Source organism: Amphibalanus amphitrite, unplaced genomic scaffold, assembly GCF_019059575.1.
Source record: "Amphibalanus amphitrite isolate SeventyFive unplaced genomic scaffold, NRLGWU_Aamphi_draft 000655F_arrow, whole genome shotgun sequence".
Classification (NCBI taxonomy): Eukaryota; Metazoa; Arthropoda; class Thecostraca; order Balanomorpha; family Balanidae; genus Amphibalanus; species Amphibalanus amphitrite.
The window spans coordinates 32,327-144,556 of NW_024882149.1; the positions used below are offsets into that span (position 1 = coordinate 32,327).

Here is a 112,230-nt window from a genome sequence, read left to right on the forward strand (position 1 = left end):
GTGGAACCCGGTCACAGAGGTCGCCACAGAAAATATCCTTCAGCCCGAGCTGTTGATGTTCACAGTTCACAAACAGACAAGCTAAATTACGAATACCCGCTTGCCTAGCCTGACCTGATTTTGAGGTGCGTTGTCAGCGCACCCTTCGTTAACTGCCGATTTGTTTCAGCTGTTTGTCCCTGAGGTGATTCGTAAGGCGGGCGTCCTATTTCCCGTTCGCAGCCGGCGCGGGGGGCGTGACAGAAGTGGCCGCACTATCCAGGCAGCTCTGACTGAAGTGGGTGGTAAAGGAAGCCTCTGACAGCACGGGAGATACTCCTCCACGACTCCATCACGTCTGTACTCATTTTCAGTGAATATCAATATCTCCGGCGTAATCCGTAGAAGTAGAAGCTCACCCGTTCTAGGACGGCAACTCCGGTGTTTAATTGCTGAAATACCGTTGCGCCACTGGTCTGCTGTTTGTTCGTCAGAGCATCATTATACTGAGTAACTGGTTATGGAGAGAATCTGGTGGCGACTGATGCTCGTGGGGTGCAGTCTACTGAAGGTGTCCGACTGTCGAGTGTTCAAGGTTTGGCAGGTGAGTGCCCTGTGCTCTGTTAGTGTAAGATCATTTGATTGAAATTTGGTTTTAAAGACGCGCTTGTAGAAAACTGCTACGAAGTTTAAGGTCAAGTCGATGCCTAGTTAGCGATTGATAGCACAGGCTAAGGGGCAAATAAGAAAGCACTTATTACTGACATATGCCCACGCACATTGGGAACGCCTTTCTAGAAAACCTGTCGAATGTCGAGGATTAATTCGATACTGTTTTGAGAGATGCCATGATTTGTACCTAATGCTTTTTATATAGCATGATAATGATATTGCGCTCAGGCAATTCTAGAGAGGCAAAAATTCGCAAGAATCAAGTTTTCTTATCTTTCCGTCAAAGTTCAAACAGCTATTATTCTTTTAATAAAGACTCTGCTTCTTACCACGATAAAAACGAGGGTTTTTCAACAGGACAAAAAAAAATCTACAAGTATTCAGGCACAGAGGGATTTGCAATTGAGCGAGCATAAGGAGAAAGTGACGAAATTGCGTTCCCTTTTGGCATTATCGCACTCTTGAAACGATTTAAAATAAAGACAATTGCTCGATCAACATTATAGTAACCTTTATCAAGTGGTTCCGTCGGAACCACCGAACAGGCATTTACTGAAACATACGCAGTTTGTCGGACTTCCATCCATCAGTAAGCCAGCCGCGGCTGGAGGCCTGTCTGGGTATACTGTGCCGCGGTACACCGGAGTGCAGCGGCGCAGTATGCCTCCGGCAGGGAATAAACTGGGAGACTGGAAAAAAATAACCCAGCTGAAGCCCACGCCAAATAGGCTTTTGACACTTTCTATCCTTTTGATACCTTTTCACCTTCTATCCAGCAGGTGACTTTTTATCGTCATTCTTACATATCAAAATATATGTGTGCGAAATCAAAATATATATGTCCGTTTTGTGCTTGAAATGCTTTCCGCCAGTTCGTTAGACACACGGTCTGACGGCTCTGTTGCAGGACGCGGTGGTGACCTCGGGTGACGTCGGTCCCCCGCTGCCGGTCACCTCTGCTCTGCAGTGTGCCGCTCTCTGCGCCCACCCGGCCCGCTGCTCTGCCGCCCTGCTGACCCCGCCCCCGCTGACCCCGGCTGAGACGCCGGCGGGGTCACCTGGGGTCACAGGCTCGCCGCCAGACCGCCACTGCCGGCTGGTCGGCGGTGGACAGTTCACGGTGACCGTCCGAGGGCCCGGCTCCGACCCCGAGTGGCTGCTGCTACCGGTGCTCTGAGCCGAGGACCGCGGCAACGACCTGCTGCTGCTGTAAATGTTCCTGCTATTGGTGCCGTTATTACTGCTGCTGCTGCTGGTGCTGCTGGCTGCTGCTACCGGTGCTCTGAGCCGAGGACCGCGGCAACGACCTGCTGGTGATGTTGATGCTCCTGCTATCGCTTCTGCTATTGTTGCTGTTACTGCTGGTGCTGCTTCTGCTGCTGTTGGGTGCCAGTGCAGCCTGACCCCAAGCTCATGTTGCTTTCGGTGCTCTGAAGGCACAGCCCATGCAGGGTGGTGCAAGAGATTATTGAAGATGTGCAGTTTTTAGCTGTTATGTTTGTCCATGCAGGAACCGGGCACCCTGAGCAGTAAAAAGGGGTTTAAAGGTAGGGCTAGTGTCATCACGTCATCACGTCACCGTGTCACTCTATGTCACCTTCAGTTGAGTAAATGACGTCAGCTTCACATAGCGATCTCTGCATGTCTTACTTTTGCCTCCCGCCCATAGCAGGGCCCGTGGCGCCGGCGCGTGATGCGCCGCGCCGGCCAATTTGCCGAGGGCACACTCGAGGGCTCGAGTGGCGCGCCGCTGCTGATGGCGGGTGAAAAAGGCGCGCCGCTCGGACGGAAAATGGCGCGCCTCTTGACACCGCGCGCCGCGAGACATTCCCGCAACGGTGAGCGAGAGGAAAATAAATAGGAGAGACGCGAAGGAGAATGACGAGGAGTGAGTGAGTTAGTTGAGCGGGTTGGAGGAAAATGAGGAGAATTGGCACAGCGATAGACATCACGCGGGACCCAAAACGTTGCATTTTATTATGCATATTTCATTGCTTAACTTTAACATTCATTCTGCTCTTTCTGTTTTACTGTTGCTTTGTTTTATAAAATGAAGTATGAAATGGAACCAAACTGCCTTCAAATACCTACCAGCTCCTTAGCGTGTCTGAGAGGAAACCTAGGCGACAGGTAAGTAAAATGTCTCGCAGCTGGGACTCGTCCCGGGTGCAGTTTAATCTGATGAACACTTTGGGAGATATTCTCGTCCAGCTCATAGGGAATTCGGCTAATGTGATTCAATCAATTTTCTGGTTCATGGAGATGGCGGCAAAGACTGATTGGCTGCCAGCAGTCCGGTGATGCACATGCTCACTTCTCGGCCGCAATTTACCTCGTTATTGCTCAATAAAGGGTGATATAGCCTCTGTGTATCATCGTAATAACGATCCAGTCCTTACGGAGCTCTGTAGACGGTCAGATGCCTGCAATATAGATTGCGTTGCAGGGTACATTATTGCAATATCAGTTCACCACTTCTCTGCAAAAATGTTGGTTATTCACAGTAGTGGTTTCTGTGTCTTTATTGAATTTTTGAAAGGAGTTGTAATGCACATTCAAATGAGCCTTAACCCTCGCCGGCCGAGGGGGGGGGGGGCGGGTGCCGCCCCCCCCCCCCCATAGGGTTTTTTCGCGATAGCTCCAAACACGCTGGCGATAGAGAGCTGAAACTTGGCATACCTGACCTTTGATCCAAGCCGCATCTTTTGACACCAACCGCATTTTTGGGTCAGGTCAGGTCACTGACCTATGACGTCATAAGTGAACCTCTGCACGGTCTTCAGATGTCGCAACTTCGCAACGCCCTCACTGCCAGAGGAGATGTCACAGGGAAATGAAACTTGCAGGATCTAGTATCCATTATGAGTCTCATAACTTGTATATCTCGGATTTTTCCTAAAGGTCATATGAGGTCAGGTCATTTTCGTGACCTCACCATTATAAGTCAATGGGGAAAAATGAAAACTGCTATTCTGGCGCCGGGAACGATCTCCAACTATCTCAAGCACACAGAATCGTGATTTGATGCACTCCTTGCAAGGTCAGATGCGTCACTTTTGCAATGTTGACCTTGCGTGACGTCATTTATGACGTCATCAAGGTCATATTAGTTTTTCGTCAATAACTCTTGATCAAATTGAGCTAGCGAGTCGAGAAAGCCACCAATGGACTCAGGAAGACCTGCCGAATCGAATGATATGCGACATGACCCCTTTCGACCAACTTCGTGACCTGGGGGTGCTGACCTGACCTTGACCTGAGGTCAACATCCCAAGTTGACCTGACCCGGACAAAAAGTATATCATTCGACGCGCCGGAGCGAGGCGAACACGATGCTGCCAAAATCGCGGCTCTGCGGCCGTTTTTTGCGAAGTTATTCACCAAAAACTGAACCGTACCCTGGGGCACTTGACCTGACCTCAGAGGTCACCGGTTGACCTAGGACCTTAAAATCGGGTACCAATCTCTGCGTCTCGTAACGGCGCACACGCTCGTTTTTTCCGCGACGCGCTAGCTCCACCAGGGGCGAAACGGCGAGGGGGGGGTCGTACCCGCCCCCCCCCCCTCGGCCGGCGCGTATGTAGAAAACCAATAGGTCCGGCGAGGGTTAAGCCCGAACAAAACTTAAAAGTAGTTTGACTTCTAATCAAAGTGATCCAAGTGACAATTCATAGTGCTAGCTCGCTATATTTTCTCCATCGATTTACCATTTTAGGAAGCGAACAATATGACCACTTCCGCACTGAAATCTAAGGTCGATCATATACCCGACGATCATTCTACACATGATCTGTTCGTCCGCCTTCGGGGTATCTTTCCGTTGGTCCACCAATGGTAGGGGGCGCGGCGCCCGCTGCCTCTCCTGCGGGCGGGCGGGCGCTCCTCCCCGCCGCCCCAGACGATATAAGGCGGTGCGGCCGGCGGCAGTCCGCGCAGGCCGAAGGGCCCGGCGACGGGCGGCGGCTGCGGGCAGGCTCTCCGGAGGAGACGGTATGGAGTGCCAGAGAACGCCACCTCGACCCATCTGACGCCTCCGGCACTGGTGAGTGACCGACCACCTGTTGGAGGGTGTGTACTGTGTAACACATCGGCCTGTATTGTTCGTGAGATTTTCGTATTCATTCTCGTTGCAAGACCGCGTTTTTGCGGAATGATTATTAACTTTCGGTAAAGCGAACATGCATGATTTAGTTAGTTGGAAGACTAAGTTTATTTGTGTATGGCAGAAAAATCTTCCACTCTTTGGACAGCAGGAAAGGTTCGAAAATGGCAGAAATGTGTATTTATTAGCCCAAGAGCCGCTGGGGGGCATAAAGTTGTCCCCCCCCCTTACGTTTTTTGTGATATCTCCGAAACCTGATAAGCTACGAACTTGAAACTTAGCATTGCTTTAAATTAAAAGTACCTTAGCCATATTTGAGGACAGATTGGTGGTAGCTCTGAAGATGACGTCACATTGACGTCATAAAGTTTCGTCGTCTTCCAATATGGGACGTTTCTGATGTCGCTGAACATGAAACTCAACTATAAATGAACTAGACAGCACTTGCTGTCATCCTTACACATCTAAGTACACTTTGGTAACTAATTCCTGACCAATAATCGGTCCTTTATATTCGATGCCATATATCGAATATATCGTGAAGAGTATCGTGTAAGAGTCGCAAACCTACGATTTGACTTCTGACGTACTGTGACGTCATTTTAAATTATTCAAAATTATGTGTGCAAAGTTTCGCTTCTCCATCCCTTCGCGTTGCGACATCGTCGCAGAAGTAATGGGGGGAGGGGTAGCTATGTGACCCTCCAGCGGCCGGCGGGTGGCGCGGAGGCCCAGCGGCCGCCGGGGACGCCGGGCCTCTTTGTGGTGTGCTACCACCCACAAAGTGATTCTGCTATAACAATCGAAATGATAATCATTGATTAAACTCAAGATGAAATTAAGACGATTAGACTATACCTAACCGGGATTTACCTGATTATAAAATGATCCCTCATGATTTTCACTAGGTGTAGGCACCGCGGCATCAAGTACAGGGTGTCCCAGAATTACCCGGACATTTATTTTCTGGCTAAAAGTACGATTGCGCTCGATTCTAATGATATACAAACATCATACTTTTATAAGATATCCCTTAGCTATCGAGCTTGGGGACTGTGTGCTTTTGGTGACCGGTAACGACTCGAGTCAAGTATTATCCAGAGTCAAGTAAGAGTAGCCCTTTTCCGTTTTCAGCTTAAGCCACTAATAGGCAACCATGGTGAATCAACTCCCGTTTTCAACTTTGTAAACGGACTTTCGGCATGGTTTTTGCTGGAGAGCTTCAGCAGGTCATCTGCAAGCAGTTAGGATTGAGCAAAGCGCAATTATATCAGCTAACGAAGCCAGAGAGAGCAAGAGATAAACCTGATTGACAGGCTTGGGCTCGGCCAAAAATGGCCATGCACCAGTTGTCAAACGGGTGGTTGCTTGTCATGGACAACAAACGTCACTGATCTGGCTAAAAACTAGCTAAACGATAGATCAGGATTATCTAAAGAACATCAGTCTACTTTCCACCACTATCTTCGCAAAATTTTGGAATTTGGGGTCCCACGCCTGAAAAATATGCGAAAACTACGGGAAAAGCAGCGAAAATCACTACAATTCATCCCAAAAATATAACATATACAACAAAAATTATATTGAAGCACACTTTGTGGTCTAACGAAGGTATTCTGTCATTTGAACCACCCGAAAAAGGCGTGTGTGAACGTCAGATGGCTACAACGCCCCAACAGCAGAGACGGCCAGGCACCCGTCGAAAATCAAATTGTGAGACATTTTGAGCCACTGTGCACTCATTCGGCTTGATATGATGGCCCAACGACAGCCGTTAGCACAGAGTACTACTGCGGTAATATTCTACCAGTAAAAAAACTGGATGCCGTAAACCAAATGGCCATGAACGGGTTCGTTTTGGAAACCAAATCTGTTGGAAGCCAAAGGTCCCGCCATGTTCAGACATGGAGCTTCTCCACTTCAGATGTAAAAAACGCGGCAAAAGTGGTGTAGGCAGCAATTTTTGTTTTGGGGGATAATGCCTTATGACCTGGGAACACTTTGATGTTAAGTTTATCTTATATAATCGTATTATCCTCCGTCAACAGGTCAAAGAAAACAGGCCTTCACCCAGTTTCGGGAGAGCCGTAAAACAACTGCGACCAGCAATGGCTGGCATTTTCAATCATTGTCGGCTGATCTTGTAACAAGCGTATCTATTGCATGTGCTATTTCACAGCCACACTAGTTGACTATATAGGACGATAAAAAGAAAAAAGCGCAATCGTGTTTGCCTTATTTTATACGCTAGTTAACAATGTCCGGGTAATTCTGGGACACCCTGTAAGCTATTGTAATGTTCCTGCTATTTTTACTTTCATGGTGGATTAGATTAACAAACTAACGCATCCTATTATGAGAATATAACCCAGTCTCTTGATTGCTGACATACTCGTATAACCGCCTTTTGCGGCAATAACGGCCTCGAATCAAAGGCGTATACCTCACAGATTCGTATGATGTCGATCAGCTCTAACGCCTTCCAGGCTCCCAGCCCCTGAAATGCAGAGGTCTGAGCAGCTCCTGACTACATAGAAACAGAAGTGGCCCGGACTGAACCTCATCCTGTTATACGCTCCACACGCTGTAATAGAATCGGATGAGTCGGGCGAATGAGGTGACCGCATTTTATTTGTCAAAAGTGATCTGCTCTTCTTTCTGCATCACTTAGATAATAGTGTCGCGGCCACGCGCCGGCCTGTGCTCGACGGGACACCGCTCCGCGCGGCGCCCGACTCTCCTCTGGCGGAGCGGACTGTAGACACTCCTTTCTGGGGCTAATCAGACCGGCGGTTCCACGGCATTTGGGTGAAATGAAACTCTTGCCACCCTATTCAACACAAGTAGGCGAAGGGCTTTAGGCAGATCGATCGGATATGAAGGATGGCCACAATTCAGCAGCCAGGAGCCACGGCAATTCAGCGTGACACAGGTGAGAGATAGAAGTCACAATTCAAGCGACAAGGAGGCCCACAATTCAGCAGACCAGGAAGGGTAAAATGGGAAGGTTAAGTGAGTAGAGATAGAAGTCACAATTCAAGCGACAAGGAGGCCCACAATTCAGCAGACCAGGAAGGGTAAAATGGGAAGGTTAAGTGAGTAGAGATAGAAGTCACAATTCAAGCGACAAGGAGGCCCACAATTCAGCAGACCAGGAAAGGTAGAGGAGTGAAGGTAAGGTAACTTGTGTAGAATGAAGAGCTGCGCACGCGCCGCACACGCCCGATTCTAACTCCGCCCGCTCACTGTTGCTCACTGTGTCTCGTTGCTTCCACACTTCCCGACACAGCACTGAAGAGGTATTTCTATATTGCGGTGTCCAACGAACGGTGCGACGGCTACGACAGGACAGAGGCACGTCCGCACGCTGCGGAGGCCAGAACAGAACAGCACGAGAAACATGTTTACATCAGTTTAGATATGGCGAGAAATGGGGTCACGAAGAAAAGCACAGATGGGGAGCTGAAAGAATCCGGAAACTAGGGAGAAGAAAAACATGACCGCAACGGTCCCAAAATAGCCGCACCTGGCCGGTCCGCGCGCCTACCTGGGACGGGGACGCCGGCGTTAACAATGCATTTCACGCCGGGGACGTCGAAAACAGGAGCCGGACTCGGCCCTCCCAGGCGGCGGCGGAAGGGTCAGGCGGCCCCGGCCCGGGTGGCCGGCGCGCTCGCGCCCGGCCGGTCCCGGCGGTCTGCCTCGCCGGCGACGGGCTATAGCCGGCGAATACACATGCATACATACATGCGGCGGTCACAAATAGTAATCTGGACGTGTGCCTCTTCCTCTCAGGAGATACAGTGCTCATGTGGGCAGATCGGCTGATACCGAACATGACGCGCGCGTCCAGAACCTACCTACTGATGACCGAGCTTCAGAGATCTACCCATGGATTTTTCTTGTCCCCGGCATCGATGAGGGTATGGGGTATTTTTGTCCGTCGCATCGGATCTATTGGATCGGATTGGGATTATCGCCTTATTCATTGCATTACATAACCTCGGCCAATGCTCTGACTTACAATGGAAAAGAAGCTCTAGATATATCTCAACACCAGTCTAAAACAAATTCATAGATAGTGACAACTTCGCGACAACTCTTCTATCGATTTTATGCTCAAATAATTATCAGGATGACATGGGACTGACCGGTCGCTCTGGCAGTGAGAAAAATTTGGGCACCCACACATATAGGAGTACGACTCTTTAGTGCCCTGAGGAGTACATCCTTCAGGCTAATCTGCGGTCTGACCTGACTAACCTGTGGACTGACCTGACCACGTCTCCGGGTCGAGTCCCGTGGGACCGCCAGACTGATCCGGGCCGATGGAGGCGTATTGATCGCGGTCCGCGGGGAGACCGGCCGCACGGGCTCAGATCTGTTTTTGTCACGCACACTCCTCCCTGCGGAGACCAGAGGATACCCCCGGGATGGACCGAACGTGACCAAAGGAGTCCCAGAGCGCCGGTCGTCAGGAGCTTAGGCGCGCCGTGGGAACGGCATGGGTGCGAAGGAGTATGGCATGCCTAACTATACGCGGGTAACTACTATGAACGTCAAACCCCTTGAGACCCCACTTTTTTATGATAATTTTTAAATGCGTCAACTTTCGTTGACAATATTCTGGCAATGTATGTTTCAGAACCTGCCGAAACTTTTATTACTAAGGTATTTTGACGCCAAACGATTATGGAAGGTACTTCTCATTCACTCGTAATGTTAAGGTCAATTCAGGCCCGGGCAGAGGCTTGCGCTCGGCCACACTCGAGCCCCGCCACCAGCGCCATCTGCTCTAAATGCCATCTACCAGCGCCCGCTACCGCTACCAGCTACCGCCCACCATCAAGCCTGAATGGAGCGAGAGACGCGAGTGACCGGTCGCCGGGCAAGGAGCGCCGGAGGGGTAGGGCGGAGCTTAGCGCTGACGTCATTACGTGGCTCCGCCCCATGAGCGCGTAGCCTCTACCCAAACAGCAGATTCGTTCCGTGAAATTTAACATTACGAGTGAATGAGAAGTACCTTTAATAATCGTTTGGCGTCAAAATACCTTAGTAATAAAAGTTTCGGCAGGTTCTGAAACACACATTGCCAGAATATTGTCAACGAGAGTTGACGCATTTAAAAATTATCGCAAAAAAGTGGGGTCTCAAGGGGTTTGACGTCCATAGTAGTAGTCTTGATATGCGGTGTAAGCGAACTTTTCTTGTATTTGAACGTAGGTAAATAATGGTGTCCAGCTCTGTGCCGTTAAAAAAGCAATAGGGCCACGCCACCTATGTGATAAGGGGTAATTGGTGTGGCGTGTGAAGTTGTCAAGAAGCAGGCTGGGCTGCAAATGGCGAGGCTCAGCCGAATGCAGGGTTGCAGCTCTAAAAGCTGGTGGTGAGAAAGTTCAGCTTTATTTACTCATTGCTAAAAAGCACTCTCAAATGTTGATTGCCAATTCCAGTGCTTTTTCCAAACTATCGATTCACTGGATCGCATCACCAGAATACCAGAATCTAAACACATTGCCACCAAAACTGACGCTAAACGCTATGCCCTCCTCGAGTCACTAGCCTGGAGGACGTTCGTGGGTAGCTTTGGCGGACAGACGTTGGCGGACGCTGGCGGACGTATGTCCCAGTACATCGATGGACGTTGGCGGACAGCGGCAGACGTTAGCGGAGGGACGTCGGTCACCGTGTCCGGACCGTCCGGACCAGGTGCTCGCTCGTGCTATCTGCCGGAGGCGCCCCGATAAATCTACCCGGCGGCGGCACTCAGACTTTGTAATGACGCCGGTATCTTCGCCGCCGCCGCCGCGCCGTTTCTCGCCGCCATTGGAATTGTAGATGACGCCGGCCGGCCGCTGGCTCTTCTTGTGCAGCCTGTTGCGTAAGTGACGGAAGGGCGGATACCAAACCCAGGCCTAACAGCACAGGAGTCGCTGGGTGAAGTCCTGTGGTACCGGGCACGGCAGCACGGCCAGCGTTTCTGTCTGTCCTCGGCCGGTGTCAGCTGGGACTCGGAGGAAGGTGTATGGAATGTTATGATGTAATGAATGCAGTCCTGTTGGTGGCGGCAGGCAGTACCGAGTACGCAAAGGCCCGGCGGTCTCATACATTGTATTGGGACGCATGGTATTATCTGGCAAGTTTCATGACAAAATGTAAGTACGTATACATGCAGAGAAAAGGCAAACTGGGGAGGTGGCCAGAAGTTCCCCTCAAGGATTGCCCTAGTGCGGCCAGATGCTTATTTATCACAAATGTTTTCGACGTCCAAACACAAACGTCGCAAGCTGCCACAGAATCCCGCAAACACAATGCGTTTTTCCGTCATACGTCACTCCGATACCACACTCGGGCACGGCTCGTATCCTCCACAGAGACGGGCGAGCACGTCTCTCCCTCCAGAGCTAACACCGGGTGTGGACGGAGGCACACGAGCCGAGTCGTCCCCACCGCCGACCAAACAAACGCCGCTCGTCACCTAACTTGTGCCGGCGCGGCGCGCACACCTGATTAGATTTCCAGCAAACAGCGGCGGCCGAAAGCCGAGCCGACGCGCGTGACTCCACCGAGCGGCCGTCGGTTCGGGCGGCACGTCGACCTGTTGACGCCGACTCCTCCCGCCCCCACCCCGCCCCCGCCCCCGCCCGGCCGCCGCCGCTCGCCGTCGAGAGGAGCGTTGGATCGTTATCTATGTCGTTACGCCGGCCCCGGTCCGGGTCGGCCGAGATCCGTCGTCCCAGATCGATGTTCAATTCGGCCCGTCAGCGAGCGACAGATTTTACCGGCCCACTCGGGGGTAGGGCTGGGGGGAGGGGAGGGAGTCGGAGCAGGGCTGGGGCCGACACCCGCCACAAATGTACCGGGCGCCGTGTGCTCGAAGTTCCACCAACACAGCGCTGCAATGCTGGCTGGCCGAGACGTGACATGAACGGACATGCCAGGGTAGTTACTATTAGCTAGTTAGTCTTGTCAGTTCAGTCGGAACAGGAAGTGAGTAATGATGCGTTATTTTGCTGCAAAATTTCACAGTATCAAGTGAACTACAATCGAAATAGTATTTACATTGCAATCGGTCATTATTTGCCTTTGCCGGTCGACGTTTTTAATAAAGTGCAACTAAAATCAGGCAACTTGTTACAAACCGCTACTATAAATAAGGTACAGAATCTGACGTGTACCCCCCCCCCCCCAGCTAGGCTTACCTAATACCTATATACCTACCTAACTATAATATACACAGGAGTCCATGGCAGCTGTCGATAGTGGCACTCGACGCCTAGAGGTCCACCTAGAGGTCCAAGTCCACCTAGAGGTCCAAGCCACTAGAAGTCCACCTATCGTCTAGTCACGGTCAGCAGCAGACACCAACGACGGCGTGAAGTTCAGTGCAGCGGTCCGAACGATGTGGACCCTCGAAATATACCCTGATGTGGACCAGCCCCTGTCCGAGTCGCGGGCGCTTGCGACGCAGTCCAGTCCACTTCCAGTCCAGAGATCCGAGCTGTGCGGTCCTTGTCTGAGCAGCGGACGCTGGTGGCAGGTCAGTCCAGTCTAATGCAGCGTCCGAACTACGACTACCCATCCTGAACCGGTCCTGCAGTTGGAGCAGCCGGAAGTCCAGCGGTCCAAACTATGCAGTCCCTGTCAGTACCCGGCGCTGGTAGTAGTTAGTCCAGCGGTCCGAACTACGATTACCCATCCTGAGCCGGTCCCAGTTGGAGCATCCGGAAGTCCAGCGGTCCAAACTATGCAGCCCCTTTCAGTACCCGGCGCTGGTAGTTGTTAGTCCAGCGGTCCGAGCTATGATTAGCTATCGGGGACCGGTCCCCGCCGGAGCAGCGGGCGCTGGCGGCAGTCGGGCGAGAGGTCCGAGCTATGCGATCCCCGTCAGCAGCGGGCGCTGTCGGCAGTCGGCCGAGAGGTCGTTATCGTTGTCCTGGGAGCCGTGGTTCCGGCCGAGCGCTGATTTATGTGGAGAGACCGGTCGGCGCGGCGGGCGCGGTGCGAGTCAGTACGTGACTGGTGGGTCGTCTCCAGGAATGCGTAGTCGTATAAAACGACGCGATAAATGATTGAAGGTCCATCTGTCTGATTTATGCTTCGCAATGACATACATACATATATGACAGTTCTAAAACACATACCATACATATGACAAAAAAGCACGGCCAATCTTTCACGAATAAAGGGGGGGGGGGCTGGGTGTCTGGTGCGTCCTCCTACCCATCTGGTGACGCAGCTGACTGTCGCTCTGGCCTCTGACACTGTAGGGTAGGGTGGGGTAATTTGAACATGTGGGGCAATCTGAACATAGTGTGAATAACACAAACTTACGGAAAATCCATAAGTGGCATGACAATAAGACCAATGAGAGAAATTATCGTAACTAAAAGGGCTATCATATGAACGGGGTTTAAAGTTTCAGGGAATGAAGATGTTGACGCACAGTGTAAAAAATCAATTTCGCAAGGATAAACGCCTAACAACACGTCATTGCAACTTCATTGCAGCGCAAAATCTTGCATTGCTAGCGCCTAATACGCAACGGCTTTTGTTGTACAATGACCTAATCAGTGCCTTAAATCCAAGAAATTTGCTTTTGAGCCCTGTTTTTTAAAATTGCAAAATAACTTTTAGCGTTGGGTAATTTGAACATAGTGTGAGAATTTCAATGAAGACAGGGATAGCTCCGAAAAACAACGCTCCCAGTTTTTTTTTGCCAATATTTTTGACCCAAATCAGTAGCAGATAAGTGATGCCAGTTTTAGAAAATTTACGTCTAATATCCGTCAAATGTCTGGCATTTTCGTTGATTTTCCGTCCAAAAATGTTAGAGTCAACTATTTGTCCAAATATGTCCGAAAATTATGCAGCTATTAACACTCAAAACCGTCATTTATATTGCTTAGCATGTAATTTTACCAGCCGAAAAGTGTTCATTATATTGAGAATATTATACAAGCTTTCCATTCGCCAATCAATGCTACGCACGATTACTTGATAAAAATGCTTAACCCGCGCACCGACGGGGGTCTGCGCCAACTTCGCACCGACGGGGGGGGGCGGATGACCGCCCCCCCCCCTGAGATCTCGAGAACGAAGCAAGATAGCGACAAGCGGTAAACGGCATCGGATACGCACGGCCAAGATCTACAATTTTTATAAAGGTCATTTTCAGGTCAGGTCAAAGATGACGTCACAGGGGTCGAAAAAGTCAAAATGGCGGCGCTAGATATGGAGAGAGTTTTTCTCGAATAACTTTCGAATCAGTCAAGATAGGAACAAACTAAGGGCATCATCGTGATCCTCTCGTCAATCCGCATCGAATGATATATATGTTGACCTCGAAAGGTCAAGGTCAAAGGTTGACCTCAGGTCACGTGACCTCGAGGTCATCATGTATATCATTCGATGCGTCTTGACGAGCTGAACACAATGAGACCATCCACGCGTCTGTATCTTGTTCCTGTACGGAGTTATTGGCCAAAACCCTTTGGTGACCTTTGATGACGTCACATGACCTCACAGCTGCCCAACAGCAAAACAGACCTCAAGGTAGTGAAGGTTGATCGTATATGAAGTCATGTATGGTATATGGGGCCATTCCGACCCGTTTTAGTGGTAAAAACAGGGAGTTGATTTTCCCCCATTGACTTATAATGGGGAGGTCGCGAAATTGACCTGACCTTAGGTCACCGATATCAAAATTCCGAGATATACAAATTGTAGCTACTAATGACCTAATAATATCCTGCGACTTTCAAAGGCCTCCGACATCTACTGTAGCTCTGGCACGGTGACAAAGTTGCAAAAAAGTGACTTGAGGTTGGGTCATTCAAAGTGACCTGGTGACCTGATCGTAAAAGGTAGGAGGTTCAAACTTGCACACCATGTGTAAAATTAATGAGGTTATAGTCATACCAAATTTCGCGGCGATTCGCGAAAAACCTCAGGGGGGGGGCGGATATCCGCCCCCCCCCCGTCGGTGCGCGGGTTAAGTGTGGCAGGCCATCGTCCAACGTTGTCCAGACTTCTATACCTTTGTGCAATCAATTATGAATTGGACATTATAAAGAATCGAAACTCCGAATGTCCAGGTTCCGATTGGCACCACATATAACAGATGAAGTAAGGTTTGGTAGAGTTTTTATCGAACGTAGATGATAGACGTTCTGTTAATTGAAGAGAGGCGAATTCTGTCAACTGACCGGTGTGCAGCGTGCAGATATTGATACTCTGCAACTCTTATTTGTGTTGTTGTGTTGATTTTTCAAATGATGGTATTTTTAGAATTGCTCTGCCTATTTGTTTATGGGTCAAACAACATCGGTGCTGGCGAGACTATCTTTTTAATGGCAGGTAAAGGCAGTATGTTCAAATGACCCCACGGTGGGGCAATTTGAACACACCGTGACAATTGGTGGAGAAATGATGCTATGCTATTCAAGGAATGCTCGGCTCGTCCAAAAATGAGGCTTGCATGGTGAAAGCAAGTGACACATGCGCTACTGAAACAGTTTTTCTTCATCCAGGGTTGAGCTGGAATTTGGTACAACGGAGAAGACGTAAAAATACGTTCAACTTACCCCACACTACCCTTCCTGCGCGCATGCTGCAGGTGACGCGGCGGGCGGACGCCGGCTCACGATGGGCGTGCTGGACGAACAGAGCGGCTTCCTGCAGCGATGTCGGGAGTCACGCAAACTGGTGCTCATCATCGTGGCCATCGCGCTGCTGCTCGACAACATGCTGCTCACCACCGTCGGTAAGAGCCGCTGCTGCTCACTGCTCACCACCGTCGGTGAGTGAGTGCAGAGTGGCAGGCCAGACCTGCTTCTTAGACAGAGCAACAGCTGAAACTCAGCTCAGTGGAATAATCAGGTAGCCTAGCTATAGGCATTGTTTAGTGCTTATTGTCCCGTAGGGGAAAGTGGGGTAAGACGGTCAGGGTAGGTAAGACGGGCACCCCTTCTGCAGACCAAACCAATAGCGCTACGAGCAAGAAAAGTTAGGACCAGAATTGCCTTTCCCACTACACACCACCATTCAAGTCTGGTGAATTTGTGTTCAGTCGATAATCTTTTATTTTGATTTCTTTAAAACACTCATTTCATTGAAAACATCCATAATGTATTGTGCAAGCTTTTGTGTACAGCACTATAGAGTTAAAAACTCGCAATCACTTGTGGTACACTCATATGCCAACAGTGTTCATTTACGGCGGATTTGCTTTGTCTGCATCAAATTGTCCACAGCGAAAAATCGTGCTGAACTTCTGACATTGAGTTTGGGGTAAGACGGGCAACTATGAACCCAATGGGTCTGTAATGGTGAAAATATTTTTGTTGCTGTAGGAAAAAAGAAGCATTTCTAATAAGAATATGTTCGATTCCGATACTCACAGACATGTTAGCAATATTCCTTCGGCACAGTTTATTCTCGAATAATGAATGTGAAAAACGGTTCTACATGGCTTCTGAACTAGGGCCTATATAGGAGCATACGCCTTCTGCACGAATCTCGTATACTGCCATTTCCGAAGCACTTGAGACCAACGAGCGACTGTATAAATGCGGCTAATCTCGGGCATTTGTTGCGAGCTGCGCTGATCGGTGAAAGAAGCTGGCCGTCTTGCCCTACCCATGTGACCGTCTTACCCCATGGGGTGGGGTAAGACGGGTTTTTGCAAGGTTTTGCAAAAATAGCTGCAGTTTATTTGTTGAATCAGGTCTAAGTCTCATCTTCTGGCAAATGAAAGTAAAATGTCTGAAAAAGGTTTTCACCCAGTTTCCCGTTTCTATGATGTTTCTAACCGGCCGAAAAATGGCTCCAAAGTTAAGGTGCCCGTCTTACCCCACTTTCCCCTATATTTGTTGCCTGTTTCCTAAAGAGTCCCGTTTATCTGAGCGTTCTCTCACCGGATTTTGTTTGCCGCCCCCGTTCCGTTCTGTGCGACAGTCCCCATCATGCCCGAGTTTCTGTACGTGCTGCACCACCGGAACGACGGCCTGACGACCACGACCGTCGAGCCGCCGCTGCCACCGACCACCACCGACGGGCCGGTGACGTCACGCGCCGGACCGGTGACGTCAGCGGCGCTGGTGGTGGGCTGCAACTGCACCCGCAGCCAGCTCGGCCTGCCGCCAGACGATCCCGGAGGAACGCCCAACGACTGGCCGCAAGGTACACTGGCTTAGCGGGGCATGAGTTTAGTGTCTGGGACGAAATTTTTTACTGATATATCTCTCTTGAATCTGTACTATCTTTTATTCATTTGAAAATAAAGATTCACCCACAATTACTATGTTATAATGGCACAACCCGTCACGATACCAATTCCAAACTACCCCAGAGTTAGTCGGCTCGCGGATTCTCACTGCCCCCACGTCCCTCTCAGCTGAGCCACCGTTCCGCTCCAGCGCCCTGACTCATGATTGCCCCGTGTCCCGCTCTCAGATGATCCGTCGAGCAGCTGGCCGCCGTCCACCTCTCCGGCCACCAGCACCCTCAGCGCCGAGGAGCTCAAACACAGAGAGCTGGTAGAGGAGAACGTCGAGGTGGGCGTCATGTTCGCCTCCAAGGCGGCCGTCCAGCTCATCACCAACCCGTTCGTCGGCCCGCTGACCAACCGGTGAGCAGGGCAGACCAACAGAGCAGAGCAGACGAACAGGTGAGCATAGGTGGGCTCCTCTTGTGTCACCGAGAGGTTAGAGGCGACCCTACCGGCGCGGCGGTATGAGACAGAAGCGGCCGTGGTAGACTCACGGGAGAAAGCAGAGATGGCTCAAATTACTATTACTTGCACAAATAATATGCACCCTTCCCTCTACCCTACCCGTCTTATTAACTCAAAGTCAAAGGTTTTCTTTTGGTATTTTGTCAAGGAGTACAAAAAAAACTATTCGCCTTTCCTCCCTTAACCCGCGCGGGGCTGGGGGGGGTAAATTTTACCCCCCTCGCGAATTTTTGCGATATCTCAAAAACGGCGGCGCGCAGCGCCGCCAAACTTTCAGTACCTTTTCTTACATCAATTTGACACGTTCCCTGAAAATTTGAGCGAAATCCGTCGGAAATTTTTTTGAGAAATTGACGTTTTAGTGACGTCATGTTCGCCATTTTCGCCTCAAAAAACGGCAAAAGTTCAAACGCCGCTAACATCTTCATTTTTAAAGGAATCAAGACGTAACAAAAAAGGTTATACGTAATTTTACTTTGTCTATCAAATGGCTATCTCGGTTTTTTGAAAATTTTGGATTTTGGCCTAAATTTTTTCAAAAAACTGACTTTTTTGGGAAAATCATTATAAAATCCAAAATTTTGAGTCTATCGAAAAAACCGGAATATATGTCAGAGAAGTGGTCTATGTGCACCTACATACCAAATTTTAGAAGAATCGGTTCAAAAATGTGGGAGTTATTCAAAATTTTATGACGTCACGACACACAATTTTTTTGAAAAATGACTTTTTTGGAAGTTCTAGACCTCGTACGGAAACAAAAATAGCACCATTCGATTCGCCGTGAAAAACTGCATCAGATAGACACCTTTTTAGGCCTTAACAACCAACTTCAAAATTTGACCTCACTTGACCTGACCTTGACCTGACCTCAACCTGAAATTCATCCAGAGGTGGTCTATATCACTTATTGAGTGTGCCTATTGAATTCTATGAGTAAAATGACCCATAAAACATGTGTCGCACATGCCCTTTTCTATATTTTGTTTTTTTTGGTGACCTGACCTGACCTGACCTGACCTTGACCTTGACCTCTGAATGATATTGTATGCAACGAATATTGTCTTGGTAGCCTAAGAACACGTTTTGGGCGATCAGTCTCAGTCCATGACTCCATTCTTCGGCAACTACGGTGCAAGGCCGATACTGTAGAAACTTGCATTTTGTACCCTTGACCTGACCTTGACCTTGACCTCAAACTTAAAATTAAGTACATGTTTTTAGTAGTTCGTGATGAGAGCTTTCGATTGGCGTTTGAATTTTCCAAATCGGACCATTAGTTCGGGAGATAACAGGGGGGGTAAAATTTACCCCCCCCCCCCAGCCCCGCGCGTTCGGCTGGAGACCCCAGCCCCGCGCGGGTTAACGCTGAAACGCTCTGCAGCATAGTAACGTCCAGACTACTGATCTTTAGCCATCCTCGTCACTCCCATTTGTCGTTCAGTGCCCATTAGTTGCCGCGGCCTGCGACTGATCATAGAGGACTGTTTATTCCCACCCTCCCGTGGCTCGGCCATTGTTTTGCCGCGGCGCCTCCATGCTCCGGCTGTCACGCGTCGCGCGCGTGAGTCGCCCTTTCCTGGTAGTTGTCATGACCTGTCTGGCGGTCGTCCGGTCACGCCGGGGCACGGTGGCGCGTCTCAGGGACCGTCTTCTGCGCCTCATCGGTGCACACACGCGCCAGCATCGATTCTCCGCTGGATGATTGGACCGACGGCCGATAGGCCTAGACGGACGGAGACCGACCCCACGTCACTGCGTTAGCGGGTCCGAGGTGACTCTTGTTAAAGCGATCATAGGGCGAGATGGAATTGGAGTCAAAGGAGAAAGCTCGTCATCTTAGCATTGCAGCAATTGAGATAAGTTCAGAATGCAAATTTATCTGTTCGTAAGTGCGATTTATTCGAAAAGATGCGTTATGTATTTCTTAAAAGCACTTCTACCCGCCATTGCAGTAGTTGCGGAACTTCTTGTAGTCGCATAATGCTCAAGCAGCGCCGCTGTTACAACTGCTACTGAGAAACGTTTAGCGGTGTCGTGTGCACGCGCCAGGACGGCCCAGCGCCCCTCCTCAGCAGCTCGACAGCGCTCACGGCGACAGTCGCCCGGGGCGAACAAAGCCGACACTTAACTCCGCGGCGGCCCTTTGTCGACGGCCGGCAAAGGCTCAATCAGAGGTGGCGGCCACTCCCGGCGCCTTCTAGTGGGTGCTGGTCCAGACGCAACAGCCGCCGGCTGGCGCTGCTACATATAATGTGGGACGGGGTGGCCGGCGGTGGGATGGGAACTGATTTTCGACGGCAGCTTGTGAGTCTCATTTCCAACAAGGCAGGTAAATATCTCGGCAATGTGATGTGAAATACTCAAGAAGGATGGCTATAATTGTTCGTCGCTAAATTACTTTGCGAATGGAGAATATGATAGCAATCGTTCCCGGGCTTTAGAACACGCCAGCAGTACAAATCGCACAAATATCTCATATTTGAGCTGGAGTCCCAAGAACAATAAAAATTAATGCCGCGCGCGCGCCCTGCCGACACCCAGCCCACTTGGTGGGGTTAATAGGTGCCAGTTCCGGGCTCCAGTGGCCCCGCTATCTCGTCATCATCCGATGCGCCCGGCTTCCGGCGCCGTTATTGGGCGCTGCGCTGTTTATTTTCGTCGCTCTCAAGCCGTTCACCCTGCGAGCGGCGCGCTAACGACATTCCCGGCGCTCCGGCGACGTGCGGCGGCGCGCCGTCGGCTGCGGCGCGGCCGTCTCTAATGGAGATCGCTCGTCACCGCGCCGCCGCCGCCGCCGTCCGAATGCACAAGAGGGCGGGCCTTTGAGCCCGGCGGCCGGTCGCGGTGCGGTATTGATGCGGCTGACCGGGCCGGCATGCAGAGTGGGTTCGTCCCCGCCACCGGTACCCACGGCCCGGCTGCGGCCGACAGCGCAATATCAGCGGCCGAGGCCGGCTCGTACCGAGTCTGACAGGGGCCCGGCGTCCCATACCGGGGATCCGGAGATAAACCCCTACTAGAGCGACACGGTCTTGATGCATCGTGCATGACAGCACAGTGGAAATAGTAAGGCGTAGGCGGTTGGGATGAAGTTTTAGATACCTTACATCCTTTCGTCATGCCGCATACTTGAATTGTCTAATGTCAAGACTTCATTTTCATGACGTCAAGTTCAAACATCTTCGGACGACATCCGTGCCCACATTTTGCGCTTCTTTCCAACGCGGAGCAGGAATAACTTATTGTTTCTCCATTAGTGATATGTCATTCGGAGGTTTCAGAAGTGGGCTTGCCATTGTAGACAGTTATGTAGCCGGTGCTGACTGATTTCAGTACCTTACCTATCACTCAAGTTTATCTCTTCTTTTTATATATTTGAATGGCAAACTACTCAAGCACGACAAAAGTGGTCATAAAATGTGGTTTCTGGCTAACTGAAGGCCAAGTATTATTATCACATTCCCGTAAGGTTTATCGCTCGAAGGCGCTGGAGACTCGCTAAAATGCATACTTGGCTAAAAGCCTGTGCGGACCAATAACTCGTCCAAACCACCGAAGCACTAACGGCATTGCTGTGAGTCAAGGTCACGCTAAAACATAAACACGTCTGAGGTCGCAGAGGAAGCTTTTTCCCTTTTTCAAGGAATTATCGAGAAGAAGCTGTGAAGATTGAGCAATCAACGGAAATGTAATAACTTTTTACGGCGATTGTATAGATGTAAATGACGATTTCCAGCGACTCGAGCTCGCGTCCGACCCCTGCGTCTGACCCGTGGCTCTGTGACCCCTCCTCCCCCCGTGGACCAGCGGGTCGACGCCGCCAGAGACCCGTCCGCGGCCAACGAGTCCACTTAGCTAGTCGGCGGCCCTGATCAATGTCCGAGCAGTGACCCGAGAGATCGGCGCGGACCGCAAAAACGGCCGCCATTGTGGACAGCTCGGTAAATCAGCGATGCAGGGATGTCGCGAGGTCGCCAGGGTGGGACGCCACCCGGCCTAATTATGGTAATTTATTCAGCGATCTGAACTAATGAGAGAAACGGCTGATGAATTGGCGATTCTGATTGTGCTTAACGAAGTCAGTGTACGGGGTGCATGACATATTCTCCGGTCGGAGGCAGCTGGAGGAGATTAAATCGATCACATTTGTACTAAATCACCGATCTCATTTTGAGTTCCTTGAGCTGGAATAAAGCCGAAAAAGAGGAACAATATGAAGTACACAATGGAGTTGGACGCGTTCTTTTATTGGCCACATGAAAAATAAGTGAATCAGATTTTCCAAAGCAGTGTACTACATAAGCGAATATTGATACTGCCGAAGGGGTAGACGCCGTCTACCCCTTCTACCCCTTGACCGTCTACTAGACGGTCAAGGTATCAGCGCCCGCATCACCGTTTGTTTACCAAGGTCCCCGACCCCCACGCTCGCAGGGCCACTGCGCCTTGTTTTGACGCGCTTGTCTCTCCCATAGAAACATAATATTCTGCACCGTTCTCATCTAGGTACTGTTCGATAAACCTACGCCTGTATGTTCATGTGGAATCGTGGGTGAATATTAGAGTTGAATATTGCAGAAAATGTGACGGTTTGGTGATTTTCAAGAACAACCACGGCTTCATGTTTACCGACTGAGTTCTATCAGCGATTACGTCATAGTCGAGCTGCACTAGCGCCTTAGTGGTCCTTTTGGGAGTATTGTCGAAATCGAAAGAGAGCTGACTCGGGCGAATCCTGTTGCAGGATCGGCTACAGTATCCCGATGTTCGCAGGCTTCGTCATCATGTTTCTCTCCACAATAAGTAAGTACCTACATTGACATAAGCGTATTTGGTTTATCTTACAGTTTGTTGTCAAAATAAACCATACCCATGTATAAGGTATACTCATCAGCATCTATTCATATTCAGGGTTGTATACCAATCAAGTCGATTGAATTGATTGATTTGATTCAACGCGTATTTTGAGTTGATTGGATTGAGTCGATTGACTTTTCGAGATGACTGGTTGACTGACTCGTTTGACTTTAGCGACTGGTTGACTGATTTGATTCCCGAAAATTAGAGTGACTCGTATGATTGAGTCGATTGAATGGAAAGTTCAAATAAGTTTTAGTTGACGAAAAATAATGACACCAATTGATGACATCAAAGATCACAAAACTACACTGAAAACTGCTTGTCATCACAACTGCAATATGGGGTAGATGGCCAAATAAAGAACAGGGCCTAAACATGAACAGCCAACTTTGACTTTCAACTGCAATAACTGCTCCAATCCTGGTGATAGAACCTGGCGATGCACCTACCTACCTTTCTGCACTCAGCAGGAAACGTTTTTTTTTTTTAATCCAGATGATAAAGTGCAAGGCCCTATATACTAATAAAGTGTGATTAATTAATAATTCACATCTCCACATCTCCTCAGAAACAACCCACTGAACTCTATAAATATCTGAAACCCCCTAAAAACATAACTGAAACAAAAGCGCCGTTTTCGTCTCGCTAAATTTGCTGCATTGTTTAATTTGCAGCAGAACGTTTGTTGATCCTTTTCTCCTGAGAGCCTAAGCATAACATGCTTAGGCTCTCAGGGGCCTAAGCAAATTTCATTTTCCTTAAAATATTTTACCGAAAATTATAAAGTGTTTTTATTTCAAATGAAATAATAATTAAAACGAAATTGGTGTTGTACAACCGATTTGTTTTATGATAAACTACCATACTACATGATTATCAATGACGTCATCTTACCAAAAAATCAAAAGACGTAGAATAAGGATTTATAAAACCTTAGCATACTTCTTCGCAAAACCTTGGGCAAAACGTTTTCTATGTTTTTTCGCAGTCGCACCGTGCCGTTTTCGCGTTTTAATTTTCTTTGTTCTACTTCCTTTGTCCTTAACTTATCCTGTGGTTCCAGAGTCCCTGTCCTCTCCATTTCCTTTTAAATATATATCTTAATCCTTATCCCTATCCCCCAGTCCTAACAGTTTCAAATTGTATTGCAATAAAATGTTTTGAATTCTTCACATATAACCTATCTACCTTCGTTGGTACTGTTGGTAGCCAGTGACACATCTAGGCAGGTAAGGGTACCTACCTGCTTTCCTGCTGTCTTCATACCTAATACCTAATGAATTTGTCAAATTTGTAGCACATTTTCAACATTTTCATATGGTGTCAGTGTGGCATGAAACCTAGCTAGGTTCATTATGTTTAGGGTTCATTTCAGAAGAGCTCCGCATAACTCACATAAGAGACAGACAGGGGCTTTACATGGGGTAGATGGCCTGATGACTTAGCTGGAACATGGCCAAAATTAAATTGACAACTTTTAGGTGAAAGGTGGTGATTTGGGTTAAGGGGCGAATAGGGGAGAGCGGGGCCAGTTGAAACACGGGGTCAGATGAAACATGGCTTTATTTTCAACAGTATGCAACATATGGCGTTGCCGACACCACTGCGCATCCGCGCTCGACCACTTCCTTTGTCAACGGCGTTTGGGCGGCAAACGGACGGTAATTTTGATTTGACACTTGTTTTTGTGTTTTTGAGGGGCGTTTGGGAGAAATCGTTTTTATGAATATTTTGTGATATCTCATATACCTTTGTTTGCTGAAAGAAGAACTCCTGGCTCCGGAATAACACCTTATTTGGCCCTTCATTCAGCATGATGCCGTCCCTCCAGCTCGTTTGACATGTGCTTTACGGCGCGTGCGAGACGGCGGGAGCGGATGGGGTCAATTGAAACGCTTCTCTGAGGGTCAGTTGAAACAGGGCCACAATCCGTTTCAATGGACCCCGGTGACCTTTGCAATGGTTATTGTTCAGGGGCTGTAAACATTAAAGGAAATAGTCCACCTTTGAAATGAGCTTTTAAACTGAAATAGTAGTTTAATAGAGCTCAATTTTTGACCCCTTTTTCTCCAGCCTTTTGCTTGAAAGCACACTATAGCCTGAGATATTTCTCATTTTCCTCATCCCCGCATTTTACCATAGTCTATGTACTTTATGTCACCTATTATGAGGAACTTTGCACTTTTAGCTTTCCAACGACCTATTGAATGTAGCATTTGGAAAAGTAAACCGGACAAAATATCTCCTTAAGAAAGTTGCCTTAAAGAGGAAAACATCCCGTTGTTAAGGATAGGTGCAATTGACCCCATGGGCTGGTTCAATTGACCCTCGCATCGGGGTCATTTGAAACGGGCGTAGAGCTGTTTTATAAGCATGCGTTTGGCAGCAAAATATGTTTGAAACATAATTTTACATATCTTAAAACAAAGCCAAAAGAGCATATTTTTTCATGGTATTGTGCATTTCTCGATATGACAACTAGATCTCGCTGTGCATGTCAACATATAAAAAGTGGTTCAACTGGCCCCGCTCTCCCCTAAACTACTGGGTTATTTTGCACCCATTAAATGAAACTTCTGCTCCATTTCTACCCATTGAACCTCAATATCATGATCCACCTGTCCATCACTAGGCATTCTTCCTTATTACATAGAATCTTTGAATGGCATGACAATTTATAATTTTAAATGACAATATTTTTATGTTTCTTCTGTAGGTAGGTAGGTAGGTAGGTAGGTACACCAGACTGCTATGGACACTTTTCCAAGCTGGTGGGGCAAAAAATCTAATGTATGTCTTGGTTTGAGTCGTTTGATTGAGTTGATTGATTCCTTTCATTGTCGCGTTTGAGTCGATTGAATCAATTCCCGAAAACTGCTCTGACTTGATTGATTTGATTGGTTTCCCAAATTTGTCGTGATTGAATTGATTGCTATTGATTGAGTCGTATACAACCCTGTTCATATTGAGCACTGAGCAGTCTTATTTAGGAAGTTCATATTTCTTTACATATTTAATTATCAATTCCTAACACAAATGAGGCAAAGTTTATTTTTATCTCGAATATTTATTTAATTTAAAAACCAGAAGGCAATTCACTATCTGCCAATATCTCTGACGGCTTCGCATCGACACGGCCCGATCATACCTACTCATTCGACCGTCATGTAAGCTTCCGCGGCGCGGCTCGCGACTGGGAGGTATACTGTGCCGCTGTGCTACGGTGTACCGCGGCACAGTATACCCAGACAGGCCTCCGGCCGCGGCGGGCTGACTGAAGCACTCCATTCACTTATGGGTCTGTTCCAGTAGCACTTCCTAACACCTCTAAACTCCTCCAAGACCAAGATAGAGGAGGCTGGAGCAGGGCCCTCCTTGGTTTTGTAGGGGCTAGAGCTGCACTGGAACAGGGAAGCAAACTTGGAGGAGATTAGAGGTGTTAGGACTTAGGAAGTGCGACTGGAACTGACCCTGTGCGTCTGTTTCAGTATTCGCGTTTGGACGAACCTACCCGATACTGTTCATCGCTCGGGCTCTACAGGGAGTTGGATCGTCGTGCTCCAGTATTTCAGGTCAGTAAGGCTACTCTAAGATCCAACATGCTTCAGCTCAGCAAACGGAATCCTCTGATCCCCAGATAAAAGGATATCATTCCGAGAGAAGAATGGGGTTTCTCGCAGTCATCTAGCTTTGGTATCCCATTATCTTTATAACTATTAATGGTAATCGATAGCTGGTTGACAGAAAACACTGCACAAGTGGGCTCTCATCTTCCGAATCATCTGCATACCGTTGTGGTCTATGAACAAATGCACAAACTACCGGCCGCGCGCTGACGCCTCCGTCCCGGCCCGCTGCGGACAGGTATGGGAATGCTTGCCGAACGCTACCCGGACGACCAGGAGCGCGGCAACGCCATGGGCATCGCGCTCGGCGGCCTGGCCATGGGCGTGCTGATCGGGCCGCCGTTCGGCAGCTTCATGCTGCAGTTTGTCGGCAAGACGGCGCCGTTCATCGTGCTGGCCGTGCTGGCGCTCGGGGACGGACGTAAGTGACGCATTTAACGCAAATTAATTACAGGATCTTTCATATTCATAAAAATATTATGTTGAAAAAATACCATATAATACAAATTATGTTAGGTTAGCAACATATTTCACACTCCTCCACTTATACTTATATATGTAATTTCCAGGTGTTGTGCAATAAATCGTAGTCTAGTTTCTCGTATGCTTTATCAGTCAGTGCCGCGCCGAGTTGTCCTTGTCGCGTGAATGGGAGACCCCATCGTCTCTAACTCGTGTTTCCGCGTCTCGTTTCAGTGCTGCAGCTGCTGATATTGCAGCCTGGAATCCGGAAACGGCCTGAGGAGGCGCCCTCCCTGAAGCAGCTCATCCAGGACCCGTACATCATCATATGTGCCGGTGCGTAGGAAATGCGCATCTTGAGCATGTTCTTTTATCCCAGTGAAGCCTGGGAAGTTTAGGTGAAAAGTGGTGAGGGTTTTTTAGGTACCTAACTTTGAAATTTTTACGGAAAGATTGTCGAATCAAATTAAAAGTAAATTGGAGGGGGTTTCTTTCTGCGATATTCTGCCAGTCCGGCTTGTATTATTTACTTCGGTGTTTATCTCTTGTCACCTATCACGCGAAGTTGGAATCACCAATGTGCCCCGTAGTCCTACGACTGGGACAGCTAGCTCAAACACACTAGACCTTGTAAGGTTGGGATTTTCAATAGAAAGTCACAATTCTTAACCCGCGCACCGACGGGGGGGGGGCGGATATCCGCCCCCCTGAGGTTTTTCGCGAATTGCGGGAAAACCGCGGCGCGTAGCGCCGCGAAATTTGGTATGACTATTCCCTTATCAATTTTACACATGGTGTGCAAGTTTGAACCTCCTACCTTTCAAGGTCAGGTCACCAGGTCACTTTGAATGACCCAACCTCAAGTCACTTTTTTGCAACTTTGTCACCGTGCCAGAGCTACAGTAGATGTCGGAGGCCTTTGAAAGTCGCAGGATGTTATTAGGTCATTAGTAGCTACAATTTGTATATCTCGGAATTTTGATATCGGTGACCTAAGGTCAGGTCAATTTCGCGACCTCCCCATTATAAGTCAATGGGGGAAAAATCAACTCCCTGTTTTTACCACTAAAACGGGTCGGAATGGCCCCATATACCATACATGACTTCATATACGATCAACCTTCACTACCTTGAGGTCTGTTTTGCTGTTGGGCAGCTGTGAGGTCATGTGACGTCATCAAAGGTCACCAAAGCTTTTTGGCCAATAACTCCGTACAGGAACAAGATACAGACGCGTGGATGGTCTCATTGTGTTCAGCTCGTCAAGACGCATCGAATGATATACATGATGACCTCGAGGTCACGTGACCTGAGGTCAACCTTTGACCTTGACCTTTCGAGGTCAACATATATATCATTCGATGCGGATTGACGAGAGGATCACGATGATGCCCTTAGTTTGTTCCTATCTTGACTAATTCGAAAGTTATTCGAGAAAAACTCTCTCCATATTCAGCGCCGCCATTTTGACTTTTTCGACCCCTGTGACGTCATCTTTGACCTGACCTGAAAATGACCTTTGTAAAAATTGTAGATCTTGACCGTGCGTATCCGATGCCGTTTACCGCTTGTCGCTATCTTGCTTCGTTCTCGAGATCTCAGGGGGGGCGGTCATCCGCCCCCCCCCCCCCCGTCGGTACTAAGTTGGCGCAGACCCCCGTCGGTGCGCGGGTTAAGAATAGTGATTGTCTCTATTGAAAAGTCCCAACCTTTGGATATAGCTCTTTTCACTGACATCTGTTTCCCGAGCAGGCGCCATCACCATCGCCAACACGGGCATCGCGATGCTGGAGCCGTCGCTGCCCATCTACATGATGGACACGATGAAGGCAGACAAGTGGCAGCTGGGCGCCATCTTCCTGCCGGCGTCCATCTCGTACCTGATCGGCACGAACCTGTTCGGACCGCTCGGACACCGCGTCGGCCGCTGGCTGGCCTCGCTGGTCGGCCTCGTCATCATAGCCGTCTGCCTCATGTGTGTAAGTGTACCAGGTACCTCGAAGGAATCTCACCGTAGCCATCTGCCTTATGTGTGTGAGTACAGTGTACCTCAAGAGATCCCTCAGCCGCAGATAGCAAATGACTTCAGTATGATTGTCACAGAGCCACAAACATGTGATTGTCGCTTCACAACAGATTCCTCAGGGCCTTGCATCTGGTCCTCCCGAATATGCCGAGAGCACAGTTTGAGACCTCCCTGTACCAGAGCCCCGTATGCAGCGGCTGACCCTATTGCCGCAAGTGCCAAAGTCTCTAGCATGCAACCCTCCTTCCACACGCAGATTTTGGCCAGCACAGCTGACCATCCTGCCGCATATCTCAGAACATAGGCGGCGGAACGGGGAAGGCACCGGGGCACCGTGCCCCCTTTGATTTTGGCATTTAAACATTAGCCCTATGGGCGTTGCAAGGAAAGAATGAGACCAAAAGTCGGCAGTCCCCCCCCCCTTAATTGAAGGAGTTCCGCCGTTACTGAGAATCTAACATCTGACCGTTTCACCGGACACCGGCAGATCCCACTGGCAGTCAGCATCAACCACCTGATCGCGCCCAACGCCGGCCTGGGGTTCGCCATCGGCATGGTGGACTCGAGCATGATGCCGCAGCTGGGCTACCTGGTCGACATCCGGCACGCGGCGGTCTACGGCAGCGTCTACAGCATCGGCGACGTCGCCTTCTGCCTCGGCTTCGCAGTCGGTCAGTCGGCGAGGGGAGGAGAGGGAACTGGGGAGGAGGGGGAGGGACAGTTGGGAGGAGCCATGCCGGTCAGTCGGCGAGGGGAGGAGAGGGGAGGAGCAGCGTGAGGAGAGGGGGAGGGAGGTGGGAGGAGTCTGTGTGGTTCAGTCGGTGGGGAGGAGGGGAGGGACGGCTGGGAGGAGTTTGTATGGGTCAGTGGCCGGGGAGGAGACGAGAGGACAACTGCAACACGGATTGAAATGAATCTGTTGAAATGAATCCTGGGAAGCTATTATATATAAGTAATTACGAGAACCTGTTCAACATTGCCATGTTTACAGAGACCATATGAGAATTGGGCATTGGTACAACCTAGCGGCTAAATTATTAAGTCCCAGTCGAAATAAAATGCCCTGTCGACGTTGCTGTTGACAAATCCCACTACATGCCAAACGGCACGCATGTATTGCTCCAATTTGTTGAGCCCCTTGGGCCGGGGCCAGTTGGCGTCTGACCCAGTTGTCGCCTGTTTATTATGCTCGGTGTACTCCGATTTAACCCGGTGTGCGCCCCAATTAACCCGATGTGCGCCCCCAATTAACCCAGTGTGCGTCCCCAGGGCCGGCGTTGAGCGGCACACTGGTCAAATCGATCGGATTCAGCTGGATGTTGTACGGCATAGCGTTCATCACGCTGCTCTACGCGCCGCTACTGATCTACGTGCGCAACCCTCCGTCTAGACAACCCGAGAAGGAGGTAAGTAAAAGTCAGACAACCCGAGAAGGAGGTAAGCACCGGTCAGATAACCCGAGGAGGAGGTAAGGTTAAGTACTCCTCAGACAACCCGAGAAGGAGGTAATTACCGGCCAGACAACCCGAGGAGGAGGTAAATCCCGGTCAGACAACCGGACAACGGGATTTGACTCGCCCCCGACAGCCCGGCAGGGATTGTCTGACGTCTCAATTTCCCCGCTCCAGCCAGCCGCGTTTCGTGGACCAGCTGATAGCCCTGTCAAAAGATATGTGTCGTCACGGACAGACAGGACGCCTCGGCCCATTAGCGTGAGAACGTGATGCCTCTCTGATCTCTCCCATTGTGGCTGAGGAGCACAACACTTTATTATCAAAGGGAAGAAAAAGTCACCTGCAATTATTTCCACTGCCTCGAGCTTCGTCTTCTGATTATCATCAACGCAGATAACTTTCGAAAGCAAAGTCGCGACTGAATTTTCTAGCAAGGCGTAAACGATAACTCGAATACACATTCCGGTATGTTGGTCGTATTCTGCTTTTTTGTCGTTAGAGCCAAAAACAACGTGCTCGTTCGACATTCGCTGTCCAATGTCCTCCTAGGTCGTGATTTACGTTCCCCACTGACGAACATTGTTTCTTTCCGCAGTCTCTCTACGACAAGGCGTCGGTACGCTACGTCAGCTACCAGAACGAAGAGGACGAATGATATCCGTGAGCTGCGGGGGTGGGCGTGCCCCGCAGCTCGCCAGCGCCGGCCGGCGGCGCCCTCTGAGCCCGGCTGGCCGCCGGCGCGCCGCGAATGGCTGCGCGGCGCGCCGGCGCGCCGCCCGCCACGCCGCGGTCCCGGCCGGCCCGGGCCGCGCTCCACCGAACCGAACGGGCTGGTTGCCTGGGGACCAATCGATGTTGTGTTCGCTGTTGCGCGTGTCGCGCCCTAGCCTTAAGGGTCCACGCGGCGCGGCAGTGGCCCGGTCGGAGGTGCGGGATCGCGCTCCGGGCCCGCTGGTAACTGCCGACGGACGGGCGCCTCTCACCGCAGCTGAATGACACCCCGGGGACAGATTAACCCTGGCACCCATCTCAGAGCACGGCACCGCAATATCCCACACAGATGAACGGCGCGCTTCCTTTTAGCACGCACTACCCTGCACACCAATGGATATTCACCATTTCTTTGCAGATCGCACTTTGTCCTATCACTTCTAAAACTGGCCTAGTATTGAAAACATTAAATTTCAAACCCTTGCCTTTCCCTCACGGTCGCCCATCCCGCTCTTCGCACGATTTCTGAGCCACAGCGCCTCCTCCATCTTAGTTGAAGGAGCGGCCGAGGAGCGGCGCCACAGTCCCGGTACCAATGGCGCCCCGTCTGCCTGCCGCCACCACCGCGCCGCGTCATGGATGGTCTGAGGGTCCAAATATGTGCCGCAACATTGTTCATTGTTACTTGTCTACAAAAACCACTAAAAACCAATAAAATGCTGAAAAACCGTGTTAGTTTGTCGTGTTGTTTGGGCCTGGCGACTACTATGGATACCTTGACGGGCGGTAAGCACCAGTACCCCTTACTTCGAGTAGACGTCTACTTTACCAGTCGGTGTAAAAAAAATCGACAGGACTTAAAATGAATTAGTAAACAGCATATGAGAACTCAGTGGTCTCGGTAAACATCATCGTACTGCACATGTATATTTTGGAGCAGCTTAGTTCCCTGAGAACAGGAATAAGTATGAAATGCAATTATCAAAAGCGCGAGTAGTGGATAACTCCTGCGACATTTACAACAATGTCTGGAAGATATCGTTCCATGACAACGGGACATAGAACATCCGAAAAGGGTGGGCACAAAAGCTCCCCTCCCCACCCGACGCGTAAGAAGCACAAATATGAGACAGTTCAGAATGAACGGCAGCATTCCCATAATATCATTGGTACGCAGCCTCGCCGCATACGGTTCCATATCTAGTGCCTCTCAGGTCGGGTCTCTTGGCCAATGATCAGCCCAGAGCCGGTGACAGTATGGACTCGTTAATTTTCTACGAGTCAGTCATGCCGACCGCTTTAAGCCAAGGACCTTATGCGATAGATCGCAATGACGCATATTGGCCTTATTAACCATATGACTGTTGTCATCACCTAGACCTGCCGTTCGGACGTCACTTTCACGCGGGGTTTTGTTGGCCAACATCACCAGAAACGAGACAAAGCATCATCAGAGCTCTCCTATCAAAAAGTCGACATCCAATATCAAGTACTGAAGGAATGAACACGCACTCAGACCCCCAGATCACGGAACAATGGAATCTGGCCGGCCTCCGAAGCCGCCACACACTTTCAACTTCATCCGCCATCATCACGCCGGGGTGTTTCTAGCTGTTCTCCTACCCCGACCACCCCTTTCACCGCCCCCCTACCAATGAGTCCCCGCGTCCCCACCTGCGGTCACGGCGTCTTGGCGTCCAGCCGTCGTTAGCTGCTCTCCTCACCGTCTGGAGTCTCCCGTTCCCGTGTGTACTCGTCGTACTGGTCGTACTTTCGGCTGTCGCCGCGCACCCGCTCGGCAGGGTACTTGGCGGCGTTGTGCGCCATCTGGCGCGCGGCCGCGGCCGGCAGGTCCACGCCGCAGACGTTTGACAGGCGCACCAGGTACAGTAGCACGTCCGAGAGCTCGTGTTCGAGCCGCGTGCGGTCGGCGGCCGACCAGCCGGGCAGACCGGCAGACACCTCGCCGCGCCACTGACTGCGGGACGGACCGAGCGGAGGGGTTACTGGGTGGGGACCGACCGAGAGAACAGCTGGGGTACCGAGCGGAGCGGTTAGTTACTGTACAGACCGACCGGGAGAACAGCTGGGGTACCGAGCGGAGGGGTTACTGTGTGGGGACCGACCGAGAGAACAGCTGGGGTACCGAGCGGAGCGGTTAGTTACTGTACAGACCGACCGGGAGAACAGCTGGGGTACCGAGCGGAGGGGTTACTGGGTGGGGGCCGACCGGGAGAACAGCTGGGGTACCCCGACCGGGGAACAGATGGGGTACCCCGGCCGGGACATCAGCTGAGGTACCGAGCAGAGGGGTTACTGGGTGGGGACCGACCGGGAGAACAGCTGGGGTACACCTAGCTAGAGGGCACAATAGGAAAATAAATAAATTACCCAAGATACAAGAGTAGAGTCAATGCGCATTACTTGATTTTACGGGCATTGCTAAATAATAAAAATTAATGTGAATTTATTTGTATGACATATTTTCGATAAATGAGTGCAGCAGCACGATGAACATCATATGAATAATCGCCAAATAGTTTTCGGCTAAGCTTAACCAAGACAGTGATAATCAGATAAATGTTGAACCAAGAAAGATTGGAAGGTATTTTGACTAATACAAGCCTCCAACTTACAGTTAACCATGCTAAAAAGTACGCATCGACCTCCTATGATTACGAACAATCTATATCTACAGTACGCCTTTCACAGAGGCGCTGGTGACTCACAATATTTCCGAGAGCTCGCCCACCTCGCCGACCAGGGCCAGCAGGACGTTACGTGGCGTGTGGTACTGGTTCCAGTCCCGCTCCGAGGCAAACTCCTGCATCTGCGACCGTCTGACACATAGACATACAAAACAGTCAGTCAACATTACAAGAGAGACACAACACAAAGTACACTGTGGTAAGCGTCGTGAAGGCATTTAACTGTTTAAATGGTGATAGGGATGAGAACATAGCGAAGCAAATATAAGTCAAGATAACTCGGCTTTATCGGACAGTTTTGTGGTCTTTATTGCCACTGCTTCAGCGAATTACATTGTCACATTTGTCACATTTTCACAATATTTCCATATTGGCGAGTCGCGGAGGCCAGACATGTGGTCGAATTTACGGTGGCCGAATATGACCCGTGCTGCAAAGTTCATAATTTTTTTAAGCCGGTCGAAGTTTTTTTTTCCGGGAGCCATTTCCGGTAACAATGGGGCAGAACTGGACGCGCGAGATGGCAAACTTGTTACGATCGTTTTGAGGATACCGTCTGGGAGTGTCGTGCGTGGGAGAGGCAGATCAGTACGCCCATGCAGCGACGGCTCAGCACGACTACGTGTGCTTCCCAGGTGAGTGCGCCGTCGAATACAACGCCCAGGTTTCCAGCCTGCGCGCACGGCTGGAGCTCAGCGTCACGGAATGAAATTTTGAAGCAATTTTGAAGCGAGGCAGGTTACGTAGGTTTTGTCGGCTGAATACCATGAGTTGAGCTTTAGCTTTTAGAAGCATTGACTTTCAGGGCGTGTGCGCAGAACCATGCGTTAAGTGACGCTAGTCGCTAGGGATGCCTCCATGCGCAAGATGAGACTCCTGATGTTGTTGCGTGGGCCGCTCACCAATATCTGGGTGCCGTCTGTGCACTGATGTCTGATACTGCATCTGATGTTCCATCAGATACCACTTCACAGCCTAAAGCTTGGAAGAGGTTCCAACTTCCATACATATCATCTGTAAATGATCTCTAACAAATGGGATAACACAATCCTGAACAATTCATTGTTACAGAGCTGTTTGTAGCAGCCATCCTTTAACATGCATCATAGGACTAATCTACTCACATTTCTTCCAGCGATGGTTTCTCAGAAAACTGCACCAGTGGAATGCCATTCTGTGGTGGCGCATCATTTGGAGTCGGTACCTCAGACTGGTTTTGCTCTGCAGAAGCCATGACAAAGCCTGTAACATGTCAAATATAAACATATCAGCATTGTCACATTAGCCTGTTCCAGTGGGTAATGTTGTGAGGACTTTTATCTAGAGGACTTTTGTGAGGATTGTGAATTGTGGTTTGTTCGGGTCGAAGCTTTAAAATTTGGTTTACAAAACTTTGTTAGCGAGTCAAAATCCAAATCGGCTTCAGGGTATCGGTCATGAAATTGAGGTAAATTTAGGTCAATTTTGCGACCGTTACCTACGGGATACCCCAGAACCCGATTTCGATTTACGATTACGACTCGCTAACACTAACAAAGTTTTAGAAATACAATTTGACCTGCTCAGCTCCTACTAGAACGATTTCTTGTGACGGGGTTAAGTCCTCATTCACTTATTACAGATGAAACCCAGATATCCCACCTGAAAGAAAATAAATTGAAATACGGGGTTTCCCGCGCGCTCGTCGCAACTTGGTCGCAACCATTACATCAATATACAAAGCGCACAATAGGCTGAGGGGTCGACAGATAATGCGCAGCTGTGACAACTCAATGCAGTAAACTGCTACTAAATTAAATTAACTGTGTAGGCACGTATGAAGAACATGCGATGCGTCTTTTCTTAATTTGTTGCATTATTTTGCTTCCTAGCTGTTACTTTTAAAACAAATTCAATTGATCAGAAAGAAGCTCCAATGACAATTGATCAACAAAGATCAACATCAAATGATATCAGGCATGTACGGATCAGAGCTCCCAGGGACGGATCCCTGCTATCCAAATACATGCTCTCAGTGGATCACAAAAGCAAACGACACCTTAGGATATTAGCTCTCATTAGATCCCCGACGATAAATTAACCCTCGCCCGTATCGGTGTTAAACCAGCCGCGAACGCCCGTAAAGGGGGGGGGGGTCCGTTGGACCCCCATTGAACGGACCATTGCCGTTTGGCCCCTGATCGAGCTAGAGCTTTGTGGAAAATTGTTTGTTTTGTTTTCTTGGTTGTTAAACGACGCATCAGTCAGACTTGACTATTAGCGTCGGTTCTTCTTATTCGTCTTGCTGTTCTTCGGGGCTGGAAAGCCTGGCTAAAGCCAGTGGGTCATAATCGAGTCTGGGGAATGTGAGACAGGTATACCAGGAATTTAGGACTGACAGGAGCATGAAGGACATGGAGGATGGGAAAGAGAGAGTAGGAGTATGATGAGTTTCAACATGTGGGATAACCATCTGTGTGTAGTATGTGTAACCATGATGAGGTCGTTCTGCTATAGTTGTTCTAGCAGTTGGGTTCTCCGAAGGTAATCACAGACTGCCTCTATGAGAACCGGATATTCATCACTCAGGAGATGTGTTAGATCGAAAGAAACATTCATTGTAGTACATAGTCGTCTGAGGTTTCGTCTGTCCATTGTGTACTTGCGGCAGTGTAAAATGATGTGTACCACACTTAATGGGCTGTTGCATGTTGTGCATAACTCAAATCTCGAGTTGTTGAAGAGCCCGCTATGGGTCAGTCTAGTATGCCCTAGTCTAAGCCGAGCAAGGGCAACCTCTTCCCTTCTTGACTTTCGGTTTGATGATTCCCATTCCCCGGTGTCAGGTTTAATCGCTTTAAGGAAAGTCGGTCCACTGTCCTTCCACGACCTGGAAAACCAATTTGCAACAGATCGTCTGAGCATGGGCAGTATATCTTTGTAATCGGGGGGCATGGGTGTGATGTCCTCTTTAGTCAGTGCTTGTTTAGCGCGACTGTCTGCCATTTCATTTCCAGGTATTCCAACATGGCCTGGAATCCACATGAGGAGGACATCCTGATGATTTTGGTCTATTTCATGTAAGGTCATCTGGATGTCCTTCACCACGGACCTCGAGTTACCAGTATTTGTGAGACTCTGCAGTGCCGATTTGCTGTCACTGCAGACAATGGCTCTGGGAACTCTGCGAGAAACGATATACTGTAGAGCTCGTAGGATGGCAAACAGTTCAGCACAGTGCACACTGGTGTCATCTGGTAAGCGATCGTCGAAGTAAACATGTTCAAAGACAAAAGCACATGCGGTGTTTAGGTTCTGCTTGGACCCATCCGTGAAAAAGATGGTAAAATCAGGGTACATCGCAATAGTCTGGTAAAAGCTCGCCCGTAACTCAGCTGGAGTGCACAAATTCTTGGAGGACACTGGAAGATGTGTGTATTGGGGCCCTTTGAGAGTCCACGGTGGAATCGGCAAAAGAGCGCGCGCAGTGGGTATCGGTAAGGCAACCCGCAGCCGATCAAGATAGCGCTGTACTCTGGCACCAATGGGAAAACCAGACCTTTTCGGAGGTACATCACGGTTTCTATCATACAGGTAACTCATCTTTTGCATGGCCGTGTACGCTGGGTGGTTGAGGTCCCCTCGGACTCTCACAGAAAATCTTATTGTCAGCTCGACTCTCCGTAACCAGAGTGGATAGACATTTGCCTCGGCAAGCAAAGCTGGAATGGGAGTGGTGCGGAACGCTCCCGTCGCGAGTCTGATAAACCTATTTTGAAGCGGTTCAAGTTTTCTCAGCATCCCTGCCGGTCCACCGTCGTATACCTGTGAGCCATAGTCTATCACTGGTCGTACGAGTGTTTTGTAAAGACGAAGCATAGTTTTCCTGTCTCCACCATGTGCTACCCCAGAAATGCACTGTAACAAGCTCTGTCGTTTAATAACCTTTGTTTTCACATGCTCAATATGTTGCTTCATGTTCATCCGGGAGTCGAAGACAATTCCTAGGAAGCGTGCATGGTCAACATAAGGGATATCAACACCTTGAATGGACAGTGTGCGATCTGGGGGCAGCCGAGTGCGATAACGGCTGAAAATAATAGCAGAGGACTTCTGACCCGAGAAAGTCATGCCCCATCTGTCAGTCCATCTCTCTAGACAGCCAAGCGCTCTCTGTAACTTAGCGAGGACCGCAGATAAGTCCGACCCCTGTGCCCAAATTGCACAGTCATCGGCAAAAAGAGAGTAACTGACACCATGTGGTAAGTGGTGGCATATATCATTGATGAATAGGAGAAACAAGGTTGGTGATAAGACCCCACCCTGCACCACACCATTCTCTTGACGAAATTCATCTGACAAACCTTTGCAGTCGACTCGGAATGAACGACCAGACAGAAAATTCTTGACGAAGATCGGCAAGTGTCCTCGGAGACCTATATTCTCAAGTTTCTGAAGGAGGGCAGGAACAGAAACCATATTATAAGCCGAATGCATGTCCAAGAAAACAGCAACTGTGTAAAACCGCAAGTAAAATCCACATCTGATGTCGGTTTCTAATCGCACAGTGTTGTCAAGGCATTGTCGTCCTTTTCGAAAGCCAGACTGATACGGCGAGAGGATATTCTGTGATTCCAGATACCACAAAAGCCGAGCATTCAGCATGCGTTCAAGGGTTTTGCATATGTTAGAAGTGAGTTGGATGGGTCTATAAGATGATGCTAATTCTCGTGGTCTGCCACTCTTGTGGATGGGGATGATGTACGATTTCTTCCACTCTTGGGGAAAAACATCATTCGCCCATATGATATTGAACATCTTTAAAAGCTCTTTCTTAGATGTTGGACTGAGGTGCTCAAGAAAAAAGTAGTGGACACCATCAGGGCCGACAGACGTAGCTCCGCAATGTCCCAAAGCTGTGTCAAGTTCAGCCATAGTAAACTCACTGTTATATGTCTCAGTGTTGTTGCTCGTGAAGTCAAATGTCATTTCTTGTAACTCACGAGCCCGAGCCTGGAAGGCCGGTCTGTGGTTAGTGGAGTCACTGAGGGATGAAAAGTAATTCCCAAATATGGCAGTCACCTCATCAGGGCTATCATAACGCCGACCATTTTGAACAAGAACTGGTAATGAGTGAGAGCTCGTTGGTTTGCCGCCAAAGGCGCGAATCATGCCCCAAATTTTGGACAGCGGTGTAGACGATGTAAAAGAGTTGATATGCTGGATCCAACTCTCTCTCTTGGCAGTTCGCAGTACGCGTTGGGTAACAGCTCGTTCCCGCTGCAAATCAAGCAAGTGAGCGGGACACACACAGCGTTTGTATCGAAGGAGAGCACGCTTCCTCCTGGCAACCGCCCTCTTACATTCATCATTCCACCACATGTTAGATCGTTTAGGGCTCTGCCTGCTTATCTGTGGTACATGCTTTCTAGCAGAGTCTAAAATAGTTTGGGTAACCATTGAGCATACATTGTGGGGCTCAGCAGATGAGACCTTGAGTTCACATTCTCTGCTGTAAGCCTTCCAGTCCACACGTCTGACAGACCAGCGCAGTCGACAGCTGGGGTAGCTGTCCGGTGTGGATGTGCAGAAAGATGGCAATATGTCAATAGGGAAGTGATCACTGCACCGATTGTCACCTTGCACCTTCCATCCTAGGAGTGGTGCCAGATTAGTTGTGCACACTGTAACGTCAATGTGGGTCATTGCTCCAGTATATACATCCAAGCGGGTTCCTGATCCATCATTGAGTACATGTAGATCATATTGAGCCACAAGATCTGCCAGTATCCTGCCTCTCCTATCATTGTGTGGTGAACCCCAAAGGGCATGTTTTGCATTGGCGTCTGTGCATATCACATAGTCAGTTTCTAATTGTAGGATAAGTTGCTCTACCTCTGTGCCAGTGAAAGGCACATTTGGAGGGAGGTACAGTGAGCATACAACCAATCTCTTATTATTGATGTTCACATGGCAAGCCACTGCTTGCAGAGTGGTTTGGAGTTTTATTTCACAGTGAGGTATAGTGTTTAAGACATAAAGTGCCACGCCACCTTGCCTTGTTTCAGCATTGCAATTTGTTGTGTATAAACTGTATCCAGGGATTGTAAAATCATATCGGTCATTGTCACGAAACCGTGTTTCTTGTAAGCATATGCACAGAGGTGATTTCTGTGCTAAAAAGAATTTGCATTCGGCCCATTTCCCAATCAATCCTCTTGCATTCCATTGCAGAATAGACATGAGGAGTGTGTAGTACGTGGATGTATGGAAGTCCCTAGCGGACTGGCTAAGAGTAGCTAGAGGCTTTTGTTGAAAAAGGTTGGCTCTGAAAAACTAAACTAAAAACGGCTTAGTTTAGTAGGCTGTAGTCTGTAAACGTAGAGCTAGATCACTGTCTTCTCTCCCAAGACTTTCTTTGTACGTATTGCTTTTTACCCCTGTCCAGCGATCTACTCGCTCGAGTGAACACTGGTGAAGGGTCGATCTCATCACCTGAGATCAGTTGTCCCTGATGTTTGTCAGCACGTTTTGTTTTTCCTGCAACTTTCCACTGAGCTAGTTTGCCCTCCCCTCGAGGATGTGGCTCATTCCCAATGTTTGTCACATGGATCGCCCCCTCACCATCACAGGGCGACACTCCAGCCGCACCCCCATCATCCATGGCATCATCAGTAACATTTCTTTCATCTGCCCGAGTGTCCCTCATATCCAGTGTCTCCACAGGACTATCTAGGGCTGCTTTGGATGCTGTTCCAGATCTCTGTTTGTCAGCTGTCTCCTTACCCTCAATCACAGCATTCCCCTGTAATATTTCTTTGGGTACAAGTTGTTTCAGCAGTTCAATCATCTCACTCATCTTTGACTCTAGTTTGTTAACTTTGTCAGTCAGCTCGGCCTCCTTTTTGCTCATCACACTGGGAGTGCGAATTGCGGTGGCATATGTCTGAGGACTGGAACGGGGTTTGTCATAGTTTGTTTCATACACCTTCCTGGCCTGTGGGTATGAGATATCCTGCTCAGTTTTAATTCTGCAAATCTCTTTCTCTTTTTTCCAAGCATCGCATTCCCTTGACAGACATGTGTGTCCCGGTTTCTCACAGTTTAGACATTTCATTTCACATTCTCCATCATGCTTTGGTTTCCCGCAGCGAAGACAGCGGGCCTCCCTTGTGCATTTGGCTTCAGAGTGTCCAAAAAGGCCACATCTGTAGCACATCAGTGGGTTGGGTACATATTGGTGGACATGGTACGTCACATAATCCAGCTGAAGTTTCTGAGGACAGGTTGGCTGGTTAAATGTCAGGAGCAGTGTTGGGGTGTTCTCCACCTTTCCATTGAGCTTTTTAGTGAACCTTTTGGCTCCCACCACACCATACTCCTCCAGCCAGCCAACTATCTCAGTCTCTGAGAGGTCAATAAGGTCATATGCGTTGATGGTACCGCGTGATTGATTCAGCTTTGCATCTCTCACCACCTCACACTGTTCATCCCCAAAGATGGTTGCTTTGAGGAACCTTTCCGTCTGTTTTTGTGTTTTTGTTTTAACGAGCAGACAACCGTCTGCTAAAAAGTTGGCTTTATCCAACTTCTCCACAGCTCCCAGGATTCCCCTCACACCTGCCTGAATCCAGGGCCATCCTTTGGAACGAAATGAATTCCCCGAACTCAGAGCGATCCTGAGATACGAACCAGCCTTGTCAGGCTCTGGGAAAAACAGCTCGTCTGGCCTACCTCTCTTGACAGGTCGATCTCGACCTACCATTTTCAATCCATCACCCAGTACTCACTGAAAAGCACCAATATAGCTTCACTGAACTTTGAACAGGAAAAATCAATAGCCTACAATGTCTTCCGCACTCCGACGCTCCGACGCTCCACCGTTTTCGCGCCAAAAATCCTTGACAAAGGGCCACGCCCTTCCCGCTCGAAGCCTCCCGAAAGAATGCGCTTTGTGGAAAAAACGAGCGTGTTGCTCGTGACGATAGCAAGCCGATTTACCCCGCGTTCGATGTCTCTCGGACGGCGAAGATTCTACGCCGTCCGGCCAATCACGTTCCATAACCGCAGCCGAGCCCCCGCTGACCTTGGACGGGATTGGCCGGACGACGTAGAATCTTTGTCGTCCGAGAGACATCGAACGCGGGGTAAGTTTAAGGTCCTAGCCCCTAGGTCATTGGTTGACCTTCTCCAGGTCAGGTCATTGACCCTAAAGCCGGGAAAATCGGGACCTGTTAGAATGTCGTGAAGTGTGGCTGTTATGCTATGCTGATCACAAATAACATGGTAGTTTTGATCACAGATGATGCCCTCATGCATTTAGGCCTGGTCGGATCAGGTTAGGTCAGGTCAGTCGGGTATTCGTACTGACCTATGATCCGGATGGATCTTGATAAATTAGAGTTAGATCTATGATCCCATCGGGAACCGGGTCCAAGATCAAGATCGGTGGGATCATATCCCAGATCCATTTTCTCGGATCCATGCACATGTCTGAAACTGATACAAGTTTGGCACAAAGGAAGCTACTGGACTATGTAGTCACTGTCCACCGAAATGAGGCATGCGCCGTGCTCGGTGAGTGCCGCCTATTCCACACCAAGCTTATCACGCCTTATACAGGGTGATCCAAAAAATTTGGAACCCCTAACTTAAAATGTCTATAAGTCCAAAAGTATTCATTTTATTGACAAATCGCAAACACCATTAGAAAGAACATTAAATCTCTCCTCAACATCCCACCCGGATCCGTCGCACGAAAAGCTACCAACCTTGAAGACTACGTGGTCCCTTCCGCACGTCAGACTCGACAGGCAAAGAAGTCTCAGACTGAGCAGTAGAATATACAAATCCCTAGCTTTCTGAATGAGTCATTTTTGATTGGGCATGCCTGATATCTGGTCTTTGAAATGTGTGAAATAGTTTCAAATGGAAAGAACACAAATACAAATACAAATACTGCATGATACAAATATTGCAGCACATCACAAAGTACATGTTATGCATATTGCATAGTACAATAAACTTGTCACTCAAAATATCAAAAATAGCAAGTACAATTAGTAATGCCTACTTACCAAACATAATAAAACATGTCATACTGTGAAATATGACACTGTTTTGGTGCAGTATGCTTGGGACGGCTTGCTTATGAATGGTTACAATACTGCCTACCATACAGCTCTGAGCTCCAACCCACTGTCTGCACCTCACATCGGATACCCTTGTCTGGTCTGTCATGATAATGCTGGTCCCTTTACTGGAGCTCTCATTAACTGATCCTCTCACCTAATTGATCACTTTGATCTGACAGAACCCTCCAGGCCTACATCTGCCAGCTCTGCCAGGGTGCTATTGGAGCTGCGTGGATGTGGGTGGAATGATTGTGTGAGTGGATGGATGAATGTGGTGACAAATCACCTGAACCTGGCAGAAAGGTCGTTTTAACTATTTTAACATGGAGACTGGAGGAGTTATTTGCTATCATTGGAATTTCTGACTGTTACAACTTCACAGTATATCAGTTACTGGGTTGCTCCTGGACCAGCACCTGACAGTTGACATGGAGTTATGTTATGATACTAATTGGTGTGAAAAGACAGACATCGTAACAAATAACAATGAAAACGACATGGAGCCGGAGGCAGGTATTGGTTGTAATTAACAGCAACATCAACTACTTCATAAGATGGGCTGTCTCATGACATCTGCTTCCTCAACAGCATGCTCATAAACACCTACAAAATCATAGCAACAACACAGCTTGTGATCACTAGCATGTATGTTAAACAAAATCAAAATGGAATAGCAACAAAAAGTACAATAACTGATGTCAATTTAGCACTTCAATTTGTGTGCAAATTGTGATGATTTGTTGCCTGTTGACCAGTGATGGTGTGTCCAATCGGAAATGGCTAATCACAATAAGGAAATAAAATATTTCACTTATCTTCAATATTGCTAGCCTGGATTTGTGTTTACCTAAAATTTATCCAATGCTGCACTGATACTCATTGCCTGTCACGTTTCTCACGTTTCATTACCCAATGAAACTCACCACATCACAAAATGACTCCTTTCCTACATGTTTCCACACGCCTCCCCCTCGTATTCTCTCACTCTCTCGCTCACTCTGACCTTCAAACACCACAAGCAAACGTAAACAATGAGTAGGTAGTATGGAAACCACGTGCTAACTTCATTCATAAAATAACCTTCAAATGATACAAACAAAATACATGAGTTACCGTGGATTATCACGTGACCTTATCAAGTTTTTTTCTTGCCAAAGTTGAAACAATGCAAATCACAAATAACCTAAAAACAAATAAAACAAAATACAAATGAATCTTCTTGCCATGATGTTCTATGCTTGGTATGAAGTTATTAAAAACAAATGCAACGAACATTCATTACTATAAAGTCACGTGACTTTTTCCATATCAAATAATGAAAATAGTCAGCCTTGGGCTTCCCTCACATGGGTTAGTCCGCCTCGTTTCAACGCCAGCCAAGAGGCGCTTGTTGCGTCGAACTGGTGAGGTGCTGGACATTGATTGTGCTATTTTCTGTTAGATTAGACATACCATACTTGAATGAATCTAGTAGAATGTACTGATTCAAATGGATCTCTTGATACTATAATATTTAATCCCTTCCAAAGATTAGCATCATCTGATCTGCACCTGACTCATGAAAAATTTGAAGAACTGAGATCTTCATGCAAATATTTCTCCCTTCCCCAAACACAAAATTTGAAAACTACTCCTGACCTCAACCAACTCAGTATCCTGCATGTTAACGCCAGATCTATTTCATCTAATGACAGATTTGATGAATTCCAGCTTTTCCTACAAAGAACACAATGTACATGGCATTTCATATGTGTCTCGGAAACATGGTTATCAAATGAATCAGTAAATAGTCATCAGCTTCCTGGTTTCACAGGATACTTCAACAACAGGGTCGGAAGGAGTGGAGGAGGAGTTGCAATTTATGTCAATGATAAATATGTTAAATCCTCATGTGATATAAAATTAAGCACAATGTCATGCACCCAATCCCTTTTTATTGAATGTCAAATAACAAGCATAACTGGAGTGATTGTTGGCATTATATACAAACCTCCTGATTTGGTAAACAACTTGTTTCTAGATGAACTCACAGCCTCTCTTGAACAGATTGAGAAAAAGAATAAATCAACATTTATTGCTGGTGACTTCAATTTTGACTTACACAATATTGAACAGGACAGTGCATGTCTAGAATTCTTCAACATCATGACTTCTCACAGCTACTGGCCAACAATTTCAAAATCAACAAGAGTCTCGGAGGACAGATGGTCACTGATTGATAATATTTTTTTGCAATAACCTTGAGCTCTTGTCCTATTCTGGCATCATATATGATGACTTTTCTGACCACTTCCCTATATTCACATGCTGTACTAAAAAAATCAACCCACCTGAAGACAATTGGATTACCACCTTCAATTATAACAAAGTCACTGAACTACAAGAATACCTATCCCAACAGCTCTCAACATTCCATACCATCCCTGATGCAAATACTGCAGCTGATACACTTATCAATGCATACTCTTCAGGCATAGCATTGTTTAGCATTAAGAGGAAGTGTACTAGGAAAACAACAGCCATAAAACCTTGGATATCTTCAGCAATTCTCACCTCAATAAATACCCGTAGCACTCTATATAGAGAAAAAACAAAGAATCCTACAAATAGAAACAAACTTGCCTATCAAAGACATAGAAACTGCCTCAATGGCTTGATAAGGGAAGCGAAGAAAAAGTACTTTCAGGAACAATTATTGCTTCATAAGACAAATTCAAAGAAAATGTGGGAACTACTCAACAGTTGTATAAATAAGAATCCTAGAAAATCTGAAGTATCTACTGCTTTCAGTGATGCGCATGGAAATCCCATTGAAGACACCAAGCAAGTAGCTCACTTATTTAACAATTTTTTCATATCAATTGGTGAGAAGCTTGAAAAAGAAATCCCAAATACCAGAACTGATCCCCTGGATAGTGTCACTTCCAGTGAAAACACATTTGATCATTTTCACCCAACAAATTCTGCAGAATTAGACTCCATGATAAGAAATATGAAAAATGTTGGTGCTGGTATTGACAACATCAATTCAAAAATATTCAAAAATACATATTCAGCAATACTCAGTCAATTGGTTCATTTAATAAACATATCGTTGAGTACTGGAACATTTCCTGAAAGTATGAAGATGGCTGTGGTGAAGCCATTATACAAATCTGGAAGTAAAAATATATTTAGCAACTATAGACCCATTAGTATCCTTCCCTATCTTTCCAAACTTCTAGAAAAGATTGTACACCAGAGAATCAATGCATACCTCATACAGAATGACATATTATGTAAGGATCAATTTGGCTTTCAAAAATCCTTATCAACATACATGCCTATAGTACTCCTGCAAGAACGAATAACAAAAAGCATGGAAAATGGGAAAATGTCCTCAGCGGTATTCATTGACCTTAAAAAAGCATTTGATACAGTGAACCACAACATACTCATCAGCAAATGTCGTAAATACGGATTTACTGGTCGTGCTCTTCACTTTATCAAGTCATATCTCACAAACAGACAACAATGTGTAGAATTTAAAAGTACTAGATCCTCTTTTCAAAGTATTAAGCTAGGAGTGCCCCAAGGCTCTATCCTAGGCCCCTTACTCTTCCTTATATACATAAATGACTTAAAAAACGTATGCAAAAAATCAGAATGCCTTCTATATGCTGATGACACAGCCTTACTTTTTGAAGGTGAAAATACACAGGAACTACAAGAAAATATGAATAAAGAACTTGAAGCTGTATCCATTTGGCTTCAAGCAAACAAACTCACACTCAACGTACAAAAAACCATTTACCAAGTATATGTAAGTAGGTATAATATTATTTAGTGGCCGAGAGCCGTGAAGGATGCACGGCTAAATCGTAGGGCTGTTCACGACGTCGGTTTATCCCGTTTAATAAACCGTAAACATGTTTATTTTTTGAAGCACCAATCAGCGTCGACCTGATCCTGACGTCACATCCCGTCAATGACGTCAGACCTCCGCCGTAAACCGTTTATGCGGTTGATGCCTCCGAGCATCAACATGGCGCGTAAACGCGTTAATGTGACAATTATGGCGATATGCGGCAAACTCGTGAGGCGAGTTGTGAGTTAGGAAATTTGAATTCGGATAGTTCTGGGGCTGGTAGGTGGGTAAATGAGTTTTAAACAACCTTGCAGAGGTCTGGAATGGTAGATTTCATTATTTCATTGAAATTAATGCCTATTTTGAGCATCGTACTCTGCTAACTAGCGTCTGGCGTCGTGGGTATTTTGTGGTGAAAACTGTCATTATTCTTGCAATATGTCATGACTTATGAGACATTTTTCCATCAGATTATCTTTTATTTGCAACTTTTACAGTATCGTCTCAACTCTCAACTGCTTATTAGTTGTCACTGTGTTTCGTAAACATTTGTGTTTCGTAAACGTAAACACCATGTGACGTCACAGCCGGGAACGTGCCCCGAGGGCAGTTTATGTAAACCACATAAACCGACGTCGTGAACAGCCCTCGTGTTCCCGGCTGTGGCGGGAAGCGGTCGCGCGTCGGCGCGCGAGCAGAGCCAGTGCTGCCAGATTTGGAGGATTTCCGCAAATCTGGAGGATTTTGAACTCTATTTGCGGACAAATTTCGCTTTTGGAGGATTTTTGATTCTGGAGGAAAATCTGGAGGATTTGTCGCCCGATTATTATATTCAATTTCATGGAAAAATATAACACATTCAATACTAAAAAGGCATTTTCCTGCCCAGCGTCACCCTACCCGTTAGGATATATCACGCCTCACCGTGAGACTGCAGAATGTCTCAGTCTGTAGCTATATCTACGAGGGTCGAGGGTACCAAACTACACCTTTTTGCGTTGTTCGATGGCCAATCAGCAAAACCCATTCGTCCGATCAGCACATAGGTGGCGCCAGTGAGAGGCATTCCGGCAAAACCTTCAGCATATGGGCAAAACGGAATGCTGATCCCACTCCACAGTTCGTCAGTTGGTATAACATTCGCTATTCGACATAACTGATTGAGTTCCGGCAAAACCTTTGACGATTTGGATAAATGCTTCGTCATTCGTTAATATCCCTTCGTCGTTCACCAAAACATCCCCATGCTAATTTCGGCATTCCTCATAACATTTCGTCAAAACTAAAAACAGATCGCCCCTTTACAGAGAAGTATAAATATGACCGGGTTTATACAGTGCAGTGCGAGGCATAGGTGGCGAAACTCGTAGACCATTGATCTACATAAAAATCGGTAGCGTTCATGAACGCCATAGGTACAATGTAGATGGACGTAGCTGACATGTTATCGGCTGATTGAAGAATGGACAGGCAACAGAGCAACAGGCTGGATAAGTTAACCCCGCCTCAAACACCAAGGAACAGGCAACAGGCTGGATAAGTCAGCCCCGCCCCCAAAACCAAGGTGTCCGGCCGGCAGGGCCCGGCTTGCCATCTGTCAGCCATTCCCTCGCGAGTCCGACCGGCGCGGCCGCCCGAGGCGTTGTCCCATGACATCGCACGGGCAGTGACGCGATAATGACGGCCGACTTCGTGGTTTGTATCGAAGCGTTTAGGAGTCCGACGCTCAAGAATCTACATGCCTACTCGGTATGGCGCCGGCAGTCTCCTCGTAGCTCTATGGTATAACTGCCTTTTTCGGAATTCAATGGTTAATTGGTTGCAAATTGCGCTGGAACTGTCATAAGCCTCATCCCTGAATGCGTGATTAACGTTAAACATTGAATATGGCTAGATAAGCACTACATCATTGACATTTTGATCATTGACGAAAGTTTTAAATAAACAGTCATTGTTTACGCACAGTACCGATGAATTTTGCACATTGACTAACCATTTTGTGAAATGTCGAAGCATTATGACCATCTGACAAAGTGTTTTGCCTATGACGAACATTGTGCTCAATGACAAAGAGTTATGCAGAATGGTTAAATGGAGTCCAGCCTGTTTCGCCGACCGTCAAACAGTGATGCACATCGCCGATGGGTGAATGACGCTTGTCCAAACTGATGCCGAAATGGTTATGACGATTGGCCATCGAACAACGCAAAAAGGTGTACTGGCTGTCTAAGGGGGACATTTGGGGCAAATGCCCCCGGCCCCCTGCAGCGCCCGAAATCGACGAAAATATTCGTTTTTTATAATAGGAAAACTAAACAGCTTTTATAAGAAAAGGTATCTTTTAAACTGCACAGCAGTGCGAAAGGATTCGAAATCCGATGAGTTTTTAGAATTTGGTGAAACTTTTTTGGGGGTATAGCCCCCCGCAGCGTCCAAGACCGCCTTTCTATATCTACCAATAGGATTTGGAGGAATCTGGAGGATTTTTTGTAACTGATCTGGAGGATTACAGCCTTCCCCATCTGGCAGCACTGAGCAGAGCAGAGCAGAGCGCTGGGCAGAGGGTGTGTGTGTGGAGCGCGGTCGGAGGCGCGGCTGGTTGTGTGTTGTGTGTTCGGTCAAGCTGAGAACACAGGAATACAGAGACATGCAGTAAGACCGGAGGCTGTATCTGAAGACTGAGGTGTCTTACATTGGTGGCAGCGGTGGTTGTGGTTGCGAACCGGGTTGTGTTGGCCTAACACAGTCTTGGCCTGATAAATTGTTTGATACGGAACCGATCAGCTGCGAGCTGTTATATAAACATTTGATTTTTTTCACGCCCCAAGTGATACGCAGTGATTTACGAAGACGTCGTGATTATCTCAAGAGGAAATGGCTCACTTCGCGCCACCCAGGTATGACGGTCGGGGGTCATTTCGTCGTTTCCGAGAGGATTTTCAGAGTTTTTGTGCCGTGCAGTCGTTCACGGGTGAGGCGACTCTGAACTGTTTGCCGCTGTGTCTGGATGGAGCGGCCCGAGAGGCGTTCGACACGTTTGAGCGTCCTGCTGACGGCTCAATCGACACTCTGCTAGACCGTCTCGGAGCCGTGTTCCCGGACGCTAGCGCCTTGGACTGCCACAGCGCGCTGCAGGCGCTCAAATTCGACCCGACGGCTCAGTCACTGGACACCTTCATTGTTCAGCTGCGCGGCCTGGTCACTGCCGTGTTTGGCGCCCACTCGCCTGATACGCATCTCTTTCACTATTTCCTGGCCGCCTTGCCTCAGCGGTTGGCTCATGCAGTGGTGTCTTTGGGATCTGTGACCTTTGATGCAGCCGTAAAAAGTGTGCAAAACGTGCTGGCTGCTGATCGTCTGTCTCGGGGACCGGTGGGCCAGGGACAGCGCGTGTGTGCAGTGGGCGGCGATGGCGCCCGGTCCGAGCCCGCCCTCGACCAGGCGGAGGCTGGGCCGGCCGGATCGGACTCAGAGCGACCGGGGGTGCGTAAAGTGGGAGGCGAGGCTGCAGAACCATCAGTGCTGGAGCAAATTCTGCGCCGCATTGGGCAGCTGGAGTTGCAGCTGGCTGCTACTAACCGGATGGGACAGATGAGGCATGACCGGGCCCGGGGACGACAGGAGTGTGACGTGTCAATGCCCATATGTCTGTGTTGTGGGGAGACGGGTCACGGGAAACCAGATTGTCGTTTCCGTCTAGCCAGGTGCTTTGCCTGTGGGAAGGTGGGCCATGTTCAGCGCACGTGCCGCCTCTCGGGAAACGCCGGAGGGGAGGGCGCTCAGGGCGGCGCGCGCGCTCCCCGGTCACTCGGCCGCCGGGACCGAGAGTTTTGAATAACTGCGCTGCATCGGCGTCGGACATTACGGTCAAGGCAAAGGTTAGTAAAGTGCCAGCGCAGCTTGTTGTGGATACAGGAAGTGCTATAACAATAGTTCACAGGCGGATTTATGATCAGATTTCAGCGCGTCCCCAGCTACAACGTTGTGACGTCACCGCTAAAACTGCAACTCAACAGCCGTTGCGCCTGCTCGGTCGGTGTGCAGTGCATTTTGTTATCGATAATGTGTCATACCCGCTCTCTGTGTTTGTATCCGACGAAATCGGTCCCATCGACTGCCTCCTGGGCATGGATTTTTTCGCGCAGTACCCGTTTGTTCTTAACTTATCGACGAAGCAGCTGACACCTGCAAACCAGGTGAACCGTCAGCCGGTCGCCACGGTGTTGCCTGAGCGACCGACGACTCGTGTGTGCAGGGTGTCTGTACAGGAAACGTACGCTATTCCCCCAAACTGTGAGGTTGTGATCCCCGGCCATGTCGATGATGCTGATTTTGAGGGAGAGGCTGTGTTCATTGCCGACGTCGCAGTCAGTGGGTTGACGTTCCTGGACGGACTGGTTGATGTGAAGCCGGGCGGCAGTGTTCCGGTCGTGGTGCGTAACGTGACGTCATCCTCGGTCTCGGTGTCTAAGGGCAAGGGCCTAGGATCAATGGAAGCCGACTTCTCCATTGAAGGGGAGGGGAATGATGCAGACAATGGGGTGTCAAATGGTCCCAGCTCTGGCGCGGGTGATGCAGACAATGGGGTGTCAAATGGTCCCAGCTCTGGCGCGGGTTCCTTGGAGGATTTGGTCGATCTGTCTGATGTGTCGCTAACGAGTCGGCAGCGGGAAAAGTTCTTTGCTCTGTTGCGCCGGTACCCCTCGTTGTTCTCAGACCAGCTTGGTCACTGCTCACTAGTTGAGCACGTAATCGACACGGGCACTGCCAAGCCGGTGCGATCAGCTCCCAGACGAATTCCCCCACACCTGGAGACAGAAGTAAAGCAGCGCGTGCAGGATATGGTAGATCAGGGGGTGCTGGAGCCGTCTGATGGCACTTGGTCATCACCGGTAGTGCTGGTGAAGAAAAGAGACGGTTCTGTGCGAATTTGTGGGGATTTTCGAAAACTTAACCGCGTGTGCCAGGTGCCAGCCTTTCCAATCCCAAGGGTTGATGTCCTACTTGACAGCCTGGGAGGTAACTCTTTGTTTTCGGTGCTCGATCTAAAAAGCGGGTACAACCAGATGAGCATCCGAAAGGAGGATCGATCCAAAACGTCCATCACGCTGCCGTTTGGGCTTTGGCAATACACAACGTGCCCATATGGCCTCAGTGGTGCCCCGAGTTCGTTCGCCAGACTGTTGAGTCTTGTATTGGGTGAGTTGGCTCCCACTGATGCAGTGAGCTACTTTGATGACATTTTGGTTTTCTCTGGCGATTTTGACACGCATCTTTCACGTCTTGAGAAGGTGTTCCGTCGTCTGTCGGCTGCGAATTTGACTCTCAACCTCTCAAAGTGCAAATTCTTTCAATCAGAGATCACTTACCTGGATCACGTGGTGTCGTCTGATGGGGTCAGTCCCGATCCAGAAAAGGTAGACAAAGTAAAGGATTGGCCGGTGCCTATGAATGAGAAGGCATTGTCACAGTTCTTGGGATTGGCAACGTACTTTAAACGGTACATCAAAGATTTTGCTGCTATCGCGGCTCCGCTGCATCACCTCACCAGGAAAGACGTAGACTTCCATTGGGATGCGGAGGCTCAGATGGCTTTTGACTCGCTAAAGGCGGCGCTGTGCACGGCTCCGGTTCTGAAATACCCTGACTTTTCCCCGGGAGCGAGCGAATTCGTACTAGACGTGGATTGTTCAGGATCAAAGATGGGCGCGGTTCTGCTGCAGAGGGATGGACAGGGTGAGCGGGCAGTGGCATTTGACAGTAAAAGCCTGTCTAAATCCCAGCGGCAATATTCAGTCACTAAAAAGGAGCTACTCGCAGCTGTGACGTTTGTGCAGCAGTTCCGACATTACCTTTTGGGTCGTAAGTTCACGCTCCGTACAGACCATGCCGCTCTGCAGTGGCTTGTGAATTTCAGAAACCCTGACGGGCTTCTGGCGCGGTGGCTGGAGATTTTGGGCGAGTTTCAGTTTGAGATTGTTCATCGGCCAGGTAGGCTACATGAGGCTCCGGATGCGCTCAGTCGGAGGCCAGACCCCACGCAGGAGGTGTCTACACAGACAGACACAATGGATTTTCAGTCGCCTCCCGTCGCAGCTCGCCACGTTCAGTCCATGTGGCCTTCTGATTTCATGTGTTCGGCGCAGAACTCAGACCCCGCCATGGCGGAGGTGAAGAGGCAGCTTGCTGGGAGCACACAGCGGCCCTCCCAGTCCTCCGTGTCAAAGGGCGCTCTGCCGTACTGGAGGCAGTGGTCACGTCTGCGTTTGATTGATAATGTTCTGTACAGAGTGTTCCGGGCTGGGCCGAGGGGGCACGACCAGCTGCAGCTGGTAGTCCCACCCCAGCTCGTGCCTGTGGTGCTGGGGTCGCTTCATGATGGTCCGTCGGGTGGGCACTTCAACGCTTCAAAGCTGGCGAAAGTCGCGCGACTCAGGTTTTGGTGGCCGCTCCTGGAGCGTACGGTGACTGAGTTTTGCGAACAGTGCCGCCGCTGTGCCTCGCGAAACTCTCCGACTCCCCGCCCATGTGCGAGTATGGGGCAGTTGTCTGCGTCCGAGCCGATGGAGCTGGTGTCCATGGACCTTGTGACCAACCTGCCGGAAACCGCTCGAGGCTACAAACACCTGCTAGTGATCACTGATCACTTCACACGGTGGGTTGAAGCGTATCCCCTCGCGGATGAAAAGGCTACTACGATTGCGAATGTTCTTGTAAATGAGTTTATTTCTCGTTTTGGCGTCATGAAACGTGTGCACTCGGACCAAGGTCGGAACTTTGTCGGTGCGGTGATGAAAGCTGTGAGCGAACTGCTCGGCATTCAGCAGTCTCAGACATCCAGTTATCACCCTATGGGCAACGGGATGACTGAGCGAGCCAATCGCACCATTTTGAACATGCTGGCTAAGTTTGTTGAGCAGCACACGGAGTGGGATAAGCATCTTCCGATGCTCATGCTCGCCTACCGGAGTCAGGTGCACGACAGCACGGGATACTCTCCGTTCGCCTTGATGTTTGGGCGAGAGCCCCGCCTGCCGGCGGAAGCCTCGCTGGGTGATCGGCCGGTTGTGGATCGGGCCCCAACCTTCCCCCAGTACATAGACGATTTGAGAGAGACACTCCGACTTACTTTTAAGGATGTGGTTAAGCGCGATCAGCTGTCCCATGACCGCAACAAAGCTTTGTATGAGCGCAGAATGAACGAGTGGTCGTATCGCCCGGGTGACAAAGTGTTCTTGTTTCGCAATGTACCGAAGCGCGGTGAATATCATAAGTTTGTGAGGCCTTGGCGTGCGGCTGAGATCATAGAACAATGTGGACCAGTGAACTATCGAGTGCGCGAGGAGGGAAAGCGGCGCAGTCTGGTGGTGCACCACAACCGCTTGAAGCCGGACAACACAGTGGAGCGCCCGCCGGCTGTGAGTGAGGGGCACAGGACCGCGACAAGAGCGCATGGGTTGTCTCTCTGGCGAGATGTGCCGGGAACGCCCATTGCCCGGCCCCATAGTGTGCCTGGTATGGGTGGGGTGCCAATTGTATTTCCGCCCCAAGGTGTCACAGCTGGCTGCTATGTACCGCAACCTGTTGTTTTGCCGCACGTGCCGATGCCGCGTCTGCCCGAGATGCGACCTGACTGTGTGCCGCCACCTGACCCTGTACCGCTCCATGACGCTGTGCCGCACCGGCCGGAGGTACCACATGTTCCGCCGCCGTCCCCGCCACCGCCGTTCGATGCCGAGCCGCCGCGGGATGTGGATCAGCGGCCGCGAACTGTCACCCGTTTCGGGCGTGAGGTACGCCCCCCGAAACGGTTCGACCCTGCTCAAGTCACTGGTCTTTTGATTAAGCGTTTGTTGTGACTGTCGTTGGCATATTGTTCAATAGGAGGGGAGGAGTGTAAGTAGGTATAATATTATTTAGTGGCCGAGAGCCGTGAAGGATGCACGGCTAAATCGTGTTCCCGGCTGTGGCGGGAAGCGGTCGCGCGTCGGCGCGCGAGCAGAGCAGAGCAGAGCGCTGGGCAGAGGGTGTGTGTGTGGAGCGCGGTCGGAGGCGCGGCTGGTTGTGTGTTGTGTGTTCGGTCAAGCTGAGAACACAGGAATACAGAGACATGCAGTAAGACCGGAGGCTGTATCTGAAGACTGAGGTGTCTTACATATACAACCAAATGGGTAATATCATTAATTTGAACATTATGATACATGGTGAAAAAATTGAAATAGCAGAAAAAGTAAAATATCTAGGCATCACTATTGACCCTGCCTTGAAGTGGAAATACCACATCGATAACATAGCAATCATTATCAGTAGAAATATTGGAATCTTGAGTAGAGCGAAGTACTTTCTTCCTGAAAAATCATTACTCTTGCTCTACAACTCACTGATTCTTCCTTACTTAAACTATTGCTGCCTAATCTGGGGTTTCACATATCCAACTTATCTCCACAAAATCGAAGTATTACAAAAACGAGCAGTTCGAATTATAGTAAATGAACATCGTCTTGCACATACTATGCCCATATTTCGTAAGCTCAATGTTCTTAAAGTAAACGCACTAGCTAGACAACAACTTATCATGTTCATGTATCGAAAATTCGCTTCACATTTACCATCACAACTTAACCAATTGTTTGCTACAGTAGATCAGGATAATATAAGAACAAGAAATAGACAACATTTTCACGAACCCTTCTCGGCAAAACGTTATCGTGCACAAATAGCATCATGGATAGGACCGCGTGTCTGGAATAATGTCGTTGCATCCCAATTATCTATAACAACCATTAATCAGATGTCTAAATCTCAGCTAAAAAGACACGTCAAAGCATACTTCATACAAAATATGTAAGCTTTCTCGAGAATTTCCTCTTGAATTCTCGCTATCCTTTCATTGCAACTTAATTTCAAATGTACTTGCCTCAAAACTGCACTAATTGCAAGTAAATCACGTTTCATCGAAATTATTTTCATCATCGTCACCATGAATAACTCTGGCGCTGGAGCAAGGAGCCTGACCAGCAACAAGCTTCGCTTAGCTGGAAAGGCTTTTCTGCCCTCAGCATTGACCGGCCGAATTTTTGACCAGAGCGAATCCCCACGTATGTTTGCATGACGTGTGAATGAGCGATTGTTTTTTCTACTCTAGATGAATGCATGCCCTTCTGAGTGAATGTTGCTTTCGGTATCGTAGTAGAGAACAGTCATCTGTCTGATTTTAGCAGTGGCTACTTTCGCATTCTGTTCTTGTCTCCGCCTAAACCCGCTACCCCTTCTCTCATTTGCTTTTTTTAGTTTTATTTCCTTTCTTAGCAGGGAGTGCCGCGACTTATCAGTTTATTTTATCTGGTGTTAACGTAAGGTTCTGCTAGTCGCTGGGTTTGAGGGCGGGGGCACTCCTGGTCACCTGATCATGGGTGGCGGAGTAGTTCGAAAAAAAAAAAATCCTCTATAAAATCATGTCAAGTTGGTGCATGTGTGCTGTAAAGTATTGACACACTTATCGGGGTTACATGAGCACAGTAAATACGTATTTAGCCGCTAATTCGAATTAGGAACGCATTACCGACTCATGTAGCCACCTGCTAGTACGAATCGGCGATCCGATCCGCGGTTACATGAGCAAAGCAAATACGTATCACGATCGGATTCACCGCTAATGCGAATCAGGAGCGTACTACCGACTCATGTATCCACCTGCTAATACGAATCGGCGGTCCGAACAAAATCCGCTGGGAAAGAGGCTTAGAAGCGAATAGGACCAAGATACGTATTACAGGAACTATTTCTTCGCAAAAAGAAACATTAAAATGCAAAATAATTGGTATTTTCTTTCATTTTTTTCTTTTGAAATAATATTAAAAAAATATGTCGGTATTTTGTCAAGTTTTCAACAATAAATATAGTGAAAACCAAATAGTAAATATCCACATAATTTCAGTTGAAACATTTTTCTGACAGCACTACAGACGAATCAAGAGAGGCAATTGCCCAATGAGTCAAAGCAAGACAACTTTATGTTCAACTTTTTTTGTTAAGTTAATTGAGAATGTTTTGAGCAGATTAAATGCAAAAAAGACATAAGATAATAAATTTTTAATTTAGTCACCTCTATTGCTACGGAAGTGCGCCACATTTGTATGCTATTCCGTTTGTAATGCGCATCGGGCCGAGAGCCAAACTAGATCCGTTTGACGTCACTGATACGAATTTGCTCATGTAGTCGGTGCACTGAATGCGTTCTTGGGGAGCTAATGCGAATTAGCGTAGTGCGTATTTGGAACGGATCGCTCATGTAACCGAAACGTCCGAGGCACACGATTCGGGCCGTATTTCACAAGAACTATTCTTTGCTGACTGGAAGCGTCAAAATGCAAAATACTAAGCATTTTTTTTATTGGCTGCCTCGTAGAAAATAGCAAAAAAGATGTTGGTATTTTGGTTTAGTGTTTGGATGTGAAATAAAATGAATGAAATATTTTGATACATAATTTTTTCTGACCACCCTGCTGTCGCTGCATGGCGAATCAGTGCCCACTGACTTAAAACAAGAAAACTTTGTTTTCATTTTTTGATTTCATGTTAATTTTAAATATTTTTGAGCCTATCAAATGATATAAGTATTTAAAATTTAGTTCAGTCGTCCCGGTAAATGCCGCAACTGCGCCATGACTGTACGCTAATCCTATTCCGTTTGTGATACGAATTACCGGCCGTCGAGGAGTCAGCCCGGGTGAGCCAAACAAGATCCGTTTGACGTAGATAAAACGAATTAGTCTCATGTAACCGGTGCCGTAGATACGTTTGTGGGGAGCTGATGCGCATTAGCGTAGTGCGTATTTGGAACGGATCGCTCATGTAACCCCGGTAACTGTTAGGTTTCGGAATGAGCGTCAGAAAACTGAGTGAAACGAAATCGCCAATTGTTAACAATGCTATGAAATCCGTTAGCTTTCCATCTGTTGTTTTTTTACGAATAATACCACATCCAAATTCAATTTTATTACATAAAAGTTTACGCAGAAGCACACAATAAAACAGATACACGCATCCTAGCTTCCGCTGTTCATCTCAGCATGTGCTCAAACCGAGCTCCGTGGGCCGTCACGCAGGCCTGCAGTCGCTTGCGGACGGCTCCAACTGCGCGGGCCAGCAGTCCAGTGCTGCCAGATGGGGAAGGCTGTAATCCTCCAGATCAGTTACAAAAATCCTCCAGATTCCTCCAGATCCTATTGGTAGATATAGAAAGGCGGTCTTGGACGCTGCGGGGGGCTATACCCCCCAAAAAGTTTCACCAAATTCTAAAAACTCACCGGATTTCGAATCCTTTCGCACTGCTGTGCAGATTAAAAGATACTTTTTCTCATAAAGGTTGTTTAGTTTTCGTTTAATCTTAAAGGGACCCTCCCACCTTAACATTAGATTTGAGTTGAGATAGCCAAAATGGGGTCCCTGGCTCACAATTACCGGTTTCGGCACTCACAACATCGAGAAATGCCTTAAATCGGAAATATTGAATCTCAAAACTGCAGCATTTTGATTCAGAGGGGCTAATGCATAGGAATACCCCTTTGAATGTGTGACGTCAACGCAGATATCTAACGATTCTTAAATGTTTGACTAAAACGTTTTGTAGCACGCGGTGGTATATGCTGCTTTGCGCGCAACAAGTGCCGCACTTTCAGCTGCCAAACTATTGCTTCCAAATAAAGTCGCTAGGAACAGCGGAGATCCCAAAAAGTAAACAAAAGTAAAAGTCTAATATCTTGAAAACCGGTGAATATTTTTCGGTAAAATTTGGTAGATATTCGTTTTCGCTCTTTCTGAACCGAGCGACATCACTTTCATGCCAATTCATAAACTTTTTTGAAGGTGGGAGGGTCCCTTTAACAAAAACGAAAATTTTCGTCGATTACGGGCGCTGCAGGGGTACCGGGGGCATTTGCCCCAAATGTCCCCCTTAGATCAGTCAGTAGTTTGGTACCCTCGTAGATATAGCTACAGACTGAAACATTCTGCAGTCTCACGGTGATAAAGGACGTGGTATATCCTAACGGGTAGGGTGACGCTGGGCAGGAAAATGCCTTTTTAGTCTTGAATGTGTTATATTTTTCCATGAAATTGAATGTAATAATCGGGCGACAAATCCTCCAGATTTTCCTCCAGAATCAAAAATCCTCCAAAAGCGAAATTTGTCCGCAAATAGAGTTCAAAATCCTCCAGATTTGCGGAAATCCTCCAAATCTGGCAGCACTGCAGCAGTCTCTGAGACAACTGGTCCCAGCAGGCCGTCAGCCTTTCCTTCAGCTCCTCGATGGTGCTGATCCTCTTGACCTCTGTACACCATTCGCTCCAGTTCGCTCCACACGAATAAGTTAAAAGGGTTGAGGACAGGACTCTTCGGTGGCCAGGCATCTGGCTCGATGAAGGCCGGGCAGGCCTGTTCCTGAAACTCGACCACTGAGTGGGCCGTGTGGCACGGAGCACCGCATGACATTTTTTTGCTCCTGTTGAAATTTAAATTCGTTACAATAGCACGTGAATGAGATATTTTTATTCATGAACCTCCGACATGCGACATGGTCAGAACAGCAAACCGCAAATCACTGGTTTGCGGATAATGTTGAAAACCGTTTCACTGAGTTTCGTGACACAAATTTTATAGGCATATAACTAGGGTAATATTTATAGTAATAGTTAAGTTCAATTAACTTGGTTCTATAGAGAATTGAACGCTCTTTCTAATGATGCTGGCAATTTGTCAATAAAGTGAAAACTTTCGGACTTACAGACATTTTAAGTTAGGGGTTCCAATTTTTTTGGATCACCCTGTATATAACTATTCTATTTTTATAACCATATCGTAGCCGACAGCTTATGACAACTACATGACTATAATAATTTCGCCACCCTTATGCAGTCAAATCACTATTTCAGCGAAGTCGTGCACAGTTTTGTGGTATCATGAATCATCTTTACAACATGATGTTACCAAAAACGGCAAGTGCCAGCCAAACAAAAAGAACCAGACAACAAAAAATATACACGACTGTCAACTTAGGCATTTATATTACACACGGCGACAGCAAACGATGATGTTCGATTAAAATGTCACATATACACGAAACTGATGAATCTTACGGCTGGCCAAGAGGCCCAACGACAAGCAGCACATATTGTCATACAGTTTGTACATTTTATCTTAGAAATATAGGCACGCTAAGATAAAACATTTTATCAAGGTAAGTAACATTTTCCTCCAGCTGCTCACGGACACCGCACGACCTTGAGCTATGCTACGTACGTCACATGATGGGCAATACAAGTCCGTGTGAGCTATCGACAAGTAACAGGTCAGAGGACAGGTCACCGGTTCTGGTATGCAGCCGTCTGACCCGGACAGCCAGAAGTGACAACACGGTAATTATGACCGGATCTCCACCGAATGGTCACTTTGGAAGACGATAACTTTGAAAACACGCTATCACCCGCCACTTTCACGTGTTGGCTGATAAACAATTTCTGTCCTTGGCACTGGTACTATATGAAGAAACAGGCATGTTTATTGTTCATGCCATCAAAGCGTCAGCTCGACAAACAAGCGAGCGCTAGTTGCTACATTTGTACCATCATTGAACGTGTTAGCAATGCTACAGCTAATAATTTTTTACGATAACGTATCACGAAAATCATACTCCTGCATATTGTGCTTTCAAATTTGGATGCAGCTGTATCGTTCAACCGCTTACTCTAACAAGGTGAAAGCACAATGATTGTCAGGCACTTGCTAGCAGTCGGTTTTACCACATTTCAATCTAAATACGCTCTGCTTGCCGTGGTTTTAAAAGCTGCTACTGAGAGTCGCTCCTACTCATCATTGCCTATAAATCTCGTGGGCGAATGCGACATTACAATCATATACCACACTGCACACGACGGTTGCTCATTTCTTTGATCGACTTCAGAGCGAGGAAAGGTGATCGTTGCTCTCAGCGTGTCAGCTGTCTAGGATGACTGCCGACTCATGTTAAGGACCACTGCCGATTTCAGTCCGTACAGTAGAGCTTATGGCACTGGGCTGGGCATCAGCAGGCTGTTTGAGCTTTGCTAAATAAATACGCTTTCAGATCCTTTGTCAATTGTCGCACATTGTAAAGGTCAGCTGGTCAGATGCAGGAAAAACGAGAGCTGAACTGCGTCTCTGAGCTCGGATATAGCAAATACGCACCAACGCAGCTGCATGTGAAATTCAATATTTTTCCCGGCTAAATATCAAGCTGGTGGCACTGAAAATATGGAAAAGCCTGACAGCTATGGCTTCAAAAGAAAATATCGACTGGCAGCCTGCACGAGATTTCATATCAAAAAGATGTAGCAGCTGCGTATAAGGGTGAAAAAAGAATGCCAGTTTGCAGCATCATAAATTACAAAAATATTGGATCATGGCACCCCAGTGATAAAATGCACGCCTATGAGACATACGTCAACAACTCGCTACCATTGCCAGATCACTAACAATTCAACACACACATCAGCAACAGCGAACACATCCAAACACAACACTACTCTCACCGCATAAACCCTGTGTTCCGGCGCTGTCCCGTCCCCCAGTGACGTCACCATGCCCCCCAGTGACGTCACTCGACGCCCTGTCTGCGCAGCTCGTCGGTGACGCGCTCCAGGTAGCCGGGATCCGGGTAGCCGTGGCCGCCGCTGTTGCCGTGCAGCTCGGTCTTGTGGTGGATGCCGTTCCAGGTGACGCAGTCCTCCTCTCCGGTGGTGTGGGACGGACCGACAGTGAAGATCAGCCGCCGGCGCCACGCCTCCTCCAGCAGCCGCAGCACCTGTCAGTGCAGCGGGGAGGGTCAGCCGCAGCACCTGACAGTGCAGCGGGAGGGTTAGACACAGAACTGACAGTGCAACGGGGAGGGTTAGACACAGAACTGACAGTGCAGCGGGGAGGGAGGGGGGTCAGCCGCAGCACCTGTCAGTACAGCGGGGAGGGTTAGGCACAGAACTGACAGTGCGACGGGAGAGAGGGTCAGTCGCGGAACTGACAGTGCCGGGCTGTGGGAGTCAGCCGCTTTTAACAGGCGACACGAGAGCTGATGGTTCTCTACACTCTAAAGCACTTTGCTATAAACGCGCTCTGGGGCGAACCTCAGCACATGACAAGAGCCTACCGGGCGTGGGACCAGGGTCAGCCGCAAATGCACCGAACGACACACACAGCAGACAGATATAACCCGCGCACCGACGGGGGTCTGCGCCAACTTAGTACCGACGGGGGGGCGGATGACCGCCCCCCCCCCCCTGAGATCTCGAGAACGAAGCAAGATAGCGACAAGCGGTAAACGGCATCGGATACGCACGGTCAAGATCTACAATTTTTACTAAGGTCATTTTCAGGTCAGGTCAAAGATGACGTCACAGGGGTCGAAAAAGTCAAAATGGCGGCGCTAAATATGGAGAGTTTTTCTCGAATAACTTTCGAATTAGTCAAGATAGGAACAAACTAAGGGCATCACCGTGATCCTCTCGTCAATCCGCATCGAATGATATATATGTTGACCTCGAAAGGTCAAGGTCAAAGGTTGACCTCAGGTCACGTGACCTCGAGGTCATCATGTATATCATTCGATGCGTCTTGATGAGCTGAACACAATGAGACCATCCACGCGTCTGTATCTTGTTCCTGTACGGAGTTATTGGCCAAAAACCTTTGGTGACCTTTGATGACGTCACATGACCTCACAGCTGCCCAACAGCAAAACAGACCTCAAGGTAGTGAAGGTTGATCGTATATGAAGTCATGTATGGTATATGGGGCCATTCCGACCCGTTTTAGTGGTAAAAACAGGGAGTTGATTTTTCCCCCATTGACTTATAATGGGGAGGTCGCGAAATTGACCTGCCCTTAGGTCACCGATATCAAAATTCCGAGATATACAAATTGTAGCTACTAATGACCTAATAACATCCTGCGACTTTCAAAGGCCTCCGACATCTACTGTAGCTCTGGCACGGTGACAAAGTTGCAAAAAAGTGACTTGAGGTTGGGTCATTCAAAGTGACCTGGTGACCTGACCTTGAAAGGTAGGAGGTTCAAACTTGCACACCATGTGTAAAATTGATAAGGGAATAGTCATACCAAATTTCGCGGCGCGTAGCGCCGCGGTTTTCCCGCTATTCGTGAAAAACCTCAGGGGGGGCGGATATCCGCCCCCCCCCCCGTCGGTGCGCGGGATAAGAGATGCGACTCGACACCAAACGAAGCCTCGACTGACCTTGCGCCCCTGCGGGTTGCTGGGCAGGTAGCAGATGCGCGGAAATCCCCGCACCTTGTACGGCCGGCCCGGGTGCGGGTGCTCCGGACCCTGGATTCCGGGGGAGATCCTGACGGGCGGCACAGCTCGCGGTCAGAAAGAAGTCTGAGGTTATGTTGGAGTTATGTTCATAGTGAAAAGGACTGGAAGAGTAGCGAAGACGCGTTAGAGAGTGGTGGAAATGGGTGTTAGAGTGACAGAGACGGGCCAGCGAGTAAAGCAGACGAGCCAGGGTGACCAAGACGGGTCAGGGTAACAGAGACAAGTTTAAGTGACGGAGACGGTCTGATAGAGACAAAGACAAGTCGGCAAATGCCAGCTAACTGGAACAATGAAACAAAGAATAAGTGACTTCACTTTTTACGAGCGAGCGAGCGCAGCGAGCGAGGCGAAGTCTTTTCAATATAACGGAAAAATCTCAGTATGAGCGGCCCGGCCCGGCCCGGCCCGGCCCGGCCCGGCCTGTAACGCTTTTGAGAGGCTTATATCTCAGCAACCGCTGGACTGAATGGCCTGCGGTCTTTTTTGCTGGGTAGCCCCATCCCTTCTACCCCGTAATTGACTACTTTTGATACATCTCAGTGACCGCCGTGGCACGTGCCACGTGAAAAGTCAAGGGTGTTCAAGCAGTTTTGCAAAAGTAATGATTTTGAGAGGCCCATATCTCAGCAGCGGCTTGAGCGATTGTCTTGCGGTCATTTTTATAGGGTAGCTGCACCCCTTCTACCAAAGGTCGGATACTCTTCATCTATGTGAGTGACCCCCACTGCACGTGCAAAATACAACAATAAGAGGTGCCAAATTTGTTCCCATTTCAGTAACTCGGTTATTACTGGGGCGATTTCGCTGAAACTTGGCATACAGGTAGGCACCCACCAGGCAATGCATTCCCATGTGCTGCGGTTAGGGTGCTACTGCACGTGCGCACGTGCAGGGGGCGTTTCCAGATCTCGAGAACGGCTGGGCCGATTGCGCTCAAATTTGGTACACGGTTGGGGACCGGTTAGTAGGGTGCCGTGCAAAAGTCATTTTGGACCCCGTTTGCACGTGCGCACGTGCAGAATGCCGCTTCCAGATCTCAGGAACGGCTGGGCCGATTGCGTTCAAATTTGGTACACCGCTAGCGACCGGTTAGAAGGGTGCTTTGCACAAGCCCGTTGGAAGTACCCTCTCGCCCTTCTGCACGTGCAAGGCTCACTATCTCGCTCGCTCGTTCTTCGCCCAAAAGGCGTTTTACTGGTATTGAAAAGACTCACTTCGCTCGCTGCGCTCGCTCGCTCGTAATAACGGAAAAATCTCAGTATGAGCGGCCCGGCCCGGCCCGGCCTGTAACGCTTTTGAGAGGCTTATATCTCAGCAACCGCTGGACCGATTGGCCTGCGGTCTTTTTTGCTGGGTAGCCCCATCCCTTCTACCCCGTAATTGACTACTTTTGATACAACTCAGTGACCGTCGTGGCACGTGCCACGTGAAAAGTCAAGGGTGTTCAAGCTGTTTTGCAAAAGTAGTGATTTTGAGAGGCTCATATCTCAGCAGCCGCTTGGGCGATTGACTTGCGGTCATTTTTATAGGGTAGCTGCATCCCTTCTACCAAAGGTCGGATACTCTTGATCTATGTGAGTGACCCCACTGCACGTGCAAAATACAACAATAAGAGGTGCCAAATTTGTTCCCATTTCAGTAACTCGGTAATTACTGGGGCGATTTCGCTGAAACTTGGCATACAGGTAGGCACCTACCAGGCAATGCATTCCCATGTGTTGCGGTTAGGGTACTACTGCACGTGCGCACGTGCAGGGGGCGTTTCCAGATCTCGAGAACGGCTGGGCCGATTGCGCTCAAATTTGGTACACGGTTGGGGACCGGCTAGTAGGGTGCCGTGCAAAAGTCATTTTGGACCCCGTTTGCACGTGCGCACGTGCAGAATGCCGCTTCCAGATCTCAGGAACGGCTGTGCCGATTGCGTTCAAATTTGGCACACCGCTAGCGACCGGTTAGAAGGATGCTTTGCACAAGCCCGTTGGAAGTACCCTCTCGCCCTTCTGCACGTGCAGGGCTCACTATCTCGCTCGCTCGTTCTTCGCCCAAAAGGCGTTTTACTGGTAAACTAGAAACGCGCAAAAGGACTCATACTTTACTGCTAACACATAAGTTCAACCGGAGCAAACCACCACCAAACCATCAACAGCGTCCTGCTAACCGCCCGTGAACACGCAGATGGTCCCTGCCCTACGATCCCACTCACATGTAGAAGATTTCTATGGTGTCGCAGTCGTGTCCCGGCAGGGGGATCGGCAGCCGGCGCGTCGACATCCGACCCGGCGGCTGTTTGCCGATCTTCCGGCCGTAGATGGCCTGGCAGGCGGGACACTGCAGGTACTGCACCTGAAAGGGAGGGAGGAGGGTACAGTTAGTAGTGGACGATGTGGACGGTGGACACTGCGCCCCAAGGATAGTCGAGAAAAGGCTACAAAGTGAAGCGGTCTCTGACCACACTCCCAGTCGTCACAAAACTTCATTTGATTGGAAAGCGATACCCTTCCACAAAAATATGAGTCTGAGCAAATATGAATATCACGAATGTCTTCATCAGCTGTGTGACACTGCGAGGGTTGTGTTTCCTTCTCCTATTCTCATGGTCGTCTACACTGCCCGCAGCCTTTGCTTCATTCACCTGGACAGGTCACAAACATCCTATCTAGACACTTCACTCCCATCTCACTCAACAATATCCCTCCTCTCCCTACATAAACACACAAAGTTGTTCGACCCAGGCACGCTTTGGACACTGGCCATATTACGGTCTCTGTCCATCGGAAACTCTCACAAGCCCACGCCGCCGAAAATCCCCCCCCCACGCTCCCCCTCGTCCGCTCGCCTGGTTGGTGGTCTCGACCATGGCCCTCAGACAGTCGAGGTGGATGGCGTGCCCGCAGCCGTTGAGCTGGATGACCAGGTCGTCACCGTAGGCCGACCGCTCTGCCAGCTGGTAGCGGCAGATGCAGCAGACGCAGCCGGCAGCCGGCAGCACCACCGACGTGTACATCAGCAGCAGCTGCTCCAGCGTCACCTCTGAAAGAACGACGGGAAAATGTCAGAGCGGTGGGCGGACGAACGGACAGACGGCAGATGGATGGACGGGATGGGTGTCAGACGGGGACGGGCCGGGCCAGGCGGATGTTCGTCAATCACTGAACGGCGTGTCGCCACATGATACATGAACAGTTCATTTCGAACAAGTGGGTTACAATAACTCGGATGGAAGCATAGCTAGCTTACCTTTTTTCTAGGTAGAGGTCGGAATTAGGATGCATGCCTGCATAAGAAACAATGCAACAAAGCGATTATCCAACCGCACTGTAACAATCTATACGAAAATACTATTTGAGAAAAAAGCAGTAAATGTCAAGTCTCTAACACTCCACCCGCGCCCATCTCTCGACTGCCATCGCTCCTCCCTTAGACCAAGACCTCTGACTACCCACCGTCCTCCCGGTAGCTGGTGTCCATCAGACAGAGGCTGTCAGTGCCCACTACCCACCGTCCCCCCAGTTGCCACTACCCACCATCCCCCCCCCCGTTGCCACTACCCACCGCCCCCCCCCCCAGTTGCCACTACCCACCGTCCCCCCAGTTGCCACTACCCACCGTCCCCCCAGTTGCCACTAACCACCGCCCCCCCCCCCCCCCCAGTTGCCACTATACACCGCCCCCCCCCCCCCAGTTGCCACTACCCACCGTCCCCCCCCCCCAGTTGCCACTACACACCGTCCCCCCAGTTGCCACTACCCACCCACCCCCCCCAGTTGCCACTATACACCGTCCCCCCCCCCCAGTTGCCACTACCCACCGTCCCCCCCCAGTTGCCACTACCCACCGTCCCCCCAGTTGCCACTACCCACCGCCCCCCCAGTTGCCACTATACACCGTCCCCCCCCCCCCCAGTTGCCACTACCCACCGTCCCCCCCCCCCAGTTGCCACTACACACCGTCCCCCCAGTTGCCACTACCCCCCCCCCCCCCCAGTACCCACTACCCACCGTCCTCCCAGTTCCCACTACCCACCGTCCCCAAGTTCCCACTACCCACCATCCTCCCGGTAGCTGGTGTCCATCAGACAGAGGCTGCGCCCGGAGCTGTGCGAGCTCTGGCTGATGTAGGTCGATATGGTGGCCACGCTGAGCCGTCGGCCGTCGGGCGGTCGCGCCGGCGGCCGGCCCGCGGCGGCCGGCAGGCGCGTGCTGCCGCCGCCGGCCAGCCGCGCCGACACGGCGGACGCCCGGCTCACGGCCGTGGCCGCCGAGTCGGCACTCTCCCGGCGACTCGGCTGCCGACTCGCCGCCGGACTCGAGTCCGGGTCGAGCGAGTCGGCGATCCGACTCGACAGCCGCGTCAGCTGCTTCATCAGCTTCTTGGTGCCGCTGCTGTCCTTGCGCTTCTTGTCCTTCTCCTTCTTTTTGGAGGTGGCAGGCGGCCGTCGGATCTCCTCTGCGAGTTGCCCCGGGAAAAATGAGCCAAAACGAACAGAAATGAACAAATAGAAATGATCAAACATACAAATCATAAAAACAGCTTTAAAATGCTGAATGGGACGCAAAAAGAGATGTGAACTCATCTAAAAAGTAAAACGATTTACAGACCATCCCGATGATTTAAATAGGATAAAGGTAGTAGGTACTGTGTTATACTAGAACCGGAGTCATACTGAAATAAGAAATAAAAACATTAATAAGCCAATAACAACAGTGCTAACTTAAAGGCGACCTTCATGCATAGCTAGCCTGCCGTGCTCCACTTCACGACCCCTGTAGACTGGGATAACGCAACGCTCGCTGACTTCGCTCAGCGGCGAGCAGCCTTCTTTCATCCGCTTCAGTCGGCAACTCAAAGCGAAGCAGCAACACTCTGGCACCGCCGTCCTGTCATTCGACCGTCGGGACCTTCCCTCGGCTCCACTGCCTCATCTCACCGCCACTCTCCAGCAGTAACACCGAGCCCAGCCGGCCGGCCCCACCAGTGTCCACGGCTCACCTATGGCCGGCGGCTGGAACACAAACTCGTCGGCCGGAACCTTGGTGAGCGGGTAGGCCGCCTGCTGCGCGCGCCGGATCTGACGCACGAAGCCGCTCGTCTTCTTCACCTGGGTGAGGTTGCAGAAGTTGATGATGTAGGGCAGGTGGGCGAACACGTTACTGACGTCCACCGTCTGCTCGCCCTGTGGAGAAAGTGGACACCGAGGTCAGGGACATGATTGTCAACTCCCATCAAAAGCTAAGGCAGGAAAAACGTTTTAGACACATATTCCCCTTTTGTGGTATCTTTTTAGGAGCATAAGCAATTGTCGGTAGCAAAGTTATCACCGTTAAAAGTCGCGAAACCGGCATATACCCAATGATCAAGTCCAATAACCTACAAAAAATCCACAGTGCACGCCCACACACTTCTTGTCCTCTGACCCGTCTTCTCCACCTCAACAGAGGCCATTCCTCTTACTGTGTGCCCATCAACTACCAGACTACTTTTTTCAATTGAAAGAAGAAAGGTGTACGTGGACGTTCCCCCTTACCTTACACTCACCAGTGACCAGATGGCCACTACTCACTATAGTCTATTCTATAGTCTACACCAGCTCTCCCTCTGCAACTGTATCCACTGAATATGCACACTCACCAGTGACCAAGACAGCCACTACAGTCCACACCATCTCTCCCGTCATACTGTGTCCCCTGTCTGGTTAAGGAGACTCACCAGCGACCAGACGGCCTCGACCAGGCACTGGACGTCCATCCCTCCCGTCCCTCTCAGACTGTGTCCACTGTAGTTATGGCCACTCACCAGCGACCAGACGGCCTCGACCAGGCACTGGACGTCCATGTCGTAGCTGTGCCACTCGCCGGGCGTGTCGCCGGCCCACTGCCACACGGCGCCACGGCCGGCCGGCGAACTGGGCAGGTAGAACTGGCGGCGCACCACCAGCTCGCGGTCTGCGGGACGGACGCGGAGCGGTGCTCGGTGAGATCAGAGATGGAGGGCCACGCATAACGCTAACTCGGTCAGACGGCACGGGGCACGGCGTTCAACACCGTCAAACATGTGCTGAATGCTATAGGTCTACTGCAAAATTAAATGATGCTGAATTAATGTGTACCATACCAAAAATAAAAGTGTGAGAGTAACATCACGTTCAAGATATATATTCGAGCAAATACAGATATAAGTATGGTGACAACTACTCCCGCGCTCAGCCCACGTCCTGCCGTCACGTACCAGACGAGTCGCAGAGCTGGCGCAGCGTGGTGATGTTGACGCTGAAGTTGGACAGCAGCGGCTCGGCGTCACCCAGGAACACCGACTTGAGTCCCTTGGAGAAGGCGCGCTCGAGCAGCTGCACCACCTGCGGGCTGTAGGGCCGCCACCGGCGGTGGCTGTTCTCCCACTCCCACACGACCACCACCTGCTGCATGGCCGAGGCCATCGCCGCCGCCACACCGACGCCCGCGCCGCGCGCGCGCTCTGCCAGAGAGAAACGGAGGACTGGGTCAACTCAACAGAGGACAGACTGGGTCAACAGAGGTCAGACTGGGTCACCAGAGGTCAGACTGGGTCACCAGAGGTCAGACTGGGTCAACAGGGGCCAGAGGTTCAGAGTCAGTCAGAATCAGAGAGCGGAGTCGGGAGTCATGGCAACGAGTCAGGAGTCACAATCAGAGTTGTGCAAGGTTTGTTGACTGGAACTCCATTTTGACATTGTCCTGAACAGGGGTGCGGAGCCGTGGAAATTTCCGGCGGCTCCGGCTCCGGCTCCGGGTGAAATGTCATGGCGGCTCCGGCTCCGGTTCCGAGTAAAATGGTAGTACAAAAAAGCGATGGGATTGGTACACGTTGCTTCTGTATTTGCATAACAAGGCTATTTTGAATACCACATGTACTGTCGGCAAGATGTTTGACTTTACACCGCTATTACTAGAAAAGTTGTGAACCGATTTTCTTATTTCTTGCACGAGAAGATCCGCAATTCAATTTTGGGGAGGTAGCCGAAAATTCACATTAATGTTATGTCTGCGGCGCGAGTTGTTGGCAAAAAAACAGGAGTGGTGGGCGAAATCGCCCCCCCCCCCCCCATCCTTCCACTGCGCGTGTTAATGTGAACTCATTAAATGCAGCAACACAGATTCTCAATATCCCAACCAGCGAATATAACTTTTTGTGATCATCTCATAAGTAAAGGAGAAAATAGGTACACTAGCATGTGAACTATTAAAATTTTACATACCTAATGAAATTACTGTTGGTAAGAAAATGTTATTTTCAATAGAAAAATATCAATCTTGCCAAACATAATGAGAGGCACTTAGGTTGATATATTTATAGGAATAAGATTTTAATAGTTTAAGGTAAAAAAATGCTGATCATAAATGACCTTTCCATGGAAAGTATCTCACATGTTATTATCAGACTACCAGAAGCCTTGGGCAACCACCATCAAAAGCAACAAAATAGAATAAGCATAAAACTATCAGCAATAGCCAATATCCTGCCACTTTTCAAAATGTATTATCTAAATATATGCCTGGCATAGCCTGTCAACCTACTGGCCATTTAGCATTGGCATGGCATAGTTTGTCTCATGTTAGGTATATACAAAACATTCAGTCAGCTTTTTGTCTCTAATGAGCTTTCCATGATGCAAGCAATGCAAAATGTACTTCCATGAAAGAATTAACATTATGTTGCTGGCAACACAACACAACACAACAAAGAACAGGGCATCTGTCCTCTATGTAAAGATGGCCTTGAGACCCTGGAGCACTTTCTCTATGAATGTATCGAGCTACTACAAGCAGGGGAAGAGGTACAGAAGAGAAGTGGAGCAGTTCTACTGAGAAGCCACAGCACAGAGGAACTAATACTGGAAGCTGACCCACAGGTCAGCTGATGATTCATCTGCTGTACAGGATGAGAGTGCAGGCAGAAATCAGTGAAGCAGCAGGACATCCTTAAGCTCATCCTACTAGGTATGACAATCCCTCGATTCTCTGGCGCCTGTGATGTAGTGTTAGGTGTTTAACTGATAAAAGGCTGAGCATTGCATCCACTGGATGGAGCCGACCACACAAGAAGAAGTTGCTGCTTTCAAAATCACTTTATGACAAAAAAGTTGTAAGTAGCCTCTATTATCCTGAGGTAGTGTGGTTTAAATTTTAATGTAGTATGGCATGAATTCATTTATTGCAGCAGGTTTAAACCATGGTCTATACACCACACACTTTGAAAGGCAAGATTGGGGTCCTTACCAGACATGGGCACGGATCCCAGACGACCAAACACGAAAATCAAGATGGCCACTAGATTAGTGGACTTTAAAGGAAATAGTTCACTTTTAACATGGGGTTTTGAGCTGGAATAGCAGTTTCGTAGCTTCAGCTGAGACTAGCACAAATCAGGAGCTTTTACGGCTCAACGATCACCCTAGACGAAGATATTCCATTTCTCGTTCCGAAAAGAGTGCCTTGTAGAGGAATGCGTGCCTTGCACAGGAATGCAGCCACGTCATCGTCAGCCAATCAGCGTGCTGCTTACAGCCAATGCAGTATGCGTAGGTTTGAGCTACGCAATATGATTGGTCAATGCGTAATAAGCTTCCGCGTCAAACATTATTTTACATAGAATATAGTTCGTCCTATATTAAAATATAGAAAATAATTGTTCTTACAAAAAGGTTTCATTTTATTTCATGATTATTTTGAGCATAAAAAATCATAAATCAATAGCAAAATACTGATTTCAGGAAAGTGGACTGTTTCCTTTAAGCAAGGAATTATGGTGGAAAACGTGGCTAATAGATGCCTCTCAACGAACCAACTATTTTGCATTCCCTCAGAGTTCACAGTTTTGAGAAAATCCCTCAAGATCCATCTCGGATCCATGGCCACGAATCATGGATCCGAGATGGATCTTGAGGGATTTTCTCAGAACTGTTAACCCTGAAGGAATGCAAAATAGTTGATTCATTGAGAGGCTTCTATGAGCCATGTTTTCCACCATAATTTCATGCTTGAAGACCGTCAATCTAATGGCCATCTCGATTTCCGTGATTGGTTGTCTGGGATCCGTGCACATGTCTGCTACACATTCTTATGATCTGCAACCTACTGCAGCAGCTTTTGACTCTGCAGATCAGAGGGCTGTTCACGGGCCCTGTGTGCAGTCGGACCGCACACAGCCTCCAAGCTCCGCCCACTGCGTCCCTACGTCAGCCTTCCGTCACCGCACACAGTGATTGCTGTGGCCGGTCGGGACGGGCCACAGCGGACCGTCCACCGCACGCAGCCATGACGTCAGAACCGCCTACCCATCCCCTACCCCCACGACTGCTGGACGCACAGCACATACCGCGAGCAGCAGTGTGCGGTGCCCGTGAACACCCCTCAGATGAAAATGTGCAGCTTATGTCTCAGAGGGTATAACAGAAGCAAAAAATGAGGGCTGCACTGCACAGGTCCCCGCAGCCCTCAGACAAAGTGAAATTGAACTGGAGCTTATTTTTAATTCCTGTTATTGGAAAGCTAGCCCATGAAAGCTGCAGTGTATATATTTCAGGACCACTGAATAATTATTATGGGTGCATCTACACCAGAATTACTTCACATGCCAGCGCAACTCTGCAATTGCACAATTTTGACTTATCTTGATCTTAATTAGATAAATAAAAGAAGTAGGCCTTTTCCTCGACATCAAAAATGTAAAAAACCAATAATATCTTTTGAAAAACGGTGAGCTTTCGGCCACTGGCCTTTATCAAACTTATCTTGATTTTATCTGAGTCAGGCCTGTCAGGGTCTCACCAAAAAGAAATTACAACCGTCAGTACATATGAAATACACACCTTTAGGGAAACAATATGTTGACGATTTATTGAATGATTGGATAAGATAACTCAAAATGCTGTCATTTTAAATAAAAATAACGCATAAAATGCCTGTCGACCATAGCTTTCGACAAAATGCATTCCACACTTCAACACAGAGAAAACTTTTGTCAATAGTGGCGCAGCAGGGCCGAAAGTTAAATAGAAGCCAGCACGAAATTTTATTGTGCGGAGTATTATGCTACTTCTTAAAAACTAAGGAAAGTGAATGAAAATACGATAACTTAATTAGGCATGTTAAAACACAGAAAAAAGTTCAATCGTTTTAAGCAAAAAAAGCGAAAAATGATGAAGTTAAGAATCTATTGCAAATGCTTTGCCGGCTTAATAAAAAAGTAGCGATGCTTGAAAATGAGTTGCTGCTAATTGCCATTACCTTCGAATATGATTATGAACTCTAAAAGTGGGAAGCAAACATACATGGAAAATAATGAAAAATGAAAATCTTAAAAAAGGGCAAAACTTCTTCTCATACCGAAAAAATGACCCCTCCCTGCGTAGATTTGCATGCATTGGCTTGTTTATGATAAACGGCCGCACCTCAGTCACGAGCTGAATGCTGATTGGACAAGACACGCTTCAGACCCTCAGGCCCCATCACGTGACCCCAGGTCATCGAGGTTTGATGTCAGACGTTCGGACTTCACTCGGTGTTTTGAGTTTGGCGCGGGTGGAGTGTAGCACACTGCAGATCGGAATGGTTCAGCCGGTTGAAAATGATCCTGCAGCACAGGTGAGAGAGGCGTTCAGGGAAGCTCGGTTGTTGAATATTTTATACCTACTAAGGAAAAGGACTGACGCGCCGTAAAGTAAAAAAGTGTCTGTTTCGGAAAAAACTGACGCGACTGCATAGGTAGAACACATCTGCAAGCATTAGGTAGGGGAGAGTGGGGCACATTCGTGCATGGGGCACATTCGTTTTCAGCAGTTTATGGGAACACGAGTGACTGCACGAGCTCAAGGTAAATTATGGAAATATGTCTATCATTGCCGCCCTTCGTTCACCGTAGAAGACAACACTGTACCTGCTGTCATGCTTGATAAAAACGCAAATTTGTAATATTCGTGAGCTTTCCAAACTTTTCTCATATTATCCATTTTCGTGATCCTGACTCGGAAATGTGGTTCAGCTTTTCAAAATTGGGGGTGAAGAAGCTCACTCTATTAACGGAACTGCTGCAAACTTGTTTGTTGAAAAAGTGTCATTTTTTCAAAAAGAAATTTTGAAATATATTACTAATAACGTTGTGGGGCTGGGGGCAGGTTCGTGTACGCACTGCCTGGGGGCACATTCGTGCATATTTTTTTTTAGTTTTTGCGATTTATGACTTTATCTGTAGTAGGTTTCTCTAATGACGCTCGCCTGACTCAGTCTCGACTGCTTGCGACGTCGTGACGAGCAATTCACGCGAACTTGGCGAGGTCACGGAGGCCGGCAGTTGGCACATTCTTGTTGGCCAGCCCATTCTTTCTACATATGTTGTGCAATGCATTCTTGTCGACAGGAATCAAGTGAAATGACCCCCTGCCAATTTCCTTTGGTAAATTTCTGGTAATTCCCGGTAATTTCTCGAACTTTGCAGGGTGAACGGAAGTGCCCCACCTCTTGAACGAATGTGCCCCATAGGTGGGGCAGTTTCGTGTAAATGTTCAGAGTTATTAAAAGTCATTTTTTCTAATGGAAGCAATAATTTTAGAGGATAACTTTTAAAGAGGAAAACTATCTGCAATAGTTCCTTTCCATACTACAATCAACAATTTTGCCATTGCACTAACCAAAGAACAGATATATGGGTTTATCCATTTTTTGCACGAATGTGCCCCACTCTCCCCTATGTTATGAGGCGGTGATTCGCCGATTACGGTCGCGAAAGATTGCGATAGGGTGATGGCAATGCTAGCCGTTATCAAAATACTTGAGACGTTCTTTTAGAGATAGCCTCCTTGCGATGCAACGTTAAATATTCATAGACTGTCTGACATTGCGTTTCCAATCACCCTCCTGGCTCCTTATACCTATCGTCAAGGCGACCCCTTATTGAACCGCGTTGGAACAAAGGGCTTAAACGGTAAACCGGGAACAGAAAACTTCTCTTTTGTCGGCCTAATAATACTTTTGTAAAGTCGTGTGCAAATTTCTGACCCAGGTCACCGAATGTCAGACGATCAGATCGTCAAGTGACCATAACATCGGTAAAAGTTAGAAATACTCCGGCCACAGCTTCTCACCCAGTAAATAACTGCATTGGCAAGCTTACGGTGACTAATCGAGGGGTAACTGGATTTAGGTACAAAACGTTTACCTGTGTAGGTACTTGTATTTTAATTTCGGTGATCTAGGGTCTGGTCGATTTTCAAACTCTTACCTATGTATAACTCTATAAGAGAAAATCGTGCTGCAGCTTCTGTGGATGAGTCGTACTGTCATTATACTCTAACATCGTATAGTATGCTGCATTGAATACGAATCGGCAAGTTGCATCCATTGCTTCACCCCGAGGTCATCCTGAGGTCCCCTGATGTCATGAACTACAGGGTGTCTCAAAAGTTCGTTGACAGGTACCAGCCATGCTTTTTTGTCAATAATTCTGAATCAACAATAAATAAACAGTCGAAATTTTGCATGGGCATTGGTAACAACCTTCCTCAAGCAGTCTCATTGTTTTCAAACGCATTCGACCCTTCATGAGCCCACAAAAAGGGTTCATCTCTGACCATGGGTCAAGCATGAAAATGGAGGTCGCAAAATCGGGTCGGCTGAGAAACTCTCTGTTTCAGGAGTAATGGGAATGGTTAACCCTATTCCTGGCGGGCTCCGCCGGGACAAGAAACTGGCGGGGGGGGCCGATTCGGCCCCCCCCCCCCTGAGATCTCGAGAACGAAGCAAGATAGCGACAAGCGGTAAACGGCATCGGATACGCACGGCCAAGATCTAGAATTTTTACTAAGGTCATTTTCAGGTCAGGTCAAAGATGACGTCACAGGGGTCGAAAAAGTCAAAATGGCGGCGCTAGATATGGAGAGAGTTTTTCTCGAATAACTTTCGAATTAGTCAAGATAGGAACAAACTAAGGGCATAATCGTGATCCTCTCGTCAATCCGCATCGATTGATATAGGGGAGACCCGGGAGGTATGGGCCCCCTGGAGGTATGGGCCATCGCAGTTTTGAAGAAGTGTTGCGTGTTTTTACACATTTGACAGCGTTAACTGGCAGCAGCCATTCCGTTATACAACCCAAGTGATTTTCAAAATCTTCCTCAGTCTTCTTTGGCAATGAGCGGCGATAAAGCGTTTTTGCCCTCTTCGAGTAAAATACGGCACATACAGAAAATTCGTGATAAATTTGAACCAGGCTCGTTTTATGATGTCCGACCATCGCTAACATAAAGTTTAAAGCATGTAAATTAAGACTGGATAGACAACTTGAAGCTTTCTTGGAAGATTATGAGCTGAGATGTTACGCACATTCTGGCGTCCTAACCGGGAGGTTCGGGCCACCCACCCCCGTGGATCCTAAATAAAAAAAAATGCTTTCATTGAATGTCCCCGTCAATAAGTTTTATTTTTGTCGCACAAGGTCGAAAATTTAACTTCAAATTTCATTCGAACAGAAAAGTATTATTTATTTTTTTTTTCCTGGTGCATGATTGGGTTTACCAATATACATATGGGCCCAAGTGACCTCCATGAAGTAAGCTGTTGGCCGCTTATGCGGTTCGTGGGCTCTAAGAGAGATCAAGGTAGATACCAGCTACGAGTATTATTCTCATTGTCGAGAAAAGAATATGAAACATGGCACCGGCCCATACCTCCCGGGCCATGGCCCATACCTCCCGGTGTATTTTGATGGATCGAAAAAGCACATGATTTATTGAAAGTTATCTAGAGACAAAAAAGTTGATCCCAGATGCCTAATATCAGGCACAAGTTGCAGGCGAAAGGCAATAGCACCTACACAGGGTGAAAAACTGGGTCTATTCACTGCCCACTGGAAGAAAATTGCCTTTTAACAAAACCGGCCCATACCTCCCGGGTCTCCCCTATATGTTGACCTCGAAAGGTCAAGGTCAAAGGTTGACCTCAGGTCACGTGACCTCGAGGTCATCATGTATATCATTCGATGCGTCTTGACGAGCTGAACACAATGAGACCATCAACGCGTCTGTATCTTGTTCCTGTACGGAGTTATTGGCCAAAAACCTTTGGTGACCTTTGATGACGTCACATGACCTCACAGCTGCCCAACAGCAAAACAGACCTCAAGGTAGTGAAGGTTGATCGTATATGAAGTCATGTATGGTATATGGGGCCATTCCGACCCGTTTTAGTGGTAAAAACAGGGAGTTGATTTTTCCCCCATTGACTTATAATGGGGAGGTCGCGAAATTGACCTGACCTTAGGTCACCGATATCAAAATTCCGAGATATACAAATTGCACATACTGGTACCCTAACTAAACCCTGAAGAGAAGAAATTGATCGGTCAAAAACTCTAGCTCTGGCGTGATTGCAAACTTTTCTGAGGTAGGGTCACCAAACCGCCTCTGGTGACCTGACCTGAGGTCAGATCAACTCAAAATTTTCAGACATGTTGCGTAGAAGCCTTTTAGGAAAAGTCAGAAAATTTGAGCTTCCTAGCTCAACGCGTTTGGGAGAAATAACCAAAAAACCTCAGGGGGGGGGGGGCTCCTGAGGCCCCCCCCCCGCCAGGAATAGGGTTAAGTCGGAAATGACATATGGCAAAGTGTCGGCGAGGATGAGTACAACATGATGATCATCTAATAAAAACGGTGGCTAAAATTTTTGAAGGACAAAACCATGCGAGACTAACAGCGTTTTGAACGACCCTCGTACGGCAGCAGACTCGTGCTCCGGAAAGCAGCTGAAAATGAAGGCATATCTATTGAAAACTGACAAGAAGCTCACAGACAGAGGTTACCCAGTTTCAAAAATTGCAGGTCATCGTAAAATAAAGACAAAGTATCATTTGAAATTGTTTATAATATATAGAACGCTAAATTTTTGGGGAAAATAGCACGGAAATCATCAATGCCAAGGACAACTGACCCTCCAAAAGTGTCAATTAATGTTAAGTTTTATCTTACGAAGTTTCAAGAGGCAGATCTGGAGCGAATAGCTTTCTTTTAGACACAAAATCCCGACAAAACCACACGATGGACAGGTTTTGGCCGTTAATAAAGCCGAACCTCTCCTGAGGAAAACACTCCGCAACCCAGCGAAGGTCTTGGCATGGGGAATGACGAGCGTTTGGGATTTACAAAATTTGCACAATGTGTCTAAGAAACAGATGGCAGACACATTCTTCTACGATATGCTGCGAAAAATTTTCCCCTGGCACTTCTCATTTGTTCAGGAATGGGGTTGTTTTGAAAAGGAAAATGGTGGTTGGGAGGTCGGCGCCAGTCATTCATGAAGGAGTTAGCGCCAGAGAAGACCTACAAAATACTCACGGATGGTGTCGATGCACGCCGTCGGCTTTCAGGGAGAAGCGGATGTTGCCGGGGAGCTCGTCAAACCTAATTCCGACGCAGAAACTGCAGGGGATTCCCTTACAAGAGCTTGAAAGCGGGTAACCTTTTATCAGCCTCCGGCAGCTGACGGAGCGACGAAAATCGGCATGGGCAAATATTTTTTGGAGATACAGCAAAGGGTTTGATTTCCAACCTCCCGAATCAGTTGTCAAAGCATGCATATTTGTCTAGTGTGCACACAGACACAAAAACCTTAGATTTTTGGCCGGTTCTTATATGCTTTATGGGCATGGGAAATGTGTATACGAACTTTTGAGACACCCTGTAGATGTTTGCTGCATAGTTTTGACAAGACTTGATAGTTGATAGACGTGCCAAGGTGACGAGAACGCCTTGCACGTTCTCAATTATAGCTCATAAGACGTTAATCCGCGAGAGAAATATCAACAGTGCTGGTGAAATAAATCAGTCATTCAACCTTTCAGTTGAATTGGGTATCGCAAAAAGTAATAATCGTCGATTTTAACCATTTGCCATCCGGAGGCTAAATCATTGACATTAATTCAAAGATGAGGACACCAGCGAAATAGCTTTAAAAGGTAGTTCGAACGTTTTTCCTATCGTTTTTCCTATAAGTTTAGAATAGGAACGCATGCATCATTTAACCCATTAACGCCCAGCGGTACCAAAAGGTACCAACGCACATTTGGGCTTGCTGCGTTGAGACCATACGTTTTTTCGTCAGATAGATTCTGTCATTGGATAATCGTCTCCTTTCCGGATATGCTGTTGGGTGAAAATAATGTGCTAATACGAAGAACTTCACGTGAGGTGCAGAAGAGCGAGGAGTGTTTCGAGGCGCCACAGTCATTGACTGACGTCGGGAGAAGGAAACGTTTGTGTTTGCTTGGCTGTGAATATCTTTTTAGCCAAAGTGTGTTTACATTAAAGATGAAGAACTCGCAGCTGCAGTTAAGCAGAAAATCCGATGTTTCGACATGAATCCTGGCGTCCCTAGGGACATAATTCTTGTTGGTACCTTTTGGTACCACTGGGCGTTAAGCTAAGCGTTTTTTCGCAATTTCATGCGTGTGCGGTCTGTGCAGACGCGTAACAATGCTCAACGGAGGGATGCGGACGAATTGCCATTTGGGGCGCCATCCCTCAAGTGGACGCTATCGCCTAAAGAAATTGGGTGCGTAGGAGGGACGCCTGTGAGTCCATAGGGACGCCCACATGCGAAAGAGGGGCGCGCCTATAAAGTTCACAGGGGCGCTTCAATGCAAATGAGGATGTCCATAGGAGCGACTTTGATGCCCATAGGAGCACCTGCATGCGAAAGAGGGGCACCCGTGAAGCCTATAGGAGTGCCTCTGAGGTTCATGAGGCCCATAGTATATGTAGATTGTAGGGGCACCAACATGCAAAAGGGGCGCCGCCGCGACGCCATGCAAAAGGGACGCCCATGAAGGTCAAAGTCGAACTTCCATACGAAAGCTTGGCCACTGCATCCTAAAGACGAACGCCTCTGAGGCCTATAGAAAGAGGCGCGCCTGTGAAGCCCATAGGGGCGCCTCAGTGGGAACGAGGGGCGCCTGTTAGATCTAAAGAGGCGCCCCTCTTTCGCCCACATGCAGAAGAGCGGCGCCTATGAAACCCATGGGGGCGTCTCTATACAAAAAGGGGCGCCTGTGTAGGCTGAGAGTCGTTTCTGTAACGTTTCTGAGGGACGGTGTGCCGTTTACGGCAAATAGAATCTAAAAAGAGGTCGGAGAGGGGAGCGCTTTCGTCGCCGGAACTGGTGCATTCATTGCTGATTGGTAATTCACCGCTGACGTGACGCATTGATGTTGGATAGGATGTTTGCCTTATAATTGCTGGTATTATTGCGGTTACTTCTGCGGAGCAGAGTCGCAGACATGTGGTCAAGGCCCCAAATGAATTTTTCTTGGGGCCGGGGGGAAGAGGAAGGGACACGGTTTTGAGATCGTCTTGTTGTTTAGGAAGGCTGTTGCTGTTGTTCATGAAGATGTGGGTAACGAAGTCACATCCCAGTGCAGTTTGCGCGGTAGTATACGAAGGAAATATCGATGCGGATGGTAGTGACAGACGAGTTCCTGCAGACCTGCTACTTGGTCAGTGGTACGTACACCTGATAATGCTGCATACGCCGCGACTGATGCAGAAACTGGATTAGAGTAGGCTCAGTCATGAAGGCGTAGGTATGCATTGTACTTACGTGGCTGTCCTGTCACTAGAGTCATCTGTGGCACGTGGCGCATGGCGCTCTGCCCGGAGACGTACATGGAATGGTATAACGGCTAGAGCCTAGAACGCGGCAACGTGTTCCTCAGCGCAAGCAGCACTGCACGATCCGGCTGAAATCCATTTTGGAGATCTGTCTCCTTGGTTGCTAGATTACATTTGGTAGGTATAGCGCGTGCTGGATCTTGAACTATGGGCTACATGTTTATTTTCATAATTTTGAAAGAAATTATAACACAGGTTGTAGAGTAGTTGCTGGTAATCGCTTTCAGAAAACTGTTAGTTTTGTCATGTGTTTAAAGATATTTGTGCATTTTAGGAGAATAAACAACCCTAAAAGCCTTGAAACCTGGGCTGCAGAGTCGAGGTCGGGAGTGAGTCGGTCGGAGTCGACATCTCTAACTGAAGTCGGAGTCAGAGTCGGAGTCGATCGTGGAAGCCGGAGCCGGAGTTCGAGTCGCCGAAAATCCCGCGACTCCGCAGACATGCCAGGGCTGGAGAGATGGAGTAGGAGTTAGAGTCGGTCGGAGTCGACAATCATGCCTGGAGTCGGAGTCGGAGTCGGAGTTGATATGTAAAAGTCTGAAATGGAGTCAGAGTCAGTCACTGAAAATCCATAGACTCCGCAGCCTTGCTTGAAACAGTACAGTTCTTCACTAGACCGACCCACCACCAGGTGAATAATAGCATTGACCTTTATGACAGTTAGGCATAGCATGCAGTAATGACGTCATAATCTGACAACTTGAAAAACATAAGCGGCGAGCCTTTGCCATAATGTTGCCGATGAGTACGTCGTCTAATATTCTAATTTTCATGAATGAGCTACAAAGTCTTCTTGGCAAACATATCTTGTATGCTGCTAAAATGCATGTTTTTGCGAAAAAATGATGTCATTAACGCCCAGTGGTACCAATAGGTACCACTTCAAAAAAGTATATTTCTGGATTTCGCACATTTACCAAACTAACATGGTACCTTTAGGGGACCATTACCTCTAAATCGGCAAATGGGCATTCGTGTGCGTTCGCTGGGGAATTACGGGCGTTAATGGGTTAACAAAGTGTCAAAATAAGAAAAACTTCACTCTAAAGACCTAACTCCTATCGGACTTGACTTTACCTAAACTAATAATCGTTTTAATAACCCTCGGGACTGATGCAGCCCCCCCCCTTCCCTACGGTTTTTCGCGAATAACTCGCGTAAAAAGCGGCTGATCTCGACGAAACTTTCAGCCTACCGTCGCATTGATTAATTTTACACCTATACCCTGAAAATTTATTGGCCCTGACCAAAATAACATTTAACCTGTGACCAACTTTCCGAGACCATGTTTGGCCGGAATCGCGATTCGGCGTGTGTCGGCTCGCATTAGCCGCGCGTTCATGCAAGCTTTTCGTGGTTTCAAACGTTCAAACACGTCATTTGATGTTGCACCCGTGCATTAGGGTGGATGTAAAAATCGCCTGAAGATCGGGTCAGGTCATTGACCTTTGGTGACATTGGTTCACTTTTTTCGAGTTTTGCATGTTTTTAGGCTAGTTTTTAGAGCTGAATTCAAATTTAGCAACCATTTGAACATTTACGAAGTAGTTTTGGTGCTTTCGTAATTTGTTACGAAGCTGTCAGAGGTGGTTGACACCTACTACGAAAACACGTCACGACCCCAACTGGTTGACCTGACCTGACCCGACCTGGTCTAAATGCTTAAAGACATCAGCTGTGATCAAAACTATAGTTCGTTTTTCTTAAGTTTGCCCCTCACTGTAAACGTCTTTTTCAACACAGCACGAGAATTGCTAGCTGAATTACTGAGAAAACTGGTTGGCGCACATTGTATTGGAGATATGAATAATATTTTCAAAATAAGTTTTGAACACCGACGATGTAACGTTAATGTTAAACGCCGTGCAATTTATTGATTAGTTCAGACATAATTCCTGAGAAGTTTTCTATCACTGTGGAGCTATAGGTATGGGTAAATACGAGCTATGAGTCTGTGAAATAGTAAACAAATTTGATAAAAGTGATCGTCTGTGAAATCTGGTGAAATCAATGTGCGCCAACCAGTTTTCTCAGTAATTCAGCTAGCAATTCTCGTGCTGTGTTCAAAAAGACGTTTACAGTGAGGGGCAAACTTAAGAAAAACGAACTATAACACGATATTCGTGATCATGCACCCCGAAGAACCCTATAGCAACCACACTTTACGACTTTCTAACAGGTCCCGATTTTCCCGACTTTTGGGTCGTTGACCTGACCTGGAATGTCAACCGATGACCTAAGACCTTAAAACTGGACATCATCGGCTTCCTCTCGTGACGGGTAACATGCTCGTTTTCCGTGAACTCTATCTCGATCAGGGGCCAAACGCAAGGGGGGTCGTACCCCCCCCCCCCCGTGCCGTCGAAGGACGCAAAATGGCCTGTGCCGGCGAGGGTTAAGGATCTTCCTTGAGGTTTTTTGACGCCGTTTAGGTACTTACTGCGTGTCAAATGTCAATACATGGTCCAGCCTCCAGGTTTAACATACCCTGGTCCCTGGTCCGGGAAGAGTCTGAGGGAGCGTAAAAGTGCCCAGCCTACGTCACTGTGAGCCACGAGCAGAGCACCATCCGAGCTCGGCTCGAACGTGAAGAATTTCACATTTAACGGTAACTTGACATTTATCTATTCTCGGGCCACGCAGCGAGCAATGATATCTGGATAAGCAGCTTAGATTTTTTTTAGAAAAACTGTCACTTGATCGCTGATGTGCGCCTCCCTCCTTGCAGCCCGCGCCGCTGCCGAACGGTGAAGTAGCGCCGGAGGCTCCGGATGCGCCGGCCGCTGCACCGGCACCGGCTGCCGCCCCGGCGCCGGCTGCCGTTCCCGTCGTGGTCGCCCCTGCCGCCCCCGCCCCCGCCCCCGCCGCCGCCGCCGACGACGGTCCGCCGCCGCTGGTGGCGGCCCGCCTGCGCCGTCCGCCGGCCGGCCTGCCCGGTCCGAGGCGGCGGCCCGTGCTGCCGGCCGCCCAGCTGCTCGGCACCGAGTCCCGCACGTGCGAGCTGCTGTCCGGCCTGCCGGCGGTGGAGCACGCGTGCCGGCGCGGCCAGCGGCAGCACCAGCGTCTCCTGCAGACCAACTGGGTCTACACCATGGTGTTCGTCTACTCGGCGTTCGTGTACAGGGCGGCCATGATGTCCCGGCGGTTCGGCGGCGCCTTCATCGGTGAGTGGACTTATTGGTTATCTTGTTCTCCTTATTTTCTTCCCGAATTTTTTCTTTGCATTTAAGTCTGTGCTTCGTTAGTAATAAATGAGTTCTTTATTCGACTGAAGAAATACCGTGCTCCCGCTTGTTTTTAGCCGCTGGCCTATCGGGAACTGGTGTGCGGTATGCGTATTTGGCCTTCCCTCGGCAGAAAGACAACTATGTGAGCGAAAATAGTCTCCATCGGCAAGGCAGAAACGGCAATAACACTGTCAAATGCCAGCTGGATAACTATTATAATAACCATTCGTTTCCGCTCCTTTTCTGTTTCAGGGACAACGATAGATTCGTCGATGTTCAACCTTCTCTCCTACATAGTGTTCCGATATCCGTTTCTAAGGGCTCGGGTGCGTACCGTACTATTTTATTTGCGTGGTTCTGTATGCCATTTCGTTGAAATCAAGCATGCTGCAGACATTTTTTAATTTTAATGGTTAAAAGGAATGGCTACATGTAAACGCTTAACGGTCGGCGGGGAGCGGTTGCGAATAGCTGCTCCCGTTTTCGACTGTTGACCGTTTAAAAATTCGGCGCTCAGTCGCCATATCCACGTGCCACCTCTGACTTGGCGATTCCGCCTCTCTCCGTTCTGCAGCCGGAGCAGATGCGTACGACGACCAAGAACTACCTGCACGACAACCGTCGCCGGGGTGTGCTGGCCACGCTGTCGGTCACCGTGATCACGGTCACCCTGCGGCCGGTGTCGTTTGCCTTCCAGCTGCACTCTCTGTTCCTGCGCGCCTGGAGCTGGGTCATCGAGAGGATCTCCGAGCTGCTCAACGACGGTGGGCTGCGGCTTTGGAGAGGGGGGGGGGGGGGGGTACGATACGCAGCTGTTTAACCCTCGCCCATGTAGGGGGGGTTGATGCAACCCCCCCCCCCTGAGGCTTTTCGAAAATAGTGCAAAAACGGCGGCGCGCAGCGCCGCCAAATTTTGGGTACCTTATGGGGCAAACCTTGCGCATCTTTTGATAAAAAAAATTGACCGGGTCATGTCAGGTCACGGAGTTATGACGTCACAAAGGGAACAGCCTCCGGCCGGATTTTCACAAACTGAGTGCCAACGCCCGAGGTTTCCTGCCGATGGTACGGACATCGGTTGATGGATCGTGATGAAACTTCTCATGCATGTTGGGGCAAGTATTGGCTATCATATGGTATAAGAAACTTGACCGGGTCAGGTCAGGTCACGGAGCTATGACGTCACAAGAGGAACAGCGTCCGGTACTATTTTTGAAAAGCGCCCGAACCACTATTTTGCTAATTCTTGTCACCTCAATGGGAATATGCAGCAATATTAGCTTCTATAGGGAGCAAATGGACCTTCCAAATCCAAAAATACAATCAGATTTCCAAAATTTAAATTTTGATTTTTCGAATTTCTGCCGCCGACTGTGACCTTGCCGACTTCCGGCGCTCCCAACGCGCCATTTTTAGAGCTAGGGAAACGAAATACATACCAAACGATAGAGAATTGATCAAGGAACACGATAGTGAAGGTTTCAAGTCGATATCTCCCACCGTTTTGCCGCAATCGCCGCCGAAAGTTGAAAAAAGTCTATTTTTCCGAAAATTTGACCTTTGACCGGTCAAAAGTAGGTCAAATGTTGACCTAGGACCAAAAAATATACCACCAATCGCGAGATCTCGGCGAGAGCAATCCGTTGTTTTTTTCCGCTAAGCTCTACGACGCTCCGTTTTCAAACGCCAAGGGGGGGGTCGCAGCAACCCCCCCCCCCTGCATGGGCGAAGGTGGCAGATCGCCGTTTACGGGCGAGGGTTAAGTTGAACGTATTTCAGGCAACTGGGACAACAGATGTCCTCTCTCCTTTACGGCAGAAGTATTATTTTTAACGGTTGTAGGCTCTTATTTTCAGGTAATATTCAGTATCCGTTCAATTGTGCGGCTTGAGTAGTAAAATAAAATAGAACGGATTTGAGTCACTCAGTGTGTCGTGGAAGCTTCTATAGAAGAAATGCAGTGTCATTCGACGTTTGTTTTGCGATTGGCGACGAAAATAGCTGAACTCTGTCCTCCGGTGCCGGCTCTACTCTGATGCCCGCCTCCGCCCGTCTGCCCGCAGACCGTCCGCTGTGGGAGGTTGAGATGGCCGAGGTGGCCACCCTGTTCGTGGGACGGTCGGTGGCCCTCTTCTGGCGGCTGCCCTTTAACCTGTTCTACTACTGGGTGGCCGTCCCGCTACTCATACACCCGGTAAGAGTGACGCCGACCCATCACTGGACGATAACTTTGAAGTTTGAACGGAAAATGAAGCTAAGTAATTAATCGGCGCTTCTATGCATGGAGATGCGGACCTTTATTGGATAGTTTTATTTTTGCGGTGACATTGCGTGATGCTAGAGCATACTCATGTGCGTGCATTCTCGTGATTTGCAGTTTGTGTCCTCCGTTCAGGTTGTACCCCTCCCCAATGCGCGCCGTCCCACGGCCCTGTGTCACCGCCTCCCTACAGGGTCAGCTGTTCCGGTGGATCCACGAGTCGCTGCAGGACATCCTGGTGCCGGACCTGCCCGGCGGCGACGGGGTGGAGATCTACGAGCTGCCCGAACCGCAGGACGCCGACGAGCCCGACACACCCGGAGACGGACCCGCCGACGGGGAGGCGCCCGCCGAGGGCCAGGGCGCCCTGCACCCGGCCCCGGCGCCCGCCGAGGGCGCCGACCCCGCGCAGGTGGGTACCGGCCGGGGTAGGGGGGGGGGGGAAGTGACAGCCCCATAGTGTCTGGATGGGCTGATAAAGCGGGAATATTGCTAACTATGCATATCACATGCCTTACTGTACGAGACGTGGCGGGAAATCGAGCTCGACCGTTTGTTACGGTGTAAGGCGTCCAATTAAAAAAAAAAATGACTGCAGTCAATCTGCAGTGACGACTGCACCCATAATCATGAAACTCCTTAGATTCATGATAATAGTGCATTCCAGAAGGGACCACCATCAAACCTTGTAAGATATCGCTCCTAGGCTCTTGGAGCAGCACTTGATCGGCAACACCGTGTGAACACACGGTCTTTCCACTTTTCAATTGCCCACCACCCTGTCGTGGCGTTAGTGCTGGTCTGGCGTCCGCTTCTGTCTGATGGTGGTTCTCGGCTCTGGTTTCCAGCCGGCTGGAGATCAGAGCGACTCCGAACTGTCACCAGACGTGAGCAAATTCCACTTCGACTCCTTCCGAAGCCTGGATTCGCCCACCGTCCGAGAGCTCATTTCTAAATTTTCCGAAACCAGTGAGTGGAACTTCCTTCCTGAAACACTGGGGAGCGGGAAGTGACTCTTCGTTGCAGTTTGCAGTGCTGCCAGGGAACTTGCAGGCTGTTTGTCTAATCTGCAATGATTTGTAGAGCAGTACCAGCGACAGTGCAATTTCTGAGCGAACAGGTTGGAGCGGCGAATTGATGTGTTTTCTGTTCCTTTCCTAGGGGGTGCACCATCAGATGGCGAGGGCCGCCTAGCGAACGACCCTACCGTTACGCCGCTGTCTGATGCCAAGGGTCGGGGACGTCGACCTGCGGAGCTACAGAGGCTGGAGCCGGCGGCGTGAAACTAGTGAGCGGGTTAAACGAGTGAGCCGCCGTTTTAAAACCACCGTCCGTGGCTGGAACAGTAGCCTGCGAATGTCAGCGATAGCGAGCGGTTGTGTCTAACGACCAAATTAGTTATACTCTGTTGTGGATGAATCTCTCAAGGACAGTATGTGACTACAAGAGCTGTGTGGACTTGGCGCATGTGATACGATGAAGTGGTCGGTCGTTTTAAGAACTTGTGCAATGTGCATGTTCCAGCGGAATGTATTTGGTTTTGTATAATTTATCATTGTTTACGTTGCAGGTACCGTCGTCGGTCATTTGGCTTTGGTATCAAATAAAACACAATTTTAGTTGCTTTGTTTAATTGGGTTTACCACCCTCACCCCTGCAAGACTCGTCAGTTCCCTGCAGGGGGAGCGGGTTGATATGGGCAAGTCGACGATTCGATCAGTCGCCCTCCCTGATAGAGCGTCGCGAGAGAAACGGCGTGTTCGCTGTCAATAGCGTTAGTGAGTGGCAGCCAATTTTTAAGATCCCTGGTCGTCAGAAACACACTTGGGTCAGGTCGACAATCTGGATTATTTGTGATAAATATAGCCGTCAAGAATGGTGCAACAAAATTTGCTCGTGAGCTGTTACGTTCCTCATCTCCAGGCGCATTAGATGACGTTAATTGGCAAGTGTCGACTTGTTTGCATCGCATTCGCATCGCATGTGTGTTCGCAACGAGTAACGTTCACGCCAAGAAAATGATCTAACTATAGGAAAGTCACCTGGCATAGCATTTAACCCGCGCGGGGCTGGGGTCTCCAGCCGAACGCGCGGGGCTGGGGGGGGGGGTAAATTTTACCCCCCCCCCCTGTTATCTCCCGAACTAATGGTCCGATTTGGAAAATTCAAGCGCCAATCGAAAGCTCTCATCACGAACTACTAAAAACATGTACTTAATTTAAAGTTTGAGGTCAAGGTCAAGGTCAGGTCAAGGGTACAAATTGCAAGTTTCTACAGTATCGGCCTTGCACCGTAGTTGCCGAAGAATGGAGTCATGGACTGAGACTGATCGCCCAAAACGTGTTCTTAGGCTACCAAGACAATATTCGTTGCATACAATATCATTCAGAGGTCAAGGTCAAGGTCAGGTTAGGTCAGGTCAGGTCACCAAAAAAACAAAATATAGAAAAGGGCATGTGCGACACATGTTTTATGGGTCATTTTACTCATAGAATTCAATAGGCACACTCAATAAGTGATATGGACCACCTCTGGATGAATTTCAGGTCGAGGTCAGGTCAAGGTCAGGTCAAGTGAGGTCAAATTTTGAAGTTGGTTGTTAAGGCCTAAAAAAGGTGTCTATCTGATGCAGTTTTTCACGGCGAATCGAATGGTGCTATTTTTGTTTCCGTACGAGGTCTAGAACTTCCAAAAAAGTCATTTTTCAAAAAATTTGTGTGTCGTGACGTCATAAAATTTTGAATAACTCCCACATTTTTGAACCGATTCTTCTAAAATTTGGTATGTAGGTGCACATAGACCACTTCTCTAACATATATTCCGGTTTTTTCGATAGACTCATAATTTTGGATTTTATAATGATTTTCCCAAAAAAATCAGTTTTTTGAAAAAAATTTAGGCCAAAATCCAAAATTTTCAAAAAACCGAGATAGCCATTTGATAGACAAAGTAAAATTACGTATAACCTTTTTTTTGTTACGTCTTGATTCCTTTAAAAATGAAGATGTTAGCGGCGTTTGAACTTTTGCCGTTTTTGAGGCGAAAATGGCGAACATGACGTCACTAAAACGTCAATTTCTCAAAAAATTTTCCGACAGATTTCGCTCAAATTTTCAGGGAGCGTGTCAAATTGATGTAAAAAAAGGTACTGAAAGTTTGGCGGCGCTGCGCGCCGCCGTTTTTGAGATATCGCAAAAATTCGCGAGGGGGGGTAAAATTTACCCCCCCCCCAGCCCCGCGCGGGTTTTAATGCAGTAGCTCTTTTTCATTGAAACCTTTCCCACTCACTGACTCGTCTTGACAAATATTGACGAAAACTCTGGCTGTGGAGCTCATCTATAAAGTGTTTTATAATCGCTTTTTGTCAGTTTCTACCTGACTAATAAAATGCCTATTTAAAATCAAGTGCTGCCGACATTTATTGCGCCTGTCAAAATGTTTGAAGCCGGGGCACTGCCCAACTATGCCCTGAGAAATATGCTCGTTGCTACTGCTTGTGGTCCATCGAGCGTGACCCATAAAATATGTCAAGAAGGTACTGTCGTCTGGCTACAAGACAAGAGCACTGCATGCACGGTCACGAAAACGGTAACGTGGATCCGACGCAACTTATCCCAGCGAGCTGACTGGATGATGGGGGGAGGGTAGGGTAGGGCCCTGTCGTGGAGGGGGAGGGAGGGATGGAACGATGGGGCGTGGGAGGGAGCGAAGAGGAGAGGTGTGTGAACGAAAAGAAGGGATATGGGAGGAATCAGAATAATTGTCCTTCCATGGAGGGATGTGCGAGTGAGCGGGCCCCGTCATGGAGCGTTTAGTGAGGAGACCCTCACACGGAGGGCTTTCGATCCCTTTATAGAAGGGTTTGGGAGGGGACGGACGTCGGCTCCATGCTGCCGTGGGACCCTGCGGGCGGGGGCGAGGAGAGTGCCCCACGGAATGCTGATGACATGGCCGCGTCAGCGCCTGTACACTCCGAACCCGACCTGGCTCGCGGGGCGGGCGGGGACGACACCTGACCGGCTGGCCGGCGGCGGACGCCAGTTCCACAGAGACACGGCCGTGGAGCGGTGCACCGAACTGGACCGCAGGGAACGCCATACACAGCTCGGCTCCATAGTCCATGGATACAGGTGGGAGAACTTTACTCATCGGATTCGTAGGAGGACATGACTAAGAACGTAAAGTTGTCAGCGTTGCATTCGTACGTATCGCATTGTCAGTGATGCGATGTGAGATGCTAATGTGTACAGAGCTGAACGTATCTGCCATCAGTGAGTGATGTTAGAAAGGTCGTTGAAATAATGAAGAATTGGCAACTTGTAGGTCAGGTCAAAGTTCGGCCGTAAGAAGGGTTTACTAAGCGACTGAGCTTCTGAATTCGACCTTTTTTAGTTACAGGCTGGTAGATTGTGGCTTACTGAATCAAATGAGAGCATTGCAAAAAGACATTCGATAGCGGCACATCTCTATGAAGCCGAGTCATTTTTGTTCGGCCCGATTCAAAGCTCTTTCGAAAGACGTCCTCGAAATGGAGTGTGATACTCAAAAACGAAACAGCCGGATAGACGGTTAATGCGGAAAGGGGCTTTCTTGACTTAGGCGTTTGATAAAATGCATGCTGTATCGATTTCTTTTTATACAATTAATCGATTTATTTCATCAAGATGAAACGAACAAAACTTGAATTTGCCATGAGCGAGTAGCCAACTTAAAAATTATACCTCAGGCCGAAAGTAATTTTACAACTGCTTTACGTCGCGGAGGTCGCAATTCTATTTAATCTGGTCCTGTATCACCGATAGATATCGAAGTACGGGATAAACATTTCATACATACCCTAAGTATCCACTGTCAGTTCTTCAGATCGGTAAGGCGGTGTAGGTATAGGTATGCAAGTATTTACTTTTTCTTTGGAGTTTATTCGCTGAATATGCCATGTTATCGTAACGGGAACACACTTGACACCTCTTTATTTTGCATTTGGTACGTGCAGTGGGGGGGGGGGGGGGGCATTATGCATCGATATATGTTTGTTAGAAGGGATTTAACTACCCTACAAAAATGACCGCAAGTCAATCGCCCCAGTGCAGTGGTTGCTGAGATATACGAGTACACCTGTCAAAAGCACTCCTTCAGCAGAATAACTTGAACACCTTTGACTTATCACGTGTCACGTGCCACCACGCGACGGTCACATATAGTAGATGCATCAAGAGTAGTCATTACGGGCGGGGTAGAAGGAATGGGGCTACCTATGTATCAAAGAAGACCGCAAGTCAATCAGCCCGGAAGTTGCTGAAATATACTCGTAGGCTCCTCAAAAGCGCTGCAGACCGGGCCGGGCCGCTCATGCTGAAAATTTCCTGTTATACCTATTGAAAATACTTCGCTTCGCTCGCTCGTTCGCAATGATAACTTCCCATTGATTTTGTTTTGCATTACAGATAAATTGGAAAGGCGTTGCCGATGATAAAAGGTAAGGCCATCAGCGCTTGTGCTCCGACCGCATGGACACCGGAAACGCAAGATGAAGCCCGAGTCCAGGAGCACGACACAAACGAGTCGTAAGTGTGCGGGCCGATGACGCCGAGAAAAATAAATCACACCACGAGTTTCGTCACGTAGGTCCGACACAAAGTGTAAATGTGCATGTAACGCCTCTTCCCGATTCGTTCCAATTGCGACATTGCAGGCCAATGTCACCTACCGGCTACCGCCGCTTACCATTGACACGTGCTCTGTTTCAGACGACAGAAACATGACCCCGGCCGGCCGCCGGTCGCGTGGTGGGCACCGTGGCACGCTGCTGACACTAGCACTGGCACTGTGTGCTGGCACCGTCATAGGACAGCTGAGACCCGACTACTCAGATCTGCCCGGAAAATACTGCGAAAAACGCCGTGAGAATTGTAAGTCAGTTTTTAAATGATGGTGGCACCGTCTGCCCCCCCCCCTCTCCAACGAATTTAGTGTCGCTGTCGCAAGGACAAAATTATCTCAATAATACCTGAACCGCGGCACCTGGGACTGATCTGGGACCTCTGACCGATTCCCTCCCCACCTACCCCAGCGCGATGCTGCGCCAACCGGACGGACGAGTGCAGCGTGGCCATCCTGGGCACGGTCTGCTACTGCGACGAGTTCTGTGACCGCGGGCTGAGCGGCGACTGCTGCCCCGACTACTTCGCGCTGTGCCAGAGCGCTCCCCCGCCGCCACCCGCGACCAGAGGTGGGTCATGGCTCAGTTGCAACTCTCCCAGTCCTCCTGTCTTCGCGATTGACAAAAAGTGCATTCTGTTTTCCTTCTCGAAAGCAATCGTCTTTTCTGATTCATGGTTGACAGTGATGCTATAGACCGCCCAAACATTTTGCTAAGTCTACACGGTCCTTTTACCTTTATTTTGGTGTTGTCGAGCTCGCACTATTTTAGTTTCTCCTAGTAGTGACATAACTAATTTGTTTTAATTGTACCTATTTTCAACCTTCCCGTTGTGTTAATACTGTTGTGTTATGCCCCTTCAGATTGCTTATATAAGGGACAGACCTTACCGTACGGAACAACTGTGATGGATAACTGCAACCCATGGTAAGCAAAATGTATGCATAAATAACCTTTTAAATCAATAAATGCTGTTCACAGGACAGACCAATCAAGGTCAAGGTCATTGTATCGAAAGCATTTTCCGCATATGACCGAAATCTCTGTAAAATGTCTCATAGACACACCTATCTTCAAATGCCTATCGTTGCGGAAATTTCAACTGACTAGCTGATTGTATATACTGTCAGACCGTGTTGACCCGGCCTGCCCGCTGTGCGGCCGCCTGCAGCGCGTGCGGCGGCAGCGCGGCGGCGCCCACAGTGCAGTGCGGCTCTGAGACGTGCCTGATGGAGCCGCGTCTGCTGCTCCAGCTGGAGGGCGAGGCCGAGCAGCTCGGCTGGACGGCCGCCAACCACAGCCAGTTCTGGGGCCGCACGCTGCGCAGCGGCCTGCTGCAGCTGACCGGCACCGTATCTCCAGACAGACAGACGGTTAGTGGCCGGCGACCCGAGTCACAGCCAGCGCGCTGTCCGAGACTGTGACAGGAGCTGCGCTGCTGCTTTAGAGATTTGAGTCAGTGGGCTCTGATGAACTAACTAGTGGATTATTCTGGCGGAAGACGTTGAAGGTTTACATGGAAATTAACATTTACTTTAACCCGGCAGTTGCTGGGGTATTTCGCCACCCACCGTTTGCTGGGGGGGGGGGGGGCGTTAAACGCCCCCAGCCGATAACTCGAGAACCAATAGGCGCAGCGAAACGCACGAGGCGGCAAACGAAAGAGCGCGACGAGACGCTTCAGATGAGTATTTTAAAGTCGAATTTTGAGGTCACAGGTCAGGTCAAGGTCAGGTCAAACGCCTGAAATCGGGCTTTCAGTGGCATGGACTTCAGGACTTCGCAATGGGCGCCTCTCGCCATAAACGCTGTGAAAACGGTGCACAATCCATCTAATAAGGCCTACAAGAGTGTCAGCTCCATGTAGGGGTCAGTCAAGCATAGGTCAGGGTCAAGGTCAGGTCAACCGGGTAGGCACATATCCCCGAAAATCAAAACTGATATTCGCAGCCTGTGACACATGTTTTATGGGTAATTTGGGGCGTAGAACACGATGGTGACATTCATTTTATCATATGTGTACGTGTTTGGCTCAAAAAGTTAAATTTAAGAAATTCATGTATCATGGTCGTGAAGGAGTCACGAAAAATTGCCAAGATTCAGTTCAAGATTATGGAAAATGCGGAACGATAATCAATAATCGAAGATAGCCATTTGATTGACCATGGTATTGGCAGTCTAATGGCGTTTACGGCATGTCTATATCTCTATTCTGTGATTTTATATGATTTTTTGAACATATGCCGTTTTTGGTCGAAAACTCAGAAATCATGACGTCACTAAAACCTCGATATCTCAAAAATTTTCTGACCGATTTTTTTTAAACTTTGTCACAATAAACTTCAATCAATTCCCTACAGGTACCCGAAATTTGGCGCGCCTGCGGCGCGCCGTTTTTATGCTATGGCCCGGCGAAAAAAGTGGGGGCGTTTAACGCCCCCCCCCAGCAACTCGCGGGTTAAAAACAAATATCGGCTATATTTTGTTTCGAATCGCGTCGCTAATATTTCACTTCTTTTGTCATTTATCAATTTATCTTTACCATCGCGCCCTCCTGCTCGTTGTGTGTCGTCAGGTGGCGCTCACCCACCCGATCGTCAAGGTGCTGCACGCCGTGCGCCTGCCGGCCGCGTTCGACGCGCGGCGCCGACCGGGCTGGGCGCCGCTGGTGGGCGGTGTGGCCGACCAGGGCTGGTGCGGCGGCTCGTGGGCCGTCTCCACGGCCGACGTCGCCTCCGACCGGCTCTCCATTCAGAGGGGGGAGCGCGTGGCGCTGAGTCCCCAGCAGCTGCTGAACTGCGTGACCGACACGGAGGGGGGCGGCGGGTGCCGCGGCGGCCGGCCCGACAGAGCCTGGAACCACCTGCGGCACCACGGGTAGGTAGCGTGCTGACCCTCCAGCACCTGCCTTGCTGGAATTACCTGCAGCACCACGGGTGTGTGGTGTGCTCTCACGTGCTCTCCAGCTGCTGGTGTCACTCGACCTATAAGTCAGAGGTCCTGATTCACATTGGGCGCTGAGCATTCAAAATCGGTTACAAGAAATGGAAAGAATGGTTGATATTTGATACACAACTTTGCATGAATTTATTGAAAAAAAAAGAAGGGAGGGACACCGGTAAACCATTTTTGGTAATTTTGGAACAGAGATTTGCTTGCAATTATGGGAGTGCTGGCGCAGAAGTCCCAGGCGTCTGACACCGGCTCATCTCATGATTTGTATTGCAGCACAGTCTACCGTCCCAGGCGTCTGACGACCGGCTTATGTCTATCGCGATACAGTCACACAGTCGACCTGTGGTGTAAGCCACAGGTCCTACATCCCACATCCCACGATGCAGTCTATACCTAGTCGCAAGCGTCTGACGTGTATTGCGGTACAGCCTACAATCCCAGGCGTCAGTCGTCTGACGTCGGCCTATGTGTCCTGCGGTACAGTCTATATGTAGTTACAGGCGTCTGACGCCGGCCATGACTTGTTTTATAGTAACAGGGGTCTGACGCCGATTAATGTGTTCTGCGGCACAGTCTATAGTTACAGGCGTCTGACGTCGGCCATGACGTGTATTGCGGTACAGTCTATAGTTACAGGCGTCTGACGTCGGCTTATGACGTGTATTGCGGTACAGTCTATAGTTACAGGCGTCTGACGTCGGCCTATGACGTGTATTGCGGTACAGTCTATAGATACAGGCGTCTGACGCCGTCCTATGACGTGTATTGCGGTACAGTCTATAGTTACAGGCGTCTGACGTCGGCCATGACGTGTATTGCGGTACAGTCTATAGTTACAGGCGTCTGACGCCGGCCTGTGACGTGTATTGCGGCACAGTCTATAGTTACAGGCGTCTGACGTCGGCCATGACGTGTATTGCGGTGCAGTATGTAGTCGCAGACGTCTGACGCTGGCGGCCTGGTATTGCGGTGCAGTATGTACTTACATAGTCGCAGACGTCTGACGCCGACAGGTCTGCATTCACAGGCTGATTACGTTGGTCCGTGTAAGTACTGCGGCGCAGTCTATAGTCGCAGGTCATATGTCCTGCGGTCCAGTCGTTAGTCCTAAGAGTCTGACGCCGACATTTGTACTGCGGAACAGCCTATAGCCGCAGGTCCTATGTCCTGCAACAGGTATTAGACACAGTCTAAAGTCATAGGAGTCTGACGCCTTTTATGTATTGCGGTACAGTCTAATGCCGCAGGAGTCTATCGCCGGGTACTCTATACTCGTAAGTCTACAGCTATGTAGAGTCGCAGCCCGCAGGCCCTATGATCTGCGGTACAGTCTGTGATCACAGGCATCGTTTCATCACTGAAGCTGAGTGTGTAACTATCAGTGCTAATAGTTAGCAGCATGTTCGCTGGAATGATGTTTGGATTTTGGGCGCACGGCTACCCCATGGTGTACTGGCTCTGTCATGAATATGTGTTTTCGTCCCTCAGAGTAACCCTGCCACTCGACATCCCGCCGCGGCGCGATCTGACGCCCCGCGACTGCTGACTGGGCTGGCCCGGCGCGGTGGTCCGCCGTCCCTATATTACCGGCAGGGTACGGTCCACCCTGTGTGTCCCGTACCGATCGGGGCAAACCGGTCGGCGCGGGCGCTGCGACCGCCGAGCGAGCTCCAACCGCACCGTGTGCGCGCGCCGCTACTGGATGCAGCCCTCCTACCGCATCGCCAGCAGGGAGCGGGACATCCGACACGAGATCCTCACCAGCGGCCCCGTACAGGGTCAGTGAATGCCTGAGCCGACCGGGGTAGACCGGGGCACGGCGCGCCGGCGGCTGTGAGAGCTCGCCTGGTGGAACTTTGGCGAGCCAGTTGCCGTCAACTGTTGTCTTTTTTAATTTGTTTCAGTTTATAAGATCAGATTGGGTGGTTTCGGGTCATCGGTACTCATCCCATCGGTCTCATCAGTCGTTTAGTCAAATATAACATCTATCGCAGTCTTATTTGTACAGGATTGTGTATTTCTCTGCCCGCGTTTGTCCGGTGGTACCGACTCGCCGTTTGGGTTTCTCCTCCCCCAGCGCTGCTGCGAGTGGAGCCGGACTTTTTCCTGTACCGGTCGGGCGTGTACCGCGCCTCTCGGCTGGGCGAGGCCCGAGCCGCTTACCACTCTGTGCGGCTGATCGGCTGGGGCGAGCAGGTCACTGCCGGACGAGTGACGCCCTACTGGGTGAGCGGGACAGGGAAAACAACTCGGAGAAAAATATGCTTAATATTTTTTTTTTGTCCCATGCCTAATGAATTTTCACCTTGTGGAATATACATATAGCGGAACCCCTTCATTATTTTTCCCGTATCATGTTAGTTTAAAATTTTTGCCATATCATCAATGCAACTGTTTTCATTGTAGGTAGCTTGCATTGCATGCAATGTGAATATATACCAGCTCAGTACACCATCGCAAAACATAGCTTGATGTGAAAGCTACACCACTCAAAATTAACACAATCCTTCCTAAAATAACCATGCTGAGATGAGCTGAAAGCTCGTAATCGGCCTCCGTTTCTGGAATACTGGGACTCCCCGCTGTTTTCCACAAACACATCCGACACCGACCCTCAACCGTGTCCCAAGCGGGACCCGACTGAAAGACACCGGACCAGTGGGAGCTGCATCCGGGGCCGCGACCCGTCCGGGTTCCAGTGGCCACGGCCCAGACGGTCGATCGGCGCATACCTCAGACGAGACAGGACACAACACCTCAGACGCCCGACAGGGGTCACCCGGCGCGCTGCTGATACAGTTCCGGTCCTGTGCCGGCATATAAAACTGTGAAAGGGACGTGCGTGCTGTGATACAATGATCCTAATGCTCATAGAATATATGAGAATTCTCTATATTCCTACATCTCATGCCTAATGAATGAGATGTATGACCATAAAATATGTTTTTGGTTTGATGAGTTGGGTAGCTTATCAATTGGTCGGAAGAATAGTCTAGTTATCTCCTCTTTTTCGGTAAGTTGAGGGCAATAAAGAATTGACAGTGCAGGGCTCTTTGTCCTGATAATTTTTGTGTAGGTAATGACTGTGGAGCGCCCGATGTGCTCTGAGCCGCTCGTTCCCCCCTCCCCTGGTTCGGCTAGAGGTCAACTCCTGAGTTTGGGATGTTTTCTGATCCGTTTCCCTCCTGTTTCAGTTGGCGGCCAACTCGTGGGGCACCGGGTGGGGCGAGCGTGGTCTGTTCCGCATCCGGCGGGGCACCAACGAGGCCGCCATCGAGTCGTTCGTGGTCGCCTCACTGGCGCGCACGGAGCGACAGGCGGCCGCCGACGACCGGCAGCTGGCCGTCGAGAGGCGCAAGAGCGACCGCGGACCAGCGACTTCGCCCGGCTCACTCCGAGAGCGACTGGACGGCGCCGAGGATCGAGCGGTAGACGTCAGCAAGAAGGGTATATCTGATGATGTGGAAGCGTCCGGTGACATTCTAATGGACTCTGATGGTGTGACAAGTGCTGCAACATACCTGCCTGCCATAGCAGACGGTGAAACAACAGAGTATCCGGCAGCGTCCGAGCTCATAACATCGGATAACGTGACGACGCTGGGGTCGGAACTTCTTTCGGAAGAACATCTTGTGGAAGCTGAGGGAGAGAAGGCGAACGATCTCTTAAAATCAGCAGATCAGAAAGAACACTTGGAAGAGCAGGCGGGTAGCCCCGTGCCAGTTGACAAAGAGAAAATCGACGTTCCACAGATGCCTGAACTCAAGGAAACTAATATTGCAAAGGGAACGGACCTTGAACAGACGATTCCCGCTGTGGCTGACATGCCTGTGACACTCGTAGAAAATTTCAGCGACAATGTAGCGACCGTGGTTTCGGCCGCTCCGAAGTCGGTGTCGGAAGACCCCGTCACGACTCTGGCCGAGCCCCCGGTGACGGATATCTCGCCGTTCGGCAGCTCCCCTGCTACCGTCGGCGCGAGGACCGGCAGACCCGGGCCGGCGCTGGTGGGGAAAAGAGGAGAGGATCCGAGGACACCTGCCGCCAAACCTCACACTGAAGGCCCGGTCACTCAGAGTGGGGCTGACCGGAAGGTGGGGACAACCTCCGAACCGGGCGGCTTTTTCAGTAAATTTTGGGACTGGACGACTGGCCAGGGATAGACCTCCTTCAGCTCGCTGAAATAAAGAAGAGGACAACGGTGCGACGTGTTTAAAAATATACCACTACAATACATTCCTACTTCGGAATAACCTGCATGAAGTGCTACCGAGGCTTTCTTCAGATAGTCTCTATGTAGGTATGTGTTTTGTGATGCTTGTGTTGCTTCTCACTGCCCCGTGTATGTTCATGCTCCTGCACTGCCACTGCCGTTTATCTGAGGGCGTGCCTTTGACGGGGGAAAGTGACAGAGATTCTAACGAGTAATGTTCTACTGCAAAGCCGTCTACTTCTACTCAGAAATATATGTTTTAAAAATAATTTGTAGTTAATAGCATGGCTTAGACATTTCCTTCAGTGACGCGGGAATCGGGGGAGGGGCTGCAAGGAGAAGTAAAGTAGCACCTATGTAATCTTGGCTGCAGGCACGGTTCGTCGGAAAGTCATTTCATCCACAAAAGAAACGAAATACATGGATGGGAAAATGGCATGTGCGGGCGAGGGTTAGACCATGAGAAGGGCGCAGGCTGTCAAAAGGGCGCCATTCTCCCACAATCGCGACAGGTGATTAAAAATGCTATAGATGATCCACGGTCGCAGAGAGGTCAGAAGGGCGCCATACAGTCGATGGATGCACGGTGGACAGAGACATGGGTGTCGATTTTCACCGAGTTGAGGGTGCCCGGGCTCAGCAAATCCGCCGCCGCCGCCTTAGCTGTCAAGATTAGCGGTGACCTTGACCCGCGCCGTCTGTTAGGGCTCCACTAGTGAGGTGGCAAAATATGGACTCGAGGACCCGGTCCAAAGAACCAGTCTGGACCCATATGGGTCAAGACCGGTTCCTGGAAATTTTCTGACGAGTCCAACCGGATCCTACCATAAACTGTACATCTTGCACACTACAAATTATTGCAAAATATGAAGTGAATGAAGTGAATGTTTCTTGGCACACAGTAGCTCATGAGTATTCCCAGTGGGAAATAGGCTGCTTTACATGATGCAACTAAATACTAATGATACCTACAAGTAGTTTGTATTAATCGACTTTTGGGGAACCGGGTCCAACTGGTTCCGATTCCAACTAAGGCCGGGTCCGACTGGTTCCAGAAATGTCCAGCCGGGTCTGGTTCGAGTCTGGTTTCCAAAATTTTCATCTTTTGCCACCTCTACTCCAAAGCCAAGCCGGCCGAGCCGACGGGGACGGGGAGTTTAGAGAGCTTGGGCACCCCCAACCCGGCGGAAATCGACACCTATGGAAAGAGACGTAAGTGCGCGAGACGGTCAGGAGGGCGCCGTTAGACCTCACTCTCTTGCATAGGCGGCGGAACGGGGAGGGCACCGCACCGTGCCGGGTGCCCCCTCTGATTTTGGCATTTTAACATTAGCCCTATGGCCGTTGCTTGGAAAGAATGGGACCAAAAGTCGGCAGTGCCCCCCCCCCCCTTAATTGAAGGTGTTCCGCCGCTACTGACGCGAAGGGCGCCGTGCTCTCGCCTCTAGAAAGGACGCTTGTAAAAGACTTGTGGGGTGGGTGCATTTTCCTCATTGTGCAGGCAGTAGCGGCGGAACACCTTCAATTAACCCGCGCATGACTGGGGTATTTTCCATAACGCGAGTGACTGGGGGGGGGGGGGGCTCTACAGAGCCCCCCCCCCCTCCTATCTCCGAAACTGCTGGGCCGATCGTCAAAATTCAAACGGTGTCTGATAGCCCTGGAAAAACTGTCGAGCGAAACCTATTTTCATTGACCTTGAGGTCACTGATGACGTCACAGGTCAGGTCAAAGTAAAAATTATCGACATTTTTGCTAGTTCACAATTTATGGCTCTGACCACCGGACGGCCGGTCCGATCAGGCTCATTTTTGGTTTACGCACTCCTTGACGGATGCCTTAGATACACTGAGGGTACTGAACTTTTACTTCGAATTTTTAAGGTCAAGGCCAGGTCATCCTAGGTCACGAAAACTGTATATCATGTATCGGTCAGGTGACGTATGTTTTATGGTCCATTTTACTCGTAGATTTCGAAAATAGTGTCGTCTGTGTCATTTGAGGTCATTGTCAGCTGAATTTACCAGAGGTCAGCTTTCAGGTCAGAAAAGGTCAAATTTTGAAAATGAAATTTTTCAACAAAAAAGTTGCCTATCAGATGCAGTCTGAGCTCAGGAACACGATGGTGCCATTCATATTGCTGTACGACGTCAAAAACGTACTGAAAAATGGATTTGAAAAAAAAAAAACATAAAATTGTAAACACTGAGAAAAATCCTGACTCCGCATGACACCCCCAGGGGGAGTTCACCAAAACGACACCCAAAAACTCCCAGGTGGCACTCCTCATTACACCGCCTCCAAAACTCTCCATTACACCCCAAAACTTCCCTCGAGAAACTCTCTGCAACTCTCCCTACCGTTTTAGAAAACTCTTCATTTCTCTCCTTTACCCTATCAAAACAAACAACATACTCCCTGAAACTCCCTTCCATTACTCTCAATGACTCTCTTACTGCCTCATAATTACTCCCAATTACTCCATTCCATTATTCCCCAAAACTCCGTTTACAGCTTCATGGTATACCTCTAGTCAAACTCACCAAATCACCCAATCAAACTCACCCAAACTTCCCATCACTCCACTCCAGCCCCCCCCCCCCCTCGAAAATAAATATTGGACGAATAGCGTAACCACCCAAAGCTCGTGTACCGAAGCACAGATAAAAAAATATAATTTCAAGAAATGTGTATTCATAGTCCGGGGCGGTGGGAGGCTCAAAAAATTGACAAACGCTTTCAACATTCCGCCGCGGCACGCTCTCCGGGGATCTCACTCCATATGCTACACGGTCGCGAGTTCTGACGTTAAAGATCCAAAAGGCGGCCTACCACAGCAGGAATGCTTGGTCTGGTGGTGCCGCTACCACCTCCTGGGCCTCGACGAATACTGCGTCTTCTTCGTCCGGCTCTCCTTTCACGATGGTGAGATGGATATTTTGCGGGCCTCCGTTGGCTTCCGACGTGTCTTGCGGGATGCGATGCAGGCTCTCCAGCTCATCCCCTGCAAAATGTTAATAACCATGAAATTATAGGTACACTTAACATTGCGTGGAAGGAAATAGAGGAGAAAGAAAAAAGAGAAGGAGGGAAATAATGAAGGAGGGAGGGAGGGAAGGAGGGGAGGGATGAAGGAAGGAAGGAAGGAAGGAAGGAAGGAGGGAAGGAAGGAAGGAAGGAAGGAAGGAAGGAAGGAAGGAAGGAAGGAAGGAAGGAAGGAAGGAAGGAAAGAAGGAAGGAAGGAAGGAAGGAAGGAAGGAAGGAAGGAAGGAAGGAAGGAAGGAAGGAAGGAAGGAAGGAAGGAAGGAAGGAAGGAAGGAAGGAAGGAAGGAAGGAAGGAAGGAAGGAAGGAAGGAAGGGAGGGAGGGAGGGAGAGAGGGAGAAAGAAAGGGAGAGAGAGGGGAGGGGAAGGAGGGAGTGAGGAAGGAAGCGAGGAAAGATGGAAGGAAGAAATGAGGGAGGAGACTGAGAGGTAGGCGAACGAGACGAGACACACGCGACCTGACATGTCGAGGGAAATTAGGTATGATATTTGCCAATTCCTAGAAACTCAGAGCATGCTTTTTCCGATCTTTATCTCACTCAGGAACGAAACAAATCGATTACCCTTACAAAGACCATTCCAGCCCATCAAGAACATGGGACAAGAACAAGAACATACCATATGTTCTCATCACAGCATTATAACACTTTGCACTATAAAAGCATGATGAGAAATATAGCTAAGCTTACCTTTAAATCCAAAGTAAGGTCCAATTATCCGTCACTGTAGAGGTCAGGTCCGTCTAAGTCAACACGCTCTTCACTAACACCTCGCCCGCCGCCCCGCACAACGTGCTGTATACTACGCGCAAAAGATGGCGGCCACCGGCAGCCTCGCGACGTATGCTAAAACCGCTTCGTAACTCCCCTTTTACTCCTGTCGGAACGTTCGGGAAAGGTTTTTCGGGAGTAATGGAGAGTTGCGTCACAGAGTTATGGGGTGTCACACATGGAGTCATTTCGCCATCCATTAAGAACTCTTAAAATCTCTTTCGCAAAATGAGGAAGGCTCAAAGTTACCCTAGAACACACTCAATAACTCTGCTGTAAAGGGTGTTATCGATGGTTTTCAGGAGTTATCAGGGGAGCATTTTCAAGAGTTTTGACCCATATGGAGTCAATTTTTTTCTCAGTGAAGTTTTAACAATAATGCGAATAACTTGGCTATTTTTGAAGATATTAGGCTAAAACTTGCAAATGTAGTTCATCAGTTTGTGTTCTATCACATACCTATATGCCGGTTTTTGCGAAAAGTCAAAAACTTTTTGAAAAAATAAAAAAAAATATATTTTTTTTGTAATTGTAAATAGGTACATATTTTCAAAATTTTCAAAATATCGAAAACTCGAGATGGCAGTTTGATAGCTACGTGTATTTGTAGTCCACTCATGCAAAGAAAATGGATCTAGCTAAAGCTTTAAAACTGAGCTCTTGAGATGTCCATAAAGTTAGAACTTTATGGACATGCTCTTGAGAGCGTTTGCCGTAATTCAGTATTTTGCATGAAAATCGGCCGACATGACGTCACTCTGACGTCATTTTCGGTCAAACTATGGTAGCTAGAAAGTTGAACTTTTGACACCAGGTGTCAAATTGATGCCTTTGAAGGTACCGCAAGTTTCGTGTTGATCCGTCAAACGGTTTAGAAGGGAGAGGGCAGTGGCGCGGGAACTTCTTCCAGACTGGGGGGCTGAACCATCATAGAGATCAACCTATAGGGTACCCCCAAATCTAGCTTTCTCATCGGTTTTAGGCCACTTATTTTTCAGACCTTGGCCTTTTCAACGAAAAAAAAAAGAAGAAAATATTTGCAAAAAAGTGAGGTATTCTGTCTCAGCTGAGTGAAGAAACTACCGTTTTGGCAACCTGGAATAAAGGTTTTAAGCTGCCACCCAAATGAGTTGCCGAGTCAGTAAAATAGGTAGATTTTTTCACTCACATGCTTTCTTCCTTTCTCACAACCCCTAATTTGGGGAGGACAAGCTGCCCCAACGGTTCCTGGCCTCATGAAAAGTTGTGAGGCACCGCCCCCACGGCCCCAGAGTTGTGAGAGCAAGCTTCCCCCACTGCCCTCTCCCCCGGTTCCCGCGCCTATATGTATGAATCTATGAAATTGTGTTGGTAGATTTCCGATTTCGATTCCTCCAGCTGGGGGGGGGGGGCGGGGGGCTCAAATACATTACGAGCCCCCCCCCAGCCGAAAAGTTGGAGGGGCTCAGCCCCCCCTAGCCCCCCCGGTTCCCGCGCCACTGGGAGAGGGGCTCTGTAGAGCCCCCCCCCAGTCATGCGCGGGTTAAGAGGGGGCACTGCCGACTTTTGGTCCCATTCTTTCCATGGAACGCCCATAGGGCTAATATTAAAATGCCAAAATCAAAGAGGGGCGCGGTGCCCCGGTGCCCTCCCCGTTCCGCCGCTATGTGTGCAGGGGCATACGAGGGGGTATCGAAAAGTTTTGATCATCACCATGAATTAGATGAGATAGAAATCTGATTTTTTTCACATGATGTTCATTACTCCTTTACAGGTCACCACACACGACCGCAAACTTATTGCATCGTTTCTTCAGCTGCCTCAGGCGGTCATTGCAGGACCTTCGCACTGTCCCGTAAATCACTGCTCCACCCCATCAATGACGTCATTTCTGTCCATAAAACACCGGCCATAGTGTGGATTCTTCATCTCCCGTAACAATCAAGAGTCAGTTAATACCTGGCCAGGTGCATTTGTTAGATGCGGTAGGATTTGATGTCCACATCATGTTGTTTCTTCAATCGCAGCTCAGGACGAATAGGCGGGGGCGCTGTCGGTGCGGATAAAGCATCTTTCTTGGTTTTTTTTTTTGCGGCGATTTTGCTTGAGGCCATCTCGCAACTTCTTCAAAAGTGTGCAGTAGTGCTTGCTTATCATTATCCGACCATCATCAAGACAGTCGGTAATGACTATCCTACGCCAGATCTAGAACACTGATAGCATTGACCTTCCATATCCGCTTCTGCATCTTCGCCTTTTAAGAAGGACAGATGTGCCGTGCTTAAACTTCTTGATCATCTTTTTGTCTCTGGATCACACACATAGACCCATCATTCGTCGCAAGTCATCAAATCATCGAAGATGTCTTCAATTTCCTAAAAAAGGCCTAGTTTTCATTTCGAAGGGCCAAGACGCATTTTTCTCTTGAACAAAGTAGACACACGAACTGCTAAGCGGGCTGACTCCTTCATCGTCTGTAGTTCTTCGCTGATAATATTTTCAGGCACTGCCAGCATCGAAACCTTTCTGTTGCACAATCATCTGAAAGGTCACACGACGATCTGTAAGGATGAGGTCCTCCACTTCCTGCACAGTCACCACCTTGTCAGTCATTGGTAGTCACTCACTTCTTGACTTCCGTGCAAGGGCCATGCAACAAAGTTGAAAATTATTTCTTCATTTTCGGTAAGTGCATGAGATGGGCTTTCCTCGCCATAAACTAATTTCATGTTCTTGATGCATTTTCTCAGTGTGATACCGTTTCAAATGCATTAGTTGGATGACGGTTCGGTCCTCAATGGGCCCAACACTAATCTTTTTTACTTCTAAGTCTCTCTTACATAGGATAAAACCAGTTCTCAGGATTCTCTTTGCGGGAACATTGTTCTTAACAACCAAATATCACACCAACCAAAAATAATCAAAATCGGTCTACATCTTCTATGTGATGATCAGAACTTTTCGATACCCCCTCGTAATTTACGATTATGTGTGGGTGCATCTGCCCCACAAAGAGATTACAGTTACACCCCTGCCGATGGTCACTGCCCGCCCCCATGGGCAGTGCTTCGTCTCCCTCAGCCTCCTCTTCCCTACCTACTTATCTATTAGGTAGGTATATCTACTGGTAGGAGTCCAGGGGCGTCGCCGACGGGGGGTCGGGGGGGTCGTGACCCCCCCACTCTTGAAAACTGGGGGTGTCGACCCCCTCACTTTTTGCGATGCTGAGTATGCTTTTTTAGCTTTTATGTCAGTGAAGCAGGCGTCAGCAACACCAACAAATTCATCAGATTCAGAATCTCTTCAAGAGCTCCATAAAGCCAATTAGCCAATTACCTAAAGTTCAATTAGCTGTGGGCGGGGAACACCAGCACAACAATATTTTTAAGTAGCCACCATTCTAGTACCTTTTTATCCCTCAAAGGATTGGACACGCCAAAACTGCCCCGAGCGTTCGTCTGATCGTTAAAAAAATGGTTGCAGTCGATTCGTCGGATCAGTACCTAACTACAAAACTACAAACTAGCCTCAGCCCCATGGCTACCGTCACAACTAGCTGTACAGTGCACATGTAGGGGAAAGGGAGTCAGGTGAGACCGTCTCGGGCTTTCGCAAAGAAGTCGCGCAAAAAGGAGCCGATTGCAACGAAACTTCCGGTGTGCTCGAGTTAATCACCTACTTAAAAATAAATCGATATCCCTGATTCAAAATAAAGATGACCTTTTGGTTCACTTTTTCATAACATGCTTTTAATTTAGGTATAGGATAGTTTTTGGAGCTGATTTTGAACTTAGCGCCCATCTGAACATTTAAGAAGTAGTTGTGTTGCTTGTAACATGTTAGGAAGCAATCGGTGGTGGTCATCCACTATTAGGTACTGGTTGATCTGACCTGACCTGATCTACCCCAAATGCATGGAGTCATCATCTTCGTTCAAAACTAAGATAACATTCGTAATCAGAACCTCGAAAAACCATCACAAATTACATTCGCAAAGTTCTAGCAGGTCCCGAGTTTCCCTACTTATTGGCGATGACCTGTCCTGAGATGACCCGAAACCTTGTAAATGGGTAGGTATCATCGGCTTTCTCTCGTCACGGGCAGCATGCTCTTTTTCCGCAAACCTCTAGATCGATCAGGGGTCGAAAGCATACCTCAGCGTTAGTTTAGTATACGTTATACGTTAGCGACAGGGAACCCACCAATAGAAGGGCTACAGTGAAGCAGAAAACATATTCGATACTCGATAGCTCTTTCAACGCTCTTTCGCTAGCTTCGCGTCAGATTTCATCTCAGGTCTATGTTGGCAAACAGCGAACTGGACAGATTCTGCCGAAACATTTGCTTTGCAATAACTTTAGATTCCGTGAATTTGTATGGTATTTACATATGTTGTCTTGTCACCACCGTGTTTATCTCTTTGAGACGCGTCACATGAGTTAAAATTTGACCATTCAGAATTAACGTTAAAACGACCTCAGGTCAACGTTATGTCCTGATCGAAAAAGGACGTCCTGCTGCATATGAATGGGTCCGTGTTGTTGAGCTGAACAGTGAACACCTTCCAGGTGCTGTCATCGCTCTACCGCGTCTTCGTCAAAAGTTGTAGAAAAAAATGCTGGTGGCCACCGATGGACATTTCCACTAATGACCTTTCGAGTCATCACTCGCCATAAGTTGCACCCGGTCCCTGGCAATGATGAGCTGATTTGTCATGGCTGATGGCTCCAAAGATATTTTGCGTTTCTGACGAATTTTTTCAAAGCAGGAGGCATTCGTGCTTTTTCTAATTTCTCATTATTTTTTCATGATGAGGTCACGTATTTGACCTGCCTCCAGATCATAGATGTAAATCCTCAGAATCATGAACTGCTGACACGTATAACCCCATACATTAGGTATACCTACAGTGTGCCAAATTTCGAAGTTATGGGAGAAAAGCTACAAGAATGGCGAGAGGGGAAAGTTTGATAGAGGTATACCGTATAACCAGGGTTACTTTTAAAGGGGGGAAGAGGGGAATTTCCCCCCTTCGAAAATTCCGCTCCCCCTTTCAAATCGTGTCTGAACGGCTAGGGAGGGGGAATTTCCCCCTTTCAAATTTATTTTGGAGCCCATTTTCAATCAATTCGCTATTCAGATTCTACAGGGTGATTTTTTTTAACTGTTAAAAAGTAAACGTCAATGGTGGTCCCTAAATCGAAAAATCTTGTGCAAAAAAGCAATGCACGTGATAGATAAATCTAGGACATTTTGTATGGTGTCATGATTTGTCCCTTTTAACCGAAGGCCTCGGCCCCAGTGGAGCCTGAAAATGTCCCACCAATCGGGCACGCATGGTCCACCGCCGTTCAGTAAAGAACGACACAAAACGATGATTTTGAAGCATTGAGGCAGTTCGAAGCATACGATCATCAAGGGGATACCTCAGAAAGACGTTAAATAATGCACGAACAAGCTTGTAGTCATAAATAACCTTCAAACGGTCCATCTGGCGTATGTGCATCCTCTGAAGAATCAGTCTTCAGGGAGAAACAAAAACAGCGAATCAGACACCACCAGGGCCGCCAGTAGCAAAATCCTCGACCTGCCCTTTCTAGACTTCTAGTTTTTGGACCCAGGTATGGCAGATATAACAAGAAAACATTGGAAATATCTGGCAGAGCTGCAAATGGGTGATAGGAACCTTTTCAGTCCGCCTAATGAGCATGGGAGTCCATGGTGCTGTTCAATACGTGCTCAGGCGGGCTGATTCGTGTCGGTGAGAGAGGGGGTAACTTCAAGCACAAGTAAAATACACGATGGACGTTCCTTCACATCGTGTCTGCATGAAATCAAAATGTCCCAGAATGCTCGTCATGCTGGTATATAATTTTACAGTATAGGTATATTTGCATTTTGACGCCACTAAACCTCATTACTTTTTAACAAGTAAAAAAAATCACCCTGTACAGGGTGGGGCAGCATAATCGGGAATAAATATCAAACGGGATTATTTGGTCATGAATCTAAAAATATAGCTCCAAGCACTATTTTAGGAACATCCTATCAATCGGTCACCTTTTACCTATCCCTCATCCTATTTGACCGCCCTCGGCGTCGATGACCTTCTCAAGGCGGGTCCAAAAGCACGCGCATGCACGTGCAACCTCCTGCTTGTCCATGATCGCCCATCAGCTTCGTACCTTGCACTGAAGACTGTTTTTACTGATGATAAGTTGTTCATTAAACTTCTACCAAAAAACGCTCCATGTAAAGAATTTGGTCGGATTTAAATCGGCGGAGTTGAAGGACCAGAAGTTTTTGGTTCATCTCAGGTGGAGGTGCCCTACACAATAACATGTCGTCCTCACTGCAGTACCAGCACGGACAGAGTCCTCGTAAGACGTGATTTGGACCGTCAGTGATCCTCTCTTCCGACGGCTCCACGTGAGTCTGCCAGAGTGCGGTTGTATTTACCAGAGGTGCTCATTTTATCCGGGCTCGATGAAGTAGGGTGCACCACGTGCACCTCCCTTGAAGACCACCCATAGGTCCATCACCCCAACAGGATGTTTACTTTGCATGACCGCTGGAATATTCTCGATACAATCCCCTATATGGCATGCCATTCTTTTTTATCGTATTCCAGTCGGTGATAAGATTTTTTGTCGCTGAAGTTTTGAACATTGTTTCTTTTTAATATGCTCAACTGCTTCTTCCTTATATTCAAGTGAGTCATCTTGTATGTCCTCTGCTAAGAGTTATTTTACGACGATTACGTTAACCTGTTGTCCTAAGTATCCCCACACAATCCTTATCGTCCGTGATAACACGTTGACCTGCCCAGCAACCTTTACGTGGAATTGCAGGGTTTTAAACAAAATGTTCTTGTTTTACTTGTTTAACATTAGTGTCTATGGGCGCGCGCAAAGCACTTGGAGCACCGTCGAACTATTTTGCTGCTCTTTTCCAGGAAGTTGCATGCTCATGGATGTAGTCATGTCAGATGATGCACAACTTTTGGGCGTTTCATTGCCATAATATAATTTATAAAAATAATGCCATGCCTACTCATGATCAGAGCCCAAAAAGCATTCCCGATTATGCTGCCCCACCCTGTACATATAGTCATCGTTAATCAGATTCTCGTCATCAATCAACGTTGCTGGCGTTAAGATAATTATTAATTTTCAATTTTCGGTTCCATCCAACCATTTTACGTTCAGTGCAGCAGGAACTCCAGATTTGACCCGATACCGATCGGATAGTCGGTGGGACCGTCTCTTGTCTTGTCTCTTCCGTCTTTTCGCAATCACTGACATATCGGTACAGGCGTCGGCGTAGAAACCGGCGGGGGACGGGATTACCTCTCCGAACCAAGGGTGGATACAGGGGGAGGGGGGCAATGGGCCATGGCCCCTCCTTTGACGCAAAAAGAAGGTGACCCCCTTTTGGACCCCCTTTTATATTCTGTGTTCTTTCTCAGAAACGACCCATTTATTCACGATTATTTTCACTTTTTCATCGACGCCAAGGCCAGACATCTAAAATTTTTGTCCCAATATGACAATGGCCGTGTTTAACCATCCTCCAAACCGGAATCATTGAAGGAAAAACAACGTTATTTTTGTCCCATAGGCATCAAAGCTTTGAGTAATAAATGACTTTTCTCTTTATGCAGCATTCACGTTCATCTGCTTTGCATGCAGAGCAGGGCGCAAAAAAAATGTACCTCATCACAGCCGGCTTTCCCAATGGAACTTTCACTGCTCACTAATACTAATAGTAATAATTCAAGTTTTGTGCTTCATTAGTTTTTGTTCGGATATCACTGCCCACCTTGTAGTTGTAGAGGTTGCAGTTTTGTAGCGCCGTCGTTTCTCTACAGACACGACCACACAAAGAACTTTGGAATTGCTCGTTAACTGTAGCTTTTGTGAGCGTTTAAGAATTTCATGTTTTTTGCTCATTTTTGCTCGAACTGTTTGACATCAATTACTCCTGACCTAAGGTGACCTAAGACTTGAAATTTTGTGCGAAGGTTTCAAATTGATGCCCGGTAAGGTACTAAAAATTTGGCGGCGCTGCGCGCCGCCGTTTTTCGCTTTTCAAGAAAACCCACATGGGGGCCAAAATGACCTCCAATCAGGGCGCGGATTAACCTCTCTCTTTAGACAGGCGTTACCTAATGTTTGGCCGGGGTATACCTACTAGTTATTGATACCACTGATAGGTTGATACTACTGATTGGCATTTGCAAGGGCGCAGTCAAGTTGGGACCTCCCCCGCCCCTTACAGCCAAGGTAGGTGCGTATATTTTTTAGCAAAATTATTTTTTGGCAACCTTCCAAAATAAAGTGGCTGAAAACCGAGGAAAGAATAGGATTTGGGGGTAGGTAAGGTTCTGCGGGCTCCATCCTAACGAAAAACCTAATGGTATTGCCGCCCACCCCCCTTTCAGATGCCCCTGGATCCGCCTTTGCCCCGAACTTTATTCCCCCTCTCAACTTTTCCTGTAAAAGTAACCCTGCGTATAACTGAACTTGACATGGTGACCTGACCTTAAGTGACCAGTGATAATTTTTACGCAAGTGATGTAGGTAGGTTTACCTACCTAATAGGTTATACCAAATTTCGCGGCGCTGCGCGCCGATTTGTTACACGCACACACACACACACATACGCACGCACAAAACTGGGAAGTGTGGCAAAAAAAAAACACCCCTACCCATCGGGTGAAGACTAGAAACCCGACCCCCCCACTCAAAAATCCGTGGCGACGCCCCTGAGTCCATCGTGCGCATCTACGTACCCTACCTACAGCCTCGGGCCTTCCTTGCTGCCTTTGGATCCGGACCAAATTCAATTCTGATCACTGAATAGATCAGATCAGATCAGATCCGCCTGCAATCCAGTCGAGGCCTCATTAGTCATTTGTCATTTGACTGGGGTTTTGTTCCTACATGAAGGGAGTGATGAAGGTTATATTGCCTTGGATGAAGGCGAAGGCTATATATGGTAGGCGTAGCTTACGTACGAATACAATTCTGATCAAACAACACGTAGTATTTGTATTGTATTCATAAAAATCTCCACATCGTGGCTCTTCCGATTTCAGAGTCAGTACATTAGTTAAACACAGTGAACATGTTCATAAAACACGAAAAAATGATGGTTTAAAAATCACTATAAATTGCTAAAATGCGATAAAACTGAGCACATCTACTCCCCATGTCTCGCGATTCACCTCCGTGGGTGACACAGTAAACGACTCCTCCTGAGCTCGGCTGGCAGGCGGTTCCAGGCGGTGGTAGCCCGGCACATAAATGCACGGCGAGCGAGTTCTGTGCGCACGCGTGGCATTTGCAGCAGCATACTCTCCGATCCCCGCGTGGTCCTTTCTGATACATCTGAACGGGACACAATCATCGTGCGGAGATGCTCAGGCGACTCAGGTGACCCCAGAATCCGACAAAGTGCCGCCAAGTCACATTTAGTAATCAGCTCATCAATTTTGAGCCATCCCAGTTCTTTTAAAGCGGGAGTAATATGCTGAGACCTCTTTAGTCCGGTGATGATCCTGGCACCAAAATTTAGAACTTTCTGGATCCTATACTTTTGGGTTTTGGTGCAGCCGCCCCAAACGGTCAGACAGTAAGTGATGTGGGGATAAACAAGCCCTTCGATGATAACTTTTTTGGTCTCGTGTGGTAGTCGGTGGCTCAGCTTTGCAAGTCCCACCAACATGCCATAACAGCGCCTGATGACGGCAGATATCTGGAGGTCCCAA

General features: G+C 48.6%; 5 protein-coding genes across 9 annotated transcripts; 3 read left to right on the forward strand and 2 right to left on the reverse strand.

Annotated features, from left to right (window-relative positions):
- Positions 1-4,587: 4,587 nt before the first annotated feature.
- On the forward strand, positions 4,588-30,991 carry LOC122364074 (synaptic vesicular amine transporter-like). Its single transcript, XM_043334134.1, has 12 exons — positions 4,588-4,693; positions 15,372-15,518; positions 16,712-16,936; positions 17,210-17,384; positions 22,237-22,295; positions 25,841-25,924; positions 26,217-26,399; positions 26,675-26,776; positions 28,193-28,419; positions 28,954-29,137; positions 29,736-29,872; positions 30,516-30,991. The coding sequence occupies exons 2-12, from the start codon at positions 15,401-15,403 to the stop codon at positions 30,573-30,575; spliced, it is 1,554 nt and encodes a 517-aa protein (XP_043190069.1). The 5' UTR covers positions 4,588-4,693; positions 15,372-15,400; the 3' UTR covers positions 30,576-30,991.
- Positions 30,992-31,542: 551 nt separating this feature from the next.
- LOC122364088 (dCTP pyrophosphatase 1-like) lies at positions 31,543-43,447 on the reverse strand. 4 transcript variants are annotated; one of them, XM_043334155.1, is made up of 4 exons: positions 43,376-43,447; positions 34,464-34,581; positions 33,361-33,471; positions 31,543-32,609 (listed from the first exon to the last, which is right to left on the reverse strand). In XM_043334155.1, exons 2-4 carry the CDS (start codon positions 34,571-34,573, stop codon positions 32,339-32,341), a joined length of 492 nt encoding a protein of 163 aa, XP_043190090.1. In that variant the 5' UTR covers positions 34,574-34,581; positions 43,376-43,447; the 3' UTR covers positions 31,543-32,338. The 4 variants fall into 4 exon arrangements, with proteins under 4 accessions (XP_043190090.1, XP_043190088.1, XP_043190087.1 ...); XM_043334153.1 differs by lacking the exon at positions 43,376-43,447 and adding an exon at positions 35,005-35,051; XM_043334152.1 differs by lacking the exon at positions 43,376-43,447 and adding an exon at positions 34,981-35,051.
- A 15,900-nt stretch (positions 43,448-59,347) lies between these two features.
- LOC122364089 (probable E3 ubiquitin-protein ligase DTX2) lies at positions 59,348-72,678 on the reverse strand. The gene is made up of 9 exons (XM_043334157.1): positions 72,508-72,678; positions 68,889-69,134; positions 68,457-68,605; positions 67,653-67,836; positions 66,711-67,109; positions 65,500-65,693; positions 64,867-65,006; positions 62,583-62,691; positions 59,348-61,139 (listed from the first exon to the last, which is right to left on the reverse strand). Exons 2-9 carry the CDS (start codon positions 69,094-69,096, stop codon positions 60,933-60,935), a joined length of 1,590 nt encoding a protein of 529 aa, XP_043190092.1. The 5' UTR covers positions 69,097-69,134; positions 72,508-72,678; the 3' UTR covers positions 59,348-60,932.
- A 522-nt stretch (positions 72,679-73,200) lies between these two features.
- On the forward strand, positions 73,201-87,459 carry LOC122364077. Of its 2 annotated transcripts, XM_043334135.1 has the most exons (8): positions 73,201-73,282; positions 83,081-83,516; positions 83,832-83,905; positions 84,154-84,343; positions 85,643-85,773; positions 86,033-86,251; positions 86,688-86,808; positions 87,001-87,459. In XM_043334135.1, the coding sequence occupies exons 1-8, from the start codon at positions 73,247-73,249 to the stop codon at positions 87,120-87,122; spliced, it is 1,329 nt and encodes a 442-aa protein (XP_043190070.1). In that variant the 5' UTR covers positions 73,201-73,246; the 3' UTR covers positions 87,123-87,459. The 2 variants fall into 2 exon arrangements, with proteins under 2 accessions (XP_043190070.1, XP_043190071.1); XM_043334136.1 differs by lacking the exon at positions 86,688-86,808.
- Positions 87,460-89,840: 2,381 nt separating this feature from the next.
- Positions 89,841-98,935, forward strand: LOC122364078 (uncharacterized peptidase C1-like protein F26E4.3). The gene is made up of 10 exons (XM_043334137.1): positions 89,841-89,969; positions 91,284-91,403; positions 91,587-91,748; positions 91,910-92,068; positions 92,362-92,425; positions 92,670-92,871; positions 94,074-94,375; positions 96,047-96,231; positions 96,531-96,679; positions 97,648-98,935. Exons 2-10 carry the CDS (start codon positions 91,367-91,369, stop codon positions 98,614-98,616), a joined length of 2,229 nt encoding a protein of 742 aa, XP_043190072.1. The 5' UTR covers positions 89,841-89,969; positions 91,284-91,366; the 3' UTR covers positions 98,617-98,935.
- Positions 98,936-112,230: the final 13,295 nt, after the last annotated feature.

Coding starts and splice junctions, on each gene's coding strand:
- LOC122364074 (XM_043334134.1), top strand. CDS start 15,401: ATGGGCGTGCTGGACGAACAGAGCGGCTTCCTGCAGCGATGTCGGGAG. Junction 16,937..17,209: donor GCCCAACGACTGGCCGCAAG/GTACACTGGCTT, acceptor TCCCGCTCTCAG/ATGATCCGTCGAGCAGCTGG. Junction 17,385..22,236: donor GTCGGCCCGCTGACCAACCG/GTGAGCAGGGCA, acceptor ATCCTGTTGCAG/GATCGGCTACAGTATCCCGA.
- LOC122364088 (XM_043334152.1), bottom strand. CDS start 35,044: ATGGTTGCGACCAAGTTGCGACGAGCGCGCGGGAAACCCCGTATTTCA. Junction 34,582..34,980: donor TTCAATTTATTTTCTTTCAG/GTGGGATATCTG, acceptor GACATGTTACAG/GCTTTGTCATGGCTTCTGCA. Junction 32,610..33,360: donor GGCGAGCTCTCGGAAATATT/GTGAGTCACCAG, acceptor TCCGTCCCGCAG/TCAGTGGCGCGGCGAGGTGT.
- LOC122364089 (XM_043334157.1), bottom strand. CDS start 69,096: ATGGCCTCGGCCATGCAGCAGGTGGTGGTCGTGTGGGAGTGGGAGAAC. Junction 65,007..65,499: donor TGGTCGAGACCACCAACCAG/GCGAGCGGACGA, acceptor CCTCCCTTTCAG/GTGCAGTACCTGCAGTGTCC. Junction 62,692..64,866: donor ACCATAGAAATCTTCTACAT/GTGAGTGGGATC, acceptor GCCGCCCGTCAG/GATCTCCCCCGGAATCCAGG.
- LOC122364077 (XM_043334135.1), top strand. CDS start 73,247: ATGGTTCAGCCGGTTGAAAATGATCCTGCAGCACAG. Junction 83,517..83,831: donor GTTCGGCGGCGCCTTCATCG/GTGAGTGGACTT, acceptor TTTCTGTTTCAG/GGACAACGATAGATTCGTCG. Junction 86,252..86,687: donor AGGGCGCCGACCCCGCGCAG/GTGGGTACCGGC, acceptor TCTGGTTTCCAG/CCGGCTGGAGATCAGAGCGA.
- LOC122364078 (XM_043334137.1), top strand. CDS start 91,367: ATGAAGCCCGAGTCCAGGAGCACGACACAAACGAGTC. Junction 91,749..91,909: donor CGAAAAACGCCGTGAGAATT/GTAAGTCAGTTT, acceptor CACCTACCCCAG/CGCGATGCTGCGCCAACCGG. Junction 94,376..96,046: donor AACCACCTGCGGCACCACGG/GTAGGTAGCGTG, acceptor TATTACCGGCAG/GGTACGGTCCACCCTGTGTG.